General features: G+C 33.3%; 1 protein-coding gene across 1 annotated transcript; it reads right to left on the bottom strand.

Moving 5' to 3' along the window:
• Nucleotides 1-27,478: 27,478 nt before the first annotated feature.
• LOC134718321 (uncharacterized) lies at nucleotides 27,479-120,071 on the bottom strand. Its single transcript, XM_063580815.1, has 20 exons — nucleotides 119,912-120,071; nucleotides 82,900-83,006; nucleotides 74,992-75,015; nucleotides 74,174-74,260; nucleotides 72,922-73,020; nucleotides 72,028-72,129; nucleotides 71,162-71,263; nucleotides 67,186-67,275; nucleotides 55,630-55,705; nucleotides 54,532-54,774; nucleotides 53,575-54,054; nucleotides 46,725-46,831; nucleotides 45,161-45,614; nucleotides 43,769-44,541; nucleotides 43,043-43,073; nucleotides 41,845-42,116; nucleotides 38,364-38,391; nucleotides 34,223-34,549; nucleotides 29,988-30,278; nucleotides 27,479-28,938 (listed from the first exon to the last, which is right to left on the bottom strand). Exons 1-20 carry the CDS (start codon nucleotides 120,069-120,071, stop codon nucleotides 28,604-28,606), a joined length of 4,188 nt encoding a protein of 1,395 aa, XP_063436885.1. The 3' UTR covers nucleotides 27,479-28,603.
• Nucleotides 120,072-144,179: the final 24,108 nt, after the last annotated feature.

Here is a 144,179-nt window from a genome sequence, read left to right as displayed (position 1 = left end):
TACATGAAAATATAACTCATTTACTATGTGGGTATATAGATTTAAATATTAGAATGCTTATACATTTTGTATGGTCAGTTTTGGATGTTGCGGACAAATAATTTTATTATATGAGTCAGTCTGAGGTATGAAAACTACTGAATTTTGTTTTCGAATCAATATTTTGAATAAAAAAGTACATGCTGGCACTCTAAATTGATGCGAACAAAATTTTTTAGTCATAATATTCAAATATTGCTACCTATTTTCTTATACAATCAATTCTTGAAAATATGTCTTATTTAATGTTAGGCTATATAGATTTACATAATGAAATGCTTATATGGTCAGTTTTGAGTGTTGCGGACAAATAATTTTATTATATGAGTCAGTCTAAGGTAAGAGAACTATTGAATTTTGTTTGTGATTCAATATTTTGAATGAAAAAGGACATGCTGTCACTCTAAATTGATGCAAAAAAATATTTTATGTCATAATATTCAAATATTGCTTCCTTTTTTATTATACACTCAATCTTTATATCAAAATATAACTCATTTACTATTTCGGCCATATAGATTTACATAATAAAATGCTTATATGGTCAGTTTTGGTTGTTGCGAACAAATAATCATATATTATGAGTTAGTCTGATGTATGAAAACTACTGAATTTTGTTTACTATTCAATATTTCAAATAAAAAGAGGTCATGTCCGTCAGGCTGGTACAATAATTGCTGTCAATTGTATTATATGGTCAATTATGGCATGAAAATATAACTGAATTATTTCTATATAGAATACGATAACTTGTTAAGAGGTAAATGTTGTCAGTTTTGGTTAATGATATCAAATAATTTTGTTTTACGAGTCAGTCTGTCTAAGATGAGAAAACTATTTTTTGCACTATCTTACTAATTTACTATAATTATTGTTCAATTAAATACAAATGTGTGACATTTTTAAATATCTTTAATCGTCAATATGTCAAGCAGAAATGACCGGTTGGTCAATTAATTTTGATGTTCCTGATCATTTCATATTTTAGGTCAGTGTATCCAGGTTACGATGACAATCTGCGTTAACGGGCGTTTACTACAAACAGTAAACGCGCGTTTACTTATTAGGAAAATAGAAGACGCCAATTTTCCCACGTTAACGCGGAGGTAAACGGGAAAGTAAACGCCCGTTTACTCTTTACAAAATTAGAAGACGCGCCGTTTTTGCGTTAACGCAGAGGTAAACGCGAAAGTAAACGCCCGTTTACTTTTAATGTCTACTGCAATTTCGGAGTTAACGCACAGTTAACGCGGCGTTTACATGAAGTGCACGCGAGTTAACGCCGCGTTAACTTTTTCGGCCCGTCTACATGTAATGCTTGGTCTGCACCCAACTGTACAAGAAATTAATATTTTACTGATTAAAATTAATATACAAGCACAAATCAGCAGCGTGTTTGACAATGGTGAGATTCATGGGATAACTCTTGATTTTCTCCGTGGCTCATCGAAAGAGGGACCCATATTGGGTCGTATTTTTCTCCTTCCTAAACTTCACAAATTAAGTGAACTTGTTTTTCAAGGGATAAAAAAACAAACGATAGCAGTAAATGAATTGCCCCCATGCAGACCAATTATTTCTGAATGTAACTCTGTCACCGAAAGGGTTAGCAAATTTATTGATTACCTTTTGATACCTATAGTTAAAAGACAGAAAAAATACATTAGAGATAGTGGGGATTTCATAAATGAAATAGAAAATAAATTTAAGGCCTGATCGGGATTGCCTTTTAATTTCTTTTGACTGCACCAGCATGTATACAAACATGGAGTACAATGAACTCATTTAATCTGTTGGACGGGCTCATAGCAGTGCAGTAAAAGAAGATTATCCGATAAAATTACCTAGCTGTGAAACAATTAAATCGTTAGTAGCCACGGTGTTGAAAAACAATCATTTTGAATTTAATGGTGGTACTGGAATGTTGCTACTTAGAAATGGAAAGTTCACAACTGGAAAGCTGAAATCATCTCTTTTGTCGTAAAGTTGTGTTTTCAACCGACCCTCATTGTCAATTTCTAGATGTAGGTCAAGATATGAAGCCGACTTTACTGTATCTGTAGTATCCTTTATCTCTAGTTCGATGGGATGGATGCGTTCCACATTTTGAATTGTTTAGTGAAAGAACATCACCTATATAGCGAAAAGTAGAGTTAAAAGAAGTTCCTGCATAAAGTCAGCCTCATAATAATAAAGAAACAAGTCGGCAAGAAGAGGGGCACAGTTTGTTCCATTTTGAATGCCGACAGTCTGTTGAAAAACACGTCCTCCGAACGTAAAAAATATGTTGTCAATCAAGAAATCAAGCATCTTGATAATATCAGTTTCAAAGATTTTTAGTTTGAATCAGAGTGATTCTTTACAAAGTAGGATTTATCCCTTCCAAAGACAAGATACTTGTATCTACGTTGGCCATTCTTTTTTATGAAGCAAAATAATACCAACTCTTTCAATTTGTCTTTTAGTTTGGAATGAGGAATACTTGTGTAAAGAGTAGAACAGTCAATTGTTTTAAAACTATTACAAGATAAAAGAGAGTTAGATTATATGTACTCTAAAAGATCTTTGGAATTTTTAAGTATCCACATCTGATCCACGCCACCTCTAGAATAGGCAGTTTCACAATAACTTTGAAGCCCGTCTTTGATTGCTGATAAAATAGATGTTAATACTTTAGAAAGAGGTTTCGTGGAGCATTTGGAAAACCCAGCAATATACCGTTGTTTTAAGGACACTTATGTAGTTTATGTATCCAATACAGTGATGGAAGATCCAGTTCTTCATCTTTGGTTGAAATTCCAAAGGAAAATAGAACAGACCTATGATTATCCAGAATTTCCTCTTTGGTAAGTGTCGTGAGGGTGTATGTTGAGTTTCCAAGTGAATTGGCAATACCTAATTCGTTTATCAAGCAGTTAATGTAATGACTTTTACACACAAAAACGATGTTATTTGGGGCTTTATTTAACAACAACGTATTTGTCATGGAGGTCGGATAGGTCTTTTGCAACATTTGGGTCTTTAAAGATTGACGTAGCATGGGCATGGATGGACCCATTCAGTTTCTTAATTCTGATTTGTATCAACGACCTCACTGCCTTAATCAATTCGGAAAGAGTGTCTTCGTCTTCCTTCTCGCGATAAGTCCATTGCCTGGTAAAATCCTCGACTGAATCCATCAAAATTTTAAAGTTGTATTTCCATTTGATGGATTTAGGCTCACGATATTTCGGACCTTTCGATAACACATTTCGCAGAGAAGTGTTATTAACAATGTTAAGGTCACCGGTAATAACGTGGCCAGCAGGATTATATGTGAATTGGGAACTAGCACAAGTACAATAAGGAGGTTTAGACTTGAAGTCGTCAATATAAGAGATAGCATTGGCCGCAGACACTCTATTTATTTCTAAAGCTTTGTTTCCTCGTCTCTCGATGGGCTGTCAGTGTAACATGAACGCTGCCATTTTGTTTATTTACGTCTGTGACGTCATGTTCATGGGAGATAACTCGAGTGCAAATATAGACATTAAAAATGTTGTTTGCCGTTGAATTATAGGGTTATTAACCCCTGGTGTTAATTTTAAAGGTTATTCGTCCTCCCTTGCAATTAAATGAAAATTTACTGAATGATTCCGTCACGTGATAACTCTTTATAGCTTCAATGAACATGTATCCTTTCAATAATGTTCGTGCATAGAACCTGTTACTTAAAACATCATCTTTGTTATTTAAAGTTATTTAAAAGTAAACAATTGGTAAAAATCATCGTTAAAGAGCAATAACTTAATGAAGGAATCGTTTCACGATTTCGGCCCGTTGACTTATTTGACGATCTTGTCTTGCTAATACATTTTCGATTTAAAATTTTTAATCTATATACATATCTATTATAGTTTTCAAGATAAAAGACAAAAACACTAAAAATGGGTAAAAATTATCATGAAAGAGCAATAAATCCAAAAAGGAGTTGACAGACAATTTCGACCATTAGGCTTCTATGTAGATCTTGTACTGTCTTTCTGATCATTTTTCTTTATTTAAGTTTCTTCATAGCTGTGGGCTAGGTACGCTAAAGACGGTATTTAACGCAATAGCCATATGCACTGGAATTCCAACTAGAAACCCATTTTTTGTTATGTAACTGGAGATATTGCCCCTCTTGCAAATATACCAAAAATATAAACACAAGTTAATTCAGTAATCTCACTAAAAAATATTAAATTTAGAAAATAAATTTTAGCTTGAATAGTTGAAACATGTGTATTTTGTCGTTAAGGTGACACTTTGGGTAAACTCATCGATTCTCTTATTTTGTACCAAACACATAGGGCAAATACGTGTATGAAGATTTTGGTAATTATAGTTGAACAGAAAAAAAGATGCTTTCTTTAAAAAAAAGAAAAGCAATACGTAAACTTAAGATCGCTGGTCACCAAAAGATTGTTGCTGAATTTTTGTTTGCTTTGAACTGAAATAATTGACTGTGAATAGACAAAGATAATGATGATATTAAACTAACTTTATTGAAACTATGTGATTGTGTGTACATTCTTGCACAGGTCAGTTGAAAGCAATGCTGTATATAAAAGTGTATAGATACAGTTACTATTTGAACATACATGTTAAAGCTCGGCTATTTTATACGTGGCTGATAGGTACATCCAGACATTCAACATTAAGACACACTACATTGAAGAAGGGTTAAACTCTATCCATTACATGGAGATACAAGAACTTAATATTTTACTGATTAAAATTAATATACAAACACAAATCAGCAGCGTGTTTGACAATGGTGAGATTCATGGGATAACTCTTGATTTTCTTCGTGGCTCATCGAAAGAGGGACCCATATTGGGTCGTATTTTTCTCCTTCACAAATTAAGTGAACTTGTTTTTCAAGGGATAAAAAAACAAACGATAGCAGTAAATGAATTGCCCCCATGCAGACCAATTATTTCTGAATGTAACTCTGTCACCGTAAGGGTTAGCAAATTTATTGATTACCTTTTGATACCTATAGTTAAAAGACAGAAAAGTTACATTAGAGATAGTGGGGATTTCATAAATGAAATAGAAAATAAATTTAAGGCCTGATCGGGATTGCCTTTTAATTTCTTTTGACTGCACCAGCATGTATACAAACATGGAGTACAATGAACTCATTTAATCTGTTGGACGGGCTCATAGCAGTGCAGTAAAAGAAGATTATCCGATGAAATTACCTAGCTGTGAAACAATTAAATCGTTAGTAGCCACGGTGTTGAAAAACAATCATTTTGAATTTAATGACCGACACTTTGTACAGAAAATAGGCGCTAGTATAGAATGGGAAGTAAATGCAGCCCAGAAATTTGTGATATTAGAGCATTCGAAGTTATCAATGAAATTATTGAAAATAATAAGTATAAAAATAAGATCTTATTTTACGGAAGGTATAGAGATGATGCGTTTATAAAAGCTCATACATCACGAGAAGAGATTGAGGAGTTTTTTTAAAAATAGCAAATGATCATCACCTTTTATTAAAGTTAACTGATGAAATTTCAAACATAGAAATTTTTTTTCTCGATACAGTCGTACATTAAGGGTTGGAGATCAGGAACACCGGTAGCCTTTATATAAAGAGCTACATCGAACCTACTAATACATTTCAATGTTTAGATAGGACGTCTATGCATAACACAACAGTCTTCTCCGGATTTATAAAAGGGGAAGCTATTCGCCACCACCAAAACAACAGCAACACGCAGAATTTAAAAGATACAATTTGTAAATTCAAAGGCCATCTTAAGCAAAGGGGATATAAGGAGCATGAAATACTTCGTAACTGTGAATCGGCTCTCAATATCGAACGACCAGAGTTAGTCCGTTTTAAACACGAATCTGACAAATAGATACCACTAGTATTTGTAACTAAATATCACTTTTCATTAGAAAATATAAATAAAGCCTAACGAAAACTGTCGCGTTGTCGTTTTTGTATGGGTTCGTGTTTGTCGATGTGTTATTATGAGGTAGCGTAGATTACGTAAAATTATGTTCAAATGGCACAAAGAAAAAAAACCACAACACAAATTTTCAATTGTAATCAAAATGTAATCTGTTAAATGTTTATCAGTTTGACATGATAAAACAGTTGACCAATAATCATAATTCACTAACACAATATTACTCTCAACACTTCTAACTAACAATCTCAATTCTACATATATTCTCTCCCTAACCGCTCCCATTATATACATAATTACAGGCGATACGTCGACGGTTCCAAATATGGGGTACTGGGCGGTTCTAAAGATACCGGGCGGTACCTCAACGGTTCTAAAGATGGGCTACCGGTTGGTACCCTGACAGTTTCAAACATGGGGTACTGGGCGGTTCTTAAGATAACGGGCGGTGCCTTAAAGAAATGAAATTTAACCCAAACGTATTTAAAAGAAAGATATCTTACATGATAATAAATTATACAGTCAAACTAAAATCGTCACAATCCCCCCAACTAGCAATTGAAATTCATATTTTAATGTAGTAAACAAAACTAGGCTACTCGCTGTACAGTTACATAATCCAAAACAAGCACAATATAGTTCAACTCAAGTCAATATTGTATATTCACTTCAACATGTAAAATAAAGTTATAACAGGATTTCCTAACACTTGTAAATCACCAAGATTAGCTGTGACGAACCTTGTATCCAATATGTTATTGAAATAATTTCCCGGGGGTTCCAATATTTTATTTAAAGAATTGTCTGGCAGTCCAAATATTTTATTCACAGAATTTTCTGGCATTTCTAATGTTTTATTCAATGAATTACCCGGGGGTTATATTTGATTCAAAGAATTGTCCTGAAGTTTCTTGATTGGTATCTGATTCTCCAATATGATGTCATGCATTCCCAACACTATGTGTCCAGTTTTCTCACTAGGGTAAGCAAATACACTACCATGTTGCAATACCCTTTTAAATCCATCGGCTTCTTTAATTGGAAGATTCTGTATACCGCTTTGGTACATCCTTTCCATATATTGAGAAAACATTTTTTTAGACGAATTACGATGCTCAACAATACCACAAACATCTTCATTTTCATCTTCTACCTCAACATAATTGCCGATATTCAAAACTGGTACAAACACAGAAATATGTGTTCCTTTGAACAACATAATATATTTACTGTTTGGGTTAAACAAACTTCCTTACACCATACCTTGTGAAGAATTAACAAGTACTCTTTCTAGCGCTAGTCCATATTTCACATCAAATGGATTGGATAATACTTTCACCAAGTAAATGATTTATTACTTCTGAAACAACAATTGGAAATTGAACACAAAAATCATCACATTATAATGTCATAACAGTAGTTCCTAACACTTTTAAATCACCACCAATAGTTGTGATGAACCAGCTTGTAACTTATGGTCCTAGCATAGGTCTACTATCAGGCAAAATATTTCAGTAGCTGTCTTTTGTTATGAAAGTATATCTTGCACCAGTATCGATCTTGCAAGTAATTGCTGGTCCTTCTATTTACTATCTACCATCATACCGACCTTTCCTTATATTTTCGTTAACACAGCAACGTACGCTATTTTGTACAATATTATCGGACAATAATTCATTGTCTTTGTGTTCCTCTCACAGGTAAACAAACGCACCATCACTCGACTGCTTAGGTATTATGTGATACTCCGGAGTTAAATCTTGGTCTATTAAGTGATACAAGCTCAATATCTCTCCCTCAGTTTGAGTGGAACGTGTCGTCCTCCATTTACCTAAGGTACACTCCTTTAAACTTCTGCTACGCCACCATGTACCGTAGGGCGGAGCAGGGCCTATTGCTCCGACCGGTTGTTGTTTAACTACTAGACGGTACACCACTATTCTGGGCGGAGATCTCATCTGGTACCGTCTGATTTGGAATGTTCTGCTTGTTTCAATGTGTCTTACTCCAACAGTACTTTCTTGTGCACCTCTTTTTCCCTAATTTGTACACTGTCTGACACTTTTGTTTTGATATCTTCGGTTGTTCATAGGACTTTCTGAATAATTTCAGTTCATGAAAATCACTTCCTTTTTCCACTGGATATACATTATTTCTCTTGTTAACCTCAATCACATTTCCTTTATGCATTCGTATACATTCTTTTTGCATGGCACTTGAAACAGTTTCTTGGAGTGTCGTAGTCTTAGTTCGCCTTAAAAACATGCGGAACTTTTCTGACTGTCATCTTAAGGTCGGAAAGAACACTAACCTATTTCTTTCTTCATTCCACACATTTAGTGTCACAATGTTTTTAAAGTAATGTGAAAAGTCTTACAACACATCATCGTTACTGCCACTCAATGTTATCTTAACCTGAACTTCAAATCGGTTAGCTTGCAGAGGAGATGACGAGTTAATCGGTACAATATGTGCTTCGTCTCTAATATGTGGAATGTACTGATCGAAATTCAATATCTGACGTACCGTATCGGTTGGCCTTCTGTTGTCTTCATTTTGTTTGTCAAAGTGTTCCAAACGTCCCGAGGTTTCATATATGAATAACTTCACAGGAAATGTTAAAGAAAACCATCCGATCACAAGTATCACACTTAAGATAAACCAAATACACCTATTAAGAACGAATTTCTTCAATTTATGATCAATTCCGGCTGTATTGGCATTTTGTTGTCTCTGGTTCATGACAGACATCGGTGTGCTCGAAATAAAAGATTCATCTTTCCAAGTACTGAAAACGTCGAAACCACCCCACACTGGTGCACTGGTGTCCCAGGGATCGTCCGGTGTGCGGTTCTAGAATCATCAAGTGTCCTTGGAATAGAATCGGGTACCCCTAGGAATTCTTGAGGTAGTGAAGATAATCCTGATGAGTACGGCCGTCTGTTCATAATGTTTTGTTTTCTAAAAACAGTCTGCTCTTTTCAAACATTAGTAAAATCCATTGGATAAATATTATAGTCAGTTATATTACTATCCATCTCTATTAATGATAAAACACAACTTGTACTGAAAATTCTAACATATATCCAAATAGTTTAAATCTCACTGATATTCCAACTATTATCTTCATCACGAATATATAAAACTTTGTGCTAAATACAATACAATGTTTTATTTTAAATTCCTACTGCAAAATGAATGCAACCTTTACCCATCAGTGCTCACAAGTACATATGGTTTGTGAGACAAGGGCCCAGTTAAGCTTTAACAGTGGTTTGATTCTTCGTCAGACCTTGTTAGCAGAGTATGCTTATGTTATACTTGTTGGTGTAGGTATTTATAATACCTTTAAATGGAGTATTCTTATGGTATAACTGTTTGGGTAGATATTTATATTATAACAAAAAGTTGAGTTACTATAAAGAGATAGCAACCAGATAGATAAAAAACATATATTTACTGGTCTCTTTCTTTACCTATGACAACAGACAGGTTTTTATGCTTTTTGAGAACCTGAGTTTACATTCCTCTGTTTGTGGTGAGAATAATTTGTCTTAATTATTCATTGTATACTAACATGTTCTTGTCCTGAAAATCAATTGGAGGAATATTTGCTGGATACATGTATCTTATATAATTCAGTCAGAGCACTAGAAGGAAGCAACCTTATATTAAAATGTATTTCTAATTTTCTAAACTTCTTTATATCTATGTAATTGATCAATCCATTGTTTTTAGGATGTTAAGAATGGACTGTTGTCTAAAGATTTTATTCAATAGACAAATGAGAACATATTATTTGTGAGACAAGGGCCCCATTAAACTGTAACAGTGGTTTGATTCTGCTAGTGTACTTCATCAAAAGGATGAAAATTCCTAGTGTGTATGTCCACCAACAAAAATGCACTAGTTATTTTAATCCGGTAAAACACTTGCCATAAGATTCTGAAGATGGTTTTCTTGAAGGGGAAATATATAAAAAATGGGGCTTGGTATTTTGGAGGGATATTTGAATTAACTAAAACTTGCATAGGTGATTTATGTAAAAAATTGACAAAATTGACTATCTATATAGTTTTTGTTAACCCAGAAATGTGCACACTAGTGTTTGTTTTAAACCAGGCATGATTACACTAGCGATTTTTCTTCAGGAATGATTACACTTGTTTTTTCGCTCTAGGAATGATTACACTAGTGGTTTTGCTTCAAGAATGATTATACTAGTGATTTTGCTCCAGGAATGATTACAATCATTATGGTGATTTTATGCGGTAACAATCCTGATAAAGCAAACATTCTAAGGAGGGTTTTCTTGAGAGGAAATAACAAAAAAATGAGGCTCAGCTTTTTTACGGGATGTGATATGGATTAAAATTACTAGTTATTTTCTGGATAAGAGAGATAATGATAATCAGATAATATGAATTTCATTCATTTAAAGATAAAAAAAACAAAAACATAACTGAATTGTATAAACTAGTCTAGTGTTAAAAAACTCCGATTGTTATTTACATGTTAAACAAAAAGACTACTATACAACACATACCATTTCATTCTTCAAGGACTATTATTACATGTATGTATACATAAATGACCTGTTTCTTTTTGTAAACAATTGTTTAAAAATATTTATGTATACTAAACTGCCTGACATTTTTAAATACGTTTTGGCCTCGTGACAGGTTCCAACATTTCATCCAATTCAATATCAAAATTAGCAGTTATAGCCAAAAGAGATAATAATTAACATTCACGAGGATCCAATGTGCTTTGTGTTACAAAATGATAGTCGTCATCGATTTCATTGTCGTTTCCTGTTTTCACTTATATCAATATTATTGTTCACATTAATACATTCATCATCCTTTTCAGGAACGTCAATGCTCTCATTGTCATAAAACCTTTTAATACTTTTTTGGTTATAAGGTTATACATGTACACGGTTTAAAGTAACATGTAATGTAAATAAACAAATCAATAATAGAGGTCGGTCATTTAAAGACGTATCAACCGTATCATATACGTTGACGTATCCGCATCTGCAGATATACCAAAAAACAGTATATCATCCCGAGCTTTAATTTTATGTACTTTCAATAATTCAAATGGGCGACTGATTAATTTGTAATGCAGAAATTTACAAAACAATAAGGAAATATTGAGTTTTCGTGGAATATACAACCCTACTTTTAAAGATATTCCGGATAGTTGGAGCAGTTTACAGGCATGATAGGAGTGAATACGGTAAAATCGTTTGTTTGTGAATTAACTTGTGCTTACGTAGAACCAAATTGTTAATTGACAAATAGAGTGGTACTCAGTACTTTCTATTACCTTTTATGATAAAATCGCAAATGAACAATATTCAAAATTCCTTACATGTATATAAGTAGTACATTTGATTATTTTTTGTGTTGATTCATATAAGATCTTGAAATATTTTTTTAACTAGATTATTAAAGGATTGTGTACGATATTCGTATACCTGCCCTACATTGGCTCCTTTTAAGGGCATGTACAAGTAGTTGATAGAACCCCTCATTTTTGTTTTACAAACCACCACTATCACAAATATTGAAAGTGTATGTTTGATTGTTTCGAAGAGATTCCAATTAAATTTTTTTAAATGAAGTATGGTCTTATTAATAAGCTCGGGGTCACATAATAGTTTTTGATATATCTGCAGATGCGGATACGTCAACATATACGATACGGTTAATACGTTTGTAAATGACCGACCTCTAATAGTACCTCTCAATTACACTATTGACAGATAATATTCCCCAGTGAGTATAGGTATGTCGGAATAAATACACCCTGGAATAAAAGTATGATTACAAATACACATCAATAGCCTGATAGAAAAAATGTGTGTATTCCTTATAATTCTCACCCCCTCATTTTTTTTTAATTCATTCTTTCAACTTAAACTTTTTTCAAACCCTATATGTATATGTCTTGAATGAACATTGAAATATACCTAGTTTTTTTCATAGGTTATAAAAGTTGTTTCAGCAACATGGTCTATGGAAGTGTAAACCAAGGTAAAAACTCATAACAGACTAATCACATTCAAGTATTTGTAGATATGAACAATCATTTAATAAGAACAGCAACACTAATGACACAAAAAACGAGGACATCTAGAGGGCAACATGCAGTATTTAACAATTAACAGGTGTCTTTGTGCTAGAACACACCCGCGAAATCGCGGGGGAATAGAGCGTTTGTAAACTGTAAAAAAGAATATCTGGAGAATTTCAGATGTATCAAAAGTCAAAGGTACTTGTGGACTGGGCACATTTTTTTACCCTCCCCTTTTTTTCCAAATACCGATTTTTATTCCTTCTGTTTTTTGCATACTATGAACATACATATACACTATAAGCAATATGAACTGTCACTGTTATATATTATATATATATATATACGAGTCTAAATTGAAAACTACGTTCAAACCTATGACTGCGTTGGATAAAAACCGCAGTTTTTATACGTGTGCATGTCAAACAAATTTCGTTGTAGAAGGGTCTAAAAACAGCACAAACAACATTTTCCAAAAGACCAAAAGAGTGAAAAAGTATATTTAAACAAAACGCATTTGACTAACAGGTCGAACAACTGATGTTCTTTAACCCTGCTGACTGCCATTGGCGATTGCCAAATAAAATTGATCACAAGATGTAACAAAATGGATCCTAATATAAATTTAATACGTCACAGAAAAAAAAAAATTGTTAACTTGTGGACAGGATGTTGTGCCACAAACATTCGGTGTCAATATTTCTTTAGTACACCATATCCGGATTTCGACAATAAATGTCTCTTCAGTGATGTTAGGGATCGAAACGGTATTTGGAAGGCCATATAAAAAGTACCCTCATTTTTAGAGAAAGTACCCTCATTTTTAGATTAACTCTTGAATTTTAAGAGTCAATATATAGGATGAACGGATCATATAACCCGGAGGGAAAATATGATACATGCCCAAACAAAAAATATAAACGAGTCTAAATTGAAAACTACGTTCAAACCTATGACTGCGTTGGATAAAAACCGCAGTTTTTATACGTGTGCATGTCAAACAAATTTCGTTGTAGAAGGGTCTAAAAACAGCACAAACAACATTTTCCAAAAGACCAAAAGAGTGAAAAAGTATATTTAAACAAAACGCATTTGACTAACAGGTCGAACAACTGATGTTCTTTAACCCTGCTGACTGCCATTGGCGATTGTCAAATAAAATTGATCACAAGATGTAACAAAATGGATCCTAATATAAATTTAATACGTCACAGAAAAAAAAAATTGTTAACTTGTGGACAGGATGTTGTGCCACAAACATTCGGTGTCAATATTTCTTTAGTACACCATATCCGGATTTCGACAATAAATGTCTCTTCAGTGATGTTAGGGATCGAAACGGTATTTGGAAGGCCATATAAAAAGTACCCTCATTTTTAGAGAAAGTACCCTCATTTTTAGATTAACTCTTGAATTTTAAGAGTCAATATATAGGATGAACGGATCATATAAACCGGAGGGAAAATATGATACATGCCCAAACAAAAAATATAAACGAGTCTAAATTGAAAACTACGTTCAAACCTATGACTGCGTTGGATAAAAACCGCATATATACAACTCGTCTAAACATCAACCCAACAATGTTAGATCTGTAAATTGGCTTTCGCAAATTTTTGGTTCTTCCCTCGCCGGGATTCGAACCCATGCTACTGTGATATCGTGACACCAAATCGCCTGCACTGCAGCCGTCCCGCTAGACCACACGACCACCTGGGCTCTCAAAAAAAGAGCTTTCGCTGGCCATGTGTTACCTTTCCACGTCAGTTTTTAATCTAGCGGCGTACTAAGGTACATGATATATAAGGCATGAAGATGTTATTGTTACAGATCAGCTGAATTATCTATAATAAAGGATCCTACAAATTAATGTAAGATACAGTCACAGAAAATAATTATATTCATAAGAACGTCTGAGTCAGTGACAACCCTACATCAGATGTATCCATATATATATATATATACATCAGTGACCTTCGTGAACAGTAAAGAACCCCCCCCCCCCCCTGAAATACTTTAAGCAAGGATGATAAATGCTAGAACACACCAGCGAAATCGCGGGCATTAAAGGCGTGGTCGAAAGTATGTAAAGTGTTGTAGGATGAAATTTTGTAAAAGATTTAAGAACTGGAGAATTTCATGAAAGGTATCAAAAGTTATAGTAATTGAAGACAGGCGGTTGTTTTTCTTTCAACCCCTTATCCTTTTTCCCAAAATTCTCAATTTTTTGTTTTATAATTATTTCAATATGAACATACGTTAAGTATATATAAACATTCATTACTATAAATAAAGTTTGTTTGCCTATTAATTCTCAGTTTATTAATCTATCCACGACGGTCATTGATGTACATGTATTCTATAGACCCTCTATATTATACTTAGTGACTCAATGAATTTTTGTAAAAGATTTTATGACTGGAGAATTTCAGAAAAGGTATCAAAAGTCATAGGTACTTTTGAACATGCCAATTGTTTTCTAGCCCAGCTCCTCATTTTTTTCGTCCCAAATTCCCATTTATTTTTTTCTATTAATTTCAATGATGTTAGCGTCTATCTATATATTATGAACATTCATTGCTATAAAACAAAAATTGGGGGGGGGGGGGGCATAAATAAAGTGAATTTGCTTTTTACTATCAATTCCCAGTTCACTAATCGATTCACGGCGGTCATTGACATATTATATAGACCCTCTCTATTTTAACTCTGTGACCGCCGTGCATAGTTAACTTGAAAATGATAGCAAATACACTTTATTTATAGTCTTACAGAAAAACTTAAAATTTCGTCCAATGACGGAAAAATATCCGGACGCATTTTTTTTCGTTTTTCTCCCAAAATAACCCAAACTGAATAATCATAAGAATGGATGACAAATGCGAATATACATGGTACTTATAGGACATAGAGGCATGATAATTAATTTATTGTGGAAGGAAGAGAAGCGACACACAAAATGAGGTCTTATCGTTCAATAGTATAGATAAATGTTGATCTCTAACTTCTCATGTATTCTAAAAAAGAATATAGTTTATGTAAATGTACAGAAAATGAAATTAAGGGAAAATTATAAACTGTAAATTCAGAAATTATTGTTATGTTTTCTTATTGTGATGGAAAAGATATTGCAAAAATAAAGTTCACATTTTAATTTTGTTAGCACTATCTGTATGAAGTATTCACTGATATTGCAATATCTTATCTCACATTTTTTTGTACATTTTTTATAAATCTCTTATATAAATGCTGCACAGATTTCTGAGTTTACAGTATTTTTAAAGTTTTGTGAAGTACATGTATTTGACCTTTTCGTATTTTACGGTATAGTGTATACTATCACAGATGTTAAAGATCTCAATGATTGGGTGGTCAGCTATTTTGATGAGTTTCCTTTGTTTGAAAGAATTTCTGATACTGAATTGGTAAGGTTGACTATTACTCAGTACTAAAAATAGATTTTCAAATTGAAATAAAATAACAAATCATGTTTATTTGGGGTCCAGTGGCAAAAAGTTCATGCATATTCAGGAAGAGACACTAGATAAAGAAAAATCAGTTAGAGATTTGTGATGAAAGAAAACAAGAACTCAAGAAAGATAACTGCTGAAAAAGTGGGATCAGACGTTCAAACACAGTTACCTTCTCTTGCCTTTTAAATTGTAACATGAACAGCCTGAATATCAGGAGAAGATAACTCTGACAGCATACATTATAAAAACATAAGTGGTATAACATCAGGGAACCTAATATTTATAAAAGATAAAAGAGATGAAACGGAAAATGTATACTCTCATCAAATCGTATTTTTTTGTTAATTCGACCTGTTGATACTGTTTATAATGCCTTTTTGTCATTTTTTATTTATATGGATCTTGTCTGTACACCAGCTTTGATTATTTGTAATATCTTCAATTTTTCACTTATTCTTACAACATTTGTATAAACTTCAAGATTATAAATAACCGTTTTTTTTCTAAAGTGAACATTAATTGGTTAAATATTTCTCAGTGTGTTTGAATTTGTTTGTTAGCCTTTTGGTCATGAATGTTTGTCTCTAATATTTAATTAACTGTGCATTTGTATTCAGATATCGCAGATCAAATTTATTCGTTCATTGTGTAATCATACGTTTTTTGGTTGAGTTAAGTCTGCCAATTGATATTTTATCGTATGTTTTTCTTTGTTGTGATGTTATGCTATTGTTTCAGAAAAAGGGAGAAGGTTTGGATCCATTAAAACGTTTAATCCCGCTGCAAATGTTTGCACCTGTCCTAAGTCAGGAATCTGATGTACAGTAGTTGTCGTTTGTTTATGTAATTTATACGTGTTTCTCGTTTCTCGTTTTGTTTATATAGATTAGACCGTTGGTTTTCCCGTTTGAATGGTTTTACACTAGTAATTTTGGGGCCCTTTATAGCTTGTTGTTCGGTGTGAGCCAAGGCTCCGTGTTGAAGGCCGTACTTTAAACTATAATGGTTTAATTTTTAAATTGTTATTTGGATGGAGAGTTGTCTCATTGGCACTCACACCACATCTTCCTATATCTATTTTCACTATAAGGCCTTCAGTAAATTAAGAAATGTCCCAGTATAAAGGACTTTTGAGAAACAAAGAAGGAGGGCACATGGGAATAGTATATAAATGGGAGAAATTTCGATCACAATTTAACCAAAAGTCTATGCAGGTTTGACTGACAGTTTTAAATAACAATGCCTTTTTATGGAATAGTTTTAGCTATAAAAGTAAAGTTCTATGAACATTTTGCAGGAATCTGACCAAGTTGTAGAAAAAATGTTCATCAGCACAGAGGAAGGTCAAAAGGTCACAAGAAACAAAGGAGAAAAATTATTGGCAGTGTATAGACGAATTGTTAATCCTTATCAACAGACAGACAACATAGATAATTCAAAGCAAAGGCAGATAATATGATAGAAATATCATAAATTATTGTCGATGTTATTTCAGAAACTGTGTCAATAGCATGAAATTATTATGATTTACTGTAAACCAACAAATTGTAGAGAGTGAACTATTTCAATTACATACCAAGAAGACCAAGTAGAACATAATGTGAATGTAAAACATCATGCATAAGTCAACAACATATTTAGAAATAAAACAGTGGCTACAAAGGGCTCAACTAAAAAAACAATATAATTTTGTTTACAGTATAAGCTTTCATTAGGAAACCAAACTCATAAAAGAAATGTTGACAAATATAACTTGTCTTCTGATTCTTTTGTGTGACCTCTGAGAACAATGTCAAACTACAAATATTAACCTTTATAAGGAAACCAAACACATAAGATATATTTAGGAGGTTCTAGAACGAAAAATCTATGATAGACTTTTGAGTCCCTCAGATCTGTAATTTGTGTTTTTGTTGTTGTTGTGAGGGATGTATTAATAACACACCACACCCAGTCTTTGTTTTTGTAAAATGTTTTCTGCTTTGTATCAATCTGATGTTTATAGTTTGTACTTATGTTGTACTGTTCAACTCCTATGTGAAACTATTTTCTATTTGATGTATCGTTAAAGTTTAGCTATAGCTACCAACCTAAAAAGAAATATGAAGCCTTGTTTCTATATCCTCTTGCAAAAATATTATTATAATGTTTTATGACCATTCTAACGTATATTCATGTTATCTGCCTTTCATAGACAGAAGCTTTAATCCCAATTGAATATGTATTAAAGAATTCATAGCTCCAGATATCAAATTCTAATGAAGGAGATAGTTTATCACTAAATTTAATTGCTATATAATTAAACGATTGTTACAATACTGTTATTCCATTACTGTGATCGCCTAGTACAAGTGATCCAAGTGCCGTGATATGGGATGCTGTCAAGGATAAGTTATCATTCCGTCTTTGTCCGAAATTGCTCTCATGTCTGGAGGTCTCATGAGACTGGCTATGGTACCGCAGCATTAACAAATCCCAAAAAGTTGTCAGATGGCAGTATAAAAATAAGATATAGTATGTATGCCAATGAGACAATTTTCCAGCAATGTCTAAATGATGTAGAAGTTAGCAACAACAGGTCACCGTTCAGACTTCAACAATAAGAAAAATCCATAATGAATAGCAAGCTATAAAAGGCCACGACTTGACAATTTTGATGTAAAATCATAACCTTTAATTTTTTTTCTATGCTTTACATTACTATTCACATTCATCATTTAAAGAACCATACTGATTCCCACAACAAAAATACCGAAGATGATATTAAAATGCTTGAGTTTATTATCGACAACATATTTGTTGAGTTTTTGGTGGATTGATAATTTAGCATACCGTTGGTATTCCAATGGGTACTATATGTGCACCACTACTAGCCAACTTGTACTCATATGAAGCAGATCTATACAGAAACATCTTAAAGATGAAAAAAAGTTCTTAAATTTACTTTAAGATATACAGATGATGTTCTGTCACTCAATAACCCACATTTCAATGAATGCAGGACAACTCAATTTTTTATGCCCCCCTCATTGCGGAGGGAGCATAAATTTTTACCCTTGTCCGACTGTACGTCCGTACGTCCCAAAATTGGTTTCCGTTCTTTAACTTCAGTTTGCCTCTACCAAATGTTATGAAACTTATACACAATGCTTATTACTACAAAACACAGATCGAGTTTGAATTTTGGTGGCGTCACTTTTACCGTGCTAGAGTTATGCCCTTTTACAAATAAAAAAAAAATGCTGAATTTTTCGTTTCCGTTCTCTCACTTAAGTTTGCCTCAAACAAATGTTATGAAACTTATCCACAATGTTAATTACCACATAACACAGATCAAGTTTCAATTTTGGTGGTGTCACTTTCACCGTTCTAAAGTTATGCCCCTTTACACATCTCAAAATTGCTGAAATATTTGTTTCTGTTCTCTAACTTTAGTTTGCCTCAACCAAATGTTATGATACTTATAATGTTATATGCAAGCGGGGACATCATCTGTGTCCCATGGACACATTCCCCATTTATTTAATTATGTTTTGCAAATTCAGCAACATGCAAATGATATTGTCATGTTAAATATAACATTTAATAATTATAATCATTTACATAGTTCAAATCCTCTTTTAATACTATGTCCAAGTTGTCATAAAAGACGGTCCCAGTTGACTAAATGACGGGCCGAGTTGACCGAGTAGTTGGTCTGATTTGACTCGGTCCGACTTGTCTCCGGGCCGAGATGTCCCACATTTTACATATTGTCAATTTCCCATTTCTGTGCAGTAACACCCTCTGTACGGCGTTAATAGGTCTCAATTAATATGTTAAGATGTTAACTCTATACAGAATTATTAACAGGTGGGTGCTCTTTGCATAACCGGATCCAGGGGGACCTGGGGGAGGGCGGCTCTCTTGTGTGGGAAAAATTTGGTTGATGATATGTGAAATCACTGAAGCATGACTTGAGCGGGGCCCCCCTTATGTCAATCAGCCCCCCCTCCCTTATAAAAAGTTCTGGATCCGCCACTGCTTTGCACAACAAATGCTCCGAGTTATTATGAAGAACAACTGAAATCGGCACTATGTCAGTTCAACAGTCACTATCACTAACTTGTTGACATATATATCAGGACTCACTAGTGACATGTTTTCCAGATCTTAGATCTGTATATCCCAGTACAGTCACTATCACGGTTGGCAGGTACGATATGTCTTGACTCACTAGCGACATGTTTTCCAGATCTAAGATCTGTATATCCCAGTATAGTCACTATCACGGTTGACAGATACGATAGGTCTGGACTCACTAGCGACATGTTATCCAGATCTTAGATCCGTATATCCCAGTATAGTCGTCTGATCTGTATCGACTTGATTCTTATCCTGAGTGTGATATTTTAACCGATTGAATCCACCTAGCGGGTGATACATGCATAACATGATATGCGTACCATGTCGACACACCTGGTCTTGCTGATTTTGGAGTTGATGTGATTCCCTCAGGGCTTGTTTATTACTTTACCTTATCCCTTCTCAAGATTTGAACATCTGTAAACTACTGTTGTGGTACAGAGTCGAACGATAACAAAAGGACATTTAAACTCAAAAGTTGAAAATAAACTGACAATGCCATGGATAAAAAACAAAGACAGACAAACAATAGTACACACAACAAAACATAGAAAACTAATGACTGATCTGCTTTCCAATCCTGAGCACCTGAGATCACTCCCAGGTAATGGTGGGGTTCGTCCCATCCTGAGTACCTGAGATCACTCCCAGTTAATGGTGGGGTTCGTACCATCCTAAGCACCTGAGATCACTCTCAGTTAATGGTGGGGTTCGTCCCATCCTGAGCACCTGAGATCACTCCCAGTTAATAATGGGGTTCGTCCCATCCTGAGCACCTGAGATCACTCCCAGTTAATGGTGGGGTTCGTCCCATCCTGAGCACCTGCGATCTCTCCCAGGTAATGGTGGGGTTCGTCCCATCCTGAGCACCTGAGATATCTCCCGGTTAATGGTGGGGTTCGTCCCATCCTAAGCACCTGAGATCACTCTCAGTTAATGGTGGGGTTCGTCCCATCCTGAGCACCTGAGATCACTCCCAGTTAATAATGGGGTTCGTCCCATCCTGAGCACCTGAGATCACTCCCAGTTAATGGTGGGGTTCGTCCCATCCTGAGCACCTGAGATCTCTCCCAGGTAATGGTGGGGTTCGTCCCATCCTGAGCACCTGAGATATCTCCCGGTTAATGGTGGGGTTCGTCCCATCCTGAGCACCTGAGATCACTCCCGGATAATGGTGGGGTTCGTCCAATCCTGAGCACCTGAGATTACTCCCAGTTAATGGTGGGGTTTGTCCCATCCTGAGCATCTGAGAACACTCCCAGTTAATGGTGGGGTTCGTCCCATCCTGAGCACCTGAGATAACTCCCAGTTAATGGTAAGGTTTGTCCCATCCTGAGCACCTGAGATCAATCCCAGTTAATGGTGGGGTTTGTCCCATCCTGATAATCTGAGATCACTCCCAGTTAATGGTGGGGTTCGTACCATCCTAAGCACCTGAGATCACTCCCTGGTAATGGTGGGGTTCGTCCCATCCTGAGCATCTGAGATCACTCCCAGTTAATGGTTGGGTTCGTCCCATCCTGAGCACCTGAGACCACTTCCAATTAATGGTGGGGTTAGTCCCATCTTGAGAACCTGAGATCACTCCCAGTTAAGTGTGGGGTTCGTCCCATCCTGAGCACATGAGATCACTCCCAGTTAATGGTGGGGTTCGTCCCATCCTGAGCACCTGAGATCACTCACTCCTGGTTAATGGTGGGGTTAGTCCCTTCTTTAGCACCTGAGATCACTCCCAGTTAATGGTTGGGTTCGTCCCATCCTTAGCACCTGAGATCACTCCCAGTTAATGGTGGGGTTCGTCCCATCCTGAGCACCTGAGATCATTCCCAGTTAATGGTGGTGTTCCTGTTTCTCAGTTCTTATTTTTCTATGTTGTGTTTTGTGTACTGTTGTTTATCTTTTGGTCTTTTTCTCTTTTTTTTGCTAGTCATTGTCAGTCGGTACATCAATTTCCCGAAATCTCCAAAAAAACTGAATATTTGCCAAAGAACCGATAAATCTCTTTATCATATGTATATTGCGCGCCTTTTTTGCTTTCAATGTAAAGAAAAACAAATCATATCAATACACCCGATGTTGATCTTTTTACAGTTCATGCGATTCTTTCGTTGAGTTTTTGTCTTTTTCCTTGGATTGATGAGACTTGAACATCGTTGAAATACAGTTGCCTCAAGATATGTAACCTAATACCTTAAATCTAACACAGAGCTCTGCCTCAAGATATGTAACCTAATACCTTAACTCTAACACAGAGCTCTGCCTCAAGATATGTAACCTAATACCTTAACTCTAACACAGAGCTCTGCCTCAAGATATGTAACCTAATACCTTAACTCTAACACAGAGCTATGCCTTAACAAGATGATTTTTCCAATAATATTATCCATTGAAGAAGGAACTGAGATATTCAAGTGTTTTATATACATGTCAATGTTTTAATTGGCAGATGAAACTTCGAAAAGAAAAGCCAATGTCCATTTAAATATATTTCTAATGCAATTATTTTGTATCAATGGTTCTGGTTGGATGACAATAAGATTAAAATTCCCTATCTCCCTGTCTGTAACTATTGAAGCCGACATTTTGAATACCAGAATGTATTGACATGTAATTTCACCAATATGAAGTCAAACAAACTGAAATAATGACTAACACTGATTGATTTGTTTATTTTGCATAAGTATAGTGATAACTGTACTGTATTTGAAGCTTTACGGACATCCATCGGTAGTTTTTTTATTGTCACAAATATCTGTTTACCTGTCTCCACTAGGCGTCGCCAAGTAAACTAAATTTGCGACAGTAAAACTACAGACGGATGTCCGCAAAGCTTGAAATACAAGACAGTTATCTCTAAAGTATAAAGACTACCTATTGATAGATAATCGTTTGAATACATTCTGGAAGGCATTTTGTACATTTGCTTATGGTTTGATCGATGATTTCAAACATCTGCTATCTGGGCAATTGTTTGATTAGGGCAGGAACATATATATTAGATATACTGTTCCCAGATAAGGGACTTGTAAAATATACAATGATATTTTGTCGTCGCAAAGAAACCTTTATTTTTATCAGGTTTTCTTCATCTTTGAATGAATGTTTATATTGATAAACAGTATATCCTTTTCATTGTTCGAAAAAGAGCTTCCAGCTACTGGTTTTTAGTAGGCTTTGTGCTGCTCAGTCTAGTTTTTAGTAGGCTTTGTGCTGCTCATTCTAGTCTTTAGTAGGCTTTGTGCTGCTCAGTCTAGTCTTTAGTAGGCTTTGTGCTGCTCAGTCTAGTTTTTAGCAGGCTTTGTGATGTTCAGTCTAGTTTTTAGCAGGCTTTGTGCTGCTCAGTCTAGTTTTTAGCAGGCTTTGTGCTGCTCAGTCTAGTATTTAGCAGGCTTTGTGCTGCTCAGTCTTGTTTTTAGCAGGCTTTGTGCTGCTCAGTCTAGTTTTTAGTAGGCTTTGTGCTGCTCAGTCTAGTTTTTAGTAGGCTTTGTGCTGCTCATTCTACTCTTTAGTAGGCTTTGTGCTGCTCAGTCTAGTTTTTAGTAGGCTTTGTGCTGCTCAGTCTAGTTTTTAGCAGGCTTTGTGCTGCTCAGTCTAGTTTTTAGCAGGCTTTGTGCTGCTCAGTCTAGTTTTTAGCAGGCTTTGTGCTGCTCAGTCTAGTTTTTAGTAGGCTTTGTGCTGCTCAGTCTAGTTTTTAGCAGGCTTTGTGTTGCTCAGTCTTGTTTTTAGCAGGCTTTGTGCTGCTCAGTCTAGTCTTTAGTAGGCTTTGTGCTGCTCAGTCTAGTTTTTAGCAGGCTTTGTGCTGCTCAGTCTAGTTTTTAGCAGGCTTTGTGCTGCTCAGTCTGGTTTTTAGCAGACTTTGTGCTGCTCAGTTATAGTTTTTCATGTTGCATTTTGTTTTTTTGGTCGGATTTATTTGTGCCATGGCGTTGTCAGCTTATGAGTTTGAATATGCCTTTGTTATCTTTCATCTCGGTTCTTATTTTTCGAATGGTTGGACTGTCTAAATTACCGTTTTGATGCTGCTTTAATTTTTTGCACAATAAACTGCTTCGCCGAGCGTAGCTGGATACGACCACAGAGGTCCAACCCTGAACAGTTAGACCAAAAATGGACACAATATTCAAGCTTGATACACGTCTGAATTTGGATTGTAATTGAACACATTATAGGTTTCTGACATAGAATAAATGTAGTCAAAGAACTTAAAATTGGTTATTGATTTTATATTCAATTGAAAATTTCTTGCTACTGTGCAATACACTGTGCACTGTGATGTTGCCCATTACTTAGTAAATCTGCTTTCAGACTATATACAAGGAATTAACAATTGTGACCCTCAGATTTTGTTTGGAAAATTGACAATTTCTGAAATCTTGCAGATTTTTTGTAAAATGTGGTGCAGTTTGAGAGATGTCAATACACTTAAACACGAGTAATTGTCTGAAAACTAGAAAAATGCTTGTTTTAGACCCTTTTTGGCCCAAATTCCTGAACGGTTTGTGCAATTACCCCCAAAATGAATCCCAACCTTCGACTTGTGGTATCAAACATTGTGGTACAATTTCAGAGCAATCAAAATACTTATACACAAGTCAATGTCCTGAAACTAGAAAAATGCTTGTTTTTTGCCTCTTTTTGGCCCCTTATTCCTAAACAGTTAAGACTATCACACTAAAAACAATCGCAACCTTCCTTTTGTGGTATTGAAACTTTTGCTTAAATTTCACTAAACCTTAAGATATTGTCCGGAAACCAAATGTCTTCGAACGACACCGACGCAGACATGATAGCATTTTACGATCCCCAAAATGTTTTTGCGGTCATAAAATGAATAAGAACAAGAACATGTATGTAGTATTGTTTTACCTTCAAGGAAGGTAGACTGCATTAATAGTTTATACATATATCAAGAAGAAGATACAACAAAAACACAAATAGTGCTACAATAATCACATCAACAACAAACACAACGGTTTCATAACATATTTAATTTGTAAATTACAAAGTCACTAGGTATTTACAATAAAACAGTTTGAAGGCAAAATGTATAAGCATTGAAAAAGGTTGACAAATTATGACAAATCATGCTTGAGATTTTTTTATACACGTATGGAGTGATTACAAGGAGAAAATTATCAAGCATGAAATCGGACTATGATTGTTGCAAAATAATTTTTGACAAAACATAATCAATATTAAATATTATAGAATGTATAAACATGTTCACATAAAATCAATAGAAATAGTTAATAATGGAATAAAGGAATAAACTGAAGACAATGAAATCACTATGAAACACTGTTCCAGGTTAGGGGAGGGTTGAGGGTTCATAAATAAGTTTAACCCCGCCAGATTCTGTATGTGCCTGTCGCAAGTCAGGGGCCTGTAGTTCAGTGTTTGTCGTTGGTATAAGTCTGTCAAATTTGTTTTTCATAAATTGTTTTGCCATAAATTAGGTCGTACGTTTTCTCAATTGAGTTGTTTCATATTTGTCATGTTGGGGCCTTTTATAGCCGACTTTACGGTATGGGTTTTTCTCACTGTTGAAGCCCGTACAGTTGCCTATACTTGCTTACCTCCACTTTATTTGAACTTTGGTGGATAGTTGTTTAATTGGCAATCATTTCAAATCTCCTTATTTTTATATACAAATTTTGATATTGGTGATAAAAGGAAAAGGGGGATAAATTTTGTAAAACTGACAATGAATATTGAAATTTAAATTTTACACACTTGACTCCTTTAAATTAAACACACGTGCAACATGAACAAAAATCATAAAAAATTCCAGGCTTATCATTGTGAACGTCATTGTATTCCTCGTTTATAAAAAAGTGAAATATCAGAAAAACCAGGAAAAATTCAAAATGAGAAATTCCCTTATCAAATGGCAAAATTGAAAGCTCAAACACATCAAACGATGTGAAACAACTGTCATATTCCTGACTTGGTTGAGGCATTTCCTGATGTAGAGAATGGTGGAGTAAACCTGGGTTTATTTTAGATTTACCTCTCACTTGTATGACAGTTCCCTAAAATTCCATTATATTAACCACAATGTGTGAACAAAACAAACAGACATGATAGATAACAATTTAAATGTCAAAAATAGGGGTACATCAGTCGGCATTGTGTTATAATCTTAATTACTATAAAAAAAAAATGAACAAATATGTCAACAAAGAAAAACAAAATGGCATATAGACCAAAGCACATAGGCAAACATATACAATAATACAAAAATGACCATAGCACAATAAGACAATGGCGGGATGTTTAAGTACTGAGCCACACCTAAAGATTCCAAAAGGGTATTACCAAAAAAAGGGCTAAACAGTAAAAGTAATTAACAAAGACAAATAAAAGAACACTACATCACGTTATTAGGATGATAAGCAACGTCAGTGACTAAAATTTATACTTCAAGACCATCATGTATTATTTATGCAGTGGAAAATGTATCAACAAGGTCTTGGTATCTTCTGAAGAACTTTAGCAAAAGACTCATCAGTGACGATAAAAAAAATGTTAAAAAGGCAAATCAAGCAGAAAGTTGTATAGCATTGCGCTAAATCACCACTAAACAACACATGGTGCAGAGATTCTTACTTGAAAGAGGCCAAACATTTGCTTGGTAGTAGGTTTTCAAATGTTTTTTGACATTTGATATGTTCTCAACTATTTGAAAATATAATATAACCAAACAATTATCACTGATCTGTTTAGATTTAAAATCCTTTTTTCTGATGGATGAAAGATAAGTTCATTTGACAGAACAGATGTCAAAAACATTCGTTGTGAAATACCATGTTATGTTAGCAACAACTATATTTACATAATAAGAGCATATCGTTGTGAAATACAATGTTATGTTAGCAACAACTATATTTACATAATAAGAACATATCGTTGTGAAATACAATGTTATGTTAGCAACAACTATATTTACATAATAAGAGCATATCGTTGTGAAATACCATGTTATGTTAGCAACAACTATATTTACATAATAAGATCATATCGTTGTGAAATACAATGTTATGTTAGCAACAACTATATTTACATAATAAGAGCATATCGTTGTGAAATACCATGTTATGTTAGCAACAACTATATTTACATAATAAGAGCATATCGTTGTGAAATACCATGTTATGTTAGCAACAACTATATTTACATAATAAGAGCATATCGTTGTGAAATACCATGTTATGTTAGCAACAATTATATTTACATAATAAGAGCATATTGTTGTGAAATATACCATGTTATGTTAGCAACAATTATATTTACATAATAAGAGCATATCGTTGTGAAATACCATGTTATGTTAGCAACAATTATATTTTCATAATAAGAGCATATCGTTGTGAAATACCATGTTATGTTAGCAACAACTATATTTACATAATAAGAGCATATCGTTGTGAAATACCATGTTATGTTAGCAACAACTATATTTACATAATACATGTAATAAGAGCATATCGTTGTGAAATACCATGTTATGTTAGCAACAACTATATTTACATAATAAGAGCATATCGTTGTGAAATACCATGTTATGTTAGCAACAACTATATTTACATAATAAGAGCATATCGTTGTGAAATACCATGTTATGTTAGCAACAACTATATTTACATAATAAGAGCATATCGTTGTGAAATACCATGTTATCTTAGCAACAACTATATTTACATAATAAGAGCATATCGTTGTGAAATACCATGTTATGATAGCAACAACTATATTTACATAATAAGAGCATATCGTTGTGAAATACCATGTTATGTTAGCAACAACTATATTTACATAATAAGAGCATATCGTTGTGAAATACCATGTTATCTTAGCAACAACTATATTTACATAATAAGAGCATATTTATGAATAGGCTTATTTATTTACAAATGTACACTGAATTAGTTATTTCATATGTGCATACTTTATCATTCATTAGACTTAAAATGTAGACCTAACTTGACTATTAAGGTAACCTTTAACAGCTTTAAGAGATTAACATACATAATTATGATTGAAATGAAATTGATAATAACCTAATTGCAGCTATGTAGGTTATTCAAAATTTATTCAAAATTTATCAAAATAGTACATATAGTATATTGTATAAAGTTATGACATTTCCTTTAGGTTGCACTTTGTAAAAACAGCTGTTTCACAAACCACGCCTCTTTTGGGATATATACTATTGATAGATGTTTTGTTTACCTACTGGTTCCCAGATATGATATCTATGTTTCATCTCAAAGAGACACATCTTGGGAACTTTACCAGTATGAATACACATGGATAGCGGCCAAATTAAATTCTGAGAAGGACCAAATGTTAAGTAAGAGGAAGTACATAACTTTCGTATAGGTTTAAATTCTTGGAAGTTTGAGGCATATAAATGTTGAAAATATGCCGCACAGCCATATGTTTTGACCTTTGAAAAAACAGTAGTGCATATGAACTTTCCAATTACTGGTTCCCAATAATTATATTAAGATACATTAAAATTATTTTATATGAATATAGAATATGTCATGACTTCTTCATAATTAACATATCTGTTATGGAACGAACACTCGTAGGGGGATTTGTGTTTACAGGAATGAATACTCGTAAAAGGGGTACATATTTTATCTTTTTCCTTGCCAAGCATGACACTCACACATGACATATGTTTAATATAAAATATTGTTATCAATAATATATTGTTATTCATTCACTTTGATGGTTTAAGTGACCAAATCATTGATCATAGGATTGACAATACCTCCTTCTATTCATTGTTTACATGTGTTTGTCTTAGCGGTTTAAGTGACCAAATCATTGAACATTGGATTGACAATACCTTCTTCTATTCATTGTTTACATGTGTGTGTCTTAGCTGTCTATAACTTGTTGTATACAGTTTTTCTTTTATTTTGAGCATTTATGAAGGGTTGCCATATCTGTGCTAGTAACTTCTGTCTTCTCTATTTGATCTGCTAGATCTGCATAAATTGAGTCTTTTCGTAGGGCTTTGATAAATTCATTAAATCCCTGTTCATTTTTACGCAACAGCATGTCCATTAAATTCCTGTTCTTTTCCTGTGGGGTTTTACCAGATTCTATCTTCTTCCCATCATCAACTAACAATACCTCTTTTGATATTAGATGATCTACTATGTTCTCGTGTTGTATATCAGTGATGACCTTGAGGTAGTTCTTTTGTAGACGAACTTTATATAATGGAAAATTCCAAACTGATAAGCCTACAAAATACAAAAAAAAAATTCTTAAGATAGTGCTATTGACCTTTTATGACTAAAGACGAGGTTAAATTCAGAGAAGCGATTTGGACCACATGAAATTTATAACGTGTTTTCATTTTTTTTACATCACTTGGTCGATACCTCTGCTGGTGGATTATATGTCCCCTAGAGTATCATTAGCTTAGTATTCAGTACTTTGCTACTCACATGATTTAAAACAAACACTTCTTAAATTTACCGTTTATAAATTTTAAAATTATGCAGAAACTAAGGTTTCAACTCATTCGGGCAAAGTTGGCATTGGATGGATTTGGCCATTTTTAGTACTTTTCAGGTGTGTGGCCCTTCTACTGTTTTGGTTTTATTCACCCTTTTCTTAAATCAAATGTCTCATGAATAAATTGAATAACCACATATAATGTAGAATTGATAGATCTTACATTTCTTCAAACAAATTGAGATGTATGCTCTGAATTTATCAAACACATATGATAAGCGTTTGACATTTTAAACAGAGCTGGTAAACATACATATTCACAATTTATAGTTAATTGTCAATTTGTTTGTTATTCTATTTTATCTCACTTTGATTTTTTTCATAGTTGACCAAAACTAATGCCTTTGCATTAAATATGTTCACTATTCTTTTCTAAAGTTGGATCTGAGAAGCGAAATTCATCTGAGGTCATATTTGCCTGATTCGTAACAGGTACTTAATGAACTGTGACTTCATTATAACTGTAGAAAAGAATCTTGATTTCAATGCCTGAGATCATAATTACTCAATGGTACAATGTCTAAGATCATAGTTACTTAACACAAACTGAAATTCGTCCTGAAAGACTCACGATATATACCAGTGACCTACTTTGGTATGCAAGAAAAGTAGTATACTTATGATAAATTAAATACGACGCAAATGATCTGGTAAATAGTCTTTAGAATCAAATACATTATATCTATTTTGAATGAATATATAACAAGATTTAAAAATGTTTTCAGTAAAAATCCTTCTTTGTTTGTGTTTATAATAAACCCTTCAGACATACCTTCATTTTCCGCTGATGCTGATGTTGGACTTGGACTGAAATCACATTTCAAATCATTAGCGATATCTTCGTATCCATAAATACGTAATCCATCAACAAACACACTGTAAGCAGGTTCTCTCATTTTGGTCACAATATCCAGCAATGCTTTGTTCTGATCATCTTGTCCAGCATGTTGTTCAATACGACGTCTGTCATCTACTGATATCACCAGATGTGTCATCATATGATCTAAAATTTGGCTGGTTTGTATGTCCTGTATGATTCTGTTTTCGTTTTCTCTGATTCTATCTGTAAATGAGCAGATCGGTTTATTAGCCAAAATGAAGTTTAGAGGATCATCAAATAAAACAATGCTTTCAATTATCTTACATTATTTTGGTTATAAAATGTTGTTGCCAAAAACATATTATTTTATATAAGAAAACTGCCATGAAATGTATACAAAGATTAAATCAATTTGAATTTCATTCGAAATTTAAAGTAATTAGGTATATATATGTTACAGTAAATAGGTGAAATTAGGAATTACTCGTAAATACTAAAATTTAGGAATTATATGTAATTACTGATGCACTTGTAAATACAAGTAATTCCTGAAAATGTCCAGTTATTACCAGAAATCACTAAATTTCAAATGAAATTTTACATCTATTTACTAACTGTTAAAATAATGTTGTAGTATGAAAAAGTGACCATTCTATAATATACCTTGATGTTAAGGCCAACTGAAATTAATAAGATTTTCATCCAAAGTTTTGAAAAAAAATGAGGCGGGTGGGAGGATTTTATTTTTTTAGTTTTATTTAATATGAAACCATCTTGTGACGTGAACTTAATATATATGCAAGTGTTATAATTAGCTTATATCATGTACATGTATATACATGTATAAAGAATGGTACATAATTTTTCAAATTCTTAAATATATATCTCTGATTGGCAACCACTGTTGTACATGTAATTTGCCTTTTCAGAATCTAAAGGACTCTCGGTAATCTTGTTGTTCGTACACCAAAATGAAAATAACTTTACGCCATTGGTTGAATTTCAATTGTTTAGGAGGTTTTTAACCAATCACAACGTTTTGGTGTACGCTTTTGAAAATAATACCCAGAATTCTTAAGATTCTGAAACGGTGAATTGCTACTTTAGAAACCTATTTTTAATAAACAGTAAAATGATGAAGAAATTCTCTCTTTGAATACCAAATCCAAATTTATTTTGCTGTCTAAGCAATGATTTGTAGTCCCCATAAAATGATGCAAATGCCTTGGTATGCAACACAAGTATTATGCATGAAATGAAAACTAAACACTGTTGGAAATAGTAGGGTTGGTATTTTTTAGATTCTAATGCAAGAAGCCAATATAATTATTCATGTAAACCATGAAGTTGTTTAACAGGTTGGTGATTATACAGTAACCTGTATAAATGGATAATCCATCTTTAGAGAGATAAAGATAAAAGTATCCCTCTATAGAGTTTTTTTTTGTTTACACTGGATTCATTTGGGCAAATTAGGGCAGAATGGTATTTTCTAGTTATATTAGCTATAATCTATAGCATTATATGCATCAACATATGCACTTTACTAAAAATTGAGATAACCAGTTTTCTGCTAAAGTAACAGAACTTGCAATCAATTGTATACCTATCTGAACACCTGATCAACAAAAAAAGGAATAGTTGACCTTTAAATTTTATGTTAAATCTAACAATAGAAATTCTGTACAGTGAGACATAAGTGAGTGGCATTTACCTGATCATCACAGCTTTCAATCATGGTGAACAATAGATTGTATATTTAGTCAGATAAGCAGCAAACTGGGCATTTGTATATTAAATTAAGTACATCAATTGGTGCATCAACTGTTACAGGTTACTGCCATAATAAGTAGAAAATGCCATTCTGCCCTATTTTTTTTATTTAAATCCAGTCTAAACAAAAATACCCCTATCTAAAGAAGGATTATCCCTCTTTACAGGTATAATAATCATATAGAGGGTTTGTTCTCAACCTGTTCTTTTATTGGTATTGGGACAGAGGGTGTTTGGTGTTTTTCAACAACTACAATAACCATGGGTAAATTTAAGGGCTTTCTATAACACAATGTGTATGTTTGTCGAATTTTTGAACTCAAATTACGGTCATAGATCTAACAAGTTCGTGCTTGTGTCAATTTCTTTAATCAGTTTAGTTTTTGTACCAATGTGTTCCACGATTCTTTCGCTTTATAAATCATTCACAGCCCAAAATTGATGACACAAAGTCAATAAATTATAAAAAAAATCCACGGTTTTCTAATGACAGAAAATTCATATTTGTGACATATCGCAATTTGCGTTCTTCGACACAGCGTATTACTCGTAACCATAATATGTCATGCTCTTCTGGTAAATTATCTCTATTCTCAGTTGATGATATTGTCATCATTGAGCAGCAGAACATATCAACATAATCGTTTTAAAGTACTCGAAACAAGAAATATGAAAACCGAAATTTGAAACAGGAAGTTTTGAATTGAAAGAAATTATTGACGGTTACCGGTAACAGAAATTAACAAAATTCGGAAATCGTAAATTTTACAAAAAATAAAAAAAATCGGGGCGGGACGATTCCAGAGGGGAAAGCGGGGATGAAAATCTATCAATTAATTGTTGAAAATGGTAGATGAAAAAAACATATTTACAGAAGAGTTTTTGTAGAATGAAAAATGTGATCGAGTTTTAAACCAAAGGAGATGCTGAACAATATAATCAGCAGATTAAGCATGTTTGTTTGAAAATAAAAAAATAAATAAAAAAAAAGACAACAGATGATTATAATCCAATCTCTGAAGTAGAAGCCTCATTACATGAGATCTTGATACCACAAGCTCAAAGTTACTCCTTATAAGATCACTATCCATATGAGTTGCATAGCTTACAATATGAACACGAATGCATTAAATGTTTTGTATATAATCAGACAAACTCAACATTACAGTCCTGTTGTGACATTTGTATCCCTTCAGAATGCATCAACGGGGATACCATACAAGTGCCTCAAACTTATCAAAGAAAGCGGAAAAGATGCTTGTCCGGAGCATCTAAATTTTGCGCCCTGTTTATGTCAGGTATAACGTAACTTTTCCCATTCCTAGTATTGATAGAGGACGTGGGAATCCAAGAAGTCTTTTCTGTTTAGTTTTGGAACATGAACAGACAAATGAATAATTTAAGCTTTGCTCAAACGATGGAATTTTAAATGGATCTGTCTCTAGGAATTTATTCACGTTCTCAGCAATAGTTGGAGTTAAAAGTTAGGAAAGCAGGGTGTCTACAGTCAGTCGGAGATTGGCAGGGATTTGCAACGTGTGCACGCAAAACAGGTTGTGAACGAAAGACATGCAACTGTGTCAAGTCTAATGTAATTGATTAGTAATTACAGGTATTTACTGAATTGTTTAGTAATTACATTTAATTCCTAATTTCACCTATTTACTGTAATATATATAAAGTAGACATTGCATAATTGAAAGTCACATGGTAATTAACTGTTTACCTCTTAACCAATACTTTTGTATTGCAATGAACATGCATTTTGTATTGGTCATTCCGATATACCAAAAAACCAATACCTGAGAGATATATTATCAATTTTAACAATTATAACACCGCAAAGTAAAACCGAGTGGTTGCCTATCTGAAGTTTTCAGAGGATAAGAGGAAATACAAAACATGTCAGTATATTATATTGATGTCAATAAGTTCAGAAAGAATCATCATGTAAAATTATCAGTATGGAATGGACGGTTGACAACATATACCCTTCCAGTTTATGAATCTTTCTGTTTTGGATTTTTTTTTCTACTTTTTCCTGCAGCAAGTGTTTTCGAAGCTGTCATCACTTTACGTTATTGAGCAAAGTATTAGGCAATTAGTGACAAAGGTCTGGTTGGACAATAACTTAATAGGTCAGCCAATGGCGGTAGAGAAGAGATTTTTGCTTAACCATATGGTGATGTACAAAAGACCAGCTGTGTTTTAGATATTTGCCTGATTGTATGTAATTTCATTCAACAAACATAACGACAGGGGCATTGTAAAATAAAAGGCAAACCTATTTTTGCACTGACTTTATATATTTCTGTTATAAACATGATCAACCTAGGAAATACATATTTCCTGTACTGAATAACTGATTTACACAGTAGTTTTTTTATTAACTCACACCCTTCATATAGTATTACCTGTAACAATTTCTACTGCTTTAAGTGTATTGGGATCAACGTCCTTTACAACCTCCTTTAAACACCTTGCTCCTTTACCAATATCTACAAAAACTTGCTCAAGTACCCGTATTGTAGGTTTCACTGTTCTGTCTTTCCTCCATGCAAACAAGACTTCCTTATTCTGTGCTGTCAAATCACGATCACGTTTCTCTTTAATACTCTCTATCTCTTCTACAGAAAGTCCAAGTTCTATTCCTAGTTGAAGAACTATATTGCCAACCAGCGGTGCTAATCTATCTAAAATTTCGTCTGATGGAATACAGTCTAGAACATCGTCAGGAATACCTAAATGGAATAAGAAATAAAATATATCTACAGAGAATTTGTCAAAACTAATTAAAGACTCAAATTGCAGTGTTCCCCTAAATGCTTTTTAAAATAATGGAATATTGTTTAACCTCGACAGTTAAATGTGTGTTAATCTTGTGAGAACTAAAGGTTAAAACTTTGCATTAATTTTCCAGCTGGTGCTACAAATCAAATATTTTTATTGTATTAACATGATTAAGCATTTGCATTCAATTCATGCTCTCTTGAAAGGAGACCATAGCTGAAACTGGAAAGAGGACCATTTTATTCCATCTATAATTATTCAAGGGTATGTTCTTTATTCCCTATATTTGACCTCAAACTTATAATTATTTTCTCATCCCAATTCTCATTAGGGTCTACTGGGTAATTCTTGAAGGGTATTGATCAGCATTTAAGAGAGCATTAAAAATCAATGGTTATTATTTTGTTTTTTGTCCATGGATTTATGATTTTTGAACAGCGGTATACTACTGTTGCCTTTATTAATGGCATTTCATTCACTTGCTAAGTTTATATGTTTGTGTTTAAAATGACTAAGCTTCTAAGTTTCGGAAAATTGGTAAAACCCTTTCCCAAATGTTACAGGTTTTTTTCTATCTACTATAATCTAATAATCTAATAGGGCTATAAGACAAAACAAATCATTGTAATCGTATGTTCTATGTCTAGCCATAACAGAACAACATTTATGCTGCATTCTCAGAGGAATATTCACTCTAAGTTTTGTTGAAATTGGTTCAATACTTTCTGACGAGGTGACGATCGTGATAAAAGTAGACGACTGGCAAAGTAATTAGTCAATGACACAGATAAAGTTCATCGTAGTTAATTTCCACAGGTAAAACAATTCAAAACCAGATGCTCTGCAGGGAGCAGCTTCATATAACCGCAGAGGTCGAACACTGAACAGTTGGGGCAAGTATGGACACAACATTCAAGCTTGATACAGCTCTGAATTTGAATTGTGATCAAAAAGTTGACACAGCAAAGGTTTCTGACACATAATGAATGTGGACTGATGAACTTTGAGCAATACACTAAGCTGTTGAATATAAATCCCCTCCAAAATAAACATTTGAAGGAAAATTCTTATTAATTTTGGAAATCTGAAATGAGAAAATTTTTACCACAATCCCTCCCCATTTTTTTATCACCTCTCTAAATCCCTTATTCCAAAAAAAACTCAATTCCAATTTCTAATTATGTTTGCAACAATAACTACTCATTTAAATACATCATGAAGTATTAAAATATAAAATAACTTAGTCATGGTTAAAATTAATATTAATTAACAATAACTTCTAAAAATAAATTTACAGCTACACATGTACATCTCAAGACAATTATCTATTCATTTAACATAATTTTCAAGCAGTGTAAGGGAGGTAATCAAGTAATCAAACATAGATATAACAGTATTCGTTAAATTTTAATTGGAATTGGATTACCTCCTTTACACTGCTTTAAGATTGTCTAAATTGTCCTTTAACAAGAAAAACCCTTGCTTCACCCTGTTTGCCCAATTGCTTAATGATTTGATACATTATCCCCTATAACCATCCCTTTGTAGTATGGAAACTTATGGTATAGTTTCAGAGAGATTTATACACTTAAACACAGGTTATTGACTTAAAACTACAAAATGCTTATTTAGGCCCCTTTTTTGGCCCCTCACTAATTGAAACCCTACTTGGAGTAAGAACCCCAAAACTGAATTCCAGTCTTTCCTTTGTAGTAAGAAACCTTGTGGTATAATATGAGAGAAATGCATACACTTTACCACAAGTTATTGTTAGTAAACTAGAAAAATGCTTCATTTCTGCCCTTGTTGGCCCCTTTTTCCTAAATGATCAGGGATATTAACTCCAAACTGACACCAAACCTGCCCTTCATTACAAGGAAACTTGTGGTACAATGTCAGAGAGATTCATATAGTAGAACATAAGTTATTGTCCCCGAATTCCTAGACTGTTTGCCCAATAACCCTTAAAAGAAATCCCAACCTTCTACTTTATGGTATGAACATTGTGGTACAATTTCAGAGTAAATTAAATACTTATACACAACTTATTGTCCTGAAACTAGATAAATGTATGTGTTGGGCCCTTTTTGGCCCCCAATTCCTAAACCGATATGACCATAACCCCTGAATCAATCCCAACCTTCCTTTTGTTGTTATAAACATTGTGTTATAATTTTATGGATTTCTATTTACTTATATTAAAATTATTATCCGGAAACCATCCTTTTTCGGACGACGATGACGTGATACCAATATACGACCGCACATTTTTTTGCGGTTGAAAAAAAAAGTTTATGTTCACTTTGTTTGGCGTCGACTGTAAAAGTAGATTCTGAAAATGAGGTAAAAAAACCAATACATATTGCTAATTTTGGATGACCGACTTGCAAATGACTCAAACTGTAAGAATTGCTCACATCGGCTATATGAAAGTATAAGGATATGAAAATGGGACTACAAAAAAGTCATTTTATCATTGCACTTAGTGCCCCTCTTAAAATTGGAATAAATTCAGGGAGGCAGTCATGACTTTTCAATTTTAAACCCAAATCCCGCATGAAAGATAAAGAGAGTGATTGAATTTTGAAAGAATGCTCTTATACTGCTTTGTTATTACACAAACAGCCAAACATCTCCAAAGGGATTAATTATAATTCGAAGGTATGTGCTTACTGCTTTGTAATCAAACAAGATACATAACAATATGATAAATGTCCTATACCAAGTCAGGAATATGGCAGTTCTGATCTCATAGTTCGTTTCTGTGTATGTTGCATTGTCTTTTGTTTTTTGTTGCACTTCAGTGTTTTGTTGTTTCGTTGTTTTCCTCTTATAGTTGATGCTTTTCCCTCGGTTTTAGTTTTTAATCCGGATTTGTTTTCCTCTTATAGTTGATGCTTTTCCCTCGGTTTTAGTTTTTAATCCGGATTTGTTTTCCTCTTATAGTTGATGCTTTTCCCTCGGTTTTAGTTTCTAATCCGGATTTGTTTTCCTCTTATAGTTGATGCTTTTCCCTAGGTTTTAGTTTTTAATCCGGATATGTTTTCCTCTTATAGTTGATGCTTTTCCCTCGGTTTTAGTTTTTAATCGGGATTTGTTTTCCTCTTATAGTTGATGCTTTTCCCTCGGTTTTAGTTTTTAATTCCGGATTTGTATTCCTCTTATAGTTGATACTTTTCCCTCGGTTTTAATTTTTAATCCGGATTTGTTTTCCTCTTATAGTTGATACTTTTCCCTCGGTTTTAATTTTTAATCCGGATTTGTTTTCCTCTTATAGTTGATACTTTTCCCTCGGTTTAAGTTTTTAATCCGGATTTGTTTTCTCTCAATTGATTAATGACTTTTGAACAGCGGTCTACTACTGTTACCTTTATTTATAAAGATAATAACATTATAATTACTGGTCAATCCCATGAAATGTGAAAAATCCAAGCTGCACAGTTATGTAAAGAGGAATCAAGATGACAAATTGTTAAATAATCTACCCTTAATTATAAGGTAAGCATAATATTTATGATTGATACGATACATATAAAACCAGGTTTAATCCACCATTTTCTACATTTGAAAATGCCTGTACCAAGTCAGGAATATGACAGTTCTTGTCCATTCGTTTTTGACGCGTTTTGTTATTTGATTTTGCCATGTGATTATTGACTTTCCGAACATTTTTCTCTAAGTTCAGTATTTTTGTGATTTTACTTTTTAAGACAAAAGCCTTTTTTATTATGTCATATTAAGACCTTTAGATATCAAAATACTTACCAGATTTCACTTGTTTTCTTCGACGTACCTGAAAATATGATAATTGTTAACATCAATTTATTTCAGGGTCGTGATTTCAATCTGTCATTGATCTTTGCTATCTGAAAACAAGGTCATACAGTTATGACAGAAGTAAAGGGCCCATATTAGATGCAAAAGAAATGTTCAAATTATTCATTGTTAAGGGCATTAGCTATGATCAACATGATCAATACCCACATTCAATACTTAAACTAATTGAATCCGTATTTATGTGACCTTCAATTTATCCTTTAGCTAGAAATGAGTTACACATGTACTAGGCGTGTTCAACTTAAACATAGACACACTATAAAATATCAATTGCAATGGCTTAACTCAATCAGAAGACATATTAACAGAAACAAGTGAACATACACTGAACGACTAAATTTAATCTTTGACACAATGAAATTACAAAATTAATAAAATAGGGTGTAAGATGTAAAACTATATCAGAAAGACAATAATAAAATTGGACAAAATGCCGCCAAATTAAATAATGTATACAGGTAAATAAAAACAATTGTGCTGTAAGTTTAACATGGAGTACGAAAATATTTTTTACAAAATAAATAATTGTGTTGTTGATACATTCATATGTTTATATCTGGTTATATGACCGTCAGCAGTCTTAGGAGGTCATCTCAATGATTAATTAGACTAGAATACACACGAAAAGCTAACATATATTTTAAAGTATATGCATTTTAATTATTTATTGTAAAGTTTTTGTAATTTGGATATACATGTTTGTAAATTTAAATCAAATATGAGAATTTGAGTCAAATTGGTGAGCCTAAATTTGACAACTAATGTCCATTTAAAAACTTAACCATCTCATCCTTTCCAATCATAACACAACACGCTGAAATGTCTCGCCTCACTTACTTATCTTGATTTATGTTGACCATGTTGTGAGTCTGTTATTTGAAGAGTTTTCTCAAAGATTGATATCATATAATCTTAACCTTATCAAAGATCAAAGTAAAAAAGTATAACAAAAGTACCATATTCAAAGACAAATTTAATAAACAGTTGTGCCACGAGCGCATGATATGCTCGTCGTCTTGTGTGTGAAGTTTTATGCAATAATCATAATAGTTTCTGAGATACGGTGCACCATGTGAAAACCCCACTTTTTTTTTTACAAAAAACTCATTAACTCTGAAATAAAATTTTGAATCATCTTCAAAAAGTATACAGATCTTTATGTTAATATAACTAAGAAGTGTGTGAAGTTTTAAGCAATAATCATTAATGGTTTTTGAGATACGGTGCGACATGGATAAACCCCCTATTTTTCACCAAAAAGTATAAAGATCGTTTGACCATCATAAGAAACAACTATGTTAAGTTTCATGAAATTTTCATTCAAATTAATGTAGCAAAGACGTAAAAAAAAAGAAAAAATAGTAGATACTAAATTACAAATTCCACAATAACATAAATAAAAGTGTTTGGTTATATAACATGTATAGTATAAGAACTTTCTCGATAAGTAAACACTTAAGAAATAGAGTTACAAGGGTAAACAAAATAGAATGACACTGCAGGATAACAAATGTTTTAAGTTGATGAAAAGTAGGAAGTTAAATAGAAGTTTTTTTGTCAAAGTAATATTCCGAAGCGTTGATTTTTAAATCTCAAACATGTCAAATAGGTCAAAACAGATAAGTGAACACTAGGGAAATATAGTTAAACAAGGGTAAACAAAATAGACACTGCAGGATAACAAATGTAATTATAATCCTGGTACCTTTGATAACTATTTACACCACTGGGTCGATGCCACTGCTCTTCAACTTTGTACTTGTTTGGCTTTATAAATATTGTGATATGAGCGTCACTGATGAGTCTTATGTAGACGAACGCGCGTCTGGCGTACTTAATTATAATCCTTGTACCTTTGATAACTATTTACACCACTGGGTCGATGCCACTGCTCTTCAACTTTGTACTTGTTTGGCTTTATAAATATTGTGATATGAGCGTCACTGATGAGTCTTATGTAGACGAACGCGCGTCTGGCGTACTTAATTATAATCCTTGTACCTTTGATAACTATTTACACAACTGGGTCGATGCCACTGCTGGTGGACCTTTCGTCCCCGAGGGTATCACCATCCCAGTAGTCAACATTTCGGTGTTGACATGAATATCAATAATATGGTAATTTTTATAAATTTCCTGTTTACAAAACTTTAAAATTTTGGAAAAACTAAGGATTTTCTGATGCCAGGCATAGATTACCTTAGCCGATTTGGCACAACTTTTGGGAATTTTGGATCCTCAATGCTCTTCAACTTTGTACTTATTTGGCTTTATAAATATTTTTGATATGCGCGTCACTGATGAGTCTTATGTAGATGAAACGCGCGTCTGGCGTACTAAATTATAATCCTGGTACCTTTGATAACTATTTTCAGTTGATGAAAAGTAGGAAGTTAAATAGAAGTATTTTGTCAAAGTAGTATTCTGAAGCGTTAATTTTCAAATCTCAATTAGGTCAGAAACAGGGACTTTTGCAAAATTTGACAAAATCGTATTGATTTTAACCAAATTAATGCCTAGGAAACATAGAGTGCTGGCGTCGACAAACTAAATATGTGTGTCAGATATGTAAAATGCCGTGACAAAGATTAAGCTAACATATTTTTTTTCGACGCCTATGATCTTAAAAGAAGATGTGGTATGGTTGTCAATTAGACAACTGTCCTAAAGAGACCAAAATGACACAAACATTAACAACTATAGGTCACCGTAAGGCCTTCAACAATGAGCAAAGCCCATACCGCATAGTTAGCTATAAAAGCCTTATCCATTTGCAATGAGTTTTCGTAGAAAATCAAAACGATTGCTATTTGTGACGTCATGAACAGAGCGCTAGTACGTAAATTAAAAAAAAAAGTTATATTTTCGATATTGTCATTGTATAAGCTATGATTCATTTTTGTATTGGTCAATTAATCCTAATTATAAATTTTAGCCAGAAATAGGGGCCATTTAAGGACCTTATCAATTTGCTCTTGATACAATATTTTGGCTTCTGTCCAAATCTAATAAAACTACAGATTCAACCCAAATGCTGACGCCGCCGACGCCAACACCGGATTCTATGATCGCTATGTTTCACTTTCGCAGGATCGACAAAAACCTGATGGCAGTATGTAATGATAGAGAATCATATCAAAATTCATAAGATCATAAGAAGCAAATAAAGTGAACACTGAAGTTAAATTGAAAGATTCACAACTTCAAAACAAAATAGAATCTTTAACTTAATATGATATTGCATACATGTCTCTATTAAGTCTTGGTTTTTTCCAATGATATTTTAGGTCAAGGTCAGAAGAACACTACAGAACAGACAAGTTCACAATAAAACCACACCATATGCCAGTTAAAGAAATATATGAAAAGATAAATACAATTGCATCAGTCCATTGTAGTAATTACTTACCACACATAATTTATGTGTTGTTACTTCCATTTCTCTCAATCCGTTGTCCATTTTTGCGAAACTGATTTCATTATTCTCTTTCAAATGAATAAGCGTCAAAAATTTAACCATCTGTGTATTTGTTGGGTAATTCTCTACCATATCACTCCATACCATCTCGTCCATTCCAAGATGGAGAGCCAATTCATGTAGCATATGTGCCTCACAATGATTAGACAGACGAAGCAACTCTGTGTTACTTGGGATCTGAGATAATGCATCTTCACTCAAACCTAAAACGAATTTCAAAACACATACATGTATGAATTGTAAACAAGAATGTGTCCAAAGTACACGAATGCCCCACTCGCACTATCATTTTCCATGTTCAATGGACCATGAAATTGGATAAAAAATATAATAAGGCATTAAAATTAGAAAGATAATATCATAAGGATCATGACTTTTTGTGTACTAAGTTTCAAGTTGATTGGACTTCAACTTCATCAAAAACTACCTTGACCAAAAACTTTAACCTGAAACATACACTTTCATTTTCTATGTTCAGTGGACCATGAAATTGGAGTCAAAAGTTTAATTTCGTTTGACGGACGAACGGACAGACAGACGGACGAACAGACAGACGGACGAACAGATGCACAGACCAGAAAACATAATATCGTAGGTGGGGTATAAAAAAGTACGTTAATATACTGAGATAAGATGAGATAACTATTCAGCATTGGAAGTTAATGGGTACACAATATAATCAACATATGCAGTAATCTAATTCTAATTTCTTCGAACCTATGTTCACAAAATACACCTAAATGTATTATCTTAAATATAGCACATATTTTATCTGTTGACAGCAATCCTAGACAATTTACTCATAAGACATATAGGATACATTTTAGTAATTTACAGCAATTAATCCTAACTAAAATTGCAAATCATATATTTTAAATTAAAAGTTTCTAATACATGTATCTTTGGTAATTGTAAACTCAGATGGTAAAACATTATTACTTTTCCACGGTTGTTCCAATCTGAAATATGTGAAAAATCATTATTTATTGTTTAAGCTTTATCACAATTATGGCAAATCAGTAGCATGGTTTTATGTCATGAGATTGTAATTAAATTGGATATTTTAATAAGTTAAATGTTAACTCTGGTCAATAATATGGAAGTGCAGAGAGATTAATGATACATTTACCTGGACAATTAGCATCACACTGCTTTTGTTCCTGTAAAATAGAAAATAACTCTACAATCCAAGTATTTGTATAATTCCATGTAAACAACCTACTTGCTTGTCGGTCCCCAAAAAAACATTTCATTTTGTAAAATGTGTGAAACTAATGACAAAAAATTAATGACACATAATAAAAAAATACAATATTGACAAATACTGATAGTTACTACAACCAAAGTCAGGTAAATATTATAAATATTAATCCACTCCTCTACCTTACAAAAAAAGAGGTTTAAACAAAGAGGTGTCATAGCAACATTAGCATCCATTTGCTTCTCTGTCTAATACATTTGTCCTTTGCTGTTTAGTTTACTATCATACCAACATCAACAAGTTGGTACAGATATAAATTTGTCTCTGAATGTATGATCATTTTAACATAACAACATAAACAACTTTAAGAGCTTGATATGTGGCATATATTTTGTTCATTGTTGAAGGCCTCACAGCGACCTATAGGTGCTGAATTTTACGTCATGTGGTTTATGGTGGAGAGTTGTTACGTTGACAATCATACATTCATATATCATATCTTATTTTTTATATAGAGTTGCAAGATTGAATGTCTAACATATAATGCAAATATAGTACCTATCTTATGCAATAAGGGAACTTGGCGACATTTGTTCAGGCTTAGAAATCAATTTTAAATTTCTCGCAATGATGTACCTAAAATTATTTACATACCCTTTTCTTGTTCCAAATACTCCAGTTATTTTTAATGTTTTCTCCGTGTTCACAAAGAGATTCCTCAGTTTCGGAAGCCATCTTATTTTCTGAAGTGAAACAGTTTAATTTCGAGCATGAATACTCGGTGTGGAAGGGTAACTTGCTGCTGGCTTTACAATGGATGGAAAACTGATAAAATTCGGAGATTCTCTCTAAAGTAACAAACAAACAATCCCGGACACTGGTGGCTATATCAGGTATTATCAAACCCTTGGAGCACTTGTGGACTAGGTGCAATAATATCTTATTTCCTTCTACACAGACAACGATATCATGCTCTTTATCAACTGATAACCCAACAAACCCAGAAAACATAAGTTTCCTTCCACGGTATTGCTTCAATGTCCACATACTGAGACATGCGCAAATGAGACGATTCGGTAAAGCTGGAGGAACAACGGTTCCGTTAAAAACAAAGGCCAAACTAACAGTCCTCTCTGGTGTACATTCTTGTGACAAGAAATCTGTATCATTTCTTTGGGTAAGCATACAGGGTACAAAGAAGTGTTCTACTGGTAGCCGACTTCCTGTTTTTGTATCATATCTACGCTGTTCAGATACGATATCAAGGTGTATCAGCATATCAAATATGTACTCTTTAAAGAGTAATATCTGACAAAATTCTTCTTGCTCCCAAATCTGGTAGAGGTCTAATTTTTGTATCATTCCATTTTCAGACATCTTTTTGAAGGTTTTTCTTGTGTTATCTTCTTTTGGCCAGAATTCAACATCTATAAAAATAAAATCAATCTTAAGACTTGAAATTAAAGTCAAAAATATACTTATATTAAAATGTATCTATGGAAGCTATGTTGCTCACCTTGATCAGCAAAGGAAAATAATCTTATCTTAATAATTCTATAACATGTTCTATTTTAGAACAAATTATCTTTCCTTAATCAAGGCATTTGATGATCAAAATTGAATCGTTTCTCATTGTGGAAAAATGTTACACTTTAAAATTTATACTATGTTTATAAACCATGAAGTTTTATAGTTATACCTATACCTTTTAAGCTATTACGTTTCAGTTTCAGTTTAAAAAAAAAATGTTTTTTTATCATAATTTTCCATTATGATTTTACAAAACATAAGTTAAAACTGTTATTCTCTCCAAAGTTTCACAGCATAATAAAATAATTAGCTATAATTTAAAAAGTATTGAAACTGTGAATACTAAAATTTATAATTTTTTACTAATTGTATAATAAAAAGTTCTGAAAAACCAACTTAAAGATTAGTTAAGGGCACCATTTAACAGTCCCTAGTGCTATTATTGGCTGGTAAACAATATTTTGGTATGTTTTTTACCAGCAATTTAATTATAACTCAATGAAAATATTTACACACCAGTAATAAAAGATCTCATAACTTCCACCATAAGAAGGGGACTGATGATAACATTATCTCTTAGCTGTGGTGTGTCAAAATAGACAATTTTCCCTAGAGAATGTTGATAATGTAGAAAATCGGTCAACTGCTCAGGAGACAGGACAGACACCTCGCTGATAGCATTTAATTCTTTAACTTCAGCCAATGACATTATTTGCTTTCCTTCTGCCACTAGTTCAGCGATCTCAAGCTCCAGTGGAACACATGCATTCGGCATCCTTTCACCCCAGCATTGGTGGTCGAATGTTAGTTCTGTTATTGTTTTCTTCAGAACTTCTATTTCTGGGTCGGCTTGATCTTTGGCATTGACAAATATTAGAGGTCTAAGGACCAGATGATGTTTTCCCTCGTGGTCTTTAAACAATTCCTCAATTCCTCTGTAAAGCTCTTCACGTCTGGTCGCAATATTCTCCTGTTCAACATAAAAAGTTGACAAAATAATACACTGATACTGCATCGCACACCTGGTGATTTATATGCATCTTCAATGGTGGAATATTCCAACACGTACTACAATCTCAAATTTTCAAATGACATACATCTTCTCTTATAGGTCAATTTTACACTTTTAACCTAGATCTTATACTTTCAAAGATAACAGACTGAAACTGTTATCAGTTGTTAAATCTTACATTCCAAGGGGAATAAAATGAAAAGGGTCTTTTGAAAGAAACACTAGCTATTTATATTTGTGTTTGGTAATTCACTTTACCTACCTAGTATAGAAACATAAGTAAACAAATAAGTCACATTTAATAAGTTGGCAATACATCTAAAACAGGTCAAGAGGGTATTTGCATGAACATATGGATATTGTTATAGTTCAATTTTTTGTTGATAAAAATTATAATTATTTTAAAACAAAGCATGAATCGTCCTAATGCATTCCCTGTCCAGATTTTTGATTTCATCAACTCATCAACATTTGTATTACGTTTTGGAATTTCAAATATTTTGGGGACTTACATCAATAGACTATGCCCGAGAGTGACACGGCCAAGAAAATACAAACTTTAACAATTTAAACTGAGCAATTGTTTAAAGTGAAAAGACCATGACCGAGAGTGACACGGCAAAGAATCTTCATGAAAATCTTCTACATTTGAAAATGCCTGTACCAAGTCAGGAATATGACAGTTCTTGTCCATTCGTTTTTGATGCGTTTTGTTTTTTTATTTTGCCATGTGATTATGGACTTTCCAAATTGATTTTCCTCTGAGTTCAGTATTTTTGTGATTTTACTTTTGAATATTAAAACAAACGCAAACCGAATATCATTTTTCTTATCTATAAGTGGTTCTTCATATAGTCTACTCTAGTTATAGGCCCTGTAATCTGATCTTAAGTCTATTACACACCAATCAATTAGGATCTTGTTCTTTCAAAAGTGTAGCTTTACACGAAGTTTGGTCAAGTTAAGACATATCGGCATATTATCATTATGTAAGCAGTTTTTACACATTATTCAAGTGTTTCAAATGGCAATGACTAACTACTATATTTCTAACATAAGATCACTCACCAATGGTACTTTGTCTTTGTGAGTGGCAACAAACAAAATCTTTGGAATGCCTGCATATACAACCTTACAATAGGTCAGGATGGAATTGACCCAATACTGCAAGAATACTACAAAATAAAATCAAAATCTGTCATAAAAAAAAGTATAAACAAGTATATGCATTCTGCATTTTTCATATTTGTGATACTACACTTTTACAATCTCATTGTCTTTTGTCTTGTTAACCCCTTATTTAAAAAAAAAACTGGCTGAATTGCTGTTTAAATAAATGAGGTTGATAAAGTATTAATACTTTATGAACCTAATATTTAAACAGCTGCATGGTAATAGTCTTCCTTTAAATTGGATTCTCTGTCAAAAAGTGACAACTGTTTCTGAATATATGTTCATTCTAAATTGTTGTATTTGTTCTTCAGACTATTTCATTAACACAGGATAGTTAAAGGAAGGCATATTACAAGGTAAACAATGCTTTAGGCCTGCATACAATTAAAACGTATACAAACTAATATTTCACACCACTAAAATGATGGCAAGTTCAAGTTGCGGTCCTGTGCAAGATTTTATGGAATAGCCCTTGGATTGTGTGTTTGTTCTAATCGCTGGCTTGGTTTTTTTTTAATTATCATTTATGGCCGAGAACACAGTTATTTCGTGGTGCATTTCTTTTAAACAAAACAATTCAAATTAAAAAAATCACACCTGCTCTATCCAAAAAAGATTTATATAGTATAATGTACCACTTTTGGGACAAATTATGATAAATTATAGAAATATCCACCAGCTCTAACTCAATATGTGGACAATTTGAGGTTAAGAGGGTCTATAATTCAGTGTAACAGCCTCAGATATACTAATTATTGGCCTTTTCAAAATGGACAAAATCCCTACATTACCAAATTAAATGCTTACTGAGCGCAGTCTAATACGACCGTAGAGGTCGAACCGTGAACAGTTGAGGCAAATTAGGACCTCTTTAAGCTTGATGCTGTCTGAATTTCGATTGAGTTCAAATTTTTGAAATAAATATAGGTTTCTGACACAAAATAATTGCGGTAAAAGACCTTAAAAATCTATTCTTAAAAATTTTCAAATTTTTTTGAAATAAAAATAGATATGACCCCTTTAAAAAAATTGGGGAAAAAAATCCCCCCTCCAAATATTGCCCCTCCCCCACACTTTGAGACAATACCCCCAAACTCAATCCCAGCCTTCCCTTATTGTCTTGAAACTACAAACATTGCTTGTTTTTGTCCCCCTTTTTTGCAGCTAATTCCTGCATGATTTGGGCAATTACCACCAAACTCAATCCCTTTGTGATATGGAACCTTGTGGTACAATGCCACATCGATCCGTACACTGACACACAAGTTATTCTCCTGAAACTACAAACATGCTTGTTTGTTGGTCCCTTTTTGGCCCCTAAATCCTAAACTGTTGGTACTCTAAACCCCAAATCATCCTTCCTTTTGTAATATTGAATATAATTGTAAAATTTCATAGTGATACGTTCACTTAAAACTAAATTTATTGTCTGGAAACTAAAAGAGGGACGAAAGATACCAAAGGGACAGTCAAACTCGTAAATGTGTCGACGGACGACGACATAATAGCATTATATGATCCCAACAAATGTGTGCGGTTGTATGCAAATTCATGTCCATATTTGACAAGTAATTCCAACTGTATTTACTTTTTTAGGCATAAAATATAAGGAAATAAATCTCGATGGTGTAAGAAAAAAAAATTGCAAGTTATACATTGTCACATGAGGGACTCTATTTGTAGAGAAAGAAAATCAAAGGATGATGACTGTGTCCCCGGACTGTACAACAGACATTTAAAGCCAGGTAGTATTGTTGAAAAGTAGACCACATTTTTTTTCAAAATTAGTTTTTTTAAGAAGTCAAAACTAAAAGCTAAAAAAAATCTTATTTTTCCGGAATAATTTCAATCAGTTCTAAGAAGGTTGCATTACATAGAAAAGTTTAACTTGATGCAATAAATGGAGATGCTGATAAGTGGGTTTCTAACGATGCATGTCCTTTAATACAGATTCAATCATACTAAAGTATGAAGTGAACAAAGTTCTGTAACTCTGGAATTGCATTATTTGAAAATAATATAAATCAACCAGATGATCCGCAGGGCGCAGCTTTATACGACCGCAGAGCTTGAACCCTGAACGGTTGGGGCAAGTATGGACACATCATTCAAGCTGGATTCAGCTCTAAATTTGGATTGTGGTTAAATAGTTGACACAGCATAGGATTCTGACACAGAATGAATGTGGTCTAACGAACTTAAAATCTTTTTTTGCCTTTGAGCAATTTTAAACTATGCTGTTGAATATTAATCCTCTCAAAAAAGTGTTTGAAGAAATTTTCTTTTTATTTATGAAATCTGAAATGAGAAAAATTGAACCCCCCCCCCAATTTTTTTTTCACATACACCCCCTTTCCCTTATTCCAAAACTGATCTCAATTAAAAATTTTAATGGAGTTTGCAACAATAACTACTCATTTAAATACATCATAGAATATTAAAATCTAAGAAAATTGCTTGTTATCCATTGTTATCAATGAATGGTAAAGATTGTTTTTATTTATCAGTTGGTAGTAAAAGTGAATATACATTGTATATAACAATTGTGTTTAAATTTCATAAATTTCTATTTACTTATACTAAAGTTATGGTGAGAAAACCAAGATAAATGCTTATTTGGGCCCCTTTTTGGCCACTAATTCCATTACTGTTGACACCAACACTCCCAAAATCAATCCCAACTTTCCTTTTGTGGTCATAAACCTTGTGTCCAAATTTCATAGATTTATATTACCTAAAACTGAAGTTATAGTGCGAAAACCAAATGTCTTCGGACTACGACGACGACGACGCCAACGTGATACCAATATACGACCAAATTTTTTTCAATTTTTGCGGTCGTATAAAAAGAAGCTTTATTCCTTCAATTAAAACGTGCGTTAAAGTAAGAACTGATTAAAAAAATATTTTATTTTTATCTGAAATGATAATGGATGGACAAACTACAATATATCAAATGCTATGTTTTGTCTTTATAAATGTGTTTAGTTTTAGTTCAAGCAAAGCAACACCTTCAAAATACCAACGTGATAAATCCTCCTCATCAAAACTACTATTTTTAGTCTGTGGGTAGATATTTTGAGAAATCAGTATGTAAACATTCTAACATTAAATATGTGTTGTGGTTTACTCATTTAAAACAATAAGAATCTCTATAGGAAAACATTTTTTTTAACATTGCTTAATGACTAGGCCATTAATTGTGAATTTGACAATACATTGCTAAACTTAATTTTACAACAAATAAACATATTTTGACACAATTAAGGATAACATTTGTTTTGCTGCTATTTAATACGTAGTTTTAACAAAAATAGATTTAAGGAATAACAACAATAGTGCACACACTGAAATATCTCGCCTTCTTTACTAACCATTTATATTATGTTGAAAGTCCGAAATATAAAGTTTTACTACAACTATCACATAAACTTAGCATGATCCAAGAAAATGAGGTCAAGGTCAGATAAAGTAAACAGAAATACATGTAGACCTAACAATCATTCAATACACTAAATGTAAATGACCTATTGCTTATAGTTTCTAAGAAACAGACTTAAATAAAATCATCATAGATACTTTTATTAAGTTTTGTATTTACGCCAGACCGCGTTCCGTCTACAAAAGACTCATCAGTGACGCTAGAATCCAAAAATGTTAAAAAGTCTAAATAAAGTACGAAGTTGAAGAGCATTTAGGACTAAAATTCCTAAAAGTTTTGCCAAATACAGCTAAGGTATTCTATTCCTGGGTAGAAAAGACTTAGTATTTCAAAACTTCAAAAGTTTTGTAAACAGTTAATTTATAGATATGACCAAGAAAACTAAACATTGACCAATGAACCATACAAAGGAGGTCAAGGTCAGATGAACCATGCCAGGCAGACATGTACACCGTCCAATCAATCTATGCATTAAATATAGTTGAACTATTGCTTATAGTATTTAAGAAACAAACTTAACCTTGAAAACTAAACATTGATCAATGATCCATGAAAATGAGGACAAGGTCAGATGATACCTGGAGACTGACATGTACATCATAAAATATTTCTATTCACCAAAAATAGCTGACCTATAACATATAGTATTAGAAAAAAATACTATAAAACTCAATCAAACGAAAATGAGGTTAAGGTCAGATCACACCTAATTTCATAGAAATTGATCCAATATCCACCCATGTAGGTGTGAATCATATCTCTGGCCTATATTTAAAAGAAAATATAAAGAAATACATTAAAGTAAAATAGTAATAAAAAAGAAATAAATTAAAAATCAAAAATAAATCAAAAATAAACAAATCAAAACAAAAACAATAGGGGTGGTCTCTGATGAAGGTTTCCATGGAATAAAAACATTTCCGAAATAACCCGAAACATTGCGTATATAGCACAGTATCAATGTAAGGCCAGAGTATATGAAATACTACAAAATAAAATTAGTACCAATGCAAAAAGAAAAGCATGGGAAAACATAGAAGACTTAATAAAAACAAGAAAAAGTATAAAAAACATTGCAAAATTCAAAGCCGTTAAAAATAAAATAAAACTACATAAAAAAGAAATCAAGCTTAAAATTGCAAAACAATTTTTGCTGAACCTATCCTCTAAAACATTATCACAACCAGAAACACTAGTTCATGCTAAAGGACTAAACTTTGTTCCAACAACAAAAACATCCATAAAACAAATAATGAAAGATTTAAAAAAAAGGGAAAGAAATTTGAGACTCTCATATTTTTTCCTTGAAAATCAAAATATTCCCATTAAAATTCATCCATTTAAGGAGAAATCAAAATTTTCGATGCCGGCATTTACCGATAACCATATAGAAAAAAAATCATTTTCTATACGAAAATGGAATTATCTAAATATGTCCCTAAAAATGAATTTAACCTGTCACTACAAGAAAAAAAATTGTCTGAAGAATCTTAAATGATGAAAATATCATACATCATTCATAAAGCAGATAAAAACAATGTAACAGTCATTCAAAATCTTTCTGACTACCTAAAAGAAGGTGAAAAACAATTGAATGTTAACATACATTATGATTGTTATCAAAAGTACCAGGATTATAATTTTATACGCCAGACGCGCGTTTCGTCTACATAAGACTCATCAGTGACGCTCAGATCAAAATAGTTAAAAAGCCAAATAAATACAAAGTTGAAGAGCACTGAGGATCCAAAATTCCAAAAAAGTTGTGCCAAATATGGCTAAGGTAATCTACTCCTGGGGTAAGAAAATCCTTAGTTTTTTCGAAAAATTCAAAGTTTTGAAAACAGAAAATTTATAAAAATAACCATATAATTGATATTCATGTCAACACCGAAGTGCTGACTACTGGGCTGGTGATACCCTCGGGGACGAAACGTCCACCAGCAGAGGCATCGACCCAGTGGTGTTAATAGTTATCAAAGGTACCAGGATTCTAATTTTATATGAACAAGTCCAAGAGATAAATCTTAAAAACACCCAGAAAAAGGTATATGAAATAATTTACAAAATGAAAGAAGAAAACTGTATTGATGAAATATCTTTCAAATACATTAAAAATGAACCAAATTTTATAATAACACCTTTTGCATACTTCCTCCCTAAAATTCACAAACTAGACCGTGCAGTTTTACAAAACATTGAAAACTAAACAATAAAAAAAAATCTATTAGACCAATAATATCACAGTGTAATGGACCACTTGAAAGGTTAGGGAGATACTTAGATTATTTCTTACTTCCCTTAGTGAAAACACAAAAAAACATACATTTCTGATACAGGTGACTTAATCAGACTATTAGTACAACTCGAAAAAAGCTTGTTTTTGCTTCTTTTTTGGCCCCTTATTCCTAAAATTTTGAGGCAATTACCCCCTGAATCAATCCCAGCCTTCCCTTTGTGATATGGAACCTTGTGGTACAAGGTCAGAGAGATCAATTCACAAACACACAAGTTAATGTCTGGAAGTTACAAAAATGCTTATTTTTGGCCTTTTTTTGGCCCCTAATTCCTTAACAGCGTGTACCATAACCCCCAAAATCCATCCCAACCTTCCTTTTTGAGGTATTGAAGTGTATGGTAAAATATCATAGAAATGCATTTACTTAAACTACAGTTAATGTGCGAAAAGTAAAGTGTCTAAGAATGATGACATTGAAGCAAACGTCAAACCAATATACGACCGCAAAAATGTGTTGTGGTGGTATAAAAATATGATGTTGTCTGTCAATAAGTGCAACACTCTGTTCATGCTTATGATAAAATCATCAGCTCCTTTTTGTGAAAATTCACTCATGCAAAATCTAAAGAAATTTTCAGGACTTCAAAGCGCTTTATCACAATATATCATGATGTCATTCTATTGTTCTGCCGACTGATTTGAAAATGTTCAGTTGTTTGCTCATGCTCTAACTTCCTAAAAGAGTTGGCCACTCAATTTGATTCAAATTTAACTGATCATTTTTGTGTATACAAAACACTTTCCAACATACAAAAAATAAAACCTGGAATCTTTGATAAATATTATTGTATAACCTCATATCAATGTTTCAAAATGTGAGACATATTGAGGTTAATATGGTAGTTTGTGACAATCTCAAAGTGGCAATGTAAACAAGTTACGTAAACATTTAGGTTTTCTTAAATATTTAGAAAAGACAAATTTAATTATTTTTTAATTATCCCTTGCTGTTATAGAAATGTATCCTGTTTGCATTATCGGAGTGTAAATAACATGCATATTACCTGCTGGCGTTGGCGTCATGTGCTGCCCTGGAAAACACATCACATCAGGGACCTGTTCATGCAAATCTTTGCTCCCATCAAATACTACAAGAAACAACGCTCGGAATGTCATGAAGGTCTGGTGTGTTGTTAAATAAACGTATTGTCCACCAAAATCCCAGAAGATAAGACGTCCAACTTTCATTTTATACTTCCCACTTTTGAGGACTTTTTCCATTTTCTTTCTTATTTCTTCTTTAGTCATTCTTGTTCTCATTTTCTGTTCCATCTGGTTTACTGTGTGAGGCACATTGGAGGATTTCGTAGATGGTAGAGATTGTGCTGTTGCAGACTGTTCTGAGGGCAAAGAGGAAAGTGTAGCTTTGGCATAACCAGTTGGGCTTGTATCTGAAGCTTTGTTGGTAACTTCACTCTCCTCCTCTTCTTCCAGAGAGGTCATTAAAACCTTGTGATACACAACATCCAGGGCATTGTAAGAGTCTGAAATTATATTTAATACATCAGGCAAATCAAATCCAAAACAGGTGCAGGCTGTCAAAACCAAGTGAAGAATGTAAGAAAAATCAGAATTAAAATAAGAATCATATCTTATCAGGTGTAACATTCATATAATGCTATTAACACATTTTAAAGAGAGTCATATTTTAACTGATTGATTGATGAAATTATTGATTATGGAAAATAAATGTTAATTCATTGCATAATTTTAACATTTAAATTCAATTTCAAAATATAAAACCTTAACATCTTTCTAATAAGATTAGTAAAATGTTAAGATTTTCATACACAAATCAGATTTGATATTGAATTAATATGGTGCGTGAATAGAAGGCACAAAAAATAGCTACAATGTGAAACTATTTAAATCGGTGCTATAACATGTCTGCTGAAAGCGCAGTCCATGCAATAGAGTATATTTTTAATGTGGTCAGATATTCTACTTGTGCTCTTTCTCACCTGGATCAACAAGAATCCACTCTTTTGACTGAATGTCGAGGCCACAGCGACCTTCTACCAGAGAAATCCCATCAGTTGGATGTCGCCCTTCTGGTAGGACATCCCCAGCTAACAGCTTCACAAGAGTCGTTTTCCCAACAGAAAATTGACCAGTTACCATGCATCTCATATCATATGATTCATAGCTGCCCTTCCCTAATAAACGATTTAACATGGCAGACTGTTGCCCTTTTCCGATGGAATCTAAAAAAAATAAAAAAAATTGGAAAGTTTTGATGTGTTCATGTTGAGAAAAAAAATGTATCCATACACAAACTCATAGATAATTTTTCCTCATTTGTTGGTTAATATGTTGATATGTCATTTTTCGATATGTCAATGTGTTAAATATGTCAGAATGTCTTTATGTCTTTGTGTTGATGTATTAGCCTGTTTGTGTATTGATCTGTCAGTGTAATGATGTATGTGTGCTAAAGTGTTGATCTGTCAATATTTCAATATGTCAATGTGTTAATATACGAGTCTGTTAATGTATTCAGCTGTCAGTGTGTATATATGTCAATGTATTGATGTTTGAATCTGGTTATATGTTGATATGTCAGTGTGTCAATATGTCTGGTAATGTGTTGATCTATCATCGTGATGATGTATGAGTGTAAACATGTTGATCTGTCAGTGTTTCAATATGTTATTGTGTTGACGTTTGAGTCTAGTGATATGTTAATCTGTAAGTGTGCCAATATGTCAATGTGTTGATGTAGGAGTCTATTATTATGTTGATCTGTAAATGCATCGATATACCAATGTGTTGATATATAAATCTGTTAATGTGTTAAATCTGTCAGTGTGTCAATATGTCTACATGCTGATGTATGAGTCTGTTTACTTGTTTATTTTCGGACATGCACGGATTAACAAAAATTATGTGATCTGTAATCAATCAATCTTCATCAATAGCCCATTTCACTTTTCCTATCAATTTGCTGGTTTTTTTTTCATTATAACATTATAAGCAGATATCAAGGTTTCCCTATATTAGAAACAAGTAATTATAAATCATTTCAGCGAGTATCTGAATAATTAACATTAGATAATTACCTTCAACTACTGGTGCTGCAGGCTCCTGTAAATGGGCGTCAGGAGTTACTTCTGGGGATGTCTTTGACATGACAGTCTACAAAAGAAAAATATGCTATTAACTATCATGCCCCATGTGAAAAGTTGTCAAATAGTTTAATACACATATATTTAAATAGCATTTCTATCTGCCAGTAGATTTAAAGGACAATAACTCTATATTTTACAGGAAGTTGAAATGCGCAATGCAATCACAACTTATTTTGAATAGGCACAGAAAATTATCTTGAATGGACCGTAATTCTTTGCTTATTTCATTGTATTTCCACCTTTGATTCTGTTGTTTGCATCTATTTGTTATAATAGGTACAGTCATTGTATTGAACAAAATCATTTCTCTTCGCCACATAATTTATAGATAATGCATAGTGATGCATGTTGACTAAATATGATAGTGCATATGTAGTTTTCTCCCTTACTACTATAATCAGTTTCAGAATGTTCATTGTTATTTCCCTTGTTTAAAACTATAAATTTCATGTGTCTTTATTTAATGATTTACATGATGCTTATTCAGTACATATTTGTGAAATTAAATAGATATTAGTATTTTTTTATTCATCGGTTAAAGATATTCATTTCTAGTCTAAAGTTTAGTATTTGCATTGTCACAAATCATGTATAGCCTCCTTTGACAGACTTAGGCCTATAAATTTAATATGACTGGTTTGGTGTAATTACATTGAATTGTCTGAGGTCTGACGTATACAGTCCAACCAATGAAAGCTGTAAAGGATGCAAATCTCACTTTAATTTATTAGTTTTCCATTTATACAGTCCTACCAATGAAAGCTGTAAAAAATGCAAATCTCCCTTTAATTAATTGGTTTTCAATTGCTTAGATATGAGAACAACCCCCTCCTCCAATTTTTTTTTAAATTGAAATTTTGATCAATCTTGAAGAAAATAATATGACCATCCCCCCCCCAAAAAAAAAAAGCTAAAAAAAATCAAATCTCCCACCCCCATTTTTTTTTAATTTGTAATTTCAAAATATATCAATTCACCAAACACATTTGACAAGATAGAAAATGATTTCGTTCTTTGCTAGATAATTGATGAAACAGACTATACTTAATAAAACTAGTGAGTGAAGACATTGAGTTATTCCTTTTAGTATAAGAAAATGTCAAAGAAAAACTCTGGTTGTTCCCCTTGTATTCATTTGTTGTTTATAAACACAAAAATTTGTAAGGGTTCCGCGGCACTCAGTGTCTCGCCTACTTTTGCTGTAAATTGCAGAATCAACAAAAATGAGGGAAAAAATCAATAAAAATATTCGCTTGATACCATGTTTGGATTGTAGGAAGCTTCTGTCCAAGTTTGGTAAAAAATCCTGGATAGTTTATGAATCTAATAAATGTTTTAAAAACTTTAAATGCAGACTGGATGTAATGTTAACTGGAAGAAAAACTTTAACTGGAAGAAAAACTAAGTCCATTTATAAGAAAAATACAGATACACAGGTACAAAATATTAACAAAACTTCCTTCTAGATACTTGCTTTTGTTCATAAACAAGCTTCTGTCTTAGTTTGGTTCAAATAAAAAATAGTATAAGAAAGTTATCAATTTTTTTTAAAATTCAACCACAGAATAAATGTGTTGTTTCTTGGCAGAAAAAAAGTCCATTTAACATGTTTAAAGTAAAATATGGAAAAAATGGATTTATCATTTTACAAAATTTACTTCTAGATACTATCTTATGATCATAAACAAGCTTCTGTCTAAGTTTGGTACAAACCAAGGCTAGTTTAAGAAAGTTATTAAAATTTTAAAAACTACAACCACAGAGGGATGTAATGTTTTCCCGCAGAAAAACTAAGTGCATTTATAAGTAAAATACGGAAAAAATGGAATTTTATTTTCACAAAATTTACTTCTGGATACTATCTTATGATCATAAGTAAGCTTCTGTCCAAGTTTGGTAGAAATCCAGGATAGTTTAAGAAAGTTATTTAAATTTTAAAAACTTTAACCACAGAGTGTATGTAATGTTTTCCCGCAGAAAAACTAAGTCTATTTATAAGTAAAATACGGAAAAAATGGAATTTTATTTTCACAAAATTTACTTCTGGATACTATCTCATGATCATAAACAAGCTTCTGTCCAAGGTAGAAATCCAGTATGGTTTAAGAAAGTTATTAAAATTTCAAAAACTTTAACCACAGAGTGAATATTTGTGGACGGCGCCGACGCAACAACACCAAAGACGACGGAATGTAGGATCGCTTAGTCGCGCTTTTTCGACTAAAGTCGAAGGCTCGACAAAAATTGAAATATTGTTTTCTCAGGCGTGCAAGAACATACAATCAAAGGTTTTGTTTTATTTTCTTCTAATTGTAGATGACTGTTTAAAAAATCAAATTTCATTGGTTTATTTAGATATTTTCAAAATTAAGTAAAAAGGCTTATTTTAAAGGCCCATTTTTGTCAATGAAATTAATGATTTTAAAAAAAATTCCAAATTTGCCCATAATTTGCACATACTGTTTGGAAAATGAATATAAGATCAAGAAATACATACGTCAGACACATTATTCTTTATAGAGAAGTTGGGAATACATATTTTCAAGTTGTTCGTTTGACCAGGCTGACGATACAACCCACACTATCTGGCACTTGAGTTGTGTGACTTCGGTCATAAATCCTAATACCCAAATAATTGACGACAAACAATATTTTACTAATGATTTGTAATGTGATGTCCTTTTTCAAATAATTATGTCTTTCCAACTTTCGTGGAAAGACCTATTGATTTCGTTCTGATTATTATTATTTTAAGCCTAATTTTTTTCTTGCGTAGTATTGTTGTTTCACAAGATGTGGCTTAGATATTTGGAATATGATATCATAAAGTTTATGCGCTTTAAAAACTGACAACCGCGTAACAAAATACTTAATGCTGTAAGAGTTACCTCCCTAAACACTGTTTTTCTTGTGGTCACTACTCCTCCGTAACCGTAAAAGATTACGACAAATTTGTTTTACCAATTTGCTCTGACATTATGTCTTCAGGATTAGGATTTTAATTTTAACCGAAGCTATCCGGAGACTCCATATGAGAGTTATTTCCACTTTTGTGTCTGATATAAGTTCCAGAGACTCCATATGAGAGTTATTTCCCCTTTCGTATCTGATATCAGTGATATGCATATGAACTCATTAACCTTTATGCATATAAACCTATAACCGCTTTATTTGGTGTCCTTGGGTCCCAACTTAAACTAGAGGCTCTTAAGAGCCTGTGTCGCTCACCTTTTTCTATGAAGGACACAGATGAATTTATGACAAAATTGTGTTTGTAGATCTTACTAGACTGAAAATTCTTGCTTCTTACAATTTTCTCTATCTATAATAAACTTGGCCCTTTAGATACAGGGGAAAATATTTGGTAAAAATTTAAAAAAATTTACCAAATTAATGAAAATTGTTAAAAATTGACTATAAAGGGCAATAACTCCTTAAGGGGTCAACTGACCATTTTGATCATGTTAAATTATTTGTAGATCTTACTTTGCTGAACATTATTGCTGTTTACAGATTATCTCTATCTATAACAGTATTCAAGATAATAACCAAACACGGCAAGATTTCTTAAAAAAATACCAATTGGGGGGCAGCAACCCAACAACCAGTTGTCCGATTCATCTGAAAATTTCAGAGCAGATAGATATTGGCTTGATAAATAATTGAACCTCTTGTCAGATTTGCTCTAAATGCTTTGGTTTCAGAGTTATAAGCCAAAATCTACATTTTACCCCTATGTTCTACTTTTAGCCATGGCGGCCATCTTGATTGGTTGGCTGGGTCACCACACACATTTTTTCAACTAGATACCATAATTAAACAACCTTATAGAGCGCGTTCACATACCCCACGTCCCCACATTGTCGTTGGAGAAATAAAATATGTGTAAGAAAAAAAAATTGTATAAGAATAAAAAAATTGAATCATAATTTCCTGTCAATATGCACATCTACATAGTATGTCCTTATTATCTAAAAAGGTTTCGTGAAATTCTGTTGTGTGGTTTGAAAGGAGTTGCGAAACAAACTGTTGCAGTAGTACATTAAAGTAATTAAGGTCAAAGGGTCTTAACTCCTAGAAAAAAAAATGAATCGCAATTTCCTGTCGATATGCACAACTACATAGTATGTCCTTATTATCTAAAAAGGTTTTGTGAAATTATGTTGTGTGGTTTGAGAGGAGTTGCGATGACAAGAAACAGGACTAATAGTATAGAGAGGCAAATAAGTTCAAAGGGGCTTAACTACTGGAAAAAAAATTGAATCGTAATTTCCTGTCAATATGCACATCTATGTAGTATGTCCTTATTATCTGAAAGGTTTCATGAAATTCTGTTGTGTGGTTTGAGAGGAGTTGCGATGACAAACTGTTGCAGTAGTACATTAAAGTAAATAAGATCAACGGGGCGTAACTCCTAGAAAAAAAATTGAATCGCAATTTCCTGATGATATGCACAACTACATAGTATGTCCTTATTATTTAAAAAGGTTTCGTGAAATTCTGTTGTGTGGTTTGAGAGGAGTTGCGATGACAAACTGTTGCAGTAGTACATTAAAGTAAATAAGTTCAAAGGGGCGTAACTCCTAGAAAAAAAATTGAATGGCAATTTCCTGTCGATATGCACAACTACATAGTATGTCCTTATGATCTAAAAAGGTTTTGTAAAATTCTGTTGTGTGGTTTGAGAGGAGTTGCGATGACAAGAAACAGGACTAATAGTATAGACAGGCAAATAAGTTCAAAGGGCGTAACTCCAGGAAAAAAAATTGAATCGTAATTTCCTGTCGATATGCACATCTACGTAGTATGTCCTTATTATCTGAAAGGTTTCATGAAATTCTGTTGTGTGGTTTGAGAGGAGTTGCGATGACAAACTGTTGCAGTAGTACATTAAAGTAAATAAGATCAACGGGGCGTAACTCCTAGAAAAAAAATTGAATCGCAATTTCCTGATGATATGCACAACTACATAGTATGTCCTTATTATTTAAAAAGGTTTCGTGAAATTCTGTTGTGTGGTTTGAGAGGAGTTGCGATGACAAACTGTTGCAGTAGTACATTAAAGTAAATAAGTTCAAAGGGGCGTAACTCCTAGAAAAAAAATTGAATGGCAATTTCCTGTCGATATGCACAACTACATAGTATGTCCTTATGATCTAAAAAGGTTTTGTAAAATTCTGTTGTGTGGTTTGAGAGGAGTTGCGATGACAAGAAACAGGACTAATAGTATAGATAGGCAAATAAGTTCAAAGGGCGTAACTCCAGGAAAAAAAATTGAATCGTAATTTCCTGTCGATATGCACATCTACGTAGTATGTCCTTATTATCTGAAAAAGGTTTCATGAAATTCTGTTGTGTGGTTTAAGAGGAGTTGCGATGACAAACTGTTGCAGTAGTACATTAAAGTAAATAAGGTCAAAGGGGCGTAATTCCTAGAAAAAAAAATTGAATCGCAATTTCCTGTCGATATGCACAACTACATAGTATGTCCTTATTATTTAAAAAGGTTTCGTGAAATTCTGTTGTGTGGTTTGAAAGGAGTTGCGATGACAAACTGTTGCAACAGTCCATTAAAGTAATTAAGGTCAAAGGGTCTCAACTCCTAGAAAAAAAAATGAATCGCAATTTCCTGTCGATATGCACAACTACATAGTATGTCCTTATTATTTAAAAAGGTTTCGTGAAATTCTGTTGTGTGGTTTGAGAGGAGTTGCGATGACAAACTGTTGCAGTAGTACATTAAAGTAATTAAGGTCAAAGGGTCTTAACTCGTAGAAAAAAAAGGAATCGCAATTTCCTGTCGATATGCACAACTACATGGTATGTCCTTATTATCTGAAAAGGTTTTGTGAAATTCTGTTGTGTGGTTTGAGAGGAGTTGCGATGACAAGAAACAGGACTGACGGACGGAGTGACAGACGGACTGACGGACGGACGGGTCAAAAAGATTGTACCCTCCGCAACACATTGTGTGGGGTATAATAATGATTGTAGCTAAATTTGGTTAAATTTGACCCAGTAGAGAAGATTTTTGTAAAAGCTTACATAAATTTACGAAAAATTGGTAAAAAATGACTATAAAGGGCAATAACTCCTTAAGGGGTCATCTAACCATTTTGATCATGTTGAATTATTTGTAGATCTTACTTTGCATTATTGCTGTTTACAGTTTATCTCTATCTATTATAATATTCAAGTTAATAACCAAAAAACGGCAAAATTTCCTTAAAATTACCAATTTAGGGGCAGCAACCCTACAACGGGTTGTCCGATTCATCTGAAAATTTCAGGGTAGATAGATCTTGACCTGATAAACATTCTGCCCCCTGTGAGATTTGCTCCTAATGCTTTGGTTTTAGAGATATAAGCCAAAATCTACATTTTACCCCTATGTTCTATTTTTAGCCATGGCGGCCATCTTGGTTGGTCGGCTTGGTCACCGGACACAATTTTTAAACTTGATACCCCAATGATGATTGTGGCCAAGTTTGGTTAAATTTGGCCCAGTAGTTTCAGAGGAGAAGATTTTTGTAAAAGTTAACGACGACGGACGACAGACGACGGAAGATGGACGACGCCGGACGCCGGATGTCAAGTGATGAGAAAACCTCACTTGGCCCTTCGGGCCACGTGAGCTAAAAATGAGGTCAAGGTCAAAGGTCAAGGTCATGTTCTAAATTTTGACATTCACTTCAAACTGCCTTTTCTCTGAAAGAAGTCCTGGGTAAAATTGAAAAAAATGTGTGCAAAATGTTAGTCGCAACATTATTTATGTCGTGAAATTTTGTTGAAAAAATACGCGTAGTATTTTGGGGGTTTTCATGCCACTGAAATGAAAAAATCATCAAATTGACTAATTAAAGCTTCAAACTTTACAGCTCTCATGATGCGTACATGCAATGTATCTGGGTTAATCATCCAATGCCCACAACTACCCATCTACCCCCCTGCAAAATAAAATATCTGCTCCAAATCATGTACATGTATTTCTGAAAATTAAACGATAAACGTTTTGTTAAAGTACTATAACACCAGCATAATTTGTGTGTGCATGCAATGAATGAGTCGACCAGTGGTCAGCGGTCAGCGATTGGACAATAGAAAAATAAATCGAGAAAATATTTTTTCCGTTAGCAGTATAAAGCATGTGCACTCCGCTTATCGTTGCAATCTGGATTGAGAAATTATCAATCAATCCAAATAAAATTGAAAACCCTGGTGTAATAATTTTTCAGTAAAACACAAATTTCTCTCGTTAAAATCTAAAACATTGTTACATACACGAGTGAATCGTACAAGTTGAGATATATAAACACCGTAAGATGGTTCGTAAATAGTAGTAAAATCCTAGAAACAAACTTCTAAACATGTATTAAAAAACAAATCTGTGTTCCCGCAGATACGTGTGTGAATAAAGGCCTTTTCACATGTTCCTAGAGGCTAGGTCTAAAGTGTTTAAACATGGGCACTATGCTCTCAATGCCTATTTTATGTGTTCCTAGAGACTAGGTCTCAAGTGTTTAAACACGGACACTTGGCTCTCAATGCCGTTTTCACATGTTCCTACAGGCTAGGTCTCAAGTGTTTAAACATGGGCACTATGCTCTCAATGCCTATTTTACGTGTTCCTAGAGGCCAGGTCTCAAGTGTTTAAACACGGACACTTGGCTCTCAATGCTGTTTTCATGTGTTCCTAGAGGCTAGGTCTCAAGTGTTTAAACATGGGCACTATGCTCTCAATGCCTATTTTACGTGTTCCTAGAGACTAGGTCTCAAGTATTTAAACACGGACACTTGGCTCTCAATGCCTTTTTTATGTGTTCCTAGAGGCTAGGTCTCAAGTGTTTAAACACAGACACTTGGTTCTCAATGCCGTTTTCACGTGTTCCTAGAGGCTAGGTCTCAAGTGTTTAAACATGGGCACTATGCTTTCAATGCCTATTTTACGTGTTTCTAGAGACTAGGTCTCAAGTGTTTAAACACGGACACTTGGCTCTCAATGCCGTGTTCACATGTTCCTAGAGGCTAGGTCTCAAGTGTTTAAACATGGGCACTTTGCTCTCAATGCCTATTTTACGTGTTCCTAGAGACTAGGTCTCAAGTATTTAAACACGGTCACTTGGCTCTCAATGCCTTTTTTATGTGTTCCTAGAGGCTAGGTCTCAAGTGTTTAAACACGGACACTTGGCTCTCAATGCCATTTTCATGTGTTCCTAGAGGCTAGGTCTCAAGTGTTTAAACACGGGAAGTATGCTATCAATTCCTTTACAACGTGTTCCGTGAGGGTATAAATTCATCTTTCCAGCTATCAATCAATCAATCAATCAACTAATTAACCAACCAACCCCAAACAACCAACCCACCAACCCACCAATTAAACAATCAATTAATAAATCACTATGCTCTCAATGCCTATTTTACGTGTTCCTAGAGGCTAGGTCTCAAGTGTTTAAACACGGACACTTGGCTCTCAATGCCGTTTTCATGTGTTCCTAGAGGCTAGGTCTCAAGTGTTTAAACACGGACACTGCTCTCAATGCCTATTTTACGTGTTCCTAGAGGCTAGGTCTCAAGTGTTTAAACACGGGCACCAGGCTCTCAATGCCTTTTTTATGTGTTCCTAGAGGCTAGGTCTCAAGTGTTTAAACACGGACACTTGGCTCTCAATGCCATTTTCATGTGTTCCTAGAGGCTAGGTCTCAAGTGTTTAAACACGGGAAGTATGCTATCAATTCCTTTACAACGTGTTCCGTGAGGGTATAAATTCATCTTTCCAGCTATCAATCAATCAATCAATCAACTAATTAACCAACCAACCAAACAACCAACCCACCAACCCACCAATTAAACAATCAATTAATAAATCACTATGCTCTCAATGCCTATTTTACGTGTTCCTAGAGGCTAGGTCTCAAGTGTTTAAACACGGACACTTGGCTCTCAATGCCGTTTTCATGTGTTCCTAGAGGCTAGGTCTCAAGTGTTTAAACACGGACACTGCTCTCAATGCCTATTTTACGTGTTCCTAGAGGCTAGGTCTCAAGTGTTTAAACACGAGCACCAGGCTCTCAATGCCTATTTTACGTGTTCCTAGAGGCTAGGTGTCAAGTGTTTAAACACGGACATATGGCTCTCAATGCTATTTTCATGTGTTCCTAGAGGTTATGTCTCAAGTGTTTAAACACGGGAAGTACGCTATCAATTCCTTTACAACGTGTTCCGTGAGGGTATAAATTTATCTTTCCGGCTTTCAATCAATCAATCAATCAATCAACTAATTAACCAACCAACCAACCCACCCACCCACCCAACAATTAAACAATCAATTCATAAATCAATAAAAATCAATCAATCATGTTTCAGAGGGGAAAGACCGTTAACAATTGTTTTTTTGAAACAATTGATTTATATTTTATTTATTTTTTTCAGAAGCAGTTCGAAAACAGTAGTGTTATCATGGTTATCAACCATACTCATAATGGAGAAAATGCATCATTTCTTTAAGTATGCTTTATTTCTCCCATTGTTTAATTGCAAGAAAATAGCACATATTCAGGTTTTTAGGTTTAGGCTCCAATCTGGCATTATGTGTTGTAATGCATGTAATGGGGCTACCTTTATTTGAAATGATCAGTTAAGAAAACTAGAGGCTCTAAAGAGCCTGTGTCGCTCACCTTGGTCTGTGTGCATATCAAACAAATCTATTTTTGTTGATCTTGTATTACTGATAGTCTGTTTAGTTTCACTCTATCTTCTTTAGTTTTTGCTCAAAACACAAAAGAAGGTAAAAAATCATCATTTAAAATCACTCCTATGAAGAGTGACAGTCTACTAACTATATCGGCAAAATTTGACTTTTTAATAGAAATCGCCTTGCTGATCATTTTTGTGATTTAAAGTGTTTATTTATCTATTACAATTCAAATCATATAAGGCATAATGAAAAAAAAATGTTTCTCTCTAAATATCATAGTATTCATGATAATAGGCAAAAATAAAAAAAAATGGTAAAATTTGTCATTTATGGGCAATAACTCCTATAAGAATATGTCTAACAGTTTTGATGTAAATGGACAATTGGTAGAGCTCATCATTCTGAACATTTTTTTTCCTTTAAGATTTTCTCTATTTATAACATTTCAAAAAATAATAGACAAAACTTGCATTTTATCCCTATGTTCTATTTTTAAGCCATGTCGGCCAATTTGGTTGGTAAGCGGGGTCATCGGACACATTTTTTAAACTAGATACCCTAATGATGATTGTGGCCAATTTTGGTTAAATTTGTCTCAGTTGTTTTAGATGAGATTCTTGTAAAAATTACAAAAAATTACAAAAAAATGTTAAATAGTTATCAAAAGTACCAGGATTATAATTTTAAACGCCAGACTAGCGTTTCGTCTACATAAGACTCATCAGTGACGCTCAGATCAAAATAGTTAAAAAGCCAAATAAATACAAAGTTGAAGAGCATTGAGGATCCAAAATTCCAAAAAGTTGTGCCAAATACGGCTAAGGTTATCTACTCCTGGGGTAAGAAAAACCTTAGTTAAAAATTGACTATGAAGGGCAATAATTCCTTAAGGGGTCAATAGATCTTACTTTGCTGAACATTATGGCTGTTTACATTTTATCTCTTTCTATAATAATATTCAAGATAATAACCAAAAATGGCAAAATTTACTTAAAATTACCAATTCAGGGGCAGCAACCCAACTACGGGTTGTCTGATTTGTCTGAAAATTTCAGGGCAGATAGATCTTGACCTTATGAACAATTTTACCCCATGTCAGATTTGCTCTAAATGCTTTGGTTTCAGAGATGTAAGCCAAAATCTACATTTTACCCCTATGTTCTATTTTTAGCTGTGGCGGCCATCTTGATTGGACACATTTTTTAGACTAGATACCCCAATGATGATTGTGGCCAAGTTTGGTTAAATTTGGTCCAGTAGTTTCAGAGGAGAAGATATTTGTAAAAGTTAACGACGGACGAAGACACCGGATGACAGACGGCGGACGCGAAGTGATGAAATGTAATGTGGCTACCTTTATTTGAAATGAAATCTATACACAGGTTGACAGCATACTTAATATTTTGTAAAGATGTGCTTTTTGTTTTAATATAAGATTATTACATATTTGCATAAACATGTAAATCAACCTTTCCGCACAGAGGTATGCATTATATACACATAAAAGGAGATGATGTGATGTATATACCTAGGAGATACCAAGCTGATGACACAAAAAATAAGAGACATCCAACAGATGAGAACACAGATTTTAAACATTTGTCTTTCACATATGCCAACATGTATATTAGGCAACAAGCTTGGAATTGTCAACTTACACTGTTCACTGATAACAAATACTACAATGACATTGAAAACTACAGGCAACCGTTTTATTGTAATTTCTTTGTACCAAATCTGTTTTGTCTCTTATAATCTGTGAATAGCTTGTAAAGTAAGACAATACTATTTACCTTAAGGAAGTCCATCACTTCTTCCTTCTTCCTTTTTTCCTCTTCATCATCATAGTATCCTATTGTTACCAGATCATAAGGAGTCTTACCCTGAAATACAATCAAATAATCTTTCATTAATTATACACATATATATCTTTTATTTCAAAAACTGTAAAGCATTAAGTAAAAGGTAACTGTTGCATTATTTTTACCTATACAATGCAGAATGTTGACTTCTTTATATATACTTGAAATAAAAACCAGTGAACCTAAACCAACAACAAATATGAAGTGTCATTATAAAGAGATCAATGAATAATATTTGAGATTTTGCTGTTAAAGAAATTATTGAATGATTGGTGTAGGGTGTGTTGGTGAAATGTGATAAAATGGTAGTTGTGATGGTAGTGTAAGATGTGTTGCTGGAGTATGATTAAATGGTAGTTTTGTTAATAGTGTATGATTGGTGTAAGATGTGTTGGTGGAATGTGATTAGATGGTAGAAGATGAGTTGCTGGAGTATAGTATAATCAAATGGTAGTTTTGTTAATAGTGTATGATTGGTGTAAGATGTGTTGCTGGAGTATAATTAAATGGTAGTTTTGTTAGTAGTGTATGATTGGTGTAAGATGTGTTGCCGGAGTATGCTTATATGGTAGTTTTGATAAAAGTGTATGATTGGTGTAGGGTGTGTTGGTGGAATGTGATTGAATGGTAGTTTTGTTAATAGTGTATGATTGGTGTGAGGTGCATTAGTGGAATGTGATTAGATGGAAGTAAGATGTGTTGCTGGAGTATGATTAGATGGTTGTTTTGTTAGTAGTTTAGGATTCGTGTTAGGTGTGTTGGTGGAGTACGATGAGATGGCAGTTGTGTCAGTAATGTAGGATTGGTGTTAGGTGTGTTGGTGGAGTATGATGAGATTGTAGTTGTGTCAGTAATGTAGGATTGGTGTTAGGTGTGTTGGTGGAGTATGATGAGATGGTAGATGTGTCAGTAATGTAGGATTGGTGTTAGGTGTGTTGATGGAGTATGATGAGATGGTAGTTGTGTCAGTAGTGTATGATTGGTGTTAGGTGTGTTGGTGGAGTATGATGAGATGGTAGTTGTGCCAGTAATGTAGGATTGGTGTTAGGTGTGTATGTGGAGTATGATGAGATGGTTGAAGTGTCAGTAATGTAGGATTGGTGTTAGGTGTGTTGATGATGTATGATGAGATAGTAGTTGTATCAGTAGTGTAGGATTGGTGTAGGGTGTGTTGTTAGAGTATGATGAGATGGCAGTTGTGTCAGTAGTGTAGGATTGGTGTTAGGTGTGTTGGTAGAGTATCATGAGATGGTTGTTGTGTCAGTAGTGTAGGATTAGTGTAGGGTGTATAGGTGGAGTATAATGAGATGGTAGTTGTGACAGTAGTGTAGGATTGGTGTTATGTGTGTTGGTGGAGTATGATGAGATGGTTGAAGTGTCAGTAATGTAGGATTGGTGTTAGGTGTGTTGATGATGTATGATGAGATATTAGTTGTGTCAGTAGTGCAGGATTGGTGTTAGTTGAGTTGGTAGAGTATGATGAGATGGTAGTTGTGTCAGTAATGTAGGATTGGTGTAAGGTGTGTTGGTAAAGTATGATGAGATGGTTGTAGGTTAAGTAATGTAGAATTGGTGTTAGGTGTGTTGGTAGAGTATGATGAGATGGTAGTTGTGTCAGTAATGTAGGATTGGTGTAAGGTGTGTTGGTAAAGTATGATGAGATGGTAGTTGTGTCAGTAGTGTAGAATTGGTGTTAGGTGTGTTGGTGGAATATAATGAGATGGTTGTTGTGTCAGTAATGTAGGATTGGTGTAAGGTGTGTTGGTAAAGTATGATGAGATGGTTGTAGGTTCAGTAATGTAGGATTGGTGTTAGGTGTGTTGGTGATGTATGATGAAATGGTAGTTGTGTCAGTAATGTAGGATTGGTGTTAGGTGTGTTGGTGGAGTATAATGAGATGGTAGTTGTGTCAGTAATGTAGGATTGGTGTTAGGTGTGTTGGCGGAGTATGATGAGATGGTTGTTGTATCAGTAGTGTAGGATTGGTGTTAGGTGTTTTGGTGGAGTATGATGAAATGGTAGTTGTGTCAGTAATGTAGGATTGGTGTAGGATGTGTTGGTAGAGCATGCTGAGATGGTTGTTGTGTCAATAGTGTATAATTGGTGTTAGGTGTGTTGGTGGAGTATGATAAGATGGTTGTAGTGTCAGTAATGTAGGATTGGTGCTAAGTGTATTGGTGATGTATGATGAGATGGTCATTGTGTCAGTAGTGTAGGATTGGTGTAGGATGTGTTGGTAGAGCATGATGAGATGGTTGTTGTGTCAATAGTGTATAATTGGTGTTATTTGTATTGGTGGAGTATGATGAGATGGTTGTTGTGTCAGTAATGAAGGATTGGTGTTAAGTGTGTTGGTAATGTATGATGAGATGGTAGTTGTGTCAGTAGTGTAGGATTGGTGTTAAGTGTGTTGGTGGAGTATGATGATATGGTAGTTGTGTCAGTAGTGTAGGATTTGTGTAGGGTGTGTTGGTAGAGTATGATGAGATGGTAGTTGTGTCAGTAATAAAGGATTGATGTTAGATGTGTTGGTAGAGTATGATGAGATGGTGTAGTGTCAGTAATGTAGGATTGGTGTTAGGTGTGTTGGTGATGTATGATGAGATGGTAGTTGTGTCAGTAGTGTGGGATTGGTGTTAGGTGTGTTGGTGGAGTGTGATGAGATGGTAGTTGTGTCAGTAATGTGGGATTAGTGTCAGGTGAGTTGGAAGAGTGTCATGAGTATGATGAGATGGTAGTTGTGTCAGTAATGTAGGATTTATATTAGGTGTGTTGGTGGAGTATGATGAGATGATAGTTGTGTCAGTAGTATATGATTGATGTAGGGTGTGTTGGTAGAGTATCATGATATGGTTGTTGTGTCAGTAGTGTAGGATTGGTGTGTTGTGTTGGTGGAGTAGGATGAGATGGTAGTGGTGTCAGTTATGTAGGATTGGTGTTAGGTGTGTTGATGGAGTATGATGAGATGGTAGTTGTATTAGTTGTATATGATTGATGTAGGGTGTGTTGGTAGAGTATCATGATATGGTTGTTGTGTCAGTAGTGTAGGATTGGTGTGTTGTGTTGGTGGAGTAGGATGAGATGGTAGTGGTGTCAGTTATGTAGGATTGGTGTTAGGTGTGTTGATGGAGTATGATGAGATGGTAGTTGTATTAGTTGTATATGATTGATGTAGGGTGTGTTGGTAGAGTATCATGAGATGGTTGTTGTGTCAGTAGTGTGGGATTGGTGTTAGGTGTGTTGACCTGATAGGGGAAATAGTTGTAGTATCGAAATAAAAAAAGAACTAAATTACAGAAATCGCTTAAATTTTACAGTTATTTAGTTTATGTACAGCTTTTTAGAAAACAACAATAAAAAATATAGGTCACCAATGAGTAAATTTAAGATATTTCTATTTTAATGCCAAAAAATTGCCTTTTTGCACCAAAGGGAGATAATTTGGAGCTTTTTCAATGATATCTACATTTTAAAAGTCACCCGAGGCCAACAAGAATTGATTTTTTGGAATGATTCTTGTACCATAATGATAAAGTAATAACTACTGAAGGTAATAAATGAAATTTGTAATGAAAAATTATTGTTTAATTTTTTCTGAAAATCTTATACCCGTGAGCCTCCTTAAGAAAACTGTGTTCACTCATTAAGTGTATTAATAAGAAGGTTTGTCCCTCCATGTAAAAGTTACACACAGACTGATTTCTTCATATTTAGTTTAACCTGCTTATTATACAGGTATTTCATCATAAACTTAAAAGTTGTACTTTATTATATTTCATCTGCAGCTGTTTTTCCTCAACTATTGTATTTGTATTTATATTGTAATTGTACTTTCTCTGTTGACTTGTATTTAGTTTTTAGAGAATAAAACAAATATCTATCTAATAAGAATAAAACTGAATGTTACCTGTTTTGATTTCACCCAAGGACTGCATCCTTGATCTATTAAACATTTTGTTACATCAATCTGTCCATTCCTAGCAGCATAATGTAAAGCTGTGTGTCCATACTATAACAATATAAAAATATAAATATGTTAATGGTGTGTGATAACAAGATCATGAGAGGAGTCAAACAATTTACCAAATGTAAGAAATATAACATCGAGTAAAAAAATATCCAATTATATTTGTGTATAAACTATTAAATGGTAGATTAAGATATAAATTCACTTTTTCTGATTCAGTGAAACAAAAATGGTAAAAAAATTTAATAAACTCTTAATTATATAAGTGAAACAAGTCAAATAATAGCAACCCTCACTTTATATAAGTCTCACAAGTATTTGTTGTCCATTTAACATGGATGATTAACAACATGATTTTATGTTGATTCAGTAGAATGATCAAAGTTGAAAAAAAAAACTTTTTTCAAGAAACATTCAAACGAGTTATATTTTCTGATTCAGTATGAAGAGACGAGAAAAATAAGACCCCACTTTATATAATTCTGCCAAGTATTTGTTATTTTTAAAAGTTGTTTTACGTTAAATTTGTAGAATTAACATTATCCAACTAAAGATGTTAACACAACTTTTTCTCATCAACTTCTCATTAAAATCAGATGTTAACAAAATAATTTTTTGTCAAGAAACAAAATTAAACCTTTACTATCTGATTCAGTTCTGTGTTACGAATAAAATGAGACCCCACTTTATATAATTCTAACAAATATTTGTTGTCCATTAAACCTGTCTGATTAACAACATGATTTTGTGTAGATTCTGTATAAAGTGATGTTTGGTCAGAGTAAGGTGATTATATATATCATTACCCCGGTGGATGTGGCCTCTAACTGACTGCCGTGACTGACGAGGTACGTCACTACCTCCAGGTGTCCTCCCTCAGCCGCCAACATTAATGGTGTCTGTCTCAACTGTAATATCAACATATAACAGACATCAAAACTTGTGTCATAAACTAGACAATGTGGTGCAATAAATATAAACAAAATATATATTACATGAATCAGTGGTCAAAACTGAATAAAATGACCAGTCACACTTTTATTTATATTCTACATAAACATCAAATAAACAACATGTTTTATTGTGAGATGTCAGAACTTCCATCAGAACTGTTAGGTTAAAAAAAAAACTTTTTTCTAGAAACATAAACAATATTTATATCAATGGACTCAAGTGGACAAGACAATTAAAATGAGACCCCACTTTATATAATTCTATCAAATATTTGTTGTCCATTAAATCTGTCTGATTAACAATGATTAAGAAGAATGACAAAAGTGAAGAAAAAAAACTTTTTTTCAAGAAATATTAAAACGAGTTATATTTTCTGATTCAGTACGAAGAGACAAGAAAAATAAGACCCCACTTTATATAATTCTGTCAAGTATTTGTTATTTTTTAAAGATGTTTTACATTAAATCTGTAGAATTAATATAATCTGACTAAAGATGTTAATACAACTTTTTCTCATCAACTTCTCATTAAAATCAGATGTTTACAAAATAATTTTCTGCTAGAAAAAAAATAAAACCTTAACGATCTGATTCAGTTCTGTGTTACAAATAAAATGAGACCCCACTTTATATAATTCTAACAAATATTTGTTGTCTATTAAACCTGTCTGATTAACAACATGATTTTGTGTAGATTCTGTATAAAGTGATGTTTGTTCAGAGTAAGGTGATTATATCTATCATTACCGAGGTTGTAGCCTCTAACTGACTGCCGTGAGTGACCAGGTAAGTCACCACCTCCAGGTGTCCTCCCCCAGCCGCCCACATTAATGGTGTCCATCCATCCTGTAATATCAACATATAACAGACATCAAAACTTGTGTCATAAACTGGACAATGTTGTGTAATAAATATAAACAAAATATATATCACATGAATCAGTGGTCAAAACTGAATAAAATGACCAGTCACACTTGTATTTATATTCTACATCAACAACAAATAAACAACATCTTTTATTGTGAGATGTCAGAACTTCCATCAGAACTGTTAGGTTAAAAAAAAAAATCAAGAAACATTAAAACGAGTTATATTTTCTGATTCAGTCACATGTTATGTTCAGTACAGGAGTGGTAAATGAATGTTGTATGATCAGGTGTCACATGTCATGTTCAGTACAGGAGTGGTAAATGCATGGTGTATGATCAGGTGTCACATGTCATGTTTAGTACTGGAGTGGTACTAGTAAATGAATGTTGTATGATCAGTTGTCACATGTCATGTTCAGTACAGAAGAGGTAAATGAATGTTGTATGATGTGGTGTTACATGTCATGTTCAGTACAAGAGTGGTAAATGCAGGTTTTATGATCAGGTGTCACATGTTATGTTCAGTACATAAGTGGTTAATATATGTTGTAGAATCAGGTGTCATATGACATGTTTAGAACAGGGGTGGTCAACGAAAGTTGTATAATCAGGTGTCATGTCTCAAGTCATGGTCATGCAAGATTTTTTTTTTACCAAAGTTATGTTTTTTGTGTAGAATACTATACATGTTATCTGTATAAATAAAGTAAATCCCAATATTTCAGTTGTAAACAGTTATGAAGTATCAGACAGCAACTCTTTAACATACAAACTGGAGTGGTACTCATCAGTGTAATGAAGTAAATCACAATATATCATAATAGTATGTTTCTTAATATTTTGAAGACAAGAGTATTTGCAATAAATAGAATGTACACTGAATCACTGAACACTAACAAGGGCAGTGTTTAACTGATCCACATTATGTGAACTATTATATAGTCTTCGCAATGAACTGTTAAATCTAAAGGCCCGGAGATCAATTTTTGGAAATTTTTGGTTAGATTCTGTTGGCCTGTAGATATGATGTTTACAGGCCCAAGAGCAATTTTACAAGCGTGGGCTGCCATTCAGCGTGTATACTATATAATAAATATCTGTAAATGTGTTAAACATTTTACTTTACTTACACCATCTCTACATTCCAAGTTAGCTCCGTTCTTTACACATAATTCTACCTCTTTTATATTCCCCTCCGCTGCAGCTGTAAGAAGTTTCTGTAAGCAAAACAAAGCTTTTACATTTTCCTCTAGAACATACAAATGTATTATAAATGTAATAATTGATTTTAACAAGCTACATTTTTACAGTTTCAACCATTCAACAGTTTATACCAAATACAGTGATTACCAAGAAGGAGTGAAATTGTTGTCTATTATTTCAGAGTTTTTTTTTTTAGAAAAGTCTGTAGACAATTGTATTATGCATCAGTTTTGAGATCAGCTAAAGTTTTTGTTGAGGTTTGTGTTGCTCGGTCTTTAGTTTTCTATGTAATGTTTTGAATATAAAAAGAAGATGAGACAATTCTACAAAATAGACAAAATGACACAGAAAATACCAACTATAGGTCACCGTACAGCCTTCAACATTGTTCAACAATGATCAACCCCAATATGACATAGTCAGCTATAAAAGGCCCAGAAATGACTAATGTCATGAATGTAGACTGTTAAAATTTGATTGTTTTTCATTTTTTTCCATGGCGTTGTCAGATTCTCTTCGACTTTAAGAGTTGTGAATGTCCTACAATATCTTACGTTTCTTTTTTTTGTCTCCTTAAATTTTGTATATTGAAATTCTGTTCACTGTAGTCATTTTGATTTCTCCTGTTCTCCCACTGACTAACTCTGAGAACACTACACAACTGTATCTTTATGTACAGTTTATATATAACATATGTCACATGACATAGGTCACATGACACTGACTTTTGAGAAGAAAAACTTACCCTATCCCAACTTGCCATTATATCCTGTAAAAGAAAATGAAATCATTGTATATTTATAAAAATAAGGAGATATGATTACCAATGAGACAACTATCCACTTAAGTTCAAATGAAGTGGATGTAAGCAATTATAGGCAACGGTAGGGCCTTCAACAATAAGAACAAGAGGCGGTCAAGTGACAGCAAACTGGATTTTCCTGCATAGTTCGAACCCTGAACAGTTGAACAAGTATGGACACAACATTTAAGCTTAAAACAGCTCTGAATTTGTATTCTGATTGAATATTTATAATATATTATTTTTTAATTAAGAGGGAATGCCACGAACCATCAAGCTTCCTCCCTAAAATTTATTGAAACTACATTTTTAATTTTTAATGAAAATGATATTTGCAAATCTGAAACACAAACAGGATCATGTAAAAAAATAAAAATTAACACACACAGCAAAAATGAATTACCACATAACAACTGTGACATCTACCTTCATAACAAACATGACTTTAAAAAAAAGTCAAAAAGAAATTTTGATGTTATCATTACTCAGGTCAGGAACACTACCTTATATGAAAATGCATGAATAAGCATACTTATGTTCTCGCACGTGTAATTGTTTATTTACGTGTGACGCAATTTATTGTTACCTGTGTTTTTTACCAATCCACTAAATGAGCAACAAGGCATTATGGACTACTACGTGTTTACAATCAACCAAGAACACGTGCTACTTACTTAAATACAACACATTTTGTCGTGCAATGCGTGATTAACAAATTCGCTTAGTTTTTCATTTTTTGTATCCACATTTATAGTTCGTGATATAAAGTATTCGTTCCATGCTCAGATTAATGAAGAGTTCTTTCTATGCGAAGAAAAAGTGTTTGATTTACCAGATATATAGCTATTCACGTGTTTGATGATGACAAACTTTCAAACTGTTCCCTTTGCTCTGACGGTAGTGGAAAACAACTGTTGTATCATATGGTTTTCGTCTTTGCTAAGATTTTTTTTCAAATGCAAATGGAGATATTAGATTTTTTTTTAATTTTTAACGGACTCGGACTCTAACATTTGTCAATCTTAATAAAATCTTTAATGATGTTATCCATGTTTATGTTCGACAACGTGGGAAATTTGATATATTTTGTGAAAATTGCACCTTTACACCTAAACCTACTATATTTCTTTTATGCATTGGATATACAAATTTCTATTTTTGTATATAAAATAAGGCCGTTTTTTTTATGTTATTTTACACAAATAATTTTTAGTCACTTTATAGCTTACTTTTCAGCAACGAACCTATGATTGCTTACTTTACTAGATTGTGTATTGAATGGAAAGATATCTCAATTGGCACTCATACATCATCGTCGTATTTCTAACTTAATAGGTAATATTGCACCCACTATGATCATGATGATCCAGAGGATTTATATAATCGGAGATATTGCACAGGACAGCAGCCGAACGATAAAAATACCTATGACGGACTCTGCTGTTGTCTGTTCTATAGTCGGGTTGTTGTCTCTTTGACACATTCCCAATTTCCATTCTCAATTTTATGCATCGAGTGATGAAACTATACAACATATGGTAAGCTTTTTACCGTCCGAGCTTTATTAACACTTATTTTTAGCATACTGAATATTATGATGTTCAGATCCTGATAAAAAGTTTACACATCCAGACTCCAGTACATATAGAAGTGTTTCTGTGCCATTTTTTGTGTTTTTCGAGGCAGAAATGTTTTTGGAATGACATTATATATGTTTTAAAGAGATTACAAAATTTTCATACTTGACAGTAATCACTTCATATGAAATTTCACGGTTTCACGTCGTGAAATTATTGCACAGGTACAATGCATAACAATGGGAAAAAACCTGTTTAACTACTTTTACAAGGCGAGAAAGAAAGTCGAACAGTGAAGCTCTTAAGCAATACTTTTCCAATCTGAGCATGCACATTGAAGATTATGTGATTTTAAAGAAACGTGTTAAAGTAAAGTCCCTTACTTATTACAGTACAATTAAATACCCAAAGTGAAATCTGTTGGTACGAGTTCTACAACCGTCAATATGGGATTACATGTGGGTCTTCGTCAAACTGTTATTGCAACTTCAGCATGTTATTGTTAAGTCTGTCTGCAAGGCCTAAATGCCACTTTATATTCATACCCCTTCTGCCACCAGTCAATCAGAATCTGAAAAAAAGTTTTAAAATTTAAAACATGTAAACAGATTAAACAGATTAGAGAATGGAAACATGGAATGTGTCATAGAGACAACAACCCAACCAGAGAGCAGAGACAGCCAAAGGCCAACAATGGGCCATCAACACAGGGAGAAAATACCGCACCCAGAGGCACACTTGATCTGGCCCCTAAAGGCTAAACAATAATGATTACTAGTTCAGCAAAGTAAACATGGTAAACGGCAAATATGTTTGTTATTTGTAAAATAAATCATAAATATTTTAATTTTTAGTGGCCTCTAGGGAACTCTTGAAACTGTGCCCAGATACTAAATGCATAGCCATGATAACTAATTTTGAATTAAATTAATACATTTTTCATTAACCATGGCAAATCAATGAGACGAGGTATTAAGGGATGAACTTATCTGTTATAACAAGGCTTAGTTATTTAAGGCATGTAACTTACTATACATGAGAAACATGGGAATTACTGGGAAGCTTGCGCAGAACCTCATTACATGCTCTGATCATATTTCTTACAATAAATTAAAATACATTGTAATTAAGCATGTATATGTCTAAGCAAATGCTTTGGAGTGATGAAGAGAAGCTGTAATAACACCCTTTAGTTATTACAGACATACATGTACTTTTTCTGTAATAACATAGGTGTACTATGCATGATTGGAAACTATGAACTGTTATATCTTTCTATACTTGAGTATACATAAAGACAATAGTAATATCAATAGAACTTGTATACATTTAAACAAAACTAATGATGTATATTGTTACTTTGAAACATGTAACATACATATGTTATCACAGTTCTTTGATTTTTTAGTCCACAATAACAAATGTATGTTATTTTTCTGTAATAACTCTATAAAGTTATATCCTTGAATGACTGAACCATGAAAATGAGGTTAACGTCGGGTGACAGCTGCCAGTTGGACATGTACTTCTTATAATGATTCCATATACAAATAAATTGGGAATGTTTCCATGGGACACAGAAGTTGTCCCCGCTTGCATATCATATAAAGTTATAAAGGGACATAACTGAAGAACGGTAAAGGTCACTATCAAAATTTGGTTGAGGTTAACTTAAGTCAGAGAACGGAAACGAAAAATTCAGCACCTTAAAGGCTTTACCATTTGTAAAGGGGCATAACTCTAGAACGGTTTAAGTGAAGCATCAAAATTCAAACTTGATATGTGCTTTGTGGAAATAAGCATTGTGTATAAGTTTCATAACATTTGGTTGAGGCAAATTAAAGTTAGAGAACGGATACCACCTTTGGGACAGACGGACGCACAGACCGACAAGGGCATAAATATAGTAGACATATTGCTTACAGTATTTGAGATATGATAGATATTTTATTCTCATAAAACCATGAAGTACATAGGTTACAGAGAAGTTAAAAACATGCATATGGACTTGACCTTGAATGTTCACTGATCCATGAATAGAAAACTGTCTGACGGGCACTAGGACCCTGCAAGGTACGCACATACCAAATATAGTTATCCAATTACTCATAATAAGAGAGAAATAAAGAATACTAATAATCTTAATTTTTTTTTCAAGTAGTCACTGAACCATGAAAATGAGGTCAAGGACAATGGACATATGACAGACAGTCACAGAAACTTAATAACATAAGGCATCTATATCCAAAGTACGAAGTATGAAGGATCCAGGTCTTCTACCCTCTGAAATATTGGGCTTTTAAGAAGTCTGTTACGATGCTGCCGCTGCCACCGCCGCTGGATCACTATCCCTATGTCGAGCTTTCTGCAACAAAAGTCATAGCCTGGAAAAAAATTATTACATGCATGTATTATTTCAGCCATCTTGGTTCGTGGGCGGGGTCACCGGACAGATTTTTTAAACTAGATACCCAAATGATGATTGTGGACAAGTTTGGTAAACTTTGTCTTGGTAGTTTCAGAGGAGAAGATTTTTGTAAAGGATTACAAAAATTTACCAAAAATTGTTAAAAATTGACTATAACATGTATAAAGGGCAATAACTCTGTAAGGGGTCAACTGACCATTTTGGTTATGTTGACTTTTGTGTAGATCTTACTTTGCTGAACATTATTGCTGTTTACAGTTTATCTCTATCTATAATAAATTTCAAGATAATAACCAAAAACGGCAAAATTTCCTTAAAATTACCAATTCAGGGGCAGCAACCCAACAACGGGTTGTCCGATTGATCTGAAAATTTCAGGGCAGAAAGATCTTGACCTAATAAACAATTTTACCCCTATTTTTAGCCATGGCGGCCATCTTGGTTGGTTGGCCTGATCACCGGACACATTTTTTAAAACTAGATACCCCAATCATGCCAATGATGATTGTGGCCAACTTTGGTTTAATTTGGCCCAGCAGTTTCAGAGGAGAAGATTTTTGTAAAAGTTTACGACGACGGACGACGACGGACGCCAGACGCAAAGTGATGAGAAAAGCTCACTTGGTCCTTTGGGTAAGATGAGCTAAAAAGCACTTTACAATGATCAGTACATCTTATTCATTTCATATGCCACCGTCATTGTCTTCTTTAGAATAGTTAGTGGCTCAAATATATGCCAATTGAGACTAAAACTGCATGCAAGTTTTCCTTGAAAAGTGAAAAAACTGTGCATCAGACCATGCTGTCTGCAAAAAAAGTTGAATGCAAGAGTTTTTTTGCAATAAGACTTCTTGTATTATAACATCTTAGCATAGAAATGAACAAAAAGTAACAAATTTCCACTTCTCAAAGCTTCTGTATGCATTTTTACATGTAAATATGTGCTACGGCCTAAATCGACTCTAAATAATTTTCAATCTCACATGGCCGAAGACCATTAATTTTATACTCATGTGGTATGCTTTTTGTAACTTTTCTTTACATTTAAAGTACATTTAATATATATATGGAAGAATAATTAACTTCAAAAACTTGAAACTTCTTCTAGTGATTAATTTGTACTACTTAAATAGGTGATTATTAAAGAAAGACAACTCTAACTTCCAACCTTTATGGAAATAATGTTACTTGAATCAGTGATTTAGAAAATCACTTGTTTAAGTAAGTCCCCTGACTGTTTTAAGCCCAAATCTTGACAGTTGAAATTATTTGATTTAAACATCAAAATTAAACATCCAAATTTCAATATTAAAATGGCCATAGTTTCTATAATATATATCCTATGGCCATGAAATTTAGCCATTTATCTTATATGCTTATAATTCCGTAAGCTTAGGTCATGCAAAGTTTTATTAAAATTGGTCAAGTCCTTCTATCCTTTTAGGTCCGAGGACACTGTTATCGTCCTTCGATTTTCGTTGTCCACAATATATAGTCCCTAGTGCATGTAGTGTGAACAGTGTATAACTTGCCAATTTTTTACATACCCTTTCCCAGTGATAGTGTTTGCTTTTTTCAAAACTACCTCTACCCTTTTTTATTGGGACAAATATGCGTCATTTTCATCAAATTGGGAAATTTAAAATAAACTTTAAATTTGTCTGAAACTTTAATTTACAGACCCATTTTCAAGAGTCAAACCATGCCTTAAAATAAGACTCCATTCTGTGAGTGATGATACATAAATAAAGGCAACAGTAGTATACCGCTGTTCAAAACTCATAAATCCATGGACAAAAAACAAAATCTCTCAAATGTGCACAATAAGTCATTTTAGGCAAGAAAATTGTTTAAATGAGTGTTTTTCAGTTTGTATTCATGCACAATTACTTCAAAGACTGCACTGTTTGGGAAAAAAGTTGTCTTTTTGGGAATAAATTTAAGCCATTTTTTTTCAAATTGGGATTTTTCTCCAGGGGAAAAAGCCTTTATTCTCCACTAATTTAAGGCAAACAATATCACTGTTTCCTACTTTATTTCTAGATATTTTATGCATGAAATATTAAGTAAGGGGATGAAATTACATGATAAAAAAATTGGGGTGCTGAATCTTTAGGTTAAGTAGTGATTTAATTTGGTCCAGTTAAAAAAGGTCAAAAATTAGTATGTCTGAAGCTGTCAAACTGAATTTTAGACCCCCTTAACACAGAATTGTCAATATTTTGAGTTAGAGCTGGTAGAAGTTTCTATAATTTTCATATTATTTGTCCCAATAGTAGTACACTACACTGTAAAAATCTTTTTGAGATTGAACAGGTGCAATTGTTTTAATTTGAATTTATTGTCTAAAAGAAATGCACTACGAGATAACTGTGTTCTCGGGCCATATATTATAGGTGAACAACTTGCATGTGAACGGAATATGCACCTGTACTACATCGCATGTAAATCATGCATTGACTTAATTTGTATGATCAAACCCCTTGATGCAAAGCTGCAATTGTATATATCATGTATATAATATGCAAACTTACGCTTTGTCTTTTTTGTAAATATGAACTCAAAATAATATAAGCATGTGATAAGAATACTACATTGTTTTATAGCTCCAATCTACATGATCTACGAAGTAGTGGTAAATAGTTATTTATCTCTCTATCCGTCTGTCTGTCCGTCCATTCTTCCGTAAATATTCTTGGTTTCCGTATACTTAATCAAATACTTTAATCATGTTACATGTAATATTGTATTGCAACCTTCTTTGGATTATCGATATATGATTACAAATGAGAGGAAGGACTTCTGATCATGTTCATACATTTATATTTTTTAATATGGTCTCGTACCTGCGGAAAAGGAACCAAACTTATGTCTAGTGCTATATATGTCTATATGTCTATATGTCATTTTAATTTATTGTGTCTGGCAAATTCATGTCTTTTATCCTGAATAAATAAATTATAAATAATCAGTGAATAACTGTTTTTAAATTTTCCATGGATTTTATCAATGTTTATAAGGTCAGGAAAAACCATTAATTGATGGATTATACCTCAATTGAAACATTATAGTTGCCGTAATCAGTGACTGTAACTTTTCCGGAAATACCAATTTTTTATTTTATTTTCGTGAATTGGGAATTTATATTCACATACATTTTTTGGGGGCCACTGACCAATTTAAGGGCCTAAACTATATACATGTAGTGGATTCATCCCTGGGATATATGATTACAAATGAGAGGAAGGACTTCTGATCATGTTCGTACATTTATATTTTTTAATATGGTCTCGTACCTGCGGAAAAGGAACCAAACTTAATGTCTAGTGCTATATATGTCTATATGTCAAATTCATGTCTTTTATCCTGAATAAATAAATTATAAATAATCAGTGAATAACTGTTTTTAAATTTTCTAATCCATAGATTTTATAAGGTAAAAAAAAACATTAATTGATAATTGAGGTATAATCCACCATATGACCATGATGACATATAGTGCGAAAGACCAATTGAGGTACATGTATAGTGCAGTTTTTATCATAAAAAGATTTTAAAGAGATAATTTATCATCTTTTTTTCATATATATATACCATCTTAAGCTTTGATGAGTACTCATTAGCAGTCTTCACGCTTTAATAACCACAAGTCCTACGGCATTGGCTGGTAATTGAAATTGCGTTCAGACTTGTAAAATTATTCTCTACAAGCCAACAGAATCCAACTAAAAAAAAAAAATTGAGCTTCGGGCTTGTGGACTCTAAAAGTTAATCGTGAAGGCTTCATAAGTGACATGTAATTGCTTCTGACTTCCTCTTCTGTGTTTTAAAGAATGTGGATTATACCTCAATTGAGGTATAATCCACCAATTGACGGATATTCACAATTGGTTTCCTAAAGTCTGCATCAGTTCTAACTTTTAAATTTGTTAGTCGAAATGGACAGGAAGAGACTACAGAACAAAAATGAGATTTAATAGATAAAAATTCAGAATTTATCAGTTGGAAAAGGAGGGTTGCATTAGTATTTAGGTTTCCCTTACAAAATGCAGCACGAAGTGTCAAATCAATTACATGTCTTTTTTTTTTTTTTTTTTTTATTTATCTTTTTGGTGTTCAAGCTACAGTGCATACATACATACATACATTTTTACAATATATAAGTGATTGACATATGGCATAGTCATACTATTGATATTTTACGAATAAGACATAGTAAAAACAAATACAAGTAAATGATGTGAATAATCGATATATGATACAAGTAAAAGATACTTTGGAATACATTAAATATACATGATCATATCGAGAATAAAATTTAATTAATTGATAACTTCCATAAATTCCCCCCATCTGTAGACAAATGACTCGTGCTTGTCTTTAGAGAGATATAAATATTCTAATATCTCCAGACGTCTTTTCAAAAATTTGAGAAAAGCTTGCACAGATATAAACAATCTGTCTAATTGTGTGTACTTTCCATAATGAATGTAATTTTTGGCCTGTAAAATACAATAGCTTAACACTAAGTTATCAGAATTCAATATACCAAAAATGACACTGTCTTTATTTAAAAATATTTTTACTCCAAAAACTAAATGCCACCAATTAGAAAACTCTCTCCAAAAATCATTAGTTAAAGAAAGTTTATATTTTTCAAGGAGATAATTATGTGAGACTATTCTGTGTAACACTTTATATTGAAAAGCTTGTAGTTTGCTTTCAATAGTACATTTAAAAGCTAGTGAATAAATATTGTTCCTCTTTTCGTCACTAATTTCTATATTAAAACTTTCTTCCCACCTTTGTTGTGAAATAGGAGAAACACTTACCCGATCGATAAAAAGTGAATATACATCTTTAGTATATAATTTGCTAATAGGCATTTTTTTATTCTCATGCTCAAAAACGAATCCAAAAGAGTTGCTCTTAGGTGACATGTGTTGTTGTAATAACAAATCTTTCCAGTCACGTGGTATAGCAAGTTTAATAGAAAGAATGTCTACAAAAGTAACATTCAAATTATATTTTTTGTTAATAGCGTCATGAGACAAAAATTCGCCTTTATCATCTACAATATCATTAATGAACCTTATGCCTTTCGTGTACCAAGATCTGTAAAAATACTCGTTCTGTTAACCTTGATAAACGGATTGAACCAAATAAATTCTTTTCTAACATGAAAAGCATTTAACGGGATGCAAATACCCTTGAAACGTTTCAAGGCAGATAGCACTTATATATAAAAAAAAAGGTGCTTTTAAATTTAAAAACTCAAATTCACATCTGCTCATAAATAAATCCTCTAAATCAAAAAGGGAGAAGAATGCTTTGGAAACATGTTTCCATTTAGAGTCATGTTCTGACAAAAATCGTTTTACCCACATGATACGAAAGGATAACAGCTGTACTTCAAAATTTGGTGCTTTCAGTCCCCCCTCGCTAGGAGACTTTTGAATAACTTCCGATTTAGGTAGCAGGTACCAGTTTTGGTGTACCAGAACATGTGTCCCACGCAGAAATTTTGTTATAGTAAAGCATTGAGGTATATAATTGCATCATGTGGACTAAAAAAATAATTGAATGTAAATTCTAGGCTAGTATACTACACAAGTAAGTAGTTGCATACACAGGTTGGGGATTTCCTTCACACATGGGTCCAATCAGATGTCAAAATTGTGGTCTCCTCACTTGACGGCATCCGATCAAAGTAGTGAAAATATTCATTTTTTTGTAAACAAAAATATCTTGAGATTTTGATGGTAAGGATAGGTTCGGACAAGGCTCTAATTCACTAAATATCCTTTATCTCTTGAATTTTGCCTAAAATTCTTGTCGGCTTTTAGCAGGATTCTGCAGGTGAGCAATAGATTGGTATCAGAGCATCACATTTTTTGCCTTATTTACAATGCATTTATAAATTTTTAAATCTCCATGCTGGACAGACACCCACATTTAAAGGTTTTCTATATATTTAGATAAGCACGCACACATCTTGGTTCCTTGAAACCAAACATTTTATTTGTATATAAGCTTGAATGAATTTTAAAGAAAATAAAATCATAAATCCATGAAATTCTAAAGATTTATTGTTAAATAACTGGTTTCTGCCACCTTAACTTTCGGAGTACTATCATTCCATAAAAAGTTATTAATGTCCCTTTGTATTTTAATTACATAAGATCTTGGTACATGTGTAGATGAAATGACATAAATAAGCTTCGATATTGCAAGTGATTTAAGAATTTCGATTTTACCGATCAAGGAAAGGTTTCTGATCCTCCACATTTTAATAATTGATTCCATTTTTTCTATGCATGTATCTAAGTTAGAACAAACCATTTCATCAAAAGCGTTAAATTTTAAACCTAAGGTTTTAAAACCATCTTTCCATTTAATAGGAAGGGAACCTTCTTTGTTAAATTTATTTCTTCCAATCCATGTTGCTTCGGTTTTCGAAAAATTGACTTTTAACCCTGAACACTTCTCAAAATCATTAAAGGAATCTAATAAAATTTGCGCAGAAAATACATCTTTCAAAAAACAAGTGGTATCATCAGCCAACTGTGAATTTTTTTTTCAGTATCCCCAATTTTTATACCTGATATATGGTTGTTCTTACGAATATTTATTGCCAGCAGTTCAACGGCCAAAATGAATAAAAAAGGAGACAAAGGACACCCTTGTCGAACACCTCTCTCAATTTTGAACGGACTAGAACTAAATCCATTATTAACGACAAGACTATATATATTTGAGTATAAAGTTAAGACTCATTTCCGGAACTTGCTACCAAAATTAAAACAAGCCAATGCTTTTTGAATAAATTTCCATTCTAGCGTATCAAACGCCTTTTCGAAATCGACTAGTAATATAAGCCCTGGATAATTTTTTAAAGTAGTAAACAATATAATATCAGCAATTAGTCGTAGATTTTTACCAATATATCTACCAGCCACATATCCTGTCTGATCCGGATCTATAAGTTTCGGAAGAAATAATTTCATTCTTTCCGCAATAACTTTGGCTAATAATTTGTAATCAAAATTTAAGAGAGAAAGAGGTCGCCAGTTCGACAAGAGTTACTATCTTTATCTTTCTTTGGAATAAGAGTCAAAATACCCCGTCTTTGGTCTATTGAGAGGGTTCCGGTCTTGAAGGAATATTCATAGCTTTCCAAAACATATTTTTTTACATCAATCCAGAAAAATTTGTAAAACTCAGCGGTAAGCCCATCTGTACCAGGGCTTTTATTATTTTTAAATGTTTTTAAAACTTTAACGCACTCAGATTATGAAATATCTGCATCGCATATATCCTTTGTCCAGATCAGTTAGCTTAGGAATAAAATTTAAATCAAAAAAGTTCAAATCACCTGAATATTTATCAGGGTCTTCTTTTGATGAGTACAGATTTTCGTAGAAATTTCTCTCTTCGTTTAGAATTTTTTCTTGTGACAATATTTCAATGTCGTTTACAACTAATTTGTTAATACATTTATTTTTATAATTACATGTCATTGGACTATTATACTAACGGGACTGGAAACTTATCTGTTGAGATTTCAATGCCCCGATAGCGGGATTATAGATTGTTTGTTTTGATTGACAGCTTATCGTGTCACGTAGTAAATTAGAAATCGCTACATGTAAAGAATAGAACTGTTAATATTGGTGGATTTGAAATAAAGAACAAGTATTATATCAATTAATTTATGTGCGAAAAAAGATATTGTTAACGGAAATTATCAATAGATAGTCAATTATAACTTATAAGTGTTAAAAATAAACCAGATATAGTCGAAAAGCCGACACTTTACTTGATCGCTAAGAAAACAACGTGTCAAAGGTTAAAAGATCATAAATAATTCTGATAAAAACAATAAATGTGCAATAAAAACAATGTTGACAATTTCAGTTCCTATTTAATTTATATAACAAACGCTACCCGGGTCTCATGAAAACATAGCCACATTGTTTTGAACTTTTGTGAACTTTGTGTTTACACTAAAATTTCAATATGGCGGTGCACGGTCGGGCCTACTTTTGTACAAGCTAGTGTACATATTTTTTTACAAAGTCATATGCTAATGCCACCGGAAGACTATTACTAAGCTAAATTAAATATGATTGTAATAGAATATTGCACACATAAAAAGGAGAAGGCAATTTAGAGGAATAATATAATGTATTTCAGCCTTGCATGTGAGTTCCGGTTGTAATGAGAAAGAGATTGTTTTCCACTTTTCACTCTAAAAAGTGAAAACTAAAAACAGGCAAATCCAAACTATAACCTACAAATAAGACTTTACAACAAACCGAACATGCGTATCTTTTTTCAATCAAAATTTATAAGATATTTACTGAATCATATACCTTTTTCCACATCGTCCCCACGCTATTTTCATCCTGAATATTTCAATCTTTATAAGTTATTTGTACATGTAAGGCCGGATTTGGTGATTAAAAACAACTGTCAAAGATCAAGACATCTTTTATCATTATAGTTATCATGTTATTATTAAGGATTTTCATTTCTAACAACTATAAAATAAAAAAAACAAATTACCGAAATTATAAGATCAACGCACGATGTCACTGTCAAAACAATATGGCGTATCGATAAATAGCGCAGGTAAAATCTCGTTCTAACGGCTGTGATGTAAATTTATTACACCGATTGGTGTAACGGTTTACAGTCCCGTTAGTGTAATAGTCGCAGCATGTCATCACTAAGTGGTCACTATCCTGATTGTATGTCAAATGGTAGATTATACATGTTTATTGAGTTATATCCTTGACTGACTGAACCATGAAAATGAGGTCAACGTCGGGTGACAGCTGCCAGTTGGACATGTACATCTTATAATGATTCCATATACAATAAATTGGGAATGTTTCCATGGGACACAGAAGTTGCCCCCGCTTGCATATCATATAAAGTAAGTTATAAAGGGACATAACTGAACAACGGTTAATTTAAAGGTCACCATCAAAATTTGGTTGAGGCTAACTTAAGTCAGAGAACGGAAACGAAAATGTCAGCACCTTTACCATTTGTAAAGGGGCATAACTCTAGAACGGTTTAAGTGAAGCACCAAAATTCAAACTTGATCTGTCCTTTGTGGAAATAAGCATTGTGTATAAGTTTCATAACATTTGGTTGAGGCAAACTAAAGTTAGAAAACGGATACCAACTTTGGGACGCACGGACATATGTAGGACAGACGGATGCACATACCAACAAGGGCATAAATAAAGCAGACCTATTGCTTACAGTATTTGAGATATGCTAGATAATGTATTCTCATAAAACCATGAAGTACATAGGTTACAGAGAAGTTAAAAACTTGCATATGGACTTTCCCCAAACAAATTTAACCAAGCATGTTCACTGATCCATGAAAACGGTCTGATTGGCACTAGGATCCTGCAAGGTACGCACATACCAAATATAGTTATCCAATTACTCATACTAAGAGATAAATTAAAAAAATCTTTAATTTTTTTTCAAGAAGTCACTGAAACATGAAAATGAGGTCAAGGACAACATTAGGACAAATGACAGACAGAAACTTCATAACATAAGACATCTATATCCAAAGAACAAAGTATGAAGGATCCAGGTTTCTACCTTCTGAAATATTGGGCTTTTAAGAAGTCTGTTTACGATGAATCTGAATGTCCTAGGGACATAAATAAGTCAACCTTTTGTTTACCTATACAAGTAAATAAAATTCCCTTGTATAAGTATCCTACAAATTTACTTATATAAGTATATTTTTGTTTACTTCTTCAAGTAAATAAAAAGTACCTGTACAAGTAGTACCCCTGACTGTACATTATACAGGGAATTATTTGTACAGATTCTCATCGAACTATTTTCAACAAATTCGGCGAGATCATCATATGATTTGCTTAATTCAATACAGACATGAAAGAGTTTATTCAATACAGACATGAAAGAGTTTATTCAATACAGGCATGACAGAGTTTATACAATACAGACATGACAGAGTTTATACAATACAGACATGACAGAGTTTATACAATACAGACATGACAGAGTTTATACATTACAGACATGACAGAGTTTATTCAATACAGACATGAAAGAGTTTATTCAATACAGACATGAAAGAGTTTATTCAATACTGACATGACAGAGTTTATTCAATAAAGACATGACTGAGTTTATACAATACAGACATGACAGAGGTTATACAAGACATACATTATAGACTTTATACAATACAGACATGACAGAGTTTATACAATACAGACATGACAGAGTTTATTCTGTGTATTGGATATTGTCAAAATGGCCAAATCCAACCCGCCACTGTAAGGATTAGGTGGGCAACCCTGCCTTGACCAATGAATGGTAGACAAACCAAGAGAGAGTCCAGGAGAAGGGAAATCATTTGACAAAGACACACGCGGGACAACAATGTCACACCATGTCTTAGATATATGATTTGTTATTAGTTGTCATAGGCTTTTAGCTAGCTGTCAATAACTGAGAATACTCTCATATCTGTACAATGTGTTTTTGTTGTTGTGAGGGATGTGTAAATACGCTGTCAAGTCCGGTATGTATATATATAAGTGTTAAAAGTTTGTGTGCTTTGTATCGATCTGATGAGTTAAGCTCTTTTCAACTAATTTCTAACCCCGCTCACCAAATTTGTAATGTGCCTGTCCCAAGTCAGTAGCTGGTCGTTTAGTGGTTGTCGTTGGTTCATGTCTGTCATATTTGTTTTTTTGTAAATAGTTTTGTAGTAATTTATCAGTCCTGCCTGTCCCCAAACCATTATAAAAGAGGAATGTTTTTTTCTATATTTTAAAATAAGCTCGGGATATAAAATCGGTACCCCTACAAATATATTAGGTGTCATCTCTCAGTCTGATCGATCGTTATTGGAAGTGCTGTGTACTGTCTCTGTTTTTCGTAGATTCACATTCCCTGACATGATATTCATAAAATCGCACGGGTTGGTGTCAAAATATGCTGGTTTAGTTATTAGTGTCTAATTACGTTACAGGTAATTTGACCTGTGGAAATTAAATAAAAGTTATTATTTATATGAAATTTATGTAAAAAAATGTTGTTTTTTTTTTATTGTTGTTTGAACACATGTATCAAATATTATAAATGAGTGTTTCGAAGATGGAATTTCTTGAAAATAAAATTATTTAAAAGTGATGATAGTAAAACTCATCAGTAGTCTGGAAAATAAAATTATTTAAAATAAAAAAATAGTTTAAGCATTTAAAATTAAGTCTGAATAGCTCTGAGGGGAAAGACGTTCCTTGTTTCTTATTTTTATTTTGGGGGGTAGGGGGGTATCTTTTGATATTCTTCATATAAAGAACGAAAAAAGAACAGCTAGAACATGTTGACAATATTGAAATTTAATTGTTGTTTAATTTAATTTCGTTTCCTTAGTTTAGGATTCAATTTGGACCAATGGAAGAGATCTGCATTTCTTAATCTTAACATTTGATTAAAGTTGATAGTTAATTATCTAAAATTCAACTGAATTCTGTCATTTTAACAACAACTTCATTATTTTTTAAACTCTGAAATGTGTACCTCTGAACTGCAGGCTTGGGCCATTTTACATTTTTTGTGACAGTTCTCTAAGATATTTAATTTTTTCTTACGAAAGTAAGGACTGAAAAATCTATTCAGTTTTAAATTCCCATTGATTAAGTTCTCAGTCACAGGGATACAGGAACAAATAACAAACACGATGATTGATGTAAACTGTGTGAAGCTTGTTTCCAGATACTTTATTTTGAAATATTTGTAAATTTCATTAATAAATAGGTTTAAACTGCTAATGCAACATTTCTAATTTGATTTTTTTTTACCATTACAATGATAATGTTGGTACACACATTTAGTTTTAATCGTAAACTACTAATCATATATTAAATGTCACATTATAAGTGTGCAGATATATTAACCTTTATTTTAGTGGACAATTACTCATCAATTGAGATGCTCCTGAATTGGATGAAGATTCTTCAAACATAATTTTACGACAAAATGAAAAAAAATCGTTTCTTTCCCCAAACTTATGTATCCCCTCGGCCTTTGTTTACATTGAAAGTTGTTGACCTACAAATTAAAGTATTGCATGTTTGACATAAATAGGTTTAAATTTAAGAAATACATTTTTTTTATAAGTGCACAAACTCTGAGAATGATTTGAATAACCAGTGAAGGATATCACTACTTCTGTGTGGCATTAACTATTTTGATCTGAGCGTCACTGATAAGTCTTATGTAGACGAAACGCGCGTCTGGCGTATAAAATTATAATCCTGGTACTTTTGATAACTATTTACACCACTAGGTCGATGCCACTGCTGGTGGACGTTTCGTCCCCGAGGGTATCACCAGCCCAGTAGTCAGCATTTCGGTGTTGACATGAATATCAATTATATGGTCATTTTTATAAATTTTCTGTTTACAAAACTTTGAATTTTTCGAAATACTAAGGATTTTCTTACCCCAGGAGTAGATTACCTTAGCCGTATTTGGCACAACTTTTAGGAATTTTGGATCCTCAATGCTCTTCAATTTTGTATTTATTTGGCTTTTTAACTATTTCTATCTGAGCGTCACTGATGAGTCTTATGTAGACGAAACGCGCGTCTGGCGTATAAAATTATAATCCTGGTACTTTTGATAACTATTTACACCACTGGGTCGATGCCACTGCTAGTGGACGTTTCGTCTCCGAGGGTATCACCAGCCCAGTAGTCAGCATTTCGGTGTTGACATGAATATCAATTATATGGTCATTTTTATAAATTTTCTGTTTACAAAACTTTGAATTTTTCGAAATACTAAGGATTTTCTTACCCCAGGAGTAGATTACCTTAGCCGTATTTGGCACAAATTTTTGAATTTTGGATCCTCAATGCTCTTCAACTTTGTATTTATTTGGCTTTTTAACTATTTTGATCTGAGCGTCACTGATGAGTCTTATGTAGACGAAACGCGCGTCTGGCGTATAAAATTATAATCCTGGTACTTTTGATAACTATTTACACCACTGGGTCGATGCCACTGCTGGTGGACGTTTCGTCCCCGAGGGTATCACCAGCCCAGTAGTCAGCATTTCGGTGCTGACAATAAATATCAATTATATGGTCATTTTTATAAATTTTCTGTTTACAAAACTTTGAATTTTTCGAAATACTAAGGATTTTCTTACCCCAGGAGTAGATTACCTTAGCCGTATTTGGCACAACTTTTTGGAATTTTGGATCCTCAATGCTCTTCAACTTTGTATTTATTTGTCTTTTTAACTATTTTGATCTGAGCGTCACTGATGAGTCTTATGTAGACGAAACGCGCGTCTGGCGTATAAAATTATAATCCTGGTACTTTTGATAACTATTTACACCACTGGGTCGATGCCACTGCTGGTGGACGTTTCGTCCCCGAGGATATCACCAGCCCAGTAGTCAGCATTTCGGTGTTGACATGAATATCAATTATATGGTCATTTTTATAAATTTTCTGTTTACAAAACTTTGAATTTTTCGAAATACTAAGGATTTTCTTACTCCAGGAGAAGATTACATTAGCCGTATTTGGCACAACTTTTTGGAATTTTGGATCCTCAATGCTCTTCAACTTTGTATGTATTTGTCTTTTTAACTATTTTGATCTGAGCGTCACTGGTGAGTCTTATGTAGACGAAACGCGCGTCTGGCGTATAAATTATAATCCTGGTACTTTTGATAACTATTTACACCACTGGGTCGATGCCACTGCTGGTGGACGTTTCGTCCCCGAGGGTATCACCAGCCCAGTAGTCAGCATTTCGGTGATGATATGAATATCAATTATATGGTCATTTTCATAAATTTTCTGTTTACAAAACTTTGAATTTTTCGAAATACTAAGGATTTTCTTACCCCAGGAGTAGATTACCTTAGCCGTATTTGGCACAACTTTTTGGAATTTTGGATCCTCAATGCTCTTCAACTTTGTATTTATTTGTCTTTTTAACTATTTTGATCTGAGCGTCACTGATGAGTCTTATGTAGACGAAACGCGCGTCTGGCGTATACAATTATAATCCTGGTACTTTTGATAACTATTTACACCACTGGGTCGATGCCACTGCTGGTGGACGTTTCGTCCCCGAGGGTATCACCAGCCCAGTAGTCAGCATTTCGGTGTTGACATGAATATCAATTATATGGTCATTTTTATAAATTTTCTGTTTACAAAACTTTGATCTTTTCGAAATACTAAGGATTTTCTTACCCCAGGAGTAGATTACATTAGCCGTATTTGGCACAACTTTTTGGAATTTTGGATCCTCAATGCTCTTCAACTTTGTATGTATTTGTCTTTTTAACTATTTTGATCTGAGCGTCACTGGTGAGTCTTATGTAGACGAAACGCGCGTCTGGCGTATAAATTATAATCCTGGTACTTTTGATAACTATTTACACCACTGGGTCGATGCCACTGCTGGTGGACGTTTCGTCCCCGAGGGTATCACCAGCCCAGTAGTCAGCATTTCGGTGATGATATGAATATCAATTATATGGTCATTTTCATAAATTTTCTGTTTACAAAACTTTGAATTTTTCGAAATACTAAGGATTTTCTTACCCCAGGAGTAGATTACCTTAGCCGTATTTGGCACAACTTTTTGGAATTTTGGATCCTCAATGCTCTTCAACTTTGTATTTATTTGTCTTTTTAACTATTTTGATCTGAGCGTCACTGATGAGTCTTATGTAGACGAAACGCGCGTCTGGCGTATACAATTATAATCCTGGTACTTTTGATAACTATTTACACCACTGGGTCGATGCCACTGCTGGTGGACGTTTCGTCCCCGAGGGTATCACCAGCCCAGTAGTCAGCATTTCGGTGTTGACATGAATATCAATTATATGGTCATTTTTATAAATTTTCTGTTTACAAAACTTTGATCTTTTCGAAATACTAAGGATTTTCTTACCCCAGGAGTAGATTACCTTAGCCGTATTTGGCACAACTTTTTGGAATTTTGGATCTTCAATGATCTTCAACTTTGTATTTATTTGTCTTTTTAACTATTTTGATCTGAGCGTCACTGATGAGTCTTATGTAGACGAAACGCGCGTCTGGCGTATAAAATTATAATCCTGGTACTTTTGATAACTATTTACAACACTGGGTCGATGCCACTGCTGGTGGACGTTTAGTCCCCGAGGGTATCACCAGCCCAGTAGTCAGCATTTCGGTGTTGACATGAATATCAATTATATGGTCATTTTTATAAATTTTCTGTTTACAAAACTTTGCATTTTTCGAAATACTAAGGATTTTCTTACCCCAGGAGTAGATTACATTAGCCGTATTTGGCACAACTTTTTGGAATTTTGGATCCTCAATGCTCTTCAACTTTGTATTTATTTGTCTTTTTAACTATTTTGATCTGAGCGTCACTGATGAGTCTTATGTAGACGAAACGCGCGTCTGGCGTATAAAATTATAATCCTGGTACTTTTGATAACTATTTACACCACTGGGTCGATGCCACTGCTGGTGGACGTTTCGTCCCCGAGGGTATCACCAGCCCAGTAGTCAGCATTTCGGTGTTGACATGAATATCAATTATATGGTCATTTTTTATAAATTTTCTGTTTACAAAACTTTGAATTTTTCGAAATACTAAGGATTTTCTTACCCCAGGAGTAGATTACCTTAGCCGTATTTGGCACAACTTTTTGGAATTTTGGATCCTCAATGCTCTTCAACTTTGTATTTATTTGGCTTTTTAACTATTTTGATCTGAGCGTCACTGATGAGTCTTTGTAGACGAAACGCGCGTCTGGCGTATAAAATTATAATCCTGGTACTTTTGATAACTATTTACACCACTGGGTCGATGCAACTGCTGGTGGACGTTTCGTCCCCGAGGGTATCACCAGCCCAGTAGTCAGCATTTCGGTGTTGACATGAATATCAATTATATGGTCATTTTTATAAATTTTCTGTTTACAAAACTTTGATCTTTTCGAAATACCAAGGATTTTCTTACCCCAGGAGTACATTACCTTAGCCGTATTTGGCACAACTTTTTGGAATTTTGGATCTTCAATGATCTTCAACTTTGTATTTATTTGTCTTTTTAACTATTTTGATCTGAGCGTCACTGATGAGTCTTATGTAGATGAAACGCGCGTCTGGCGTATAAAATTATAATCCTGGTACTTTTGATAACTATTTACACCACTGGGTCGATGCCACTGCTGGTGGACGTTTCGTCCCCGAGGGTATCACCAGCCCAGTAGTCAGCATTTCGGTGTTGACATGAATATCAATTATATGGTCATTTTTATAAATTTTCTGTTTACAAAACTTTGAATTTTTCGAAATACTAAGGATTTTCTTACCCCAGGAGTAGATTACCTTAGCCGTATTTGGCACAACTTTTTGGAATTTTGGATCCTCAATGCTCTTCAACTTTGTATTTATTTGGCTTTTTAACTATTTTGATCTGAGCGTCACTGATGAGTCTTATGTAGACGAAACGCGCGTCTGGCGTATAAATTTATAATCCTGGTACTTTTGATAACTATTTACACCACTGGGTCGATGCCATTGCTGGTTGACGTTTCGTCCCCGAGGGTATCACCAGCCCAGTAGTCAGCATTTCGGTGTTGACATGAATATCAATTATATGGTCATTTTTATAAATTTTCTGTTTACAAAACTTTGAATTTTTCGAAATACTAAGGATTTTCTTACCCCAGGAGTAGATTACCTTAGCCGTATTTGGCACAACTTTTTGGAATTTTGGATCCTCAATGCTCTTCAACTTTGTATTTATTTGTCTTTTTAACTATTTTGATCTGAGCGTCACTGATGAGTCTTATCTAGACGAAACGCGCGTCTGGCGTATAAAATTATAATCCTGGTACTTTTGATAACTATTTACACCACTGGGTCGATGCCACTAGTGGTGGACGTTTTGTCCCCGAGGGTATCACCAGCCCAGTAGTCAGCATTTCGGTGTTGACATGAATATCAATTATATGGTCATTTTTATAAATTTTCTGTTTACAAAACTTTGAATTTTTCGAAATACTAAGGATTTTCTTACCCCAGGAGTAGATTACCTTAGCCGTATTTGGCACAACTTTTTGGAATTTTGGATCCTCAATGCTCTTCAACTTTGTATTTATTTGGCTTTTTAACTATTTTGTTCTGAGCGTCACTGATGAGTCTTTGTAGACGAAACGCGCGTCTGGCGTATAAAATTATAATCCTGGTACTTTTGATAACTATTTACACCACTGGGTCGATGCCACTGCTGGTGGACGTTTCGTCCCCGAGGGTATCACCAGCCCAGTAGTCAGCATTTCGGTGTTGACATGAATATCAATTATATGGTCATTTTTATAAATTTTCTGTTTACAAAACTTTGATCTTTTCGAAATACTAAGGATTTTCTTACCCCAGGAGTACATTACCTTAGCCGTATTTGGCACAACTTTTTGGAATTTTGGATCTTCAATGATCTTCAACTTTGTATTTATTTGTCTTTTTAACTATTTTGATCTGAGCGTCACTGATGAGTCTTATGTAGACGAAACGCGCGTCTGGCGTATAAAATTATAATCCTGGTACTTTTGATAACTATTTACACCACTGGGTCGATGCCACTGCTGGTGGACGTTTCGTCCCCGAGGGTATCACCAGCCCAGTAGTCAGCATTTCGGTGTTGACATGAATATCAATTATATGGTCATTTTTATAAATTTTCTGTTTACAAAACTTTGAATTTTTCGAAATACTAAGGATTTTCTTACCCCAGGAGTAGATTACCTTAGCCGTATTTGGCACAACTTTTTGGAATTTTGGATCCTCAATGCTCTTCAACTTTGTATTTATTTGGCTTTTTAACTATTTTGATCTGAGCGTCACTGATGAGTCTTATGTAGACGAAACGCGCGTCTGGCGTATAAAATTATAATCCTGGTACTTTTGATAACTATTTACACCACTGGGTCGATGCCATTGCTGGTTGACGTTTCGTCGCCGAGGGTATCACCAGCCCAGTAGTCAGCATTTCGGTGTTGACATGAATATCAATTATATGGTCATTTTTATAAATTTTCTGTTTACAAAACTTTGAATTTTTCGAAATACTAAGGATTTTCTTACCCCAGGAGTAGATTACCTTAGCCGTATTTGGCACAACTTTTTGGAATTTTGGATACTCAATGCTCTTCAACTTTGTATTTATTTGTCTTTTTAACTATTTTGATCTGAGCGTCACTGATGAGTCTTATGTAGACGAAACGCGCGTCTGGCGTATAAAATTATAATCCTGGTACTTTTGATAACTATTTACACCACTGGGTCGATGCCACTGCTGGTGGACGTTTCGTCCCCGAGGGTATCACCAGCCCAGTAGTCAGCATTTCGGTGTTGACATGAATATTAATTATATGGTCATTTTTATAAATTTTCTGTTTACAAAACTTTGAATTTTTCGAAATACTAAGGATTTTCTTACCCCAGGAGTAGATTACCTAGCCGTATTTGGCACAACTTTTTGGAATTTTGGATCCTCAATGCTCTTCAACTTTGTATTTATTTGGCTTTTAAACTATTTTGATCTGAGCGTCACTGATGAGTCTTATGTAGACGAAACGCGCGTCTGGCGTATAAAATTATAATCCTGGAACTTTTGATAACTATTTACACCACTGGGTCGATGCCACTGCTGGTGGACGTTTCGTCCCCGAGGGTATCACCAGCCCAGTAGTCAGCATTTCGGTGTTGACATGAATATTAATTATATGGTCATTTTTATAAATTTTCTGTTTACAAAACTTTGAATTTTTCGAAATACTAAGGATTTTCTTATCCCAGGAGTAGATTACCTTAGCCGTATTTGGCACAACTTTTTGGAATTTTGGATCCTCAATGCTCTTCAACTTTGTATTTATTTGTCTTTTTAACTATTTTGATCTGAGCGTCACTGATGAGTCTTATGTAGACGAAACGCGCGTCTGGCGTATAAAATTATAATCCTGGTACTTTTGATAACTATTTACACCACTGGGTCGATGCCATTGCTGGTGGACGTTTCGTCCCCGAGGGTATCACCAGCCCAGTAGTCAGCATTTCGGTGTTGACATGAATATCAATTATATGGTCATTTTTATAAATTTTCTGTTTACAAAACTTTGAATTTTTCGAAATACTAAGGATTTTCTTACCCCAGGAGTAGATTACCTTAGCCGTATTTGGCACAACTTTTTGGAATTTTGGATCCTCAATGCTCTTAAACTTTGTATTTATTTGGCTCTTTAACTATTTTGATCTGAGCGTCACTGATGAGTCTTATGTAGACGAAACGCGCGTCTGGCGTATAAAATTATAATCCTGGTACTTTTGATAACTATTTACACCACTGGGTCGATGCCACTAGTGGTGGACGTTTCGTCCCCGAGGGTATCACCAGCCCAGTAGTCAGCATTTCGGTGTTGACATGAATATCAATTATATGGTCATTTTTATAAATTTTCTGTTTACAAAACTTTGAATTTTTCGAAATACTAAGGATTTTCTTACCCCAGGAGTAGATTACCTTAGCCGTATTTGGCACAACTTTTTGGAATTTTGGATCCTCAATGCTCTTAAACTTTGTATTTATTTGGCTCTTTAACTATTTTGATCTGAGCGTCACTGATGAGTCTTATGTAGACGAAACGCGCGTCTGGCGTATAAAATTATAATCCTGGTACTTTTGATAACTATTTACACCACTGGGTCGATGCCACTAGTGGTGGACGTTTTGTCCCCGAGGGTATCACCAGCCCAGTAGTCAGCATTTCGGTGTTGACATGAATATCAATTATATGGTCATTTTTATAAATTTTCTGTTTACAAAACTTTGAATTTTTCGAAATACTAAGGATTTTCTTACCCCAGGAGTAGATTACCTTAGCCGTATTTGGCACAACTTTTTGGAATTTTGGATCCTCAATGCTCTTCAACTTTGTATTTATTTGGCTTTTTAACTATTTTGATCTGAGCGTCACTGATGAGTCTTATGTAGACGAAACGCGCGTCTGGCGTATAAAATTATAATCCTGGTACTTTTGATAACTATTTACACCACTGGGTCGATGCCACTGCTGGTGGACGTTTCGTCCCCGAGGGTATCACCAGCCCAGTAGTCAGCATTTCGGTGTTGACATGAATATCAATTATATGGTCATTTTTATAAATTTTCTGTTTACAAAACTTTGATCTTTTCGAAATACTTAGGATTTTCTTACCCCAGGAGTAGATTACCTTAGCCGTATTTGGCACAACTTTTTGGAATTTTGGATCTTCAATGATCTTCAACTTTGTATTTATTTGTCTTTTTAACTATTTTGATCTGAGCGTCACTGATGAGTCTTATGTAGACGAAACGCGCGTCTGGCGTATAAAATTATAATCCTGGTACTTTTGATAACTATTTACACCACTGGGTCGATGCCACTGCTGGTGGACGTTTCGTCCCCGAGGGTATCACCAGCCCAGTAGTCAGCATTTCGGTGTTGACATGAATATCAATTATATGGTCATTTTTATAAATTTTCTGTTTACAAAACTTTGAATTTTTCGAAATACTAAGGATTTTCTTACCCCAGGAGTAGATTACCTTAGCCGTATTTGGCACAACTTTTTGGAATTTTGGATCCTCAATGCTCTTCAACTTTGTATTTATTTGGCTTTTTAACTATATTGATCTGAGCGTCACTGATGAGTCTTATGTAGACGAAACGCGCGTCTGGCGTATAAAATTATAATCCTGGTACTTTTGATAACTATTTACACCACTGGGTCGATGCCATTGCTGGTGGACGTTTCGTCCCCGAGGGTATCACCAGCCCAGTAGTCAGCATTTCGGTGTTGACATGAATATCAATTATATGGTCATTTTTATAAATTTTCTGTTTACCAAACTGTGAATTTTTCGAAATACTAAGGATTTTCTTACCCCAGGAGTAGATTACCTTAGCCGTATTTGGCACAACTTTTTGGAATTTTGGATACTCAATGCTCTTCAACTTTGTATTTATTTGGCTTTTTAACTATTTTGATCTGAGCGTCACTGATGAGTCTTATGTAGACGAAACGCGCGTCTGGCGTATAAAATTATAATCCTGGTACTTTTGATAACTATTTACACCACTGGGTTGATGCCACTGCTGGTGGACGTTTCGTCCCCGAGGGTATCACCAGCCCAGTAGTCAGCCTGTCGGTGTTGACATGAATATTAATTATATGGTCATTTTTATAAATTTTCTGTTTACAAAACTTTGAATTTTTCGAAATACTAAGGATTTTCTTACCCCAGGAGTAGATTACCTAGCCGTATTTGGCACAACTTTTTGGAATTCTGGATCCTCAATGCTCTTCAACTTTGTATTTATTTGGCTTTTAAACTATTTTGATCTGAGCGTCACTGATGAGTCTTATGTAGACGAAACGCGCGTCTGGCGTATTAAATTATAATCCTGGAACTTTTGATAACTATTTACACCACTGGGTCGATGCCACTGCTGGTGGACGTTTCGTCCCCGAGGGTATCACCAGCCCAGTAGTCAGCATTTCGGTGTTGACATGAATATTAATTATATGGTCATTTTTATAAATTTTCTGTTTACAAAACTTTGAATTTTTCGAAATACTAAGGATTTTCTTATCCCAGGAGTAGATTACCTTAGCCGTATTTGGCACAACTTTTTGGAATTTTGGATCCTCAATGCTCTTCAACTTTGTATTTATTTGGCTTTTTAACTATTTTGATCTGAGCGTCACTGATGAGTCTTATGTAGACGAAACGCGCGTCTGGCGTATAAAATTATAATCCTGGTACTTTTGATAACTATTTACACCACTGGGTCGATGCCACTGCTGGTGGACGTTTCGTCCCCGAGGGTATCACCAGCCCAGTAGTCAGCATTTCGGTGTTGACATGAATATCAATTATATGGTCATTTTTATAAATTTTCTGTTTACAAAACTTTGAATTTTTCGAAATACTAAGGATTTTCTTACCCCAGGAGTAGATTACCTTAGCCGTATTTGGCACAACTTTTTGGAATTTTGGATCCTCAATGCTCTTCAACTTTGTATTTATTTGGCTTTTTAACTATTTTGATCTGAGCGTCACTGATGAGTCTTATGTAGACGAAACGCGCGTCTGGCGTATAAAATTATAATCCTGGTACTTTTGATAACTATTTACACCACTGGGTCGATGCCATTGCTGGTGGACGTTTCGTCCCCGAGGGTATCACCAGCCCAGTAGTCAGCATTTCGGTGTTGACATGAATATCAATTATATGGTCATTTTTATAAATTTTCTGTTTACCAAACTTTGAATTTTTCGAAATACTAAGGATTTTCTTACCCCAGGAGTAGATTACCTTAGCCGTATTTGGCACAACTTTTTGGAATTTTGGATACTCAATGCTCTTCAACTTTGTATTTATTTGGCTTTTTAACTATTTTGATCTGAGCGTCACTGATGAGTCTTATGTAGACGAAACGCGCGTCTGGCGTATAAAATTATAATCCTGGTACTTTTGATAACTATTTACACCACTGGGTTGATGCCACTGCTGGTGGACGTTTCGTCCCCGAGGGTATCACCAGCCCAGTAGTCAGCCTGTCGGTGTTGACATGAATATTAATTATATGGTCATTTTTATAAATTTTCTGTTTACAAAACTTTGAATTTTTCGAAATACTAAGGATTTTCTTACCCCAGGAGTAGATTACCTAGCCGTATTTGGCACAACTTTTTGGAATTCTGGATCCTCAATGCTCTTCAACTTTGTATTTATTTGGCTTTTAAACTATTTTGATCTGAGCGTCACTGATGAGTCTTATGTAGACGAAACGCGCGTCTGGCGTATTAAATTATAATCCTGGAACTTTTGATAACTATTTACACCACTGGGTCGATGCCACTGCTGGTGGACGTTTCGTCCCCGAGGGTATCACCAGCCCAGTAGTCAGCATTTCGGTGTTGACATGAATATTAATTATATGGTCATTTTTATAAATTTTCTGTTTACAAAACTTTGAATTTTTCGAAATACTAAGGATTTTCTTATCCCAGGAGTAGATTACCTTAGCCGTATTTGGCACAACTTTTTGGAATTTTGGATCCTCAATGCTCTTCAACTTTGTATTTATTTGGCTTTTTAACTATTTTGATCTGAGCGTCACTGATGAGTCTTATGTAGACGAAACGCGCGTCTGGCGTATAAAATTATAATCCTGGTACTTTTGATAACTATTTACACCACTGGGTCGATGCCACTGCTGGTGGACGTTTCGTCCCCGAGGGTATCACCAGCCCAGTAGTCAGCATTTCGGTGTTGACATGAATATCAATTATATGGTCATTTTTATAAATTTTCTGTTTACAAAACTTTGAATTTTTCGAAATACTAAGGATTTTCTTACCCCAGGAGTAGATTACCTAAGCCGTATTTGGCACAACTTTTTGGAATTTTGGATCTTCAATGCTCTTCAACTTTGTATTTATTTGGCTTTTTAACTATTTTGATCTGAGCGTCACTGATGAGTCTTATGTAGACGAAACGCGCGTCTGGCGTATAAAATTATAATCCTGGTACTTTTGATAACTATTTACACCACTGGGTCGATGCCACTGCTGGAGGACGTTTCGTTCCCGAGGGTATCACCAGCCCAGTAGTCAGCATTTCGGTGTTGACATGAATATCAATTATATGGTCATTTTTATAAATTTTCTGTTTACAAAACTTTGAATTTTTCGAAATACTAAGGATTTTCTTACCCCAGGAGAAGATTACCTTAGCCGTATTTGGCACAACTTTTTGGAATTTTGGATCCTCAATGCTCTTCAACTTTGTATTTATTTGTCTTTTTAACTATTTTGATCTGAGCGTCACTGATGAGTCTTATGTAGACGAAACGCGCGTCTGGCGTATAACATTATAATCCTGGTACTTTTGATAACTATTTACACCACTGGGTCGATGCCACTGCTGGTGGACGTTTCGTCCCCGAGGGTATCACCAACCCAGTAGTCAGCATTTCGGTGTTGACATGAATATCAATTATATGGTCATTTTTATAAATTTTCTGTTTACAAAACTTTGAATTTTTCGAAATACTAAGGATTTTCTTACCCCAGGAGTAGATTACCTTAGCCGTATTTGGCACAACTTTTTGGAATTTTGGATCCTCAATGCTCTTCAACTTTATATTTATTTGTCTTTTTAACTATGTTGATCTGAGCGTCACTGATGAGTCTTATGTAGACGAAACGCGCGTCTGGCGTATAAAATTATAATCCTGGTACTTTTGATAACTATTTACACCACTGGGTCGATGCCACTGCTGGTGGACGTTTCGTCCCCGAGGGTATCACCAGCCCAGTAGTCAGCATTTCGGTGTTGACATGAATATCAATTATATGGTCATTTTTATAAATTTTCTGTTTACAAAACTTTGAATTTTTCGAAATACTAAGGATTTTCTTACCCCAGGAGAAGATTACCTTAGCCGTATTTGGCACAACTTTTTGGAATTTTGGATCCTCAATGCTCTTCAACTTTGTATTTATTTGTCTTTTTAACTATTTTGATCTGAGCGTCACTGATGAGTCTTATGTAGACGAAACGCGCGTCTGGCGTATAAAATTATAATCCTGGTACTTTTGATAACTATTTACACCACTGGGTCGATGCCACTGCTGGTGGACGTTTCGTCCCCGAGGGTATCACCAACCCAGTAGTCAGCATTTCGGTGTTGACATGAATATCAATTATATGGTCATTTTTATAAATTTTCTGTTTACAAAACTTTGAATTTTTCGAAATACTAAGGATTTTCTTACCCCAGGAGTAGATTACCTTAGCCGTATTTGGCACAACTTTTTGGAATTTTGGATCCTCAATGCTCTTCAACTTTATATTTATTTGGCTTTTTAACTATGTTGATCTGAGCGTCACTGATGAGTCTTATGTAGACGAAACGCGCGTCTGGCGTATAAAATTATAATCCTGGTACTTTTGATAACTATTTACACCACTGGGTCGATGCCACTGCTGGTGGACGTTTCGTCCCCGAGGGTATCACCAGCCCAGTAGTCAGCATTTCGGTGTCGACATGAATATTAATTATATGGTCATTTTTATAAATTTTCTGTTTACAAAACTTTGAATTTTTCGAAATACTAAGGATTTTCTTATCCCAGGAGTAGATTACCTTAGCCGTATTTGGCACAACTTTTTGGAATTTTGGATCCTCAATGCTCTTCAACTTTGTATTTATTTGGCTTTTTAACTATTTTGATCTGAGCGTCACTGATGAGTCTTATGTAGACAAAACGCGCGTCTGGCGTATAAAATTATAATCCTGGTACTTTTGATAACTATTTACACCACTGGGTCGATGCCACTGCTGGTGGACGTTTCGTCCCCGAGGGTATCACCAGCCCAGTAGTAAGCATTTCGGTGTTGACATGAATATCAATTATATGGTCATTTTTATAAATTTTCTGTTTACAAAACTTTGAATTTTTCGAAATACTAAGGATTTTCTTACCCCAGGAGTAGATTACCTTAGCCGTATTTGGCACAACTTTTTGGAATTTTGGATCCTCAATGCTCTTCAACTGTATTTATTTGGCTTTTCAACTATTTTGATCTGAGCGTCACTGATGAGTCTTATGTAGACGAAACGCGCGTCTGGCGTATAAAATTATAATCCTGGTACTTTTGATAACTATTTACACCACTGGGTCGATGCCACTGCTGGTGGACGTTTCGTCCACGAGGGTATCACCAGCCCAGTAGTCAGCATTTCGGTGTTGACATGAATATCAATTATATGGTCATTTTTATAAATTTTCTGTTTACAAAACTTTGAATTTTTCGAAATACTAAGGATTTTCTTACCCCAGGAGTAGATTACCTTAGCCGTATTTGGCACAACTTTTGGGAATTTTGGATCCTCAATGCTCTTCAACTTTGTATTTATTTGGCTTTTTAACTATGTTGATCTGAGCGTCACTGATGAGTCTTATGTAGACGAAACGCGCGTCTGGCGTATAAAATTATAATCCTGGTACTTTTGATAACTATACCAACAATGACGTCACTGTTAAAAATAATGTAGGTTTGATGTATTTAGAATATCTCGTCATACTGATCTTTCCGGATTGTAAAAGAAACGTAAATAGTGAAAAAAGAAGAGCTCAAGATACGATAATTTCGCGAGAAACAGAAGGGAAATGTGTAAAAAAAGTGTTTAAAATCTATTCATTTGGGTTTCTCCTTCTCATCAATCTCAGTAAGATTTGCTGGGGGTTTTCCACACTATAAAAACATAATGAATAACGTGTGAGGATGTCACTCTTGTCAACCACATAGGATATTCCCAGAAAAACTGCATATTATAGTAACCAAAACTTTCAATCTTAGCTTCAAGGATTTGATTAATTTCATTATTTGAATAAATTATGATTTTATAAACAAAAAAGGTTTTAGTGCTCTCTTTTAATGTCAACTTTTTGGTGCATGGTTTCAACGATTGGAGTTTATCATGTTTTCTTTTTCTGTGCTCATCAAAGTCAAACATAAATTGCGTGCCAACACCTGCTGGTTTGAAGTTATGTCTTTTGAAAATCATATCAAAAAGAAATCTACTATAGGGAAAATAGTACTTTTACATTTTCCCAGCATTAGGTTGGCCTTTTGTGTACCCAAGGCAGGTGCAGGAAGTCAATTTAGGAGCGCTGCAATTGGATGTGGGTGTACAATACATTTTTTTATTTCCCAATGCAGTGTGTATATGTGTATATAATTTTTGAAATTCCATTGAAATATTTTCTAGAGAATTATTCTAAAAGACTTCCAAAATTTCATAAATTTGGTGTAAAATGACGTATGGCATAGATAACATAAACAAACTTCGGTGGAAGTTGGTCATGATACTCTTTGGTTTCAATTTTTTAAACAGAGTAATAAAGTACTAACAACACACATAACAGTTTTTTTCCCAGGTTTTTATTATAAAAAGTTGTTAATTTAGAAAATATTAGTATTGTCGCCTATGGCAGAATAAATAGTACCGCTTTCCCTATACTTGAGATAGCAAGGGGTATCAAAATCAATCAGACCAGTTATATAACACTATTTTGAAGTTTTTGACTAGAACATTTGATTTTTATTACCAAGAATAGAAATTTTTCTTTGAGACAAATATTGTGTTGAGATAATAAGTCAAATTGATGGGTACTGATATAACACTTTATTCTAAGATTAACTATATTATCTCTAGTTATTATGTATTTGTTTTCATCCTTTGCAATGAATTAAAGTCGAGACAAATATTTTTAACTGAAATGGGGAATTTGTCTGGTTATGTTTGTACATTTTATGGAGTCAGGCAATATTTGGTCTTAATAGTAGCATTTTCAGTGTTAAAATTGTCCAGATAAGAAAAAAAGAGGCCCAATTGAGACTTTATTTAGATAGAATTTTTACTCTCCTGTGAAAAGAATTGTTCACATTCTTGGTAATTCATGCAGCAAATATTTCAATAGTGCTTCATTTTGTAGTTCTTTCTTTTATTACATCAAGCATATTGAACACATTTTCTACCGCTTCGGGAGGACTATTGTTGGAAATTAATACTTCCAAAGGACATAATTCAGCGTTTTCATAGATTAATACTGACAATAAAGACAACTTTACAGCTGAGTATTTTGCATATTTAATGTTTTAAGTGTATGATATCTTTGTTTTTGTCTTCTCAAGACAGAATAAAGGATTTTATAGCAAGTTCTGAAATTTTGAACAACAATATGGCATATATTAAAGCATGGAACGGAGATAAGTATGAAAAATCTTGCCTTTGTGGTCATGCTGTAATTTTTGAATAAATTGAATACAACTTGAATGGAACTGTCATTTTTATCTATTTTTTTTTTACATAATATAAGATCTGATTGGATACAGGTTGTAAACTTATCCTTATATGAAAGAAGTACGGAAATAGGGAAACCAGCATGTAAGGGTGGGGACATAAAATGATCAAACTTTCTTTTAGGGGACATCAATAATTTATTTTAGCCAAAGTTTTCACAATAAACCGAGTATTACATTAATGGTGATGTAAAAAAACTCTTTAAAACTTCATGTCACAGTATAGAGAAAATAGTACTATTACATTTTCTCAGCATTAGGTAGGCCTCTTTTGTACCCAAGGCAGGTGATTGGATGTAAGGGAACATTTTTATTTCGCTATGAATAACTGCAGTGTGTATATTTGCAATATAAATGTTGAAACCCATTGATATATTTTAAAGAGAATTATTCTAAAAGACTTCCAAAATTTCAACATTTGGTGTAAATAAACTCATCATAGATACCAGAACTAAATTAAGTATATACTCCAGACGCGCGTTGAAGAGCATTAAGAACCAAATTGCCTAAAAGTTTTGCCAAATAAAGTTAATCTATGCCTGAGGTAGAAAAGCCTTAGTATTTCAAAAGATTCAAAAATATGTTGTAAATTTATAAAAATAACCATATCAATGACAATTCATGTCAGGACAAAAAGTGCTGACTACTGGGCTTGTGATACCCTCGGGGAAGTAACTCTCCACCAGTGTGGCATCGACCCAGTGGTTGTAAATAAACTCATCATGGATACCAGGACTAAATTTAGTATATACGCCAGACGCGCGTTTCGTCTACAAAAGACTCATCAGTGACGCTCGAATCCAAAAAAGTTAAAATTGTCAAATGAAGTACGAAGTTGAAGAGCATTGAGAACCAAAACGAAGATAGGCATGGATAACATAAAAAAGCTCCATACCTCATACATACCACATAATATCCGTTGGATGTTGGTCATGATACTGGTTTGGATCATTTTTCATATAGAGTTATAAAGTACTAACACCATACATAAATGTTTTGTCCAGGTTTTTATCATAAAAAGTTGTAAAGGACAAGGTATGATAAGGGGCTTTTTTGGCCCCCTCTTCAAATGACTTCATATTCAATTCATGGCTAGTATATGCCTAGCGACTTAAAAAAATGTTGAAAATTTAGAGTTTATCTGATTATTTGGTTGCCTAGCAACGGGTTTCATAAATGAACTATAATATCCATCTGTAATGCAATTGCTTAAGAAAAAAATTCTGAATCTATTAAAATGAAAGGTAATGTGTTACCAAACACTTGAATATTTATTATTGTTGGATCTATCATTTTACGAAGCTCTAAATATACAATGTTGCCTAGTGACAACACAACAGGACATTTTTATCCGATGTTGTCAATAATAAAAATTCAAATTCAAATATTTTCATGCAACTCATATAAAGTCGGCTCCTATATTGATATATTTAGTAACAATGTTTGCAGGATAAATAGTACCGCTTTCTCTTCAGGGGGTACAGACTACCTAAGAAAAGATAACACTTACGCACAGTCTGTTTCATTGTAGCGTTTTAAAATTATATGCAATACGCAAGAACTTAAAAGATCTTGTTCAGAATGTTTACATTGTTGCTAAGAGCAGGTATAAACATATTGCTATTCATTTAATATGTTAATCAAATCAAAGCTACACATGTTCCATGTATGAATATTCAAAGAGACAAAATAGGAAAATTTGGAAATAAAAAAAAATTACAAAAGAAAACAATGTCAGATTTGTTTTTCAAATCGTTAACTGAACATACTTTTTACGTAATTTTTCCTATGCCTTACATGTAATATGATAATGTAGGAAGCATAAAAAATACAACAATGAAATTATAATCAAATAATAAAATAAATAAACCAAGGACAATTATGCTTCCTTTTGTAGCAGATTGATTAATTTCAAGTCAGAATTGTCTTAACGATATCGATACTTTTTGTAAAACCGTATTTATGAATAAAATACACTTAAGCGTAAAATTGCAAATTACTAATTACTTTTATATGACATGTTTATGTGTGTGTTGTAAAACGCTGGCATGTTTTTTTTATGCAACTGAAAATCTTAGAACATGATTAATACTCAATCAATTTTGAAGTAAGCTTTTCTTCTCCAGTCTCAATTCAATATTATGACTGCATAAGGTTCCAGGACGAAAGAGGGGGCAAACTATAATGTGACACTTATAACTGCAGTTTGATATTTGGTGGAATGGGAGCTGAAATGAGTTTAGTATCTTATATTTCGATAGCATTTTTAAAACTGATTTGGTTTAAACTTCACACCAGTTGTATCTAATTTTCATAATCTGTGCAGAAATACTATCAAATTCTATGTTTAACTTACTTGATTATACACAAAGATTTTGCACGGTCCGCTCTATTTTTTATCTCCTAGATCAGATTTTCAAGAGCCATGGTTCCTTGCACCAAATGATTCGTTGTTCGGTTTTGGGTCGTATATTCTTTCTTTTTTTTTTAAATCTGTAAACCAACAAATTTAATTTGAAAACTTGATTATGTAAAATATCAGCCGATTTTAGATTTCCCCTATGTATCCTACGTTTGTATCTAAGATTGTATCTCAAAAACGAAAAACGGTTACTGTTTTTTTAATTTTTTACTTGTAACTTTTAAAAGCAGAATTCGTAGATAGAATTTAGTAAAATATTCTGTGGAGTAGTTAAGTACGTAAACTAGGCGTTGATAGAAACTATACTTTTTTTAAACTGTATGTTACTACAAGTCCTTTGTGTATTCCGTGCATGGCATTAATTCATATTTCAAACTGTGTGTGCATATTGCTGTATGGTCGACTAGAGCTTGTGTATTATTTATTTGTTAACCAAATGTTGACTCTTAATAAAACTTTGAATTCAATTGAATTAAATGGACATGCAAAAAAATTATAATTCTAGGTCAACACACAACAGGGATGACCTGCTCAAGTTTTTATTGCCAAAATACAGTTATCGTTCCCAAGGTCAAAGTTGAATATCACGGGGAAGGTCAAAATTGTAAGAGGGAACACCCCATCATGATAATACATCCACATGACAAAGATGTAAAGTGTCCAAAACACGAAGAAGGGTCTGGTTGTGTTTCCTGGAAAAAAAATACAAGAAGATAACTTTGGGATCATATTTGAAGTTAACATGAAGATCATCATGATACAAGACAATACATAAACCTCATGATACAGCCACATGTCAAATATCCAAGGGATAGATAAAAAAATGTATTCCAATTATATACTATGGGGTGGATCTTTCTTTTATTTATTGAGCCAATTGGAAAGTAGAAGCATATTTTAAACTCAAATACGAAAAATATGACGTTTTTTTTGTTGTTTTTTTGTGGTCCCAAATACCCCTAATTTTTGTTCAGTCAAACATATAAATCCAGAATAAACAAAAATTCAAGTAAAGCCAATCGGTGAACTAAAATTTGCTTAGTTATCACTGAACTTAAATTTGCCTTAATTACACCTGAAACTTCCAAGTTTGGCCGATATTGACACGTAAAAGATGCCATATTCGAGTTACAAAATCTTTTAAATGCATTGTTAAAATCGTTTGAATGTTTTATAAGATTTCTAGTTATGCCAATTTATCAATGGGAGAAAAACCAGAAAAGAAAAACCAAAATTTGTTTAGGGGCAATAGTGTTGAGTATCCCTTTAAATGTTAGTAAAGCATGAGTGCAATTGTTTTTCTTTTCTGTGCTTAAAAAGCGTTTCTCGGGGGAAAAGGAATCTACGGGAACAATATAAAACACCGAGGAACCTAAGGTATTACCATAAACAAAAACAAAAAACACTCCAGACAAACAGACAAACAGCAGATCATAATCCATTCGATCCTTGAAATCTTGTGATAATGTCCAGTTCTAACTTATAGTTGTGAATATCTAAATACATTTAACCATTACCATTTGCTATTATCACGACCTCATTTAAAAACATAATTCTATAATAAAAAATCGACGAATCTAGATCAAATAACTAGAATAACCAGCGGAAAAGAAATTGTTTCCAAGTTAACATTGTTCAATGGTTCCTGAAATAACTAACATCGGTCAGAGAAGACCAGTAGTAACACAATGAACTTTAACCTAACATTGTGACATAAATTAAGGATAGTTACATAACACTATGTATGAATATCAATCTATGGAAGAAGCGAATCGATAAAAACTTTTCTTATATCACATAGCGATACATGTATTGTATATTATCAATTGTAAATATGCAGACATTCCATGCGGAAAATGTTGTTTTCGGGAACGAAAAATTAAGAAAATCCTTACTTTAAAACTTAGTGTTCAAATATAAACAACAATTGAGTCTAAATTTACATTTCAGAAGTTAGTCAAAAGCAAACGTTTATGTCCGTGTAAAATTTGAAGTTCTGTGTTTTTATTATATTCATAAATATACAAATGCTATTAGTTCTAATATCAGTGCGATACTTTTAGAATATCATAGCGGTGTTTTTGTTATATCAATATTAGTACTTATTAGTGGACTGCTGTACCCATATTATGACAATTGTACCTATTATGTCTGTTTTGTTCATGCATCGTTGTTAATATGACAGAATTTGACGAGACTGTCATACTCACATTTGAAAATGCCAGTACCGCTGGGGTTTAATAAACAATGTCAGTACCGCTGGTGTTTAATAAACAATGCCAGTACCGCTGGGGTTTAATAAACAATGCCAGTACCGCTGGGGTTTAATAAACAATGCCAGTACCGCTGGGGTTTAATAAACAATGTCAGTACCGCTGGGGTTTAATAAACAATGCCAGTACCTCTGGGGTTTAATAAGCAATGCCAGTACCGCTGGGGTTTAATAAACAATGCCAGTATCGCTGGGGTTCAATAAACAATGTCAGTACCGCTGGGGTTTAATAAACAATGTCAGTACCGCTGGGGTTTAATAAACAATGCCAGTACCGCTGGGGTTTAATAAACAATGCCAGTACCGCTGGGGTTTAATAAACAATGTCAGTACCGCAGGGGTTTAATAAACAATGCCAGTACCGCTGGGGTTTAATAAACAATGCCAGTACCGCTGGGGTTTAATAAACAATGTCGTAAGCAAATAGCTAAGTATCAAAATGTTAGTTCACATATATAACATTTAGCAAATTGTATAATGAACGCACCGAAATAATATATATACAATTTAAAAACACCTGCTATAATCCTGACTTGGTATTATGAATATTAAATTAAAGTTTTAATTTAAAAAGTTTTAATTTATCGTGTACTAGACAAAAAAAATTCAAGATCCAATTTACATAGATAATAGTTTAAACTGCTTTCAAATTGGGTGTTTTCTAAATGTTAGAAAAAGGTCGATTAACCTTATAGTTAGATAAAAAAAAAAAGACTAAAACAAATATACCAGTAGTAATTCTGTTCTTAAATTTACCAGTTTGTATAAACTTTGTCAACTATTCTACAGATCTAAAGTAATATATTTTGCATAACAATAGCACACAAACGTTCGACAAGATTAATATACAAAGTACTAAATCTAAAAAGGTCAACTATATATATAAATACCGGATATCAATATTTGTAAAATTATCAGATTTGAACAAACACGACTCGCCTAATAAATGTATTTATCAGTCGTTATCTAATGGGGAAAGTCCAATCATCATGAGACTTACCAGGCTATAAAGTTATCCTTATTGATGTCTATTAAAAATATGTATAATTGAAGACCTGGGCAGGATTTAACAATATGTTTCGAACAATTCACGAATAAAAATGTTAACTATAATTCTAATTTCAACAGCTAATGATGAAACCATCGCAACGATTTCAATTGTTTTCAGGAGGTGTTTTTGAAATACTTGGAAATCTTCTTTAGGTAGTTTTTTTTTCGAAATCTTATGATAATTGGTTTAGTCCTGTAACGCTTACATTGATATATGATACAGTGATCCAGCAATATATAGCACGAATACACTTAGTTTAGTTTAAACATATTTTATTGTTCAAAATGACAAAAGGATCAGACACAAGTTTAACAACTTAGTAACGTCTTCTCCAAATTTAAAACAATACACTATAAATATAAAACATAATGAATTGTATCCAAGACATCTATTAAAAGTCATAAATTATACATTACAGTAATTTAACGACTTACCTCAAGCATCCTAAACTCTGTACACGTATGTTTGTACATATATTGATAAGTTAGATAAATTATTGATAACCTTGATAACATGTTAGAAATCTTGATAATTTACCGTAGTAAATTATTAGGGGGAACACCTGTATATAAGTGTTCAAATGATTGAACAAATAAGCTGTTTATATTGTAATGAATGCAAATTGCTGAGATGATGATGTTGATAAGAGAGTGTGGGAGGAGTTATGAATATATTCTATAACCTTTAAAATGTGTATAACGTGGCTTAAAACATTTCTATGTTATTTTATGTTATCATATTATTTGACACGTTATTGATAGTGATAAAATTGAGAATGGACATGGGGAATGTGTTATAGAGACAACAACCCGACCATAGAAAAAACAACAGCAGAAGATCACAACATGTCTTCAATGTAGCAAGAAATTTCCGCACCCGGAGGCGTCCTTCAGTTGGCCCTTAAACAAACATATACTAGTTCAGTGAAAATGAACGCCATACTAAACTCCAAATTGTACACAAGAAACTAAAATTAAAATAATACAAGACTAACAAAGGCCAGAGGCTCCTGACTTGGGACAGGCGCAAAAATGCAGCGGGGTTAAACACGTATATGAGATCTCAACCCTCCCCCTATACATCTAGACAAATGTAGAAAAGTAAAGGCATAACAATATACATTGTTATAAATTATTCGTCCATTTGTGCCTTTAACAACAGAGATGAATAAGTACAGATTTTACATTGAAAACATTGAAATATTTTCACTGTGTCGGATAACATACGTTACATTGTATAATCACATAATCATTATAATTTGTTCTAAATATACAAATACTATACAATTATGGCTCGTTGAAAAGGTACATATCAAAAATTGTCAACACGAGAAGGTTATTTCAGTGATGGCGCAGAAATATCTTTTAAGGGTTGACAAATTTGCATATTCATCGATAATAAGCGGCCACAATTGTTTTATTATACCGAACAAACAGTGCAATTGCCTTTTGAGTACCTTATATATTTTTACATAACAGCTGGCTTTGAAAATACCTCATGAAAATAAAAAGTACAACGAAGCCAGAATCTTTTTGTAAAATAGTGATGGCCCTGAAATGGACCTTTATACTTTATAAGAGATATCATTGGCCGCTGGCACTTATTTCTAAAGCCTTGTTTCCTCGTCACTTGATGGGCTGTCAGTGTAACACGAACGCTGCCATTTTGTTTATTTACGTCTGTGACGTCATATTCATGGGAGATAAGTCGAGTGCAAATCTAGACATTCAAAAGGTTGTTTGTCGGTGAATAATAGGGTTAATCACCCCTGGTGTAAATTTTAAAAGTTATTCGTCCTCCCTTGCAATTAAATGAAAATTAACTGAATGATTCCATGTCACGTGATAAGGTGTTATCCAATAGAATTGTTTGTAATATATGTAAGGCATAATAATTTGAAATAAAGGCCTAGGTTATCGAAGTCCATAATCCTGTAATATATAAATTTAGCTTATTGTTTGTCTGTTTGTCTTTTTCATTTTTAGCCATGGCGTTGTCAGTTTGTTTTAGATTTATGAGTGTGACTGTCCCTTTGGTATCTTTCCTCCCTCCTTTAAATTTGCGTGAAAAAGAATGGTGCTATTCAGTACTTCATCATAAATATTATTAGAAATATAATCATGTTTTTATTTGTTTTGTTTTACCAATTGTTTCCTTACTTTGTCTATATACTACGATAAATTGACATTTTTGTCGATTTTGAAAATAGAATGGCACTTTTACTACTTCTGAAGAAATGTTGGTTTCATGTAATATTTTCAAATACCTTCATTACTTTTCGAAATATCGAAACAGCAATAGCTTATTTTTTTTTATTATATCTGTTCAAAATTTATATGAAAAAAGTAAAAAAAATCAGAAAATTACCGAACTCCATGGAATAATCTAAAATAGAACGTTCCTGATCAAATAGCAAAACACATCAAACGAACAACTGTCATATTCCTGACTTGGTACGGCATTTTCAAATGTTGAAAATGGGGGATTGAACCTTCTTTTATAGCACTTAACCTTTCACCTCTATGACAATCGCATCAAATTCCATATTTTAAAACGATGAGTAAACATTCGGTTCGTTAGGAAGATCTGTTCATATTTTCAAGGTTGCAACGATGACCGATTTTGTAAAAGCAAATGGCTTGTTTCTGAATCCTGAATATTATTTCCTTTGTATAATATCGTTTCATGATGAATTATCTGAATAAATATTGTTCAAAATTAAAAGATTTACCGAAAAAACATTATTATTTTGAATTATAAGAAAACAATGTTTATAATTATATATATATATATATATATCTTTATAAGTAAATCACATAACTTAAGCAGTTACATGTAACCTGTCATGTGCAATAAGAAAAACTCCTTAACCAATGTTTATTAACGAAAAATAACTAACACAATTGACGGATTATTATATATAGACATCATTTCTTTTAAATTGAGGATGTTGTTATATAATGTTTGTGCATATAATAAAAAGGGGATGATTAATTTAAGATATATTGATATATTCCCAGAGACATATTGTTTAATGTATCTAGCTATAGTGTTTCCGACAAAAGAGATCGTACCCTTTAGTCTCAATCGATATATCATGTGTATGAGTAAACACCGACACTAGCCAGAGTTAGACGATTAAGGAGCTTATTCTGTTCTGCGTGGTCTTCTGTGCTCTATTACATATTTGTTTTTGTTTATATATTTGTTTATCATCAGGATCTCTTTTGTACGGTTTGACACTCGTTATTGTCGCATGTTAACGTATGGTTGAACACACCAATGACATATTGACACTACAAAATACATGTTCGACTAAGATATTGACATATGTACAGTACCCTTAGGCGTTACTGTTTGACGTGAACTGGACTGATCGGTGAATGATCGGTGACGGATGTTTGAGTGATTGATGAATGATCGGTGATCGATGACCATACAATCCGTTAGATACGTCAAATAAGCTATGTGAGAGTTATCGTGACAACGGTCATCGATCAGTCCGTTCTTTAATTTTATTCACGGATCGGACTGATACCTGTATATTTAAAATCCGTATGTGAAACGAACTCTGGAATAGTAACATGTGACAAACGCGGACCTCGACGAATACACCTACATTGTGTAAGTCGATCTATAAAAGGAAGTCGTCAAACGAGGCAGTCAGTTATAGTTTATACAAACTGTATAATTATAATATTTACTATTATGTTTGCATCTTTTTCCTTCTTATTAAATATAACGTTCAATTGGACAGCTTGACACCGATCTACACAACAGTAATACACCGGCAAATAAACTTCAAACCGCTGCCTAAACAGATGAACCGTTTGCATTGATTTTGTAGACTTTTTCGTATAAAATTATAATCCTGGTACTTTTGATAACTATTCTAACCTTTGTTGTTGTACCTTTCTTTCTACAACTCGGAATATAACGTGGCTCTCATTTTGTATTTCTTGCCAGTAACTTTAATATTGTTACAATGCATCACACAGAAGCATGGTTTAAAACAATGTAGTAAAAATTCGCACAGAAATTTCAGCTTCATTCATGTACAAAGATTGCAAAGTTTTATTACATGTTTTATCATGGAAGTAATATTTATTTCATTTTACTTCCTAGGTTTTCTGCATGAAACACACATGCATTTAAGACCTAGAAACATGTATAGTATATTTGAGTTTCAATTACATATAATGTACAGTACCAAATGCGAGTGTTTGGTGGCATCGAAAAGAATTGAAAAATAGAGAATCATGGGCATGTGTAGAATAATTGTCAATATTAAGAATAGGAAAAGATAAATGTTATTTCTCGTTATAAAAAAATAAATAGTAGAGAATAACGTAAAGAATTGGATCATGATGATCTTAAATGTGTAGGAATTAAACAGAAATGGGACTTTCTTATAAATTGATTTGTTATAAATTAGTTAAATTCTTAATTAAATTGTTTAATATTTTCCTTGTGGGGGCAGGGGGGGCTCTTTAAAGCCCCCCATACAATTTTATCATTTTATTGTAGAAGGTGGTATGGTATCCTATAATAACTTGCATTGCATCCACTTATTTGAACTCAAAGTTTTAATAGTTAATTCAGACAATTAATGCATTTAAATTGTTATGTGCCTATCTGGTAAGGATCAAGCCGCCTCTAATCTAGTGGTTGTTGATGGCTGTCATATTTGCTTCTGGAAATTATATTTATTGTAAACTAGGATTTTAGATTTATTTTTTGAACTGTTTCACTATACATGTCAGGGCCTTTAACATGTTTGATAGATGACTTTAAACGTTGTATATAGTATGGGATTTTCCTATTGTTGAAGACTGTATTTTTGCCCGGCTTACATCTGCTTCATTTCAACTATGGTGGATAGTTGTTTCATTGGTAATCATGTCACATATCCTTATTTTTATATTGATATTGCAATTAAAAAAAATATCATTGAAGGTGTGAAGGGGGTTCGAACTCCCCCTTTTTAAAATGGCTGGATCCGCCCCTGAAAGATTAGACAAAATAGACCCTAAAAATAAAGATGAGAAAAAAATGAGGTGCTTGAATATGAATAATAGAGATTCTTTTTGGACAAAAGTATATAGAATAGATAAAAATAACCTTTTTAAATTAAAGAATAGAGAATAAAAGAACACCCATCCAAACCTTCATGATTTGATGTCATTTAAAATCTGCAGTAATCCTGGTTATTTCAACAAAAAACACAAAGATGAATTTGACTATTTGTTCATAACCGGCAAGAAAAGTAACAACATCATCTGATTAAGGTGTTATACCACCAAATCATGGTACGTCACATCCGGTTGCATACGAAAGTAGGTCTAAAAAAATATTCCCTTGAATTTGACCGTTGTAGGTCATTAATCCTACATTTTATTGCAGTAAAACTATTTCTGAGTCATAAACATATGTCTTGGGTATTTCAAAACACCATTATTTTTTATTTGTGATTTCTATAGAAAATTTTGTAATCTTGAGTTTACATGGTGACTAAACCTTGTACACAGATAGAATAAGGGGAGAAATTTGATTGGTTTACTTCCAATGATGGTTATTTTCTTATATGCAATGAAATGCTATGTGAAACTTTTTCTATAGAACTGGACAGGATAAAACTTTACTCATATCAAGTATTTCTTTATTTGAAACAAAGATAAATTCTACACAATTTTTTGAAAAGTGCAAATTTAACAAAGACTAATAGGGGAAAATCAATGGTGGTATTACACCTTAAATATTTTTTTTGTAATTTAGAATTTAATCTTAAATTTTAACACTAATTATATACATTGTAACGATTGGTATCAATAATGAGATACAGAAAATAGGTTCTTGATTTTATGCATATACAATATATATCAGAAAAAGAAAGACAAAAAAATCTTTCTAAATCAAGTATAATAAATTACTAAGCTACAGTAAATTTGAGTATTTGAAATGTAAAGTTGTTACCTGACGTTGAGTTATTTAATGATTAAGTTTTAATACATATATACATGTATATTGAGTAGGCTGAATTTAAATATAGCTATTATAATGTCTAACAAAATAGTTTATGTTTAACATTCATGCTACTGAAATGAAAACTTAAAGGGGTAAATTCAGTAAAAAATCTCCCATTGACTTTAATGCTAATCTATGTGTGGAAATAAATTTATATACCTGATTTACCTTTAGAAATTAAAATCTTTCATATATCATTCATGAAAGTACAAATGTAGCCATATCTTTTGCAACAATAAAAACATGGGGTCATGCGGCATTTTTGGGCATTCACATGGCCTTGTTTACAAACAATGTAGATTCGCACTGAATTCCCATACTGACCCCCATTACTTTTCAACCCTGAAGGGCAAAAAAATTAGTACATTTAGCATTTATTTTTAATTTTTTTTCAACTCTAGTTTTGATCCATCTACCAAAAAATATGTATTACAAACATTATCTGCCAATCAGAAGACCATATAACTTCAGTGCTATACAGAAAGCTCTCCCCTAAATGGGCGGTCCCTGATGACGTATATTTATTTACTGAATTTACCCCTATAATGAACTTGTTTCAAAAAGACAATATTTGAATATGTATTAAAATGAAACTATATATAACCATGATTAATTAGAGCTGCCTGTAGGTATATAATAAAAAGTATCCATATATGATGAAAATTTCCCTCTTATGTACCTACACTATTTATTTACAAAGTATAGATTTATGCATAAATTAGTTCTAATTATTTGTGGTGTCATATATTTAGAAAAATCATCACGTGACAAGTTCAAGTCGAGTTAATTATGTGTTATGTAATTAATTGGACATTCTCATTAGCATCAGTATTATTAGTTGACATAATTGTAATTATGAATTTGTACTAATTAGAGTGAATTTGTTTACTCAAAACTTGGCATGATAAAATAGTATATATGTTGTTAATTCGATAAGTAAGAACAGAGTAGGATAGTAACATGAATTAGAAATGTATTATTACAGTAGAAGTCATATTGTATAGACATTTACCATTGTATGTGATTTTGGTTTGGAATTAAATTAGAAATCTTACTGTGAGTTTGGTATTCGTTCAGTGCTAGAGCTAAGTTTACGTCTTCAGCATCTCTAGCTGACCTCAACGTTTTTCTAATGATTGTACGTATAAAATTATGACCCCGTAACAAGGAAGCCAGCAGCCTCTTTGTTACATATGGTGGAGGACCCTGAGGCATATTGACTTATTAGTTCAATACTGATTCAGATACCAGTTTCAGAGTGAGTTGTCTTATCCAGTATATATACATCAAGCAGATGGATTACAATCTTCGACCACAGTGGCAGTACTGGAACTTTAACACCAGCCAAATATATTTATGTGGATAGTGTGGTTTATATTATAGACAAGGCACTTGTTATGCTTTTAAGAAGATGTGTTATCAATGTGGCAGAAAGGGACATTATGCAAGGATGTGTTTCACCCAATTTCAAGCTGCCTTTGAAATTGTTAAAGGGCCAGCGCAATCAAGTTCTGAAAGAAAATCAAAGACTTTTAAAGGAATTAAGTGCAGCAAAACAGAGATCAAATGTAGGTCATGGAGGTCTAACACAACCAAACAGAGAAGGCAATCTGAGATATAAAAACAATCAACAGAACCATCATCAACCAATGCATAGCAGACAAAATGTGTATTCATTAGCAGATATAAAAGACAAAATGAAAGATGTAGTACAACAAACATTAGGTGAATTCAGGGATGACATAAAAAACAGACTTTCAAGTCAGGAGCCTCTGGCCTTTGTTAGTCTTGTATTATTTTAACTTTAGTTTCTTGTGTACAATTTGGAAATTAGTATGGCGTTCATTATCACTGAAATAGTATATATTTGTCTAGGGGCCAACTGAAGGACGCCTCCGGGTGCGGGAATTTCTCGCTACATTGAAGACCTGTTGGTGACCTTCTGCTGTTGTTTTTTTCTATGGTTGGGTTGTTGTCTCTTTGACACATTCCCCATTTTCATTCTCAATTTTATTTCAACATTGAATTTTTCTGATAGGCATTAACTTTCTAAAATTGAAAACACGAGAACGTGATTTATCCTGGGAGGAGCCAATCTGTCATAGAGGCATTTTGTATAGATTTGGACTAGTTCTAATTATTTGTGGTGTCATACATTTAGAGAAATCATCACGTGACAAGTTCAAGTTGAGTTAATTATGTGTTATGTAATTAATTGGACATTCTCATCAGCATCAGTATTATTAGTTGACATAATTGTAATTATGAATTTGTACTAATTAGAGTGGATTTGTTTACTCAAAACTTGTCATGATAAAATAGTATATATGTTGTTAATTCAATAAGTAAGAACAGAGTAGGATAGTCACATCAATAGAATTGTATTATTACAGTAGGAGTCATATTGTATAGACATTTACCATTGTATGTGATTTTGGTTTGGAATTAAATTAGAAAATCTTACTGTGAGTTTGGTATTCGTTCAGTGCTAGAGCTAAGTTTACGTCTTCAGCATCTCTAGCTGACCTCAACGTTTTTCTAATGATTTTACGTATAAAATTATGACCCCGTAACAAGGAAGCCAGCAGCCTCTTTGTTACAGATGCCAAGTATATATATACTATTGTTTTATTGCTATGACTGATAATTTTGATATTTAACATTATTGTTGAATACACATTTACAGTTGATACTAATCATGCTAATTTTATGGCAATGCACAATTATCATGCATTTGTCATGTGTTTCTCGGAATGTGTATAAAGTCTTTAAACTCCAGATTTGTTCTATCTGAATATTTTTTTTTTAATGTGGGCCATTTGTTTTCTCAATTGAATTGTTTCATATTTTATGTTCAAGCTTTTTATAGCTGATTATATATATAGTCTGTGGTTTATCATTGTTGAAAGCTTTACAATTGCCTGGTATTGGCTACATCCAATCCATAGGAAGTTGTCTCTGTAGCAATCATACTACATCTCACTTTATCATTGTTGTACGAAAAATATCTATTCATCTACATGATCTAAGAGATATTCATTTTCAATGAAATCAAAAATTTATGAAAAAAGACAACTGTGTATTACAAGACAATTAAATATGGATGTAAAACCCCACTTATCATGCTTATATCATGTATAAGGTATGACTCTTCACTGTAAAATACTGAGGATATTCTATATTAATACTTCAAATTCATACTTGAATAATGTTCACCTTGATTTACAACGTTTTGTTATCAATACTTGTGTGTGATTGAGCTTGGGTTTTAAATTTTTATTGAGATGGGTATTTTTGTTACTTCACTTTTATGACATTTGTTTAATGAATTTATTGGTTAAATTATTTTTGATTTTTTCGCGAACAGAAACTGAAGAAGAGTTAGACTTGTATGAAGATGAATGTGAGAAACTCGTCGAGCTATTGCTATTGACAGGGAAATCGCCAGGAGACAAAACTTAGACCAGCAGGAGTATGGTTTTTTAGCTGTTTGGCCAGAAGAAACGGTAAGCCCAAATAAATACTTAAAATTACTTTTTAAAATATAAGACTATGAGGCATGATTGCCAATCAGAAAACTAACCAATAGAGACCAGATGACATATATGTTCAGTATATGATCAGTATATGAAAACTGGGACTATTATACTAACGGTAACGGGACTGGAAACTGATTGATTTGTTGAGATTTCATTGCCCTGAAAGCGAGATTATTGATTTTTTGTTTTGATTGACAGCTTATTGTGTCATATAGTAAATTAGCATTTGGTTCATGTACTGAGGCAAACAGATTTTTCCTGTTGTGGTTAATTAAATTGATATAATTGAATGTTTTACTTTATTTTACACTTTACATTTTCTTGGTTTTCGCACAATAACTTTAGTTTAAGTAAATAGAAATCAATGACATTTAAACACAAGGTTTATGACCATAAAAGGAAGGTTGGTACTGATTTTGGGAATAATTTTAGGTTAAGGAATAAGGGGCCCAACGGGTCCAAATTAAACTTTGTTTGATTTCATCAAAAATTGAATAATTGGGGTTCTTTGATATGCCGAATCTAACTGTGTATGTAGATTCTTAATTTTTGGTCCAGTTTTCAAATTGGTCTACATTAAGGTCCAAAGGGTCCAAAATTATACTTAGTTTGATTTTGACAAAAATTGAATCCTCGGGGTTCTTTGATATCCTGAATCTAAAAATGTACTTAGATTTTTGATTATTGGCCCAGTTTTCAAGTTGGTCCAAATTGGGGTCCAAAAATTAAACTTTGTTCGATTTCATAAAAAAATGAATAAATGGGGTTCGTTGATATGCCAAATCTAACTGTGTATGTAGATTCTTAATTTTTGGTCCCGTTTTCAAATTGGTCTACATTAAAGTCCAAAGGGTCCAAAATTAAACTTGGTTTTTAACAAAAATTGAATTCTTGGGGTTCTTTGATATGCTGAATCCAAAAATGTACTTAGATTTTTTATTATGGGCCCAGTTTTCAAGTTGGTCCAAATCAGGTTTAAAATTACAATATTAAGTATTGTGCAAAGCAAGAAATTTTCAATTGCACAGTACTCAGCAATAACAAGAAATCTTCAATTGCACAGTATTGTGCAATAGCAAGAAATTTTCAATTGCACAGTATTGCGCAATAGCAAGAAATATCTAATTGCACAATATTGTGCAATAGCAAGAAATTTCAATTGGAGTTATCATTCTTTGTCCAGAATAGAAGTTGAATCAACTTAAATCATTGTTATATACAATATACATTGTATATTCACTTTTACTATCAACTGATAAATTAAAACAATCTTTACCATTCAGTGATAACAAGCACTTTTTTTACATTTTAATATTTTATGATGTATTTAAATGAGTAATTATTGTTGCAAACTCCATTAGAAATTTGAATTGAGATCGGTTTCGGAATAAAGGATAGGGGGATGTGAAAAAAAATGGGGGGGGGTTCAATTTTTTTCATTTGACATTCATAAATAAAAATAAAAATTCTTCAAACAGTTTTTGGAGAGGATTAATATTCAACAGCATAGTGAATTGCTCAAAGGCAAAACAAAAATTTTAAGTTCATTAGACCACATTCATTCTGTGTCAGAAACCTATGCAGTGTCAACTATATAATCACAATCCAAATTTAGAGCTGAATCCAGCTTGAATGTTGTGTCCATACTTGCCCCAACTGTTCAGTGTTCAACCTCTGGTTTCGTTTCTTATGAAGTTTCATCCTTAAAAAAAGGGGGATTTTCCAGTTTCGTTCAGTAACTCAAAAATGTTTCCATTAAATTAAATGCAACTTTAAAAAGTGAGCTTTAGGTCACCATATTGCCTTCAACAATGAGCAAAGCCCATACCACACAGTCAGCTATAAAAGACCCTGACATTACAAATGTAAATCAATTCAAGTGAGAAAACTAATAGCCTAATTTATGTACAAAAAAATCATTTAAGGATGTTGTGTCAAATGTTCGGACTCCTTGATGTTTTTCCATACAATACAATATAAAATATTTTGCTCCATAACACCCTTTTATTTTTTTCATATTAGACTTAATAGCTCATGAAAGGTCATTTACCATGATTTTATTTCTTTTGTTTTGAGACGCAAATAATATCAATGCAAATATAAGGTAAAAAAACTGAGTCCAAGTCAGCTTTTTCCCGCTATATTTTAAATAAGGGAGTCAAAAAGCGATACATAGGTATGCTGTTTTCGGCGTCGGCAACAATGTATTAGTTTAATTGTGATTAGTGGTAGGTCAATCATTTTTGGTATTCAGTTGTATAAGCATTGGCACTTCTCATTTACTTGGAGATTATTTGGCCCTGCCCCCTCAGTCATGGTCTATTGACTTTGAAACTTTTGCTTATTTTACATGTATTAGTTTTTGATTAGGTCAGTTTATGGGGAACCACAAGTGGAAGGTCAATGATATTTGGTATGTTGTTGTGAAAGCATCAGCATATCTCATTTTCCGACCATGGAGATTATTTGGCTCTGCCCCCTTAGTCATGGTCTATTGACTTTGAACATTTTTACGAGTTATCATGTATTAGTTTGTGATTAAGTCAATTCAAGGGGAACCATTAGTGGTAGGCCAATGTTAATTGGTATTCAGTTGTATAAGCATTGAACACTTCCCATCACTTAAATTGTTCTAGAATTATACCCCTTTACAAATGAAAAAATGCTGATTGTTTTTGTTTCCGTTCACTCACTTTAGTTGGCTGCAATTAAATGTTATGAACCTTATTCATAATAATTATTACTACAAAAGTAAGATCAAATTTGAAATTTTATCAATTTAACTTTCCAGATCTAAGGTTTTGTCTGTTTGCAAATAGAAAAATTGCTGAATTTTTGTTTTGTTCCTAATGTCAATGGTTTGCCAAATGTTATGAAACTTATATGCAAGGTTTAAAACCACGAAAAACAGATCTAGATTGAATTTAGGTGGCATCACTTACTGTTCTAGAATTATGCCCCTTTACAAATTGAAAAATGCTGAATTTACGTTTCAATCTTGAGTTTGCATCAACCAAATAAAATGAAACTTACACAATACTAAATACCACAAGACTCAGATCACTTTGACCATTTCTTCAGTTATGTCCCTTAATAACTCTACATGATTTTTAATAGCACTGTCTGTAATTTCTGTGTTTCATGAACTCATTCCCCATTTATTTTCCAAAAATATGTTAATTTGGAAAGAAAAAATGAAAATAGCACAATTGATCAACTAGACAATAATTTTAGATGTATCAGTGTGGCTTAATTGTCAATTAATTCCTTATAGAAATATTTATTTTATAGTTGTTTTTTTTGTTTTGGCAGGGTAGCAAGAGTTGTTTAGTGAAAGTATTATATCAAGGTGCTGGAGATTATAGTCAGACAAGAGCCGTTCCACAGAGAGAGTCATGTTTTAAGGGAGGCCTTACCCAAGACCAAGCCGATATTGTCATTAATCAAGTCCAGACATACTAACTGAGACTGATTCTGTCATCATCTTTTCAGACGAGAAAGATTTGCAGAATATACTGATTACAAGCCAACTCCAAAGACCACATCAGTGTCAACACAGACAGATCCTCCTGAAATTCCAGATATGCCAAGCCATATATTGGAAATTCTCAGGGTAGTAAAAGACATCCGTAGACACGGCAATCCTTTTCCAAAGAGTTACAGGACTTATCACCATTCCCAACATATGATTTACAAGACTTAGACCTAATGGAATATGTGACCGGTTCACCTCCATCATCTAAATCAACACCAACAGACAGCCTTCATGCAACTGCATTATTTACTACTATGTTATGTCAAGCAGCAAGTATGCCATCATCAGCAAGTACTACCACTGGCCCGTCACTCCAACAAATGCTTACTACAACTCAACATATACCATCATCAGTAGCTTCTTCATCTGGCCATGCAGATCAACAATTGCCTTCTACATCAACAACTTGTAACACAGACAACTTGTCACAAAAAAACAGAACAACAGGTCAGCACAACAGACTAAATCATTTTAGTACCTATCACCACAGTTGCGGATATTCACATATTCCCCAAGAAAGTATCAGCAACACCAGGACCAAAGTCATCAAATTCTAGTCAAATTTCCAATGCACTTCAGCATGGCACAACAGCAGCCAAAACATGCTAATATCAATAACAAGACCTAGAATCCGCACTCTGCCTCCAATTGATGAGCATGTCATCATAACCTCAGCATCATACATTGTTTCTACACCAGCAGAGTCAGTGGATTTCACATCATTAGATATTGATATCTCTCCAGGAACATCATTTAATCCTACACCAGTAACACTATCCCCAGTTCTACATTCATCTCCAGATATAACACTTCCTTTGAATAGTACCATTGCTCCATTATCAGAAGCTAACACCACTCCAGCCAATCAATTTTCATCAGCCATACATCATGTACGTTAGACATTATTGCAACCAACATTACCACTGTCATCAAATTCCTCTTTTACCATGTTTACAAGGGATACAATTCAGTCATATGTAGCTTTTAGACCAGCAAACGTATACAACTGCTATCCTGGACCAATTCATCAAGTAAAATCTAAGATATTGAAATTGACTTCCTTGAACTCCGAATTCATCCTGATACAGTCAGTAAAGTTTCAAGCAATAGCCTAACTGATTCGCAATTCATCTTTAACTTGGCAAAAGAGTTGTTTACTCCTGCAGAAATGTTTGGAAGGAACTACACCGGTCAGAAAGGGAAACAAAGTCTCTCATCAAGAAGGAAGCATGCCATTGAGCACTGTATATTTGACAACAAAGGACCACACATGTTAAAACAGATTGGGTCCTCTATAAACAACGGGATACGTAACATGTTCCGAAAGAAATAAATTTGAATAAGCATCAATTGATAACAATGGACTACAATATATTCACCTGGTGATAAACAATTAGATAGTTATTGTAATTGTTCATTTAAAATGGACTTTCCATCATTAATAATTTATGGACATCAGTTTTGTGGCTAAATAGCTTTCATTTACCTATTTAAGGTGTGAAATAGTAATCTGCATATGTTGTGAATAGTTTTTATTGAAGATTAATTTATTTTTGTTTATATATTTATTAAAATGATCACTTTATTGTAAACTTATCTCATTAGTTTTTAATTGTTACATTGCCTAAACAGAATATTTGTGAAACAGCAAAACAAAAGCAGTTGTGGGCTTTATTTCGAAAAAAAATATTTCAAGATTGCTTACAATGCAAGTTATTTTATTGATTGTTGAATTTAACTTTCTAGTAATGTGATTGCTTAAAACTAACTTAAAACGCAAGTTGTAGACTTGATTAGTTAGTATATGCACCCAAGGTGTGATATAATTGCCAATGATACCAGTGTGGACATGTATTGTTTATGACAGTGTTACTGTCGATCTTGGACTGTCGATCTTGGGGAACCATCTATGACACAAAAAAAAAAAAAAAAAAAGGAATAGCACTTATTGCAGTGTTAAATCTCAGTCCTAGAAAGGCCTTCAGCAAGGAGCAAAACCCTCCCACCTCACCTCAAGTTTAAAACACTAACTAGCATGAATTGCTTTTCTTCATTATAGTAGCAGTAAATTGTTGTTGGCCGTTTGGTGACTTGAATTTTCAAATCCTTTGTTCTTTGAAGTGTAGATATTTGTCTCATTGCCAATAACATGAAGTTTACATCATCCACTATATCAAGCAAAAGTGCACACGCTGAAATGTCTCGCCTACTTTACTAATCATTGATAGAATGTTGATAGTCCTAAATACAAACTTTATTACAACTGCTACATATACTTAACATAACCAAGAAAACTAAACATTGACCGATGAACCCTGAAAATGAGGTTAAGGTCGGATGAACCATGCCAAATAGACATGTACAGCTTAAAATTCTTCCATACAACAAATATAATTGACCTATTGCTTATGGTTTTAAGAAAAACGAACCAAAACATAAAAACTTTACACTGACCAATGAACCGTGAAAATGAGGTCAAGGTCAAATAACACCTGGCCGACAGACATATAGATATAAAATTTTTGCATACACCAAATATAGTTGACCTATTGCATATAGTATAAGAAAAGAAGACAAAAACTCCAAAACTGAACTTTCACAACTGAACCATAAAAAATGAGGTCAAGGTCAGATGACACCTGTCGCTAAACATGTACACCTTATAATCATTCCATACAGTATGAGTAAAACGACCAACTCCAAAACTGAACTTTTACCACTGAACCATGAAAATGAGGTCAAGGTCAGATAACAACTGCCCGCGAAATATGTACACCTTATAATCATTCCATACACCAAATATAGTAGACCTATTGCATACAGTACGAGTAAAAAAGACAAAAACTCTAAAACTGAACTTTCATCACTGAACCATGAAAATGAGGTCAAGGTCAGATGACACCTGCAAGCTAAACATGTACACCTAATAATCATTCCATACACCAAATATAGTAGACCTATTGCATACAGTATAAGTAAAACCGACCAAAACACAGAAACTTAACTTAAACACCTCATCACTTTTTATTCCAATGTGTGAAAAGGAATGGAGAGGGGGCTTGTTCACATTGTATTGTGCCGGACACTTTTGAAAGTCGCATGTTGAAACCATTGTAAATACTTCACACAAATATAAAAAAAGATGTTGTATGAATGCCAATGAGACATCTCTCCACAAGAGACACAGAAATTAACAACCATAGGTCACGGTATTTTGACTCATAATGATTTACTTTTATAAATTGTGACTTACATGTAGATGGAGAGTTGTCTCATTGGCACTCGTACCATATCTTTATATCTATAAATAGCAATAACGTTTTTAAACAGCTTGATTGTAAATAGCAGAACAGGGATAGCTGGAGAAAAACTAGAACTATAACAAATAAAAGAAGACAACAACAATGAATTAACATTTACTCCAGATAGAACATACGAAACTGATCTATAAATATATACATGTATATACAATATGTACAAGTACTTTTGTCAATAAATCCTAACAGATAATGATTGAAAGTCATACAGCTGACATACATAATATATTTAATTTCTACCATAGAATAATTGTCATAAAAAAAAGAAAAAAAAATACTTTGCTGAGTGCAGCCTGTTACAACTGCATATGTTAAACCCTGAACAGTTGGCAAATTTTGACACTATTTTCAAGCTTGATACTGTGTGAATCAGAATTATCTGGATTGTGATCAGATTTTTGACATAGAAAGAATTTTGACACAAAATACATGTCAAGTTCTTACAGATTTATTGTGCAATACTGTGCAATTATAGATAATTGAACCCCTTTAAAAATTTAATAAACCCCAAACCTTTGAGTCCCCTGTTACAATATTTAAGCATGCCTAGTACTGTTCTTACATTTTGGCTATTTAAAAAAATATGGAGGTATGAACTTTCCACTTAAATCCTTAACTTCACAATTGTTACATTTACATATATATACATCCTTAGGTGAAATAGAATTTTATCAACAAATATATTTACAGTATGAGCATATAAAAATTAAAAAATACAAAAACTGAGTGACTAGAAATTTAGTACTTTTTGCACTGATCATTATGAACTGTTGCATTATTATTTAAAGTATTTTTACAAGAGACTGCATGATGCAATTATGGTGTACATAACACAGTATAAACTAAATCAGACACAAGGTTTGAAAAAACTCTGGATTTCAAAATGTAAAAAGAAACGAATTTCATCTCCAATTTTTGCATAATGTACATAGGTATCTTTTCTCAATATTTTAAAATACCCCGTTTTCTGTTGAAGTCGTATACCTACACTAGATTTTGTCATTAGCTTTCTAAATTCAAATTTTGAGCAATCCAGCTATTTTTGGTTTAAAATATTGTAGTGAATGGTGAAAACAAATGGCGGAAAAATAACAGTATACTTATACACCTTTAAAATGTTTAAAACAATGTAAATAATGTTGCATTAAATCAAACATAAAAATATCAATTTAACAGATCCTTTCCAAATTTTTCAGTCATTTGTTCTGTTTATACATGTTACAGCATGTACAGAGGATTTGCAAAAATATTCTCAATATAAAACTTAAAAATGTTATTTGTTTAATCAACATGACTTGCATTTATCTTTCTACTTGAATAAATGGATACACTAAATTATCTTTAATCATGTTAATGTTTGTTCTGTTCTGTTACAATGCCAAATCTGTACTAAGATATAATAGGAAGATGTGGTGTGAGTGCCAATTAGACAACTCTCAATCCAAATAACAATAACATTGTATGAATTCAAATTAATTATGAGAAAACATAAAAATGAGAAAGACCCATAAGAAACAGACACCTAACAAGAAAAAGAAACTCGAAAATAACATTGAAAATTGAAGAACACATATACATTGATATACATGTACAGCCATATAGGTATGCAACATGTTAAAATCCAGATGGACCTCCATGGTTCAAAATACATAAAGTAGGATTCTGTGAAGATGGTCTATGTATGCTGAACATTTCTGAGGTGTCAGGGTCAACCAGAAATCAGCAATTCCTTGGACAAGTTCATCTTTTTTTTCTTGGTTTCACCTTATTCTGGAGATGCTGTTTCATTGCTGCCCAAACATTTTCAATGGAGTTGAGGTCGGGTGAAGATGCAGGAGTTTCCATTACAGAGTCAAGTACTCCATTCTGTCTCATCCACTCTTTGGTTAATTTGGATTTGTGCTAAGAGTCGTTATCCTGTAAAGTACATACAAATTATATGATAACAATGTGATTCTAAATCAAATCAATAATTCGTGTTCATCAAGTCAATTTACAGAAAGCTTAAAAAATATTGACAAACTTAAATTCTTTCATCATGCACAAATGTATCATGCTTTTAGCATGTAATCATGGTAATTGTTTGGATAAACATGATGAAGGTGTTAGAATAACAATCATGACAATGCATATATTTTTCTTCATTAAATAATATTAAGTTGCAATATAAATGTATAATGAAATTGAGAATGGAACAAAAAAAAATAACATAACAATGAGAACGTGTATGATGGACTAAGATGATCAACTACTGCACTACACAGTATACTCTAATAAACAATGTCTATGATACATGTGTGTACATGTAAATCATGTATGCATGAATGATAATTTTCTTGAAGTTGTTAGAATGGTATATAATTTACTCAAAGTAGATATTGAAAACTGGAAAATCACCCCTTTTTATGTTTCATAAACATGATAAATGAAATCACACAACCATGGTACAAATATACATGTAACTCTGAAAAGTAATATCTTAAATTGATAAAAAATCAAAAGGGAGCTTACATGAACATATATATATATATATTTATAAAAAATTAAATCAATTCACTAAAAGTTTTATGAACACTGCTGTATAAAGCATTTTTGAGATTTTTCCTCAAAACTGGGAAATCACCCGTCTTTATGAATAAAACACCATAACTTTGAAATGTACAATTAAAAATTTATTAATATCAAAAGGGAGCTCATGTCAGTTATTAGATATATAAACAGTTCACTAAAGTTTCATGCAATTGGTCTAGTTGGTCTAAGCATGATTTGAAAGTCAAATTATTGTGCTGTGAAAATGGGGGAAAAAAACAGAATTGCTTATGCATATAGTGATAGCCGGATACAGGAATCAGACAAAACAGTACACAGGATATGGGATCAGAACCCCCAATGAGACCCCCGTTTAAGTGTTTTTCAATATGATGACAGATGGACGACAGACAACTGTATACATGAACCAAAATATGTAACTTATCGCTACATTGAAGACCCATTGGTGGCCTTTGGCTGTTGTCTGCTCTACGGTCGGGTTGATGTATAAATATAAAATTTAACTTACCTGGTATAGGCGATATCCATCAGGGAAGGCAGCAGAATCAAATGGCACAAAAATAGAAGCAAGAATTTGTTGATAAATTACAGAGTCCATGATTCCAGTGAATATACACACATCTGTTCTCCCTCTGTACGAAATTCCACCCCAAACATGAACCTGTAAGAATGACACAAATTAAGTACTAGTTACATGTATTTTTATAGAGAACATGTTTAATGTGATGAATACATGTACTCTCATATTAAAGTCAAGTTCATTTAAATAGTTTAAACACTCATGTCATGCATGATCATGATGATATACATTTACAGTACTAAAAAAAATATGAAAAATCATTTGTTATTTTCATTATACATGTACACTAGAACACACCCGCAACATTGAGAGCATTGAGAGCTTGGTTAAAAGTATGTAAACTGTTAAATGGAGAATTTGAGTAAAAGACTTCATGTCTGGAAAATTTCAGAAAAGATATCAAAATCTATAGGTACATGTACTTCAAAACAGTTTTACTCCGCTCCCTTGTTTCCAAAGTCTGTTAAATTCATTATTTTTGCGTTTCCGTATACTATGAACATCTCAATGTTAAAACCGTTGGTCATGTCCGACTTAAAAGAATACAATTATACTTATAGTAGAATCAGAGACATCCACCTGTACTTCTTTAGCTTGTACTTAATTATATATAATTAAGATATGTAATTAGCTTAGCTAGTATAAATCATTATGACGTCTTGAAAGGTTTTTTAACATGTTAAACAGGTTTAATTTCTGGTACATGTTGTAATAATGCTAATTCTGCACAATATGAGAAAAAAATGCTAAGTGCAAACTCTGATATTTTAAAACTACAATACAAGACCAATGTCAGAGGAGGATCTAGGGGGCCTATCGTAAGAAAAATTAGGTTGATTTATACATGTACATGTATATATTGGGAATCGCAAAAGCATGACTGGAGCCCCCCTTTTTAGGTCAGTCAGTGGGCCCCACCACTTATGTCATTCAGCATCCCCCTTTATGAGAAGTTCTAGATCCACCACTTAATGTACATGCATGTAAGGGACCATTCAATTTGTATCAGATGGATGGGCCGGTGCAAAATGGGGCGGGGCAAGCACTTTTTTTGTGGAAATATTTGGATGGGCGAGAACTTTTTTTTAAATATTTAGTGGATCGGCCAGAACATATTTAATAGGAAAAATTTTGCTATCAAGTTTACCAGTGTGTAGGAAATTTCTTTTGCGGGCACTCAAAACATGTCCCAACAAACTGGTAGCTAGGTTCATTTCTGTCAATTTTAAGGATTTAATTAAGGAATAAAAATGCTAGAATTTTCTGCTCGGACTATCTTTTAAATCATTTTGACCTTATAGAGTACCAAGTAGTTTAATAGTGTTGTGTATTGCTGTTAAACTTATGGATTTGATTAATAGGTAAGAAAAAAAAATCTAAAATTTTCATTTTAAGCTAAATTCAGATAGTCACCTTTAAATTTTTTGACAACTTTTTCATGTCAACTTGGATTTTCATAAAACTCAACAGCTATCTCAATTATATATTGATCTTACAGAAATCTAGTTTGTTTGGTACTTTGGTGTATTGCTGTCATTTTTATGAATTTTATAAATAGGTAAAACAAAAGGCTAAAATTTTAAGTTTAGGCTGAATCTAATAATCATCTTTAAATTTTTTTATAACTTTTTTAAATCAACATGGATTTTAATAAAACTCTACAACTATTTCATATACATATTGATCTTACAGAATGCCAAGTTAATTTGTAGTTTGGTATATTGCTGTCATTCTTACGGATTTATTAAAAAGTTTTAAAAAAAAGCTCAATTTTTCAGTTAAGGCTAAATCCAGATAGTCATCTTTAAATGTTTTCATAACTTTTTCAAATCAACATGGATTTTCATAAATCTTTACAGATATTTCATTTATATATTGATCTTATAGAATGCCAAGTTTGTTTGGTAGTTTGGTGTATTGCTGTCATTCTTATGGATTTAATAAAAAAGGTTTTAAAATAAGCTCAAATTTTCAGTTTTGGCTAATTCATGATAGTTATCTTTAAATTTTTTCATAACTTTTTTTAATCAACTTTCATTTTCAGAAAACTCTACTGCTATATCATTTTCATATTGATCTTACTGAATGACAGGCTATTTAGGACTTTGGGTTTTTTCTTTCATTTTTATGGATTTAATTAATAGGTTAAAAAAAGCTACAATTTTAAGTTTAGACTAAATTCATATGGTCACCTTTCAAAAAAATCAACTTAGATTTTCCTATAACTGTACAGCTATCTCATTTCTATATTGACCTTACAGAATGACAGGTTGTTTGATAGTTTTTTGGATTGTTTGGTGTTAAGCTGTCAAATCTAGGAAATTAATTAATATGCCAAAAAGGCTGCATCATAGTCAAAACATGTCTGCCTATATTTGCCTAAACAGACCATTTTTTCTTTTTGAAAAGTAGAATAGATAAAGAATCATTGATATTTGAACTATAAACATGCTCTGTTATTAGGACAATAATTTGTAATCAGCATATGATATGTTTACTACTCCAAGAGTTATTGTCCCTTAACTTATATTATTTCTTTTATTGTAAATCAATATTGTATTTGAGGCTGCACATATAAAATCAAATCTGTGCGTGTATATTCATACTGGTTTAAAAAAAACAATAAAATGTATGGTTCTGATACACACATAAATGTATGCATATAGAAATTAACTAGCACATTTTAAATTTTGCATTTTAAAACACAAAAGTCTATTCTTTGATTTCAAGACATAAAAATTTAAAAACTTTAAAATAGAAAAAGAACCTAAATCAGTTTTGATTGTCCTAAAATTTTAGAGGGGCAAGGACTTTTTTTAAAGATTTTTTTAGATGGACAAGGACTTTTTTCAGAATTTTAAAGGATGGGCATTAACTTTAAAAAAAAAACAATATTCAGAATGCACCGGCCAATCCAACTGGTAAATATTGAACGGTCTCTAAATAAATATCTTGTATGAGTGCTTCAGCTTCTGTTTTCCTGCTGGCAGCTGAGACAAATCAAAGTCTGGCTTATAAAAGAACATTCTTCCGTTTGAAGTCAGCTCCACTGTACTTTCATCCACGAAGATAACATTTAAAAATTTCTCCTTTATGGACAGCACTTTCATGGCAAAATGGAGTCTCTTTTCTTTGTTTACATGCGATATCAGCTGACAATATTTACTCTTTTAGCTGTCCATCCTTATTTTCTGCGGATCAATGACACATATCCCTTACTAATCTTTGTCGAAAATGTTTTTCTTAGTTTGGCGGCGATTGCATTTGCAGTTAGTTCATTGTCTTTCTTTAGCCTTGATGTGCAAATCGGAAATACCGCGCGGTCTCTGTCTTGGTGGAACCCGAATGCTCTTGTATTTTTTTAACCTGTTTAAAAATCGCCACACAGATTGTCTTGAGGTTTTAACATCGTACTTCTCCTCTAACAAACGTGCAATTGTTAGTGCTGAAAACTTTGGAGAATACTTTTGAAATAACTTAGACATTTACAAGACAACAAATGTAACATGTGGAACGTATATTACAATCTATATAAGAACACATAACAAAGTTTCTAAGGATGTGACGTTACATATGGAACACCAAAGTAAAGCGTTACGTTACGCGCGGTTAAAGTCATTACATTTCTCCATTTCTTCAAAAGTTCTGATCTTCATTTCAAATAAAGTGGTATTAAATAAATTAATGTTTATTTAACAGTCAATATTTCACTTATAATATCTATTTTTGATAATTACAGTCCATATTTCACTAATGATATCATATTCGATAATTACAGTCCATATTTAAAATCTGCCCACAAAGTCTCTAAATCTAGCAGTACTCTCTTGGTTCGGTTCGGCATCTCTCACCTTCCTGGTGCAACCATGTGTTTGTCTCCATTCGGTTTAGTGTGCATCAAAATTCTATCTCGCCACTTACCATTTGAGTTCGGAATGTCAATGTTATTTGCGAGTTTGAAGTGTGAAGAGTCACAAAATACTTTTCTTCCGTCTGACTTTCGCTGAGGTCCTAAGCTTGATCCGGATATTTTGTATATGATATATTTTCCAACCTGAATTCCTAATCCATTTGGCTCTTTTAATGTTCCATCTTCTTGTATTTGTAACATGCCTAATTCAATAAGTGTTTTCTTTCCAATAAGTGGTGGTGAATTAGTTTTTCCTTTTATAACAATAACTTCTGTTTTTATTCCTCTAGTTGCATTTCTCACTGTTGTAATAAATTTTCCTTTTACTTTAAGACTGCTTTGCAAAGTACTCAATTTCGTTTTGCTTTCTAATAATTCAGCTCCCTCTCTAGTTCTGTTTTTGTATGCTCTGTGCTGATACTCATCTATTACGTTGACGTCGGCTCCACTATCTGGTTCTATTTTCACTTCTACATCATTCATCATAACTAGTACTGTTCTTGCTTATCTCCAATTTTGTGTACATTTATTTTCTTAACTGCACCCAAATGATTCACTGTCCTTCCGAAAAACTCATCATCTGAATATTCTTCTTCACTTGTGTCTTCCATTGTTCTTCTAACGTTCCTACCTTGATTTCGTTCAGTGTACCGTTGATTCCTAATTGGTCATTGTCCTGGTATACGGATTGCATACCCGATTTGCAAACTACAGCAAAGTCATTCCATTTATGACATTTGTTACACTGACTGTTTTTTGTAAGCACCACAATTTTCACGTTGTTCAAACGAATATGTTTTTCACAATATTTACACTTATTCTTGCTTTCATGTCTCATTGTGTGTGTCCTACCTCTATTTTGCATGCCGTAATTCCTCAAAAAATTCGTCAATTTTGCAATTTCTCCGGTTCTTGATGCTGTGTATATATCTCTCATATTATGTATCTGCAATTTTGTATCTTCTAGCTGATATACTTCCTGTAACATTTGATCAAGTGTCCACTTTCTGTTAATTGTCTTTTTGATTAGCGATTCGTTATCTGTGGTTTGAATAATGTGTTCTAAAATTCTGTCATCTTGATTTTCAAACTCACAATCAGCAGCTCTCTCCCGTAATCGCGTCACGTATGCCACTGTTGATTCTCCATTAATCGGTCTCATTTTCAAAAATACGTATCTCGCATAATGTTTATTCTTCTTTGGGGCATAATAATCATTTAGTTTCTTCTTCAACTTTTCGTATACATCCTTTCGTCTGTCTACGGGGTTAGGTGTACTTTTCTCCAATCTAGAAATTTCCTTACCTCCATAAATAATCATTGCGTCCTTTTTGTCTTCAGGTTCAGTAATTCGAAAATACCTGAATTCTCTTTCAATCCCTTCTAGCCATTCCTCCCACTGACTTCTCGTAGTCAGATGATCCTCCGATGGTGTGAAAGGTAAAGTGAGTAAATTTCTGTTTTCTGTCACAACTGTAATTCTTTCAGCCATTTATCTTTTCTTATGTTATGCCTATAAATATCATCTCTTTTATCCTCGTCACCAATGAAATAACTTAGGCATTTACAGGACAACAAATATAACATGTGGAACGTATATTAAAATCTATATAAGAACACATAACAAAGTTACTTAGGATGTAACGTTACATATGGAACACCACAGTATAGCGTTACGTTACGCGCGGTTAAAGTCATTACAACTTTTAAATAAGTTGTCGTGTTACTGTAGAGAGACGATTCGAACTTTTGCGTTGCGCCATCTGTATCTGTATCTGTATCTGTTTAAGGAATTCCCTCCTTCAAAGGAGCACTTTTTTTCAGAATCGGTTTAAAAGTTCACAATATATATTTACAGGACTATATTTACAGGGGTCTTCGATATACAAAACATGCAAAAATCTACGCCCGTGGGGTGAATGTTGGCTACATTCAATGGCCCTTTCGTTTGTTTGACGGCAGAGCTTTCAAAAGTTCATTTCTTTTGGTATGTAAAAGCACACACAGTTTTCTATTTATATACTCTACTTTTAAGCAGTTGTCCATACATTTGCATCTACAGCCACATACGCATAATAATCTACTTGGGTCTAAAATAAGCTGTTCATTTATTACTAAGCTGGTTAGGTTAAAGCATTTATCAGTTTTTAATGCTACGAAGAAAGCAGTCTAATTCATGCAAGTATGGTATACGAATATTATTCAGAGATTTACAATCTAGAATAAAATGTACAACAGTTTCTGAATTTTCATTGCAGAGAAGACAAGTTGGATCTATCGAGTTTTGGTTAAATGCAGCCTTATTGCTTTGCAGATAATAAGTTCCTGTTAATAGCTTTAATTTTGGTTGTAGGCGGCTAATATCTCGTGCAGAGGTACCAACACTTGCAAGACATGGATAAATATTGTGCCATAGAATATTATTTGCAGATAAATTGCGAAGAGAGCTGAATAATGATACTTTTGTCCTGAGTTGTTCATGCCAAACGTTGTCCACTGCCTTCTTAACATTTGCTTTCCATCTGTATCTACTGACCGGTTTCTGTATAAGTTCATGAGCTGATGGTAGATTATATTGTGCAAGTTAGCAACGTATTTAAAAAAAAACAGTTTTTGGAGTTAAATCCGAATATCGAGAGTTGTCTTTCTGCCAGATCTTTTTCGACGAATGATTCCTTACCACAAATCTTGTTGTATATGTTTAAGGCTGCTTTGTGTATAATGCCTTGGAGTGGTATAACTCCTGCTATAGTATAGATTGCTGCATCCGCAGTGTTGTTGGGAAGCGACAAGATCTGTTTGATTGATTTACTTCTAGTGGGCTTAAATGTTTATTGTCTTGAAGAAGAATGTCAATTCCACTGAAGAACATAAACGTTGAAAATGTGAAGACATGTTATTGGGTTTAGCCCTTCTTTCCATACAGACCAGCCCCCATCAGGCTATACATAGTTCGTCTTGCTTTGAGATGTTTTCATCGACATTGATGCTGATATATTTTTTTTAATCAGAGCTGTGTTTTATGCCAATATGCACAGCTGAATCTGGCTCATTCATTTCTATATTATTAATTTTGAAGTTGAAGCCTGTATCTTTTGAAGGTGGTTCATGTTTTAATATAACACTTTTGGTTGGTTGGAGTGAGTATTTCTCTTGCATGCTGTAATTCTCAACTGTACTTATCATTGTTTGGAGGTCATTAGGAGAATTGGCAATGAGGGCAACATCATCTGCGCAAGTCGGGGATCCACAGTATATATTTCCGATGTACGTACCAAGGCCGCTGTTTTCTAATTGGTCCAATACATCATTGATGTAAACTTTGTACAGTTCGGTTCTTAATATCCCACCTTGTTATTGAATTAAGACTTTGTTAAATAAAACTGAATAACAGCCTACAGAAAAAAAAAATACACAGCCTGTGCAATATAAATGAATCGCCTTACACTGAAATGAAAGAACTGTATTGTAATGGGGCAGTTGAAAAGAAATGCAAAACGAAAGCAGCACAGTGAAATTGTATTCAATATCCACTTGCTGAATGACAAAACTTGTTGAAAATTGTTGATTGATAAAATCCTCGAAATTATTTCTATATAGATTCCGAAAGGAAGATTAAGGACAAGTTTGGTAACATTTGGCCCAGTTTTTTCCTAAGACAAGAATGAAATATGACTGATAACAACGACAACGAAAGACGCAAAGTGACACTTATAATATAATAAAAAAGAGTCCCTGGACATCTTTTTATCATCATATAAAAGAAAATACAATGAAAGTAAACTCATTATAGATACCAGGACTAGATTTATTATATACGCCAGACGCGCGTTTCGTCTACAGTCTACAAAAGACTCATCAGTGACGCTCGAATCCAAAAAAGTTTAAAAAAAAAGTTCAAATAAAATATGAAGTTGAAGAGCATTGAGAACCAAAATTCCTAAAAGTTTTGCCAAAAACAGCTAAAAAGTAAAATCACAAAAATATTGAACTTAGAAGAAAATCAATTCGGAAAGTCCATAATCACATGGCAAAATCAAAAAACAAAACGTATCAAAAACGAATGGACAAGAACTGTCATATCCCTGACTTGGTACAGACATTTTCAAACGTAGAAAATGGTGGATTAAACCTGGTTCTATAGCGCTAACCCTCTCACTTTAATGACAGTCTCATCAAATTCCGTTATATTTACATTGATGCGTTAAATGAACAGACACAATAAATAAAATAGTCAAAATATGGGTACATCAGTCATCATCGTATAACAATTTTAAATGAATAATTTAACAGAACACAAAACTATCTACTATCTACGAACACATTCATTGATTTGAGTGTCTGACGTCAGAAATTTTATACGTCACATAAATTTGTCGTTCAATGTGCATACAAACGATTTTAAAATTTTACATTGGCAATGTTAGCATACAGGGTTAAAAAATCAAAAGTATGTAAGAATAAATTTCAGAAATAGACCGGGATGTAAACTAGTCCAAAAGTTATATATAGAATTTATAAGAATCCACAAATAGTTAAATCTAAGGTAATCTATGCCTAAGGTAGAAAAGCCTCATTATTTCAAAAAATTCAAAAATTTGTAAACAGTTTATTTATAAATATAACCATATCAATGATAATTCATGTCAGCACAAAAAGTGCTGACTACTGGGCTTGTGATACCCTCAGGGAAATTAATCACCACCAGCAGTGCCATCGACCCAGTGCTTCAAGTGAAGAATTTGCACGAGTTTTGCATTAAGACAAACAACAGTTAACATATTCTTCATTAACTATTAATGAAGAATTCGTGTTAAATATTATCATCTCAATTGTCATATTATTGCTGTTCTGATAAGGAGCAAACAAACCAATCAACACATAATCAGGGCCCACCAGCAGCGATAAGGGCCACATCGCACGCGTAAAACAATTAGGAGACAACGTAGACCAGCTTATTAGTTTACATAAATTCACTTCAATCCATGCCAAGAAAACTTCATCTAAAGATCTGGAAATTGCTATTATTATTTTAAGTAAAGTTCAGCAATCGAAATATGTTAAGTGAAGGCAATTTCAAAGAAAAGATGTTGTACATACCATCCATAAAAATATTCAGAGGTTATTTTTAAATTCATAAATTTGTCTATAGTGTGTTAATAGATTCATTGAATATCAACTGCTTGTATCTACAGAACTTTGTCTCACTATTAAATTAGAATACCTTATTTACTGAATGTCAATAGCATATAAATCATAACCATTAATTTTTCATTGCATGTACATTTCTATACTAATACTGCAAATGTTATGAAGGTAAAAGCATTTTTTAGTTTATTTTACTTACCCATTACAATTATTCAATGCTATTTTTGAAACTGGATATATGCTGAAACAGTGGTGTAAAGGAATACTTATTCCTGTGCATGACAAAAAGATATATAGCACTTAGCAGTTGTTTCTGCAAACTGTTTACTAGTGTTATAAATGAAAGACTCATAGTAGGGGCTAACGAAAATGACATTTTAACTGATGCTCAGTTTGGGTTTTGACCTGGTCATGGCACAACTGATGCTAATTTTTTTTCGCCTTACAGTTAATTATTACTATAAAATATTGAGGATTGAAGAAGCAACTTCATTGTTGTTTTATAGATTATAAAAGTGCTTTTGACAACTTGAATACATTTTTTTATATTACAAACTTGCAAAATGTGGTATTAGCGGTAAGGTTTTTTTCAGTTATTAAATCTGTTTATGATAATTCTATGAGCTGTGTTAAATTTAATAGTGAATTTTCTGATATATTATTTGTAGAAAAAGTAATATTACAATGGAAACCATTATCATTATCAATCATACTATTTTCATTTTTTTCAAATATATAAGTTGTATTCATTGTTGGAAGCCTTACTGTGACCTGGTATTGTTCATATCTTGTTATGTAGTCTAAATGGATAGTTGCCTTCTTGACTTTCACTTCACGTCTTCGTATTTTATATAATTGGTTTAAATAAAGGGTAGAGAGATTGGCCATAAATTCAATGAATATATTATAATCAGTTTATTTTAGGTTTGGAGCTGGCATGTCAGTGACTTGTTAGTCTTGTATGTTTTTTTTCTATTTTAGTTCATTAATATGTTTCAGAGTTTAGTGTGACGTCATTTTTCTCTGAATAAGTACACAATTTTGTTTAGGGGCCAGCTGAAATCCGCCTCTTGGTGCGGGATTTTATCACTGTGTTGAAGACCCATTGGTGGCCTTGGGCTGTTTTCTGCTTTTGATAGGGTTGTTGTCTCTTTGACACATTCCCCGTTTCCATTCTCAATTTTTGTCCCATCGTGACCCTAATACATGGAATGTACATGTTTCAGAGGTATGAAATATTTGAAAAAAGTCATCTTTTCAATACCGCTAGGGTCAAATTTCATCCTTTCAATACCGTTAGCGTCAAACGCCGACTTTGCAATACCGTTAGCGTCACACGGCTGCTTTTAAACAATTAAAACCTTACCTTCAGAAGAACTTTTGAAATATGATTAAAAAATACATAAACAATTGTGGAATTACAGTTTTATATGATTGTACATATGCACCTTTATTACAAATGTACTTGCTTCATACTAACACGTTTCGCTTGGTATGAGCTAAACTGTTAACTAATTGGACAATAGGGATGAATTTTAACTGTAATTTGGAAAAATATTTAAGCAATTGTTATTTTGAAAGGGCGAAGGCTATTTGATACATACTCTAAAATCGAAAATAATAGAACAAAATATTTTAATCATATTCTGTATATTTTGTGTTTGTTCTAGCTATGATATTGTAGATCGAATACATACTAACCAATGATGATTTCACAAAACTCGCAAACACTTAGTCCTTTAGTAAACATGTTTTCAGCAATAAAATTCACATGCATGTATTATTGTTGGATGCACTGTAGCAATCTTTCCTTTTCTGGTATACCAAGGGTAGACAATTTGAAGTTGGCCCTTTGATCCATAAAGATTATAGGAAGGTATTTGTATACTTTCCCGGATATCTTCAGTCAGGAAGATGAAATAACCGCTTCATCTCATTTGTAAATATATATTTATATTTTGCTAAATTTTGATTTAATTGAATTAAATTAAAATCATGTGATGATAACAAAATGAAATCTACTGACTACGTAAGGGCAGAGTTGTTGGGCTTTTTTTATGGGATGGGGGTATTGAAATACATTTTGTTGATATATTTCTATAACGATGTATATAACAACACTTACATATTTCTTTTGTATTCAAAACTGTTATAATAAACAAATACTTGTAAACACTGGCGGTTTTCTTTCTGGATTTTTGAGGATGCACTAACCTGTATCAGATGTGTTTGGCTGGATTAGTACGTTTGTGTAGATCACCTGACCCAAAGAGCCATGTGAGTTTGTGTCATTACTTGCTTGGCAGCAATTGTAGTCATACATTTTTTTAAATGAGGACATTTTCAGCCAAATCGGACAACCCAATTTGGAGTTTTTGTCCATAAAAGTCTTTTTTGCTTACAAATTTTGGATTTTTTTCAAAAACAATGATTGAAAGAAAGAAACCTTAAACAGCAAAAATGATCAGCAAAACAAGGCAACATGACGGAAATTGTGAAATGATCCCTTATATGAGTTATTCGGATTGAAAGATAACCATTTCAATAGTTTTTCGCACAAATTATGAAAGATCGGGAGAAACTTGAAACAGAACATTTGGTTGAGGCAAACTTAAGTTAGAGAACGGAAACCAAAAATATAGCATTTTTTTCCATTTGTGAACTGTAGAACAGTAAAAGTGACGCAACAACAATTCAAATTTGATCTGTATTTTGTGGTAACAACCATTGTGTATAAGTTTCAT

The sequence above is a fragment of the Mytilus trossulus genome, chromosome 5 (assembly GCF_036588685.1).
Source record: "Mytilus trossulus isolate FHL-02 chromosome 5, PNRI_Mtr1.1.1.hap1, whole genome shotgun sequence".
Classification (NCBI taxonomy): Eukaryota; Metazoa; Mollusca; class Bivalvia; order Mytilida; family Mytilidae; genus Mytilus; species Mytilus trossulus.
The sequence above is the reverse complement of the archived record's forward strand: the minus strand, read 5'-3'. Positions and strand labels throughout refer to the sequence as shown.

Excerpts from the sequence above, each read along its gene's own strand:
- LOC134718321 (XM_063580815.1), bottom strand. The coding sequence starts at position 120,071 with ATGCCTCAGGGTCCTCCACCATATGTAACAAAGAGGCTGCTGGCTTCC. Across the intron at positions 74,261-74,991 it reads TAATGGCAAGTTGGGATAGG|AAACTTCTTACAGCTGCAGC; the intron begins GTAAGTTTTTCT and ends TTTTGCTTACAG. Across the intron at positions 45,615-46,724 it reads ACAAAGACAAAGTACCATTG|GAGAATATTGCGACCAGACG; the intron begins GTGAGTGATCTT and ends TATGTTGAACAG.